Here is a 144,179-nt window from a genome sequence, read left to right on the forward strand (position 1 = left end):
ACATTCTATACCCTACACTCTATACCCTACACTCTACACTCTATACCCTACACTCTATACCCTACACTCTATACCCTACACTCTATACCCTACACTCTACACTCTATACCCTACACTCTATACCATACACTCTATACCCTACACTCTACACTCTATACCCTACACTCTATAACCTACACTCTATACCCTACACTCTATACCCTACACTCTATACCCTACACTCTATACTCTACACCCTATACCCTACACTCTATACCCTACACTCTATACCCTACACTCTACACTCTATACCCTACACTCTATACTATACACTCTATACCCTACACTCTACACTCTATACCCTACACTCTATACCCTACACTCTATACTCTACACTCTATACCTTACACTCTATACCCTACACTCTATACCCTACACTCTACACTCTAAACCGTACACTCCATACCCTCCACTCTATACCCTACACTCTACACTCTATACTCTACTCTATATACCATACACTCTATACCCTACACTCTATACCCTACACTCTACACTCTATACCCTACACTCTATACCCTACACTCTACACTCTACACTCTATACCATACACTCTATACCCTACATTCTACACTCTATACCCTACACTCTATACCCTGCACTCTATACCCTACACCCTACGCTCTATACCCTACACTCTATACCCTACACTCTATACTCTATACCCTACACTCTATTCCATGCATTCTATACCCTACACTCTATACCCTACACTGTAATCAGTACACTCTATACCCTACACTCTATTCCCTACACTCTATACCATACACTCTATACCCTACACTCTAATCCCTACACTCTACACTCTATTCCATGCACTCTATACCCTACACTCTGTACCGTACACCCTACGCTCTATACCCTACACTCTATACCCTACACTCTTTACTCTATACCCTATACTCTATTCCATACATTCTATACCCTACACTCTATACCCTACACTCTATACCATACACTTTATACCCTACACTCTACACTCTATTCCATGCACTCTATACCCTACACTCTATACCCTACACTCTACACTCTATACCCTACACTCTACACTCTATACCCTACACTCTATACCCTACACTCTATACTCTATACCCTACACTCTATACCCTACACTCTACACTCTATGCCCTACACTCTATGCCCTACACTCTAATCCCTACACTCTACACTCTATATCCTACACTCTATACTCTACACTCCATACTCTACACTCTATACCCTATAGTCTACACTCTATACCCTACACTCTATACCATACACTCTAATCCCTACACTCTACACTCCATACCCTACACTCTATACCCTACACTCTACACTCTATACCCTACACTCTATACCCTACACTCTATACCCTACATTCTATACCCTACACTCTATACCCTACACTCTACACTCTATACCCTACACTCTGTACCCTACACTCTATACCCTACACTCTATACCCTACACTCTATACCCTACACTCTACACTCTATACCCTACACTCTATACCATACACTCTATACCCTACACTCTACACTCTATACCCTACACTCTATAACCTACACTCTATACCCTACACTCTATACCCTACACTCTATACCCTACACTCTATACTCTACACCCTATACCCTACACTCTATACCCTACACTCTATACCCTACACTCTACACTCTATACCCTACACTCCATACTATACACTCTATACCCTACACTCTACACTCTATACCCTACACTCTATACCCTACACTCTATACTCTACACTCTATACCTTACACTCTATACCCTACACTCTATAGCCTACACTCTACACTCTATACCGTACACTCCATACCCTCCACTCTATACCCTACACTCTACACTCTATACTCTACTCTATCTACCATACACTCTATACCCTACACTCTATACCCTACACTCTATACCCTACACTCTATACTCTACACCCTATACCCTACACTCTATACCCTACACTCTATACCCTACACTCTACACTCTATACCCTACACTCTATACTATACACTCTATACCCTACACTCTATACCCTACACTCTATACTCTACACTCTATACCTTACACTCTATACCCTACACTCTATACCCTACACTCTACACTCTAAACCGTACACTCCATACCCTCCACTCTATACCCTACACTCTACACTCTATACTCTACTCTATATACCATACACTCTATACCCTACACTCTATACCCTACACTCTACACTCTATACCCTACACTCTATACCCTACACTCTACACTCTACACTCTATACCATACACTCTATACCCTACATTCTACACTCTATACCCTACACTCTATACCCTGCACTCTATACCCTACACCCTACGCTCTATACCCTACACTCTATACCCTACACTCTATACCCTACATTCTATACCCTACACTCTATACCCTACACTCTACACTCTATACCCTACACTCTATACCCTACACTCTATACCCTACACTCTATACCCTACACTCTACACTCTATACCCTACACTCTATACCATACACTCTATACCCTACACTCTACACTCTATACCCTACACTCTATAACCTACACTCTATACCCTACACTCTATACCCTACACTCTATACCCTACACTCTATACTCTACACCCTATACCCTACACTCTATACCCTACACTCTATACCCTACACTCTACACTCTATACCCTACACTCTATACTATACACTCTATACCCTACACTCTACACTCTATACCCTACACTCTATACCCTACACTCTATACTCTACACTCTATACCTTACACTCTATACCCTACACTCTATACCCTACACTCTACACTCTAAACCGTACACTCCATACCCTCCACTCTATACCCTACACTCTACACTCTATACTCTACTCTATATACCATACACTCTATACCCTACACTCTATACCCTACACTCTACACTCTATACCCTACACTCTATACCCTACACTCTACACTCTACACTCTATACCATACACTCTATACCCTACATTCTACACTCTATACCCTACACTCTATACCCTGCACTCTATACCCTACACCCTACGCTCTATACCCTACACTCTATACCCTACACTCTATACTCTATACCCTACACTCTATTCCATGCATTCTATACCCTACACTCTATACCCTACACTGTAATCAGTACACTCTATACCCTACACTCTATTCCCTACACTCTATACCATACACTCTATACCCTACACTCTAATCCCTACACTCTACACTCTATTCCATGCACTCTATACCCTACACTCTGTACCGTACACCCTACGCTCTATACCCTACACTCTATACCCTACACTCTTTACTCTATACCCTATACTCTATTCCATACATTCTATACCCTACACTCTATACCCTACACTCTATACCATACACTTTATACCCTACACTCTACACTCTATTCCATGCACTCTATACCCTACACTCTATACCCTACACTCTACACTCTATACCCTACACTCTACACTCTATACCCTACACTCTATACCCTACACTCTATACTCTATACCCTACACTCTCTACCCTACACTCTACAATCTATGCCCTACACTCTATGCCCTACACTCTAATCCCTACACTCTACACTCTATATCCTACACTCTATACTCTACACTCCATACTCTACACTCTATACCCTATAGTCTACACTCTATACCCTACACTCTATACCATACACTCTAATCCCTACACTCTACACTCCATACCCTACACTCTATACCCTACACTCTACACTCTATACCCTACACTCTATACCCTACACTCTATACCCTACATTCTATACCCTACACTCTATACCCTACACTCTACACTCTATACCCTACACTCTGTACCCTACACTCTATACAATACACTCTATACCCTACACTCTATACCCTACACTCTACACTCTATACCCTACACTCTATACCATACACTCTATACCCTACACTCTACACTCTATACCCTACACTCTATAACCTACACTCTATACCCTACACTCTATACCCTACACTCTATACCCTACACTCTATACTCTACACCCTATACCCTACACTCTATACCCTACACTCTATACCCTACACTCTACACTCTATACCCTACACTCCATACTATACACTCTATACCCTACACTCTACACTCTATACCCTACACTCTATACCCTACACTCTATACTCTACACTCTATACCTTACACTCTATACCCTACACTCTATAGCCTACACTCTACACTCTATACCGTACACTCCATACCCTCCACTCTATACCCTACACTCTACACTCTATACTCTACTCTATCTACCATACACTCTATACCCTACACTCTATACCCTACACTCTATACCCTACACTCTATACCCTACACTCTATACTCTACACCCTATACCCTACACTCTATACCCTACACTCTATACCCTACACTCTACACTCTATACCCTACACTCTATACTATACACTCTATACCCTACACTCTATACCCTACACTCTATACTCTACACTCTATACCTTACACTCTATACCCTACACTCTATACCCTACACTCTACACTCTAAACCGTACACTCCATACCCTCCACTCTATACCCTACACTCTACACTCTATACTCTACTCTATATACCATACACTCTATACCCTACACTCTATACCCTACACTCTACACTCTATACCCTACACTCTATACCCTACACTCTACACTCTACACTCTATACCATACACTCTATACCCTACATTCTACACTCTATACCCTACACTCTATACCCTGCACTCTATACCCTACACCCTCAGCTCTATACCCTACACTCTATACCCTACACTCTATACTCTATACCCTACACTCTATTCCATGCATTCTATACCCTACACTCTATACCCTACACTGTAATCAGTACACTCTATACCCTACACTCTATTCCCTACACTCTATACCATACACTCTATACCCTACACTCTAATCCCTACACTCTACACTCTATTCCATGCACTCTATACCCTACACTCTGTACCGTACACCCTACGCTCTATACCCTACACTCTATACCCTACACTCTTTACTCTATACCCTATACTCTATTCCATACACTCTCTACCCTACACTCTATACCCTACACTCTATACCATACACTTTATACCCTACACTCTACACTCTATTCCATGCACTCTATACCCTACACTCTTTACTCTATACCCTATACTCTATTCCATACATTCTATACCCTACACTCTATACCCTACACTCTATACCATACACTTTATACCCTACACTCTACACTCTATTCCATGCACTCTATACCCTACACTCTATACCCTACACTCTACACTCTATACCCTACACTCTACACTCTATACCCTACACTCTATACCCTACACTCTATACTCTATACCCTACACTCTATACCCTACACTCTACACTCTATGCCCTACACTCTATGCCCTACACTCTAATCCCTACACTCTACACTCTATATCCTACACTCTATACTCTACACTCCATACTCTACACTCTATACCCTATAGTCTACACTCTATACCCTACACTCTATACCATACACTCTAATCCCTACACTCTACACTCCATACCCTACACTCTATACCCTACACTCTACACTCTATACCCTACACTCTATACCCTACACTCTATACCCTACATTCTATACCCTACACTCTATACCCTACACTCTACACTCTATACCCTACACTCTATACCCTACACTCTACACTCTATACCCTACACTCTATACTATACACTCTATACCCTACACTCTACACTCTATACCCTACACTCTATACCCTACACTCTATACTCTACACTCTATACCTTACACTCTATACCCTACACTCTATACCCTACACTCTACACTCTATACCGTACACTCCATACCCTCCACTCTATACCCTACACTCTACACTCTATACTCTACTCTATATACCATACACTCTATACCCTACACTCTATACCCTACACTCTATACCCTACACTCTATACCCTACACTCTATACTCTACACCCTATACCCTACACTCTATACCCTACACTCTATACCCTACACTCTACACTCTATACCCTACACTCTATACTATACACTCTATACCCTACACTCTACACTCTATACCCTACACTCTATACCCTACACTCTATACTCTACACTCTATACCTTACACTCTATACCCTACACTCTATACCCTACACTCTACACTCTAAACCGTACACTCCATACCCTCCACTCTATACCCTACACTCTACACTCTATACTCTACTCTATATACCATACACTCTATACCCTACACTCTATACCCTACACTCTACACTCTATACCCTACACTCTATACCCTACACTCTACACTCTACACTCTATACCATACACTCTATACCCTACATTCTACACTCTATACCCTACACTCTATACCCTGCACTCTATACCCTACACCCTACGCTCTATACCCTACACTCTATAACCTACACTCTATACTCTATACCCTACACTCTATTCCATGCATTCTATACCCTACACTCTATACCCTACACTGTAATCAGTACACTCTATACCCTACACTCTATTCCCTACACTCTATACCATACACTCTATACCCTACACTCTAATCCCTACACTCTACACTCTATTCCATGCACTCTATACCCTACACTCTGTACCGTACACCCTACGCTCTATACCCTACACTCTATACCCTACACTCTTTACTCTATACCCTATACTCTATTCCATACATTCTATACCCTACACTCTATACCCTACACTCTATACCATACACTTTATACCCTACACTCTACACTCTATTCCATGCACTCTATACCCTACACTCTATACCCTACACTCTACACTCTATACCCTACACTCTACACTCTATACCCTACACTCTATACCCTACACTCTATACTCTATACCCTATAATCTATACCCTACACTCTACACTCTATGCCCTACACTCTATGCCCTACACTCTAATCCCTACACTCTACACTCTATATCCTACACTCTATACTCTACACTCCATACTCTACACTCTATACCCTATAGTCTACACTCTATACCCTACACTCTATACCATACACTCTAATCCCTACACTCTACACTCCATACCCTACACTCTATACCCTACACTCTACACTCTATACCCTACACTCTATACCCTACACTCTATACCCTACATTCTATACCCTACACTCAATACCCTACACTCTACACTCTATACCCTACACTCTGTACCCTACACTCTATACCCTACACTCTATACCCTACACTCTATACCCTACACTCTACACTCTATACCCTACACTCTATACCATACACTCTATACCCTACACTCTACACTCTATACCCTACACTCTATAACCTACACTCTATACCCTACACTCTATACCCTACACTCTATACCCTACACTCTATACTCTACACCCTATACCCTACACTCTATACCCTACACTCTATACCCTACACTCTACACTCTATACCCTACACTCTATACTATACACTCTATACCCTACACTCTACACTCTATACCCTACACTCTATACCCTACACTCTATACTCTACACTCTATACCTTACACTCTATACCCTACACTCTATACCCTACACTCTACACTCTATACCGTACACTCCATACCCTCCACTCTATACCCTACACTCTACACTCTATACTCTACTCTATATACCATACACTCTATACCCTACACTCTATACCCTACACTCTACACTCTATACCCTACACTCTATACCCTACACTCTACACTCTACACTCTATACCATACACTCTATACCCTACACTCTATACTCTATACCATACACTCTATAACCTACACTCTATACCATACACTCTACACCCTACACTCTATACCATACACTCTATACCCTACACTCTACACTCTATACCCTACACTCTATAACATACACTCTATACCCTACACTCTATACCTTACACTCTATACCCTACACTCTACACCCTACACTCTACACTCTACACTCTATACCCTGCACTCTATACCCTACACCCTACGCTCTATACCCTACACTCTATACCCTACACTCTATACTCTATACCCTACACTCTATTCCATACATTCTATACCCTACACTCTATACCCTACACTCTACACTCTATACCCTACACTCTATACCCTACACTCTACACTTTACACTCTATACCCTACACTCTATACCCTACACTCTATACTCTATACCATACACTCTATAACCTACACTCTATACCATACACTCTACACCCTACACTCTATACCATACACTCTATACCCTACACTCTACACTCTATACCCTACACTCTATAACATACACTCTATACCCTACACTCTATACCTTACACTCTATACCCTACACTCTACACCCTACACTCTACACTCTACACTCTATACCCTGCACTCTATACCCTACACCCTACGCTCTATACCCTACACTCTATACCCTACACTCTATACTCTATACCCTACACTCTTTTCCATACATTCTATACCCTACACTCTATACCCTACACTGTAATCAGTACACTCTACACTCTATACCCTACACTCTATACCCTACACTCTATACCATACAATCCATACCCTACACTCTATACCCTACACTCTACACTCTATACCCTACACTCTATACCTTACACTCTAAACCCTACATTCTATACCCTACACTCTATACCCTACACTCTACACTCTATACCCTACACTCTATACCCTACACTCTACACCCTACACTCTATACCATACACTCTATACCCTACACTCTACACTCTATACCCTACACTCTATACCCTACACTCTATACCCTACACCCTACGCTCTATACCCTATACTCTATACCCTACACTCTACACACTATACCCTACACTCTATTCCATACACTCTATACCCTACACTCTATACCCTACACTCTACACTCTATACCCTACACTCTACACTTTACACTCTATACCCTACACTCTATACCCTACACTCCATACTCTATACCCTACACTCTATACCGTACATTCTACACTCTATACCCTACACACTATACCCTACACTCTAATCCCTACACTCTACACTCTATACCCTACACTCTATACCCTACACTTTATACCCTACACTCTACACTCTATACCCTACACTCTATACCATACACTCTACACTCTATTCCGTACACTCTATACCATACACTCTAAACCCTACACTCTATACCCTACACTATACACTCTATACCCTACAATCTATACCCTACACTCTATGCCCTACACTCTATACAATACACTCTATACCCTACACTCTACACTCTATACCCTACACTCTATACCATACACTCTATACCCTACACTCTATACCATACACTCTACACCATACACTCTATACCATACACTCTATACCCTACACTCTACACTCTATACCCTACACTTCATACCCTACACTCTATACCATACACTCTATACCCTACACTCTACACTCTATACCCTACACTCTATACCCTACACTCTGTACCGTACACCCTACGCTCTATACCCTACACTCTATACCCTACACTCTATACTCTATACCCTATACTCTATTCCATACATTCTATACCCTACACTCTATACCCTACACTCTATACCATACACTTTATACCCTACACTCTACACTCTATTCCATGCACTCTATACCCTACACTCTATACCCTACACTCTACACTCTATACCCTACACTCTACACTCTATACCCTACACTCTATACCCTACACTCTATACTCTATACCCTACACTCTATACCCTACACTCTACACTCTATGCCCTACACTCTATGCCCTACACTCTAATCCCTACACTCTACACTCTATATCCTACACTCTATACTCTACACTCCATACTCTACACTCTATACCCTATAGTCTACACTCTATACCCTACACTCTATACCATACACTCTAATCCCTACACTCTACACTCCATACCCTACACTCTATACCCTACACTCTACACTCTATACCCTACACTCTATACCCTACACTCTATACCCTACATTCTATACCCTACACTCTATACCCTACACTCTACACTCTATACCCTACACTCTATACCCTACACTCTATACCCTACACTCTATACCCTACACTCTACACTCTATACCCTACACTCTATACCATACACTCTATACCCTACACTCTACACTCTATACCCTACACTCTATAACCTACACTCTATACCCTACACTCTATACCCTACACTCTATACCCTACACTCTATACTCTACACCCTATACCCTACACTCTATACCCTACACTCTATACCCTACACTCTACACTCTATACCCTACACTCTATACTATACACTCTATACCCTACACTCTACACTCTATACCCTACACTCTATACCCTACACTCTATACTCTACACTCTATACCTTACACTCTATACCCTACACTCTATACCCTACACTCTACACCGTACACTCCATACCCTCCACTCTATACCCTACACTCTACACTCTATACTCTACTCTATATACCATACACTCTATACCCTACACTCTATACCCTACACTCTACACTCTATACCCTACACTCTATACCCTACACTCTACACTCTACACTCTATACCATACACTCTATACCCTACATTCTACACTCTATACCCTACACTCTATACCCTGCACTCTATACCCTACACCCTACGCTCTATACCCTACACTCTATACCCTACACTCTATACTCTATACCCTACACTCTATTCCATGCATTCTATACCCTACACTCTATACCCTACACTGTAATCAGTACACTCTATACCCTACACTCTATTCCCTACACTCTATACCATACACTCTATACCCTACACTCTAATCCCTACACTCTACACTCTATTCCATGCACTCTATACCCTACACTCTGTACCGTACACCCTACGCTCTATACCCTACACTGTATACCCTACACTCTTTACTCTATACCCTATACTCTATTCCATACATTCTATACCCTACACTCTATACCCTACACTCTATACCATACACTTTATACCCTACACTCTACACTCTATTCCATGCACTCTATACCCTACACTCTATACCCTACACTCTACACTCTATACCCTACACTCTACACTCTATACCCTACACTCTATACCCTACACTCTATACTCTATACCCTACACTCTATACCCTACACTCTACACTCTATGCCCTACACTCTATGCCCTACACTCTAATCCCTACACTCTACACTCTATATCCTACACTCTATACTCTACACTCCATACTCTACACTCTATACCCTATAGTCTACACTCTATACCCTACACTCTATACCATACACTCTAATCCCTACACTCTACACTCCATACCCTACACTCTATACCCTACACTCTACACTCTATACCCTACACTCTATACCCTACACTCTATACCCTACATTCTATACCCTACACTCTATACCCTACACTCTACACTCTATACCCTACACTCTGAACCCTACACTCTATACCCTACACTCTATACCCTACACTCTATACCCTACACTCTACACTCTATACCCTACACTCTATACCATACACTCTATACCCTACACTCTACACTCTATACCCTACACTCTATAACCTACACTCTATACCCTACACTCTATACCCTACACTCTATACCCTACACTCTATACTCTACACCCTATACCCTACACTCTATACCCTACACTCTATACCCTACACTCTACACTCTATACCCTACACTCTATACTATACACTCTATACCCTACACTCTACACTCTATACCCTACACTCTATACCCTACACTCTATACTCTACACTCTATACCTTACACTCTATACCCTACACTCTATACCCTACACTCTACACTCTATACCGTACACTCCATACCCTCCACTCTATACCCTACACTCTACACTCTATACTCTACTCTATATACCATACACTCTATACCCTACACTCTATACCCTACACTCTATACCCTACACTCTATACCCTACACTCTATACTCTACACCCTATACCCTACACTCTATACCCTACACTCTATACCCTACACTCTACACTCTATACCCTACACTCTATACTATACACTCTATACCCTACACTCTACACTCTATACCCTACACTCTATACCCTACACTCTATACTCTACACTCTATACCTTACACTCTATACCCTACACTCTATACCCTACACTCTACACTCTAAACCGTACACTCCATACCCTCCACTCTATACCCTACACTCTACACTCTATACTCTACTCTATATACCATACACTCTATACCCTACACTCTATACCCTACACTCTACACTCTATACCCTACACTCTATACCCTACACTCTACACTCTACACTCTATACCATACACTCTATACCCTACATTCTACACTCTATACCCTACACTCTATACCCTGCACTCTATACCCTACACCCTACGCTCTATACCCTACACTCTATACCCTACACTCTATACTCTATACCCTACACTCTATTCCATGCATTCTATACCCTACACTCTATACCCTACACTGTAATCAGTACACTCTATACCCTACACTCTATTCCCTACACTCTATACCATACACTCTATACCCTACACTCTAATCCCTACACTCTACACTCTATTCCATGCACTATATACCCTACACTCTGTACCGTACACCCTACGCTCTATACCCTACACTCTATACCCTACACTCTTTACTCTATACCCTATACTCTATTCCATACATTCTATACCCTACACTCTATACCCTACACTCTATACCATACACTTTATACCCTACACTCTACACTCTATTCCATGCACTCTATACCCTACACTCTATACCCTACACTCTACACTCTATACCCTACACTCTACACTCTATACCCTACACTCTATACCCTACACTCTATACTCTATACCCTACACTCTATACCCTACACTCTACACTCTATGCCCTACACTCTATGCCCTACACTCTAATCCCTACACTCTACACTCTATATCCTACACTCTATACTCTACACTCCATACTCTACACTCTATACCCTATAGTCTACACTCTATACCCTACACTCTATACCATACACTCTAATCCCTACACTCTACACTCCATACCCTACACTCTATACCCTACACTCTACACTCTATACCCTACACTCTATACCCTACACTCTATACCCTACATTCTATACCCTACACTCTATACCCTACACTCTACACTCTATACCCTACACTCTATACCCTACACTCTATACCCTACACTCTATACTCTACACCCTATACCCTACACTCTATACCCTACACTCTATACCCTACACTCTACACTCTATACCCTACACTCTATACTATACACTCTATACCCTACACTCTACACTCTATACCCTACACTCTATACCCTACACTCTATACTCTACACTTTATACCTTACACTCTATACCCTACACTCTATACCCTACAGTCTATACTCTATACCGTACACTCCATACCCTCCACTCTATACCCTACACTCTACACTCTATACTCTACTCTATATACCATACACTCTATACCCTACACTCTATACCCTACACTCTATACCCTACACTCTATACCCTACACTCTATACTCTACACCCTATACCCTACACTCTATACCCTACACTCTATACCCTACACTCTACACTCTATACCCTACACTCTATACTATACACTCTATACCCTACACTCTACACTCTATACCCTACACTCTATACCCTACACTCTATACTCTACACTCTATACCTTACACTCTATACCCTACACTCTATACCCTACACTCTACACTCTAAACCGTACACTCCATACCCTCCACTCTATACCCTACACTCTACACTCTATACTCTACTCTATATACCATACACTCTATACCCTACACTCTATACCCTACACTCTACACTCTATACCCTACACTCTATACCCTACACTCTACACTCTACACTCTATACCATACACTCTATACCCTACATTCTACACTCTATACCCTACACTCTATACCCTGCACTCTATACCCTACACCCTACGCTCTATACCCTACACTCTATACCCTACACTCTATACTCTATACCCTACACTCTATTCCATGCATTCTATACCCTACACTCTATACCCTACACTGTAATCAGTACACTCTATACCCTACACTCTATTCCCTACACTCTATACCATACACTCTATACCCTACACTCTAATCCCTACACTCTACACTCTATTCCATGCACTCTATACCCTACACTCTGTACCGTACACCCTACGCTCTATACCCTACACTCTATACCCTACACTCTTTACTCTATACCCTATACTCTATTCCATACATTCTATACCCTACACTCTATACCCTACACTCTATACCATACACTTTATACCCTACACTCTACACTCTATTCCATGCACTCTATACCCTACACTCTATACCCTACACTCTACACTCTATACCCTACACTCTATACCCTACACTCTATACCCTACACTCTATACTCTATACCCTACACTCTATACCCTACACTCTACACTCTATGCCCTACACTCTATGCCCTACACTCTAATCCCTACACTCTACACTCTATATCCTACACTCTATACTCTACACTCCATACTCTACACTCTATACCCTATAGTCTACACTCTATACCCTACACTCTATACCATACACTCTAATCCCTACACTCTACACTCCATACCCTACACTCTATACCCTACACTCTACACTCTATACCCTACACTCTATACCCTACACTCTATACCCTACATTCTATACCCTACACTCTATACCCTACACTCTACACTCTATACCCTACACTCTGTACCCTACACTCTATACCCTACACTCTATACCCTACACTCTATACCCTACACTCTACACTCTATACCCTACACTCTATACCATACACTCTATACCCTACACTCTACACTCTATACCCTACACTCTATAACCTACACTCTATACCCTACACTCTATACCCTACACTCTATACCCTACACTCTATACTCTACACCCTATACCCTACACTCTATACCCTACACTCTATACCCTACACTCTACACTCTATACCCTACACTCTATACTATACACTCTATACCCTACACTCTACACTCTATACCCTACACTCTATACCCTACACTCTATACTCTACACTCTATACCTTACACTCTATACCCTACACTCTATACCCTACAATCTACACTCTATACCGTACACTCCATACCCTCCACTCTATACCCTACACTCTACACTCTATACTCTATATACCATACACTCTATACCCTACACTCTATACCCTACACTCTACACTCTATACCCTACACTCTATACCCTACACTCTACACTCTACACTCTATACCATACACTCTATACCCTACACTCTATACTCTACACTCTATACCTTACACTCTATACCCTACACTCTATACCCTACAATCTACACTCTATACCGTACACTCCATACCCTCCACTCTATACCCTACACTCTACACTCTATACTCTATATACCATACACTCTATACCCTACACTCTATACCCTACACTCTACACTCTATACCCTACACTCTATACCCTACACTCTACACTCTACACTCTATACCATACACTCTATACCCTACACTCTATACTCTACACTCTATACCTTACACTCTATACCCTACACTCTATACCCTACAATCTACACTCTATACCGTACACTCCATACCCTCCACTCTATACCCTACACTCTACACTCTATACTCTATATACCATACACTCTATACCCTACACTCTAATCCCTACACTCTACACTCTATACCCTACACTCTATACCCTACACTCTTTACTCTATACCCTATACTCTATTCCATACACTCTATACCCTACACTGTAATCAGTACACTCTATACCCTACACTCTATTCCCTACACTCTATACCATACACTCTATACCCTACACTCTGTACCGTACACCCTACGCTCTATACCCTACACTCTATACCCTACACTCTTTACTCTATACCCTATACTCTATTCCATACATTCTATACCCTACACTCTATACCCTACACTCTATACCATACACTTTATACCCTACACTCTACACTCTATTCCATGCACTCTATACCCTACACTCTATACCCTACACTCTACACTCTATACCCTACACTCTACACTCTATACCCTACACTCTATACCCTACACTCTATACTCTATACCCTACACTCTATACCCTACACTCTACACTCTATGCCCTACACTCTATGCCCTACACTCTAATCCCTACACTCTACACTCTATATCCTACACTCTATACTCTACACTCCATACTCTACACTCTATACCCTATAGTCTACACTCTATACCCTACACTCTATACCATACACTCTAATCCCTACACTCTACACTCCATACCCTACACTCTATACCCTACACTCTACACTCTATACCCTACACTCTATACCCTACACTCTATACCCTACATTCTATACCCTACACTCTATACCCTACACTCTACACTCTATACCCTACACTCTGTACCCTACACTCTATACCCTACACTCTATACCCTACACTCTATACCCTACACTCTATACCCTACACTCTATACCATACACTCTATACCCTACACTCTACACTCTATACCCTACACTCTATAACCTACACTCTATACCCTACACTCTATACCCTACACTCTATACCCTACACTCTACACTCTACACCCTATACCCTACACTCTATACCCTACACTCTATACCCTACACTCTACACTCTATACCCTACACTCTATACTATACACTCTATACCCTACACTCTACACTCTATACCCTACACTCTATACCCTACACTCTATACTCTACACTCTATACCTTACACTCTATACCCTACACTCTATACCCTACACTCTACACTCTATACCGTACACTCCATACCCTCCACTCTATACCCTACACTCTACACTCTATACTCTACTCTATATACCATACACTCCATACCCTCCACTCTATACCCTACACTCTACACTCTATACTCTACTCTATATACCATACACTCTATACCCTACACTCTATACCCTACACTCTACACTCTATACCCTACACTCTATACCCTACACTCTACACTCTACACTCTATACCATACACTCTATACCCTACACTCTATACTCTATACCATACACTCTATAACCTACACTCTATACCATACACTCTACACCCTACACTCTATACCATACACTCTATACCCTACACTCTACACTCTATACCCTACACTCTATAACATACACTCTATACCCTACACTCTATACCTTACACTCTATACCCTACACTCTACACCCTACACTCTACACTCTACACTCTATACCCTGCACTCTATACCCTACACCCTACGCTCTATACCCTACACTCTATACCCTACACTCTATACTCTATACCCTACACTCTATTCCATACATTTTATACCCTACACTCTATACCCTACACTCTACACTCTATACCCTACACTCTATACCCTACACTCTACACTTTACACTCTATACCCTACACTCTATACCCTACACTCTATACTCTATACCATACACTCTATAACCTACACTCTATACCATACACTCTACACCCTACACTCTATACCATACACTCTATACCCTACACTCTACACTCTATACCCTACACTCTATAACATACACTCTATACCCTACACTCTATACCTTACACTCTATACCCTACACTCTACACCCTACACTCTACACTCTACACTCTATACCCTGCACTCTATACCCTACACCCTACGCTCTATACCCTACACTCTATACCCTACACTCTATACTCTATACCCTACACTCTATTCCATACATTCTATACCCTACACTCTATACCCTACACTGTAATCAGTACACTCTACACTCTATACCCTACACTCTATACCCTACACTCTATACCATACAATCCATACCCTACACTCTATACCCTACACTCTACACTCTATACCCTACACTCTATACCTTACACTCTAAACCCTACATTCTATACCCTACACTCTATACCCTACACTCTACACTCTATACCCTACACTCTATACCCTACACTCTACACCCTACACTCTATACCATACACTCTATACCCTACACTCTACACTCTATACCCTACACTCTATACCCTACACTCTATACCCTACACCCTACGCTCTATACCCTATACTCTATACCCTACACTCTACACACTATACCCTACACTCTATTCCATACACTCTATACCCTACACTCTATACCCTACACTCTACACTCTATACCCTACACTCTACACTTTACACTCTATACCCTACACTCTATACCCTACACTCCATACTCTATACCCTACACTCTATACCGTACATTCTACACTCTATACCCTACACACTATACCCTACACTCTAATCCCTACACTCTACACTCTATACCCTACACTCTATACCCTACACTTTATACCCTACACTCTACACTCTATACCCTACACTCTATACCATACACTCTACACTCTATTCCCTACACTCTATACCATACACTCTAAACCCTACACTCTATACCCTACACTATACACTCTATACCCTACAATCTATACCCTACACTCTATGCCCTACACTCTATACAATACACTCTATACCCTACACTCTACACTCTATACCCTACACTCTATACCATACACTCTATACCCTACACTCTATACCATACACTCTACACCATACACTCTATACCATACACTCTATACCCTACACTCTACACTCTATACCCTACACTTCATACCCTACACTCTATACCATACACTCTATACCCTACACTCTACACTCTATACCCTACACTCTATACCCTACACTCTGTACCGTACACCCTACGCTCTATACCCTACACTCTATACCCTACACTCTATACTCTATACCCTATACTCTATTCCATACATTCTATACCCTACACTCTATACCCTACACTCTATACCATACACTTTATACCCTACACTCTACACTCTATTCCATGCACTCTATACCCTACACTCTATACCCTACACTCTACACTCTATACCCTACACTCTACACTCTATACCCTACACTCTATACCCTACACTCTATACTCTATACCCTACACTCTATACCCTACACTCTACACTCTATGCCCTACACTCTATGCCCTACACTCTAATCCCTACACTCTACACTCTATATCCTACACTCTATACTCTACACTCCATACTCTACACTCTATACCCTATAGTCTACACTCTATACCCTACACTCTATACCATACACTCTAATCCCTACACTCTACACTCCATACCCTACACTCTATACCCTACACTCTACACTCTATACCCTACACTCTATACCCTACACTCTATACCCTACATTCTATACCCTACACTCTATACCCTACACTCTACACTCTATACCCTACACTCTATACCCTACACTCTATACCCTACACTCTATACCCTACACTCTACACTCTATACCCTACACTCTATACCATACACTCTGTACCCTACACTCTACACTCTATACCCTACACTCTATAACCTACACTCTATACCCTACACTCTATACCCTACACTCTATACCCTACACTCTATACTCTACACCCTATACCCTACACTCTATACCCTACACTCTATACCCTACACTCTACACTCTATACCCTACACTCTATACTATACACTCTATACCCTACACTCTACACTCTATACCCTACACTCTATACCCTACACTCTATACTCTACACTCTATACCTTACACTCTATACCCTACACTCTATACCCTACACTCTACACTCTAAACCGTACACTCCATACCCTCCACTCTATACCCTACACTCTACACTCTATACCCTACACTCTATACCCTACACTCTATACTCTATACCCTACACTCTATACCCTACACTCTACACTCTATGCCCTACACTCTATGCCCTACACTCTAATCCCTACACTCTACACTCTATATCCTACACTCTATACTCTACACTCCATACTCTACACTCTATACCCTATAGTCTACACTCTATACCCTACACTCTATACCATACACTCTAATCCCTACACTCTACACTCCATACCCTACACTCTATACCCTACACTCTACACTCTATACCCTACACTCTATACCCTACACTCTATACCCTACATTCTATACCCTACACTCTATACCCTACACTCTACACTCTATACCCTACACTCTATACCCTACACTCTATACCCTACACTCTATACCCTACACTCTACACTCTATACCCTACACTCTATACCATACACTCTGTACCCTACACTCTACACTCTATACCCTACACTCTATAACCTACACTCTATACCCTACACTCTATACCCTACACTCTATACCCTACACTCTATACTCTACACCCTATACCCTACACTCTATACCCTACACTCTATACCCTACACTCTACACTCTATACCCTACACTCTATACTATACACTCTATACCCTACACTCTACACTCTATACCCTACACTCTATACCCTACACTCTATACTCTACACTCTATACCTTACACTCTATACCCTACACTCTATACCCTACACTCTACACTCTAAACCGTACACTCCATACCCTCCACTCTATACCCTACACTCTACACTCTATACTCTACTCTATATACCATACACTCTATACCCTACACTCTATACCCTACACTCTACACTCTATACCCTACACTCTATACCCTACACTCTACACTCTACACTCTATACCATACACTCTATACCCTACATTCTACACTCTATACCCTACACTCTATACCCTGCACTCTATACCCTACACCCTACGCTCTATACCCTACACTCTATACCCTACACTCTATACTCTACACTCTATTCCATGCATTCTATACCCTACACTCTATACCCTACACTGTAATCAGTACACTCTATACCCTACACTCTATTCCCTACACTCTATACCATACACTCTATACCCTACACTCTAATCCCTACACTCTACACTCTATTCCATGCACTCTATACCCTACACTCTGTACCGTACACCCTACGCTCTATACCCTACACTCTATACCCTACACTCTTTACTCTATACCCTATACTCTATTCCATACATTCTATACCCCACACTCTATACCCTACACTCTATACCATACACTTTATACCCTACACTCTACACTCTATTCCATGCACTCTATACCCTACACTCTATACCCTACACTCTACACTCTATACCCTACACTCTACACTCTATACCCTACACTCTATACCCTACACTCTATACTCTATACCCTACACTCTATACCCTACACTCTACAATCTATGCCCTACACTCTATGCCCTACACTCTAATCCCTACACTCTACATTCTATATCCTACACTCTATACTCTACACTCCATACTCTACACTCTATACCCTATAGTCTACACTCTATACCCTACACTCTATACCATACACTCTAATCCCTACACTCTACACTCCATACCCTACACTCTATACCCTACACTCTACACTCTATACCCTACACTCTATACCCTACACTCTATACCCTACATTCTATACCCTACACTCTATACCCTACACTCTACACTCTATACCCTACACTCTGTACCCTACACTCTATACCCTACACTCTATACCCTACACTCTATACCCTACACTCTACACTCTATACCCTACACTCTATACCATACACTCTATACCCTACACTCTACACTCTATACCCTACACTCTATAACCTACACTCTATACCCTACACTCTATACCCTACACTCTATACCCTACACTCTATACTCTACACCCTATACCCTACACTCTATACCCTACACTCTATACCCTACACTCTACACTCTATACCCTACACTCTATACTATACACTCTATACCCTACACTCTACACTCTATACCCTACACTCTATACCCTACACTCTATACTCTACACTCTATACCTTACACTCTATACCCTACACTCTATACCCTACACTCTACACTCTATACCGTACACTCCATACCCTCCACTCTATACCCTACACTCTACACTCTATACTCTACTCTATATACCATACACTCTATACCCTACACTCTATACCCTACACTCTATACCCTACACTCTATACCCTACACTCTATACTCTACACCCTATACCCTACACTCTATACCCTACACTCTATACCCTACACTCTACACTCTATACCCTACACTCTATACTATACACTCTATACCCTACACTCTATACCCTACACTCTATACTCTACACTCTATACCTTACACTCTATACCCTACACTCTATACCCTACACTCTACACTCTAAACCGTACACTCCATACCCTCCACTCTATACCCTACACTCTACACTCTATACTCTACTCTATATACCATACACTCTATACCCTACACTCTATACCCTACACTCTACACTCTATACCCTACACTCTATACCCTACACTCTACACTCTACACTCTATACCATACACTCTATACCCTACATTCTACACTCTATACCCTACACTCTATACCCTGCACTCTATACCCTACACCCTACGCTCTATACCCTACACTCTATACCCTACACTCTATACTCTATACCCTACACTCTATTCCATGCATTCTATACCCTACACTCTATACCCTACACTGTAATCAGTACACTCTATACCCTACACTCTATTCCCTACACTCTATACCATACACTCTATACCCTACACTCTAATCCCTACACTCTACACTCTATTCCATGCACTCTATACCCTACTCTCTGTACCGTACACCCTACGCTCTATACCCTACACTCTATACCCTACACTCTTTACTCTATACCCTATACTCTATTCCATACATTCTATACCCTACACTCTATACCCTACACTCTATACCATACACTTTATACCCTACACTCTACACTCTATTCCATGCACTCTATACCCTACACTCTTTACTCTATACCCTATACTCTATTCCATACATTCTATACCCTACACTCTATACCCTACACTCTATACCATACACTTTATACCCTACACTCTACACTCTATTCCATGCACTCTATACCCTACACTCTATACCCTACACTCTACACTCTATACCCTACACTCTACACTCTATACCCTACACTCTATACCCTACACTCTATACTCTATACCCTACACTCTATACCCTACACTCTACACTCTATGCCCTACACTCTATGCCCTACACTCTAATCCCTACACTCTACACTCTATATCCTACACTCTATACTCTACACTCCATACTCTACACTCTATACCCTATAGTCTACACTCTATACCCTACACTCTATACCATACACTCTAATCCCTACACTCTACACTCCATACCCTACACTCTATACCCTACACTCTACACTCTATACCCTACACTCTATACCCTACACTCTATACCCTACATTCTATACCCTACACTCTATACCCTACACTCTACACTCTATACCCTACACTCTATACCCTACACTCTACACTCTATACCCTACACTCTATACTATACACTCTATACCCTACACTCTACACTCTATACCCTACACTCTATACCCTACACTCTATACTCTACACTCTATACCTTACACTCTATACCCTACACTCTATACCCTACACTCTACACTCTAAACCGTACACTCCATACCCTTCACTCTATACCCTACACTCTACACTCTATACTCTACTCTATATACCATACACTCTATACCCTACACTCTATACCCTACACTCTACACTCTATACCCTACACTCTATACCCTACACTCTACACTCTACACTCTATACCATTCACTCTATACCCTACATTCTACACTCTATACCCTACACTCTATACCCTGCACTCTATACCCTACACCCTACGCTCTATACCCTACACTCTATAACCTACACTCTATACTCTATACCCTACACTCTATTCCATGCATTCTATACCCTACACTCTATACCCTACACTGTAATCAGTACACTCTATACCCTACACTCTATTCCCTACACTCTATACCATACACTCTATACCCTACACTCTAATCCCTACACTCTACACTCTATTCCATGCACTCTATACCCTACACTCTGTACCGTACACCCTACGCTCTATACCCTACACTCTATACCCTACACTCTTTACTCTATACCCTATACTTTATTCCATACATTCTATACCCTACACTCTATACCCTACACTCTATACCATACACTTTATACCCTACACTCTACACTCTATTCCATGCACTCTATACCCTACACTCTATACCCTACACTCTACACTCTATACCCTACACTCTACACTCTATACCCTACACTCTATACCCTACACTCTATACTCTATACCCTATAATCTATACCCTACACTCTACACTCTATGCCCTACACTCTATGCCCTACACTCTAATCCCTACACTCTACACTCTATATCCTACACTCTATACTCTACACTCCATACTCTACACTCTATACCCTATAGTCTACACTCTATACCCTACACTCTATACCATACACTCTAATCCCTACACTCTACACTCCATACCCTACACTCTATACCCTACACTCTACACTCTATACCCTACACTCTATACCCTACACTCTATACCCTACATTCTATACCCTACACTCTATACCCTACACTCTACACTCTATACCCTACACTCTGTACCCTACACTCTATACCCTACACTCTATACCCTACACTCTATACCCTACACTCTACACTCTATACCCTACACTCTATACCATACACTCTATACCCTACACTCTACACTCTATACCCTACACTCTATAACCTACACTCTATACCCTACACTCTATACCCTACACTCTATACCCTACACTCTATACTCTACACCCTATACCCTACACTCTATACCCTACACTCTATACCCTACACTCTACACTCTATACCCTACACTCTATACTATACACTCTATACCCTACACTCGACACTCTATACCCTACACTCTATACCCTACACTCTATACTCTACACTCTATACCTTACACTCTATACCCTACACTCTATACCCTACACTCTACACTCTATACCGTACACTCCATACCCTCCACTCTATACCCTACACTCTACACTCTATACTCTACTCTATATACCATACACTCTATACCCTACACTCTATACCCTACACTCTACACTCTATACCCTACACTCTATACCCTACACTCTACACTCTATACCATACACTCTATACCCTACACTCTATACTCTATACCATACACTCTATAACCTACACTCTATACCATACACTCTACACCCTACACTCTATACCATACACTCTATACCCTACACTCTACACTCTATACCCTACACTCTATAACATACACTCTATACCCTACACTCTATACCTTACACTCTATACCCTACACTCTACACCCTACACTCTACACTCTACACTCTATACCCTGCACTCTATACCCTACACCCTACGCTCTATACCCTACACTCTATACCCTACACTCTATACTCTATACCCTACACTCTATTCCATACATTCTATACCCTACACTCTATACCCTACACTGTAATCAGTACACTCTACACTCTATACCCTACACTCTATACCCTACACTCTATACCATACAATCCATACCCTACACTCTATACCCTACACTCTACACTCTATACCCTACACTCTATACCTTACACTCTAAACCCTACATTCTATACCCTACACTCTATACCCTACACTCTACACTCTATACCCTACACTCTATACTCTACACTCTACACCCTACACTCTATACCATACACTCTATACCCTACACTCTACACTCTATACCCTACACTCTATACCCTACACTCTATACCCTACACCCTACGCTCTATACCCTATACTCTATACCCTACACTCTACACACTATACCCTACACTCTATTCCATACACTCTATACCCTACACTCTATACCCTACACTCTACACTCTATACCCTACACTCTACACTTTACACTCTATACCCTACACTCTATACCCTACACTCCATACTCTATACCCTACACTCTATACCGTACATTCTACACTCTATACCCTACACACTATACCCTACACTCTAATCCCTACACTCTACACTCTATACCCTACACTCTATACCCTACACTTTATACCCTACACTCTACACTCTATACCCTACACTCTATACCATACACTCTACACTCTATTCCCTACACTCTATACCATACACTCTAAACCCTACACTCTATACCCTACACTATACACTCTATACCCTACAATCTATACCCTACACTCTATGCCCTACACTCTATACAATACACTCTATACCCTACACTCTACACTCTATACCCTACACTCTATACCATACACTCTATACCCTACACTCTATACCATACACTCTACACCATACACTCTATACCATACACTCTATACCCTACACTCTACACTCTATACCCTACACTTCATACCCTACACTCTATACCATACACTCTATACCCTACACTCTACACTCTATACCCTACACTCTATACCCTACACTCTGTACCGTACACCCTACGCTCTATACCCTACACTCTATACCCTACACTCTATACTCTATACCCTATACTCTATTCCATACATTCTATACCCTACACTCTATACCCTACACTCTATACCATACACTTTATACCCTACACTCTACACTCTATTCCATACACTCTATACCCTACACTCTATACCCTACACTCTACACTCTATACCCTACACTCTATACCCTACACTCTACACTCTACACTCTATACCATACACTCTATACCCTACATTCTACACTCTATACCCTACACTCTATACCCTGCACTCTATACCCTACACCCTACGCTCTATACCCTACACTCTATACCCTACACTCTATACTCTATACCCTACACTCTATTCCATGCATTCTATACCCTACACTCTATACCCTACACTGTAATCAGTACACTCTATACCCTACACTCTATTCCCTACACTCTATACCATACACTCTATACCCTACACTCTAATCCCTACACTCTACACTCTATTCCATGCACTCTATACCCTACTCTCTGTACCGTACACCCTACGCTCTATACCCTACACTCTATACCCTACACTCTTTACTCTATACCCTATACTCTATTCCATACATTCTATACCCTACACTCTATACCCTACACTCTATACCATACACTTTATACCCTACACTCTACACTCTATTCCATGCACTCTATACCCTACACTCTTTACTCTATACCCTATACTCTATTCCATACATTCTATACCCTACACTCTATACCCTACACTCTATACCATACACTTTATACCCTACACTCTACACTCTATTCCATGCACTCTATACCCTACACTCTATACCCTACACTCTACACTCTATACCCTACACTCTACACTCTATACCCTACACTCTATACCCTACACTCTATACTCTATACCCTACACTCTATACCCTACACTCTACACTCTATGCCCTACACTCTATGCCCTACACTCTAATCCCTACACTCTACACTCTATATCCTACACTCTATACTCTACACTCCATACTCTACACTCTATACCCTATAGTCTACACTCTATACCCTACACTCTATACCATACACTCTAATCCCTACACTCTACACTCCATACCCTACACTCTATACCCTACACTCTACACTCTATACCCTACACTCTATACCCTACACTCTATACCCTACATTCTATACCCTACACTCTATACCCTACACTCTACACTCTATACCCTACACTCTATACCCTACACTCTACACTCTATACCCTACACTCTATACTATACACTCTATACCCTACACTCTACACTCTATACCCTACACTCTATACCCTACACTCTATACTCTACACTCTATACCTTACACTCTATACCCTACACTCTATACCCTACACTCTACACTCTAAACCGTACACTCCATACCCTTCACTCTATACCCTACACTCTACACTCTATACTCTACTCTATATACCATACACTCTATACCCTACACTCTATACCCTACACTCTATACCCTACACTCTACACTCTACACTCTATACCATACACTCTATACCCTACATTCTACACTCTATACCCTACACTCTATACCCTGCACTCTATACCCTACACCCTACGCTCTATACCCTACACTCTATAACCTACACTCTATACTCTATACCCTACACTCTATTCCATGCATTCTATACCCTACACTCTATACCCTACACTGTAATCAGTACACTCTATACCCTACACTCTATTCCCTACACTCTATACCATACACTCTATACCCTACACTCTAATCCCTACACTCTACACTATATTCCATGCACTCTATACCCTACACTCTGTACCGTACACCCTACGCTCTATACCCTACACTCTATACCCTACACTCTTTACTCTATACCCTATACTTTATTCCATACATTCTATACCCTACACTCTATACCCTACACTCTATACCATACACTTTATACCCTACACTCTACACTCTATTCCATGCACTCTATACCCTACACTCTATACCCTACACTCTACACTCTATACCCTACACTCTACACTCTATACCCTACACTCTATACCCTACACTCTATACTCTATACCCTATAATCTATACCCTACACTCTACACTCTATGCCCTACACTCTATGCCCTACACTCTAATCCCTACACTCTACACTCTATATCCTACACTCTATACTCTACACTCCATACTCTACACTCTATACCCTATAGTCTACACTCTATACCCTACACTCTATACCATACACTCTAATCCCTACACTCTACACTCCATACCCTACACTCTATACCCTACACTCTACACTCTATACCCTACACTCTATACCCTACACTCTATACCCTACATTCTATACCCTACACTCTATACCCTACACTCTACACTCTATACCCTACACTCTGTACCCTACACTCTATACCCTACACTCTATACCCTACACTCTATACCCTACACTCTACACTCTATACCCTACACTCTATACCATACACTCTATACCCTACACTCTACACTCTATACCCTACACTCTATAACCTACACTCTATACCCTACACTCTATACCCTACACTCTATACCCTACACTCTATACTCTACACCCTATACCCTACACTCTATACCCTACACTCTATACCCTACACTCTACACTCTATACCCTACACTCTATACTATACACTCTATACCCTACACTCGACACTCTATACCCTACACTCTATACCCTACACTCTATACTCTACACTCTATACCTTACACTCTATACCCTACACTCTATACCCTACACTCTACACTCTATACCGTACACTCCATACCCTCCACTCTATACCCTACACTCTACACTCTATACTCTACTCTATATACCATACACTCTATACCCTACACTCTATACCCTACACTCTACACTCTATACCCTACACTCTATACCCTACACTCTACACTCTATACCATACACTCTATACCCTACACTCTATACTCTATACCATACACTCTATAACCTACACTCTATACCATACACTCTACACCCTACACTCTATACCATACACTCTATACCCTACACTCTACACTCTATACCCTACACTCTATAACATACACTCTATACCCTACACTCTATACCTTACACTCTATACCCTACACTCTACACCCTACACTCTACACTCTACACTCTATACCCTGCACTCTATACCCTACACCCTACGCTCTATACCCTACACTCTATACCCTACACTCTATACTCTATACCCTACACTCTATTCCATACATTCTATACCCTACACTCTATACCCTACACTGTAATCAGTACACTCTACACTCTATACCCTACACTCTATACCCTACACTCTATACCATACAATCCATACCCTACACTCTATACCCTACACTCTACACTCTATACCCTACACTCTATACCTTACACTCTAAACCCTACATTCTATACCCTACACTCTATACCCTACACTCTACACTCTATACCCTACACTCTATACTCTACACTCTACACCCTACACTCTATACCATACACTCTATACCCTACACTCTACACTCTATACCCTACACTCTATACCCTACACCCTACGCTCTATACCCTATACTCTATACCCTACACTCTACACACTATACCCTACACTCTATTCCATACACTCTATACCCTACACTCTATACCCTACACTCTACACTCTATACCCTACACTCTACACTTTACACTCTATACCCTACACTCTATACCCTACACTCCATACTCTATACCCTACACTCTATACCGTACATTCTACACTCTATACCCTACACACTATACCCTACACTCTAATCCCTACACTCTACACTCTATACCCTACACTCTATACCCTACACTTTATACCCTACACTCTACACTCTATACCCTACACTCTATACCATACACTCTACACTCTATTCCCTACACTCTATACCATACACTCTAAACCCTTCCATCTATACCCTACACTATACACTCTATACCCTACAATCTATACCCTACACTCTATGCCCTACACTCTATACAATACACTCTATACCCTACACTCTACACTCTATACCCTACACTCTATACCATACACTCTATACCCTACACTCTATACCATACACTCTACACCATACACTCTATACCATACACTCTATACCCTACACTCTACACTCTATACCCTACACTTCATACCCTACACTCTATACCATACACTCTATACCCTACACTCTACACTCTATACCCTACACTCTATACCCTACACTCTGTACCGTACACCCTACGCTCTATACCCTACACTCTATACCCTACACTCTATACTCTATACCCTATACTCTATTCCATACATTCTATACCCTACACTCTATACCCTACACTCTATACCATACACTTTATACCCTACACTCTACACTCTATTCCATGCACTCTATACCCTACACTCTATACCCTACACTCTACACTCTATACCCTACACTCTACACTCTATACCCTACACTCTATACCCTACACTCTATACTCTATACCCTACACTCTATACCCTACACTCTACACTCTATGCCCTACACTCTATGCCCTACACTCTAATCCCTACACTCTACACTCTATATCCTACACTCTATACTCTACACTCCATACTCTACACTCTATACCCTATAGTCTACACTCTATACCCTACACTCTATACCATACACTCTAATCCCTACACTCTACACTCCATACCCTACACTCTATACCCTACACTCTACACTCTATACCCTACACTCTATACCCTACACTCTATACCCTACATTCTATACCCTACACTCTATACCCTACACTCTACACTCTATACCCTACACTCTATACCCTACACTCTATACCCTACACTCTATACCCTACACTCTATACCCTACACTCTACACTCTATACCCTACACTCTATACCATACACTCTATACCCTACACTCTACACTCTATACCCTACACTCTATAACCTACACTCTATACCCTACACTCTATACCCTACACTCTATACCCTACACTCTATACTCTACACCCTATACCCTACACTCTATACCCTACACTCTATACCCTACACTCTACACTCTATACCCTACACTCTATACTATACACTCTATACCCTACACTCTACACTCTATACCCTACACTCTATACCCTACACTCTATACTCTACACTCTATACCTTACACTCTATACCCTACACTCTATACCCTACACTCTACACTCTAAACCGTACACTCCATACCCTCCACTCTATACCCTACACTCTACACTCTATACTCTACTCTATATACCATACACTCTATACCCTACACTCTATACCCTACACTCTACACTCTATACCCTACACTCTATACCCTACACTCTACACTCTACACTCTATACCATACACTCTATACCCTACATTCTACACTCTATACCCTACACTCTATACCCTGCACTCTATACCCTACACCCTACGCTCTATACCCTACACTCTATACCCTACACTCTATACTCTATACCCTACACTCTATTCCATGCATTCTATACCCTACACTCTATACCCTACACTGTAATCAGTACACTCTATACCCTACACTCTATTCCCTACACTCTATACCATACACTCTATACCCTACACTCTAATCCCTACACTCTACACTCTATTCCATGCACTCTATACCCTACACTCTGTACCGTACACCCTACGCTCTATACCCTACACTCTATACCCTACACTCTTTACTCTATACCCTATACTCTATTCCATACATTCAATACCCTACACTCTATACCCTACACTCTATACCATACACTTTATACCCTACACTCTACACTCTATTCCATGCACTCTATACCCTACACTCTATACCCTACACTCTACACTCTATACCCTACACTCTACACTCTATACCCTACACTCTATACCCTACACTCTATACTCTATACCCTACACTCTATACCCTACACTCTACACTCTATGCCCTACACTCTATGCCCTACACTCTAATCCCTACACTCTACACTCTATATCCTACACTCTATACTCTACACTCCATACTCTACACTCTATACCCTATAGTCTACACTCTATACCCTACACTCTATACCATACACTCTAATCCCTACACTCTACACTCCATACCCTACACTCTATACCCTACACTCTACACTCTATACCCTACACTCTATACCCTACACTCTATACCCTACATTCTATACCCTACACTCTATACCCTACACTCTACACTCTATACCCTACACTCTGTACCCTACACTCTATACCCTACTCTCTATACCCTACACTCTATACCCTACACTCTACACTCTATACCCTACACTCTATACCATACACTCTATACCCTACACTCTACACTCTATACCCTACACTCTATAACCTACACTCTATACCCTACACTCTATACCCTACACTCTATACCCTACACTCTATACTCTACACCCTATACCCTACACTCTATACCCTACACTCTATACCATACACTCTACACTCTATACCCTACACTCTATACTATACACTCTATACACTACACTCTACACTCTATACCCTACACTCTATACCCTACACTCTATACTCTACACTCTATACCTTACACTCTATACCCTACACTCTATACCCTACACTCTACACTCTATACCGTACACTCCATACCCTCCACTCTATACCCTACACTCTACACTCTATACTCTACTCTATATACCATACACTCTATACCCTACACTCTATACCCTACACTCTATACCCTACACTCTATACCCTACACTCTATACTCTACACCCTATACCCTACACTCTATACCCTACACTCTATACCCTACACTCTACACTCTATACCCTACACTCTATACTATACACTCTATACCCTACACTCTACACTCTATACCCTACACTCTATACCCTACACTCTATACTCTACACTCTATACCTTACACTCTATACCCTACACTCTATACCCTACACTCTACACTCTAAACCGTACACTCCATACCCTCCACTCTATACCCTACACTCTACACTCTATACTCTGCTCTATATACCATACACTCTATACCCTACACTCTATACCCTACACTCTACACTCTATACCCTACACTCTATACCCTACACTCTACACTCTACACTCTATACCATACACTCTATACCCTACATTCTACACTCTATACCCTACACTCTATACCCTGCACTCTATACCCTACACCCTACGCTCTATACCCTACACTCTATACCCTACACTCTATACTCTATACCCTACACTCTATTCCATGCATTCTATACCCTACACTCTATACCCTACACTGTAATCAGTACACTCTATACCCTACACTCTATTCCCTACACTCTATACCATACACTCTATACCCTACACTCTAATCCCTACACTCTACACTCTATTCCATGCACTCTATACCCTACACTCTGTACCGTACACCCTACGCTCTATACCCTACACTCTATACCCTACACTCTTTACTCTATACCCTATACTCTATTCCATACATTCTATACCCTACACTCTATACCCTACACTCTATACCATACACTTTATACCCTACACTCTACACTCTATTCCATGCACTCTATACCCTACACTCTATACCCTACACTCTACACTCTATACCCTACACTCTATACCCTACACTCTATACCCTACACTCTATACTCTATACCCTACACTCTATACCCTACACTCTACACTCTATACCCTACACTCTATACCCTACACTCTATACCCTACATTCTATACCCTACACTCTATACCCTACACTCTACACTCTATACCCTACACTCTAATCCCTACACTCTACACTCTATATCCTACACTCTATACTCTACACTCCATACTCTACACTCTATACCCTATAGTCTACACTCTATACCCTACACTCTATACCATACACTCTAATCCCTACACTCTACACTCCATACCCTACACTCTATACCCTACACTCTACACTCTATACCCTACACTCTATACCCTACACTCTATACCCTACATTCTATACCCTACACTCTATACCCTACACTCTACACTCTATACCCTACACTCTGTACCCTACACTCTATACCCTACACTCTATACCCTACACTCTATACCCTACACTCTACACTCTATACCCTACACTCTATACCATACACTCTATACCCTACACTCTACACTCTATACCCTACACTCTATAACCTACACTCTATACCCTACACTCTATACCCTACACTCTATACCCTACACTCTATACTCTACACCCTATACCCTACACTCTATACCCTACACTCTATACCCTACACTCTACACTCTATACCCTACACTCTATACTATACACTCTATACCCTACACTCTACACTCTATACCCTACACTCTATACCCTACACTCTATACTCTACACTCTATACCTTACACTCTATACCCTACACTCTATACCCTACACTCTACACTCTATACCGTACACTCCATACCCTCCACTCTATACCCTACACTCTACACTCTATACTCTATATACCATACACTCTATACCCTACACTCTATACCCTACACTCTACACTCTATACCCTACACTCTATACCCTACACTCTACACTCTACACTCTATACCATACACTCTATACCCTACATTCTACACTCTATACCCTACACTCTATACCCTGCACTCTATACCCTACACCCTACGCTCTATACCCTACACTCTATACCCTACACTCTATACTCTATACCCTACACTCTATTCCATGCATTCTATACCCTACACTCTATACCCTACACTGTAATCAGTACACTCTATACCCTACACTCTATTCCCTACACTCTATGCCATACACTCTATACCCTACACTCTAATCCCTACACTCTACACTCTATTCCATGCACTCTATACCCTACACTCTATACCCTACACTCTACACTCTATACCCTACACTCTACACTCTACACTCTATACCCTGCACTCTATACCCTACACCCTACGCTCTATACCCTACACTCTATACCCTACACTCTATACTCTATACCCTACACTCTATTCCATACATTCTATACCCTACACTCTATACCCTACACTGTAATCAGTACACTCTACACTCTATACCCTACACTCTATACCCTACACTCTATACCATACAATCCATACCCTACACTCTATACCCTACACTCTACACTCTATACCCTACACTCTATACCCTACACTCTAAACCCTACATTCTATACCCTACACTCTATACCCTACACTCTACACTCTATACCCTACACTCTATACCCTACAATCTATACCCTACACTCTACACTCTATACCCTACACTCTATACCCTACACTCTATACCCTACACTCTACACTCTATACCCTACACTCTACACTCTATACCCTACACTCTATACCATACACTCTATACCCTACACTCTACACTCTATACCCTACACTCTATACCCTACACTCTGTACCCTACACTCTATACCATACAATCCATACCCTACACTCTATACCCTACACTCTACACTCTATACCCTACACTCTATACCCTACACTCTAAACCCTACATTCTATACCCTACACTCTATACCCTGCACTCTACACTCTATACCCTACACTCTATACCCTACAATCTATACTCTACACTCTACACTCTATACCCTACACTCTATACCCTACACTCTATACCCTACACTCTACACTCTATACCCTACACTCTATACCCTACACTCTATACCATACACTCTATACCTTACACTCTATCCCCTACACTCTATACCATACAATCTACACTCTATACCCTACACTGTATACCCTACACTCTAAACTCTATACCCTACACTCTATACCCTACACTCTACACTCTATACCCTACACTCTACACTCTATACCCTACACTCTATACCCTACAATCTATAACATACACTCTATACCATACACTCTATACCATACACTCTACACTCTATACCCTACACTCTATACCCTACACTCTACACTCTATACCCTACACTCTATACCCTACACTCTACACTCTATACCCTACACTCTATACCCTACACTCTATGCCATACACTCTATACATAGTAACATAGTAACATAGTTAGTAAGGCCGAAAAAAGACATTTGTCCATCCAGTTCAGCCTATATTCCATCATAATAAATACCCAGATCTACGTCCTTCTACAGAACCTAATAATTGTATGATACAATATTGTTCTGCTCCAGGAAGACATCCAGGCCTCTCTTGAACCCCTTGACTGAGTTCGCCATCACCACCTCCTCAGGCAAGCAATTCCAGATTCTCACTGCCCTTACAGTAAAGAATCCTCTTCTATGTTGGTGGAAAAACCTTCTCTCCTCCAGACGCAAAGAATGCCCCCTTGTGCCCGTCACCTTCCTTGGTATAAACAGATCCTCAGCGAGATATTTGTATTGTCCCCTTATATACTTATACATGGTTATTAGATCGCCCCTCAGTCGTCTTTTTTCTAGACTAAATAATCCGAATTTCGCTAATCTATCTGGGTATTGTAGTTCTCCCATCCCCTTTATTAATTTTGTTGCCCTCCTTTGTACTCTCTCTAGTTCCATTATATACCATATACCATATACCATACACTCTATCCCCTACACTCTATCCCATACACTCTACACTCTATACCCTACACTATACACTCTATACCCTACACTCTACACTCTATACCCTACACTCTACACCCTACACTCTATACCATACACTCTATACCCTACACTCTACACTCTATACCCTACACTCTATACCCTACACTCTATACCCTACACCCTACGCTCTATACCCTACACTCTATACCCTACACTCTACACACTATACCCTACACTCTATTCCATACACACTATACCCTACACTCTATACCCTACACTCTACACTCTATACCCTACACTAGAGTGTATGGTATAGAGTGTAGGGTATAGAGTGTAGGGTATAGAGTGTAGAGTGTAGGGTATAGAGTGAAGGGTATAGAGTGTAGAATGTATGGTATAGAGTGTAGGGGATAGAGTGTAAGGTATAGAGTGTATGGTATAGAGTGTAGGGTATAGAGTGTAGGGTATAGAGTGTAGAGTGTAGGGTATAGAGTGTAGAGTATAGAGTGTAGGGTATAGAGTGTAGAGTGTAGGGTATAGATTGTAGGGTATAGAGTGTAGGGTATAGAGTGTAGAGTGTAGGGTATAGAGTGTAGGGTATAGAATGTAGGGTTTAGAGTGTAGGGTATAGAGTGTAGGGTATAGAGTGTAGAGTGTAGGGTATAGAGTGTAGGGTATGGATTGTATGGTATAGAGTGTAGGGTATAGAGTGTAGGGTATAGAGTGTAGGGTATAGAGTGTAGAGTGTAGGGTATAGAGTGTATGGTATAGAGTGTAGGGTATAGAGTGTAGAGTGTAGGGTATAGAGTGTAGGGTATAGAGTGTAAGGTATAGAGTGTAGAGTGTAGGGTATAGATTGTAGGGTATAGAGTGTAGGGTATAGAGTGTAGAGTGTAGGGTATAGAGTGTAGGGTATAGAATGTAGGGTTTAGAGTGTAGGGTATAGAGTGTAGGGTATCGAGTGTAGAGTGTAGGGTATAGAGTGTAGGGTATGGATTGTATGGTATAGAGTGTAGGGTATAGAGTGTAGGGTATAGAGTGTAGAGTGTACTGATTACAATGTAGGGTATAGAGTGTAGGGTATAGAATGTATGGAATAGAGTGTAGGGTATAGAGTATAGAGTGTAGGGTATAGAGTGTAGGGTATAGAGCGTAGGGTGTAGGGTATAGAGTGCAGGGTATAGAGTGTAGAGTGTAGAGTGTAGGGTGTAGAGTGTAGGGTATAGAGTGTAAGGTATAGAGTGTAGGGTATAGAGTGTATGTTATAGAGTGTAGGGTATAGAGTGTAGAGTGTAGGGTATAGAGTGTATGGTATAGAGTGTAGGGTGTAGAGTGTATGGTATAGAGTGTAGGGTGTAGAGTGTATGGTATAGAGTGTAGGGTATAGAGTGTAGGGTATAGAGTGTAAAGTGTAGAGTGTAGGGTATAGAGTGTAGAGTGTAGGGTATAGAGTGTAGGGTATAGTGTGTATGGAATAGAGTGTAGGGTATAGTGTGTAGAGTGTAGGGTATAGAGTGTAGGGTATAGAGCGTAGGGTGTAGGGTATAGAGTGTAGGGTATAGAGTGTAGGGTATAGAGTGTAGAGTGTAGGGTATAGAGTGTATGGTATAGAGTGTAGGGTGTAGAGTGTAGGGTATAGAGTGTAGAGTGTAGGGTATAGAGTGTATAGTGTAGGGTATAGAGTGTAGAGTGTATGGGATAGAGTGTAGGGGATAGAGTGTATGGTATATGGTATATGGTATATAATGGAACTAGAGAGAGTACAAAGGAGGGCAACAAAATTAATAAAGGGGATGGGAGAACTACAATACCCAGATAGATTAGCGAAATTAGGATTATTTAGTCTAGAAAAAAGACGACTGAGGGGCGATCTAATAACCATGTATAAGTATATAAGGGGACAATACAAATATCTCGCTGAGGATCTGTTTATACCAAGGAAGGTGACGGGCACAAGGGGGCATTCTTTGCGTCTGGAGGAGAGAAGGTTTTTCCACCAACATAGAAGAGGATTCTTTACTGTAAGGGCAGTGAGAATCTGGAATTGCTTGCCTGAGGAGGTGGTGATGGCGAACTCAGTCAAGGGGTTCAAGAGAGGCCTGGATGTCTTCCTGGAGCAGAACAATATTGTATCATACAATTATTAGGTTCTGTAGAAGGACGTAGATCTGGGTATTTATTATGATGGAATATAGGCTGAACTGGATGGACAAATGTCTTTTTTCGGCCTTACTAACTATGTTACTATGTTACTATGTATAGAGTGTATGGCATAGAGTGTAGGGTATAGAGTGTAGGGTATAGAGTGTAGAGTGTAGGGTATAGAGTGTAGGGTATAGAGTGTAGAGTGTAGGGTATAGAGTGTAGGGTATAGAGTGTAGAGTGTATGGTATAGAGTGTATGGTATAGAGTGTATGTTATAGATTGTAGGGTATAGAGTGTAGGGTATAGAGTGTAGAGTGTAGGGTATAGAGTGTAGAGTGTAGGGTATAGAGTGTAGGGTATAGAGTTTAGAGTGTAGGGTATACAGTGTAGGGTATAGAGTGTAGATTGTATGGTATAGAGTGTAGGGGATAGAGTGTAAGGTATAGAGTGTATGGTATAGAGTGTAGGGTATAGAGTGTAGGGTATAGAGTGTAGAGTGTAGGGTATAGAGTGTAGGGTATAGAGTGTAGGGTATAGAGTGTAGAGTGTAGAGTATAGATTGTAGGGTATAGAGTGTAGGGTATAGAGTGTAGAGTGCAGGGTATAGAGTGTAGGGTATAGAATGTAGGGTTTAGAGTGTAGGGTATAGAGTGTAGGGTATAGAGTGTAGAGTGTAGGGTATAGAGTGTAGGGTATGGATTGTATGGTATAGAGTGTAGGGTACAGAGTGTAGGGTATAGAGTGTAGGGTATAGAGTGTAGAGTGTAGGGTATAGAGTGTATGGTATAGAGTGTAGGGTATAGAGTGTAGAGTGTAGGGTATAGAGTGTAGAGTGTAGGGTATAGAGTGTAGGGTATAGAGTGTAGGGTATAGAGTGTAGAGTGTAGGGTATAGATTGTAGGGTATAGAGTGTAGGGTATAGAGTGTAGAGTGTAGGGTATAGAGTGTAGGGTATAGAATGTAGGGTTTAGAGTGTAGGGTATAGAGTGTAGGGTATAGAGTGTAGAGTGTAGGGTATAGAGTGTAGGGTATGGATTGTATGGTATAGAGTGTAGGGTATAGAGTGTAGGGTATAGAGTGTAGAGTGTACTGATTACAGTGTAGGGTATAGAGTGTAGGGTATAGAATGTATGGAATAGAGTGTAGGGTATAGAGTATAGAGTGTAGGGTATAGAGTGTAGGGTATAGAGCGTAGGGTGTAGGGTATAGAGTGCAGGGTATAGAGTGTAGAGTGTAGAGTGTAGGGTATAGAGTGTAGAGTGTAGGGTATAGAGTGTAGGGTATAGAGTGCATGGAATAGAGTGTAGAGTGTAGGGATTAGAGTGTAGGGTATAGAGTGTATGGCATAGAGTGTAGGGAATAGAGTGTAGGGTATAGAGTGTACTGATTACAGTGTAGGGTATAGAGTGTAGGGTATAGAATGCATGGAATAGAGTGTAGGGTATAGAGTATAGAGTGTAGGGTATAGAGTGTAGGGTATAGAGCGTAGGGTGTAGGGTATAGAGTGCAGGGTATAGAGTGTAGGGTATAGAGTGTAGAATGTAGGGTATAGAGTGTATGGTATAGAGTGTAGAGTGTAGAGTGTAGGGTATAGAGTGTAGGGTATAGAGTGTAGAGTGTAGGGTATAGAGTGTAGGGTATAGAGTGTATGGTATATAGAGTATAGAGTGTAGAGTGTAGGGTATAGAGTGGAGGGTATGGAGTGTACGGTATAGAGTGTAGAGTGTAGGGTATAGAGTGTAGGGTATAGAGTGTAAGGTATAGAGTGTAGAGTATAGAGTGTAGGGTATAGAGTGTAGGGTATAGAGTGTAGAGTGTAGGGTATAGAGTGTATAGTATAGAGTGTAGGGTATAGAGTGTAGAGTGTAGGGTATAGAGTGTAGGGTATAGAGTGTAGGGTATAGGGTGTAGAGTATAGAGTGTAGGGTATAGAGTGTAGGGTATAGAGTGTAGGGTATAGAGTGTAGGTTATAGAGTGTAGGGTATAGAGTGTAGAGTGTAGGGTATAGAGTGTATGGTATAGAGTGTAGGGTATAGAGTGTAGAGTGTAGGGTATAGAGTGTAGGGTATAGAGTGTAGGGTATAGAGTGTAGGGTACAGAGTGTAGGGTATAGAGTGTAGAGTGTAGGGTATAGAGTGTAGGGTATAGAATGTAGGGTATAGAGTGTAGGGTATAGAGTGTAGGGTATAGAGTGTAGAGTGTAGGGTATAGAGTGTAGGGTATGGAGTGTAGAGTGTAGGGATTAGAGTGTATGGTATAGAGTGTAGGGTATAGAGTGTAGACTATAGGGTATAGAGTGTAGAGTATGGAGTGTAGAGTATAGAGTGTAGGATATAGAGTGTAGAGTGTAGGGATTAGAGTGTAGGGTATAGAGTGTAGAGTGTAGGGTATAGAGTGTAGGGTATAGAATGTAGGGTATAGAGTGTAGGGTATAGAGTGTAGGGTATAGAGTGTAGAGTGTAGGGTATAGAGTGTAGGGTATAGAGTATAGAGTGTAGGGTATAGAGTGTAGGGTATAGAGTGTAGGGTATAGAGTGTAGAGTGTAGGGTATAGAGTGTAGGGTATAGAGTGCATGGAATAGAGTGTAGAGTGTAGGGTATAAAGTGTATGGTATAGAGTGTAGGGTATAGAGTGTAGGGTATAGAATGTATGGAATAGAGTATAGGGTATAGAGTAAAGAGTGTAGGGTATAGAGTGTAGGGTATAGAGCGTAGGGTGTACGGTACAGAGTGTAGGGTATAGAGTGCATGGAATAGAGTGTAGAGTGTAGGGATTAGAGTGTAGGGTATAGAGTGTATGGTATAGAGTGTAGGGAATAGAGTGTAGGGTATAGAGTGTACTGATTACAGTGTAGGGTATAGAGTGTAGGGTATAGAATGCATGGAATAGAGTGTAGGGTATAGAGTATAGAGTGTAGGGTATAGAGTGTAGGGTATAGAGCGTAGGGTGTAGGGTATAGAGTGCAGGGTATAGAGTGTAGGGTATAGAGTGTAGAATGTAGGGTATAGAGTGTATGGTATAGAGTGTAGAGTGTAGAGTGTAGGGTATAGAGTGTAGGGTATAGAGTGTAGAGTGTAGGGTATAGAGTGTAGGGTATAGAGTGTATGGTATATAGAGTAGAGTATAGAGTGTAGAATGTAGGGTATAGAGTGGAGGGTATGGAGTGTACGGTTTAGAGTGTAGAGTGTAGGGTATAGAGTGTAGGGTATAGAGTGTAAGGTATAGAGTGTAGAGTATAGAGTGTAGGGTATAGAGTGTAGGGTATAGAGTGTAGAGTGTAGGGTATAGAGTGTATAGTATAGAGTGTAGGGTATAGAGTGTAGAGTGTAGGGTATAGAGTGTAGGGTATAGAGTGTAGGGTATAGGGTGTAGAGTATAGAGTGTAGGGTATAGAGTGTAGGGTATAGAGTGTAGGGTATAGAGTGTAGGGTATAGAGTGTATGGTATATAGAGTAGAGTATAGAGTGTAGAGTGTAGGGTATAGAGTGGAGGGTATGGAGTGTACGGTATAGAGTGTAGAGTGTAGGGTATAGAGTGTAGGGTATAGAGTGTAAGGTATAGAGTGTAGAGTATAGAGTGTAGGGTATAGAGTGTAGGGTATAGAGTGTAGAGTGTAGGGTATAGAGTGTATAGTATAGAGTGTAGGGTATAGAGTGTAGAGTGTATGGTATAGAGTGTAGGGTATAGAGTGTAGGGTATAGGGTGTAGAGTATAGAGTGTAGGGTATAGAGTGTAGGGTATAGAGTGTAGGGTATAGAGTGTAGGTTATAGAGTGTAGGGTATAGAGTGTAGAGTGTAGGGTATAGAGTGTATGGTATAGAGTGTAGGGTATAGAGTGTAGAGTGTAGGGTATAGAGTGTAGGGTATAGAGTGTAGGGTATAGAGTGTAGGGTACAGAGTGTAGGGTATAGAGTGTAGAGTGTAGGGTATAGAGTGTAGGGTATAGAATGTAGGGTATAGAGTGTAGGGTATAGAGTGTAGGGTATAGAGTGTAGAGTGTAGGGTATAGAGTGTAGGGTATGGAGTGTAGAGTGTAGGGATTAGAGTGTATGGTATAGAGTGTAGGGTATAGAGTGTAGACTATAGGGTATAGAGTGTAGAGTATGGAGTGTAGAGTATAGAGTGTAGGATATAGAGTGTAGAGTGTAGGGATTAGAGTGTAGGGCATAGAGTGTAGGGCATAGAGTGTAGAGTGTAGGGTATAGAGTGTAGGGTATAGAGTATAGAGTGTAGGGTATAGAGTGTAGGGTATAGAGTGTAGAGTGTAGGGTATAGAGTGTAGAGTGTAGGGTATAGAGTGTAGGGTATAGAGTGCATGGAATAGAGTGTAGAGTGTAGGGTATAAAGTGTATGGTATAGAGTGTAGGGTATAGAGTGTAGGGTATTGAATGTATGGAATAGAGTATAGGGTATAGAGTAAAGAGTGTAGGGTATAGAGTGTAGGGTATAGAGCGTAGGGTGTACGGTACAGAGTGTAGGGTATAGAGTGCATGGAATAGAGTGTAGAGTGTAGGGATTAGAGTGTAGGGTATAGAGTGTATGGTATAGAGTGTAGGGAATAGAGTGTAGGGTATAGAGTGTACTGATTACAGTGTAGGGTATAGAGTGTAGGGTATAGAATGCATGGAATAGAGTGTAGGGTATAGAGTATAGAGTGTAGGGTATAGAGTGTAGGGTATAGAGCGTAGGGTGTAGGGTATAGAGTGCAGGGTATAGAGTGTAGGGTATAGAGTGTAGAATGTAGGGTATAGAGTGTAGGGTATAGAGTGTAAGGTATAGAGTGTAGAGTATAGAGTGTAGGGTATAGAGTGTAGGGTATAGAGTGTAGAGTGTAGGGTATAGAGTGTATAGTATAGAGTGTAGGGTATAGAGTGTAGAGTGTAGGGTATAGAGTGTAGGGTATAGAGTGTAGGGTATAGGGTGTAGAGTATAGAGTGTAGGGTATAGAGTGTAGGGTATAGAGTGTAGGGTATAGAGTGTAGGTTATAGAGTGTAGGGTATAGAGTGTAGAGTGTAGGGTATAGAGTGTATGGTATAGAGTGTAGGGTATAGAGTGTAGAGTGTAGGGTATAGAGTGTAGGGTATAGAGTGTAGGGTATAGAGTGTAGGGTACAGAGTGTAGGGTATAGAGTGTAGAGTGTAGGGTATAGAGTGTAGGGTATAGAATGTAGGGTATAGAGTGTAGGGTATAGAGTGTAGGGTATAGAGTGTAGAGTGTAGGGTATAGAGTGTAGGGTATGGAGTGTAGAGTGTAGGGATTAGAGTGTATGGTATAGAGTGTAGGGTATAGAGTGTAGACTATAGGGTATAGAGTGTAGAGTATGGAGTGTAGAGTATAGAGTGTAGGATATAGAGTGTAGAGTGTAGGGATTAGAGTGTAGGGTATAGAGTGTAGAGTGTAGGGTATAGAGTGTAGGGTATAGAATGTAGGGTATAGAGTGTAGGGTATAGAGTGTAGGGTATAGAGTGTAGAGTGTAGGGTATAGAGTGTAGGGTATAGAGTATAGAGTGTAGGGTATAGAGTGTAGGGTATAGAGTGTAGGGTATAGAGTGTAGAGTGTAGGGTATAGAGTGTAGGGTATAGAGTGCATGGAATAGAGTGTAGAGTGTAGGGTATAAAGTGTATGGTATAGAGTGTAGGGTATAGAGTGTAGGGTATAGAATGTATGGAATAGAGTATAGGGTATAGAGTAAAGAGTGTAGGGTATAGAGTGTAGGGTATAGAGCGTAGGGTGTACGGTACAGAGTGTAGGGTATAGAGTGCATGGAATAGAGTGTAGAGTGTAGGGATTAGAGTGTAGGGTATAGAGTGTATGGTATAGAGTGTAGGGAATAGAGTGTAGGGTATAGAGTGTACTGATTACAGTGTAGGGTATAGAGTGTAGGGTATAGAATGCATGGAATAGAGTGTAGGGTATAGAGTATAGAGTGTAGGGTATAGAGTGTAGGGTATAGAGCGTAGGGTGTAGGGTATAGAGTGCAGGGTATAGAGTGTAGGGTATAGAGTGTAGAATGTAGGGTATAGAGTGTATGGTATAGAGTGTAGAGTGTAGAGTGTAGGGTATAGAGTGTAGGGTATAGAGTGTAGAGTGTAGGGTATAGAGTGTAGGGTATAGAGTGTATGGTATATAGAGTAGAGTATAGAGTGTAGAATGTAGGGTATAGAGTGGAGGGTATGGAGTGTACGGTTTAGAGTGTAGAGTGTAGGGTATAGAGTGTAGGGTATAGAGTGTAAGGTATAGAGTGTAGAGTATAGAGTGTAGGGTATAGAGTGTAGGGTATAGAGTGTAGAGTGTAGGGTATAGAGTGTATAGTATAGAGTGTAGGGTATAGAGTGTAGAGTGTAGGGTATAGAGTGTAGGGTATAGAGTGTAGGGTATAGGGTGTAGAGTATAGAGTGTAGGGTATAGAGTGTAGGGTATAGAGTGTAGGGTATAGAGTGTAGGGTATAGAGTGTATGGTATATAGAGTAGAGTATAGAGTGTAGAGTGTAGGGTATAGAGTGGAGGGTATGGAGTGTACGGTATAGAGTGTAGAGTGTAGGGTATAGAGTGTAGGGTATAGAGTGTAAGGTATAGAGTGTAGAGTATAGAGTGTAGGGTATAGAGTGTAGGGTATAGAGTGTAGAGTGTAGGGTATAGAGTGTATAGTATAGAGTGTAGGGTATAGAGTGTAGAGTGTATGGTATAGAGTGTAGGGTATAGAGTGTAGGGTATAGGGTGTAGAGTATAGAGTGTAGGGTATAGAGTGTAGGGTATAGAGTGTAGGGTATAGAGTGTAGGTTATAGAGTGTAGGGTATAGAGTGTAGAGTGTAGGGTATAGAGTGTATGGTATAGAGTGTAGGGTATAGAGTGTAGAGTGTAGGGTATAGAGTGTAGGGTATAGAGTGTAGGGTATAGAGTGTAGGGTACAGAGTGTAGGGTATAGAGTGTAGAGTGTAGGTTATAGAGTGTAGGGTATAGAGTGTAGAGTGTAGGGTATAGAGTGTATGGTATAGAGTGTAGGGTATAGAGTGTAGAGTGTAGGGTATAGAGTGTAGGGTATAGAGTGTAGAGTGTAGGGTATAGAGTGTAGGGTATGGAGTGTAGAGTGTAGGGATTAGAGTGTATGGTATAGAGTGTAGGGTATAGAGTGTAGACTATAGGGTATAGAGTGTAGAGTATGGAGTGTAGAGTATAGAGTGTAGGATATAGAGTGTAGAGTGTAGGGATTAGAGTGTAGGGCATAGAGTGTAGGGCATAGAGTGTAGAGTGTAGGGTATAGAGTGTAGGGTATAGAGTATAGAGTGTAGGGTATAGAGTGTAGGGTATAGAGTGTAGAGTGTAGGGTATAGAGTGTAGAGTGTAGGGTATAGAGTGTAGGGTATAGAGTGCATGGAATAGAGTGTAGAGTGTAGGGTATAAAGTGTATGGTATAGAGTGTAGGGTATAGAGTGTAGGGTATTGAATGTATGGAATAGAGTATAGGGTATAGAGTAAAGAGTGTAGGGTATAGAGTGTAGGGTATAGAGCGTAGGGTGTACGGTACAGAGTGTAGGGTATAGAGTGCATGGAATAGAGTGTAGAGTGTAGGGATTAGAGTGTAGGGTATAGAGTGTATGGTATAGAGTGTAGGGAATAGAGTGTAGGGTATAGAGTGTACTGATTACAGTGTAGGGTATAGAGTGTAGGGTATAGAATGCATGGAATAGAGTGTAGGGTATAGAGTATAGAGTGTAGGGTATAGAGTGTAGGGTATAGAGCGTAGGGTGTAGGGTATAGAGTGCAGGGTATAGAGTGTAGGGTATAGAGTGTAGAATGTAGGGTATAGAGTGTATGGTATAGAGTGTAGAGTGTAGAGTGTAGGGTATAGAGTGTAGGGTATAGAGTGTAGAGTGTAGGGTATAGAGTGTAGGGTATAGAGTGTATGGTATATAGAGTAGAGTATAGAGTGTAGAGTGTAGGGTATAGAGTGGAGGGTATGGAGTGTACGGTTTAGAGTGTAGAGTGTAGGGTATAGAGTGTAGGGTATAGAGTGTAAGGTATAGAGTGTAGAGTATAGAGTGTAGGGTATAGAGTGTAGGGTATAGAGTGTAGAGTGTAGGGTATAGAGTGTATAGTATAGAGTGTAGGGTATAGAGTGTAGAGTGTAGGGTATAGAGTGTAGGGTATAGAGTGTAGGGTATAGGGTGTAGAGTATAGAGTGTAGGGTATAGAGTGTAGGGTATAGAGTGTAGGGTATAGAGTGTAGGTTATAGAGTGTAGGGTATAGAGTGTAGAGTGTAGGGTATAGAGTGTATGGTATAGAGTGTAGGGTATAGAGTGTAGAGTGTAAGGTATAGAGTGTAGGGTATAGAGTGTAGGGTATAGAGTGTAGGGTATAGAGTGTAGGGTATAGAGTGTAGAGTGTAGGGTATAGAGTGTAGGGTATAGAATGTAGGGTATAGAGTGTAGGGTATAGAGTGTAGGGTATAGAGTGTAGAGTGTAGGGTATAGAGTGTAGGGTATGGAGTGTAGAGTGTAGGGATTAGAGTGTATGGTATAGAGTGTAGGGTATAGAGTGTAGACTATAGGGTATAGAGTGTAGAGTATGGAGTGTAGAGTATAGAGTGTAGGATATAGAGTGTAGAGTGTAGGGATTAGAGTGTAGGGCATAGAGTGTAGGGCATAGAGTGTAGAGTGTAGGGTATAGAGTGTAGGGTATAGAGTATAGAGTGTAGGGTATAGAGTGTAGGGTATAGAGTGTAGAGTGTAGGGTATAGAGTGTAGAGTGTAGGGTATAGAGTGTAGGGTATAGAGTGCATGGAATAGAGTGTAGAGTGTAGGGTATAAAGTGTATGGTATAGAGTGTAGGGTATAGAGTGTAGGGTATAGAATGTATGGAATAGAGTATAGGGTATAGAGTATAGAGTGTAGGGTATAGAGTGTAGGGTATAGAGCGTAGGGTGTACGGTACAGAGTGTAGGGTATAGAGTGTAGGGTATAGAGTGTAGAGTGTAGGGTATAGAGTGTATGGTATAGAGTGTAGGGTATGAAGTGTAGGGTATAGAGTGTAGAGTGTAGGGTATAGAGTGTATGGTATAGAGTGTATGGTGTAGAGTGTATGGTATAGAGTGTAGGGTATAGAGTGTATGGTATAGAGTGTAGGGTATAGAGTGTAGAGTGTAGGGTATAGAGTGTATTGTATAGAGTGTAGGGCATAGAGTGTAGGGTATAGATTGTAGGGTATAGAGTGTATAGTGTAGGGTATAGAGTGTAGGGTTTAGAGTGTATGGTATAGAGTGTAGGGAATAGAGTGTAGAGTGTATGGTATAGAGTGTAGGGTATAGAGTGTAGAGTGTAGGGTATAAAGTGTAGGGTATAGAGTGTAGGGTATAGAGTGTAGAGTGTAGGGATTAGAGTGTAGGGTATAGTGTGTAGGGTATAGAGTGTAGAATGTACGGTATAGAGTGTAGGGTATAGAGTATGGAGTGTAGGGTATAGAGTGTAGGGTATAGAGTGTAAAGTGTAGAGTGTAGGGTATAGAGTGTAGAGTGTAGGGTATAGAGTGTAGGGTATAGAGTGTATGGAATAGAGTGTAGGGTATAGTGTGTAGAGTGTAGGGTATAGAGTATAGGGTATAGAGCGTAGGGTGTAGGGTATAGAGTGTAGGGTATAGAGTGTAGGGTATAGAGTGTAGAGTGTAGGGTATAGAGTGTATGGTATAGAGTGTAGGGTGTAGAGTGTAGAGTATAGAGTGTAGGGTATAGAGTGTAGAGTGTAGGGTATAGAGTGTAGGGTATAGAATGTAGGGTTTAGAGTGTAAGGTATAGAGTGTAGGGTATAGAGTGTAGAGTGTAGGGTATAGAGTGTAGGGTATGGATTGTATGGTATAGAGTGTAGGGTATAGAGTGTAGGGTATAGAGTGTAGAGTGTACTGATTACAGTGTAGGGTATAGAGTGTAGGGTATAGAATGTATGGAATAGAGTGTAGGGTATAGAGTATAGAGTGTAGGGTATAGAGTGTAGGGTATAGAGCGTAGGGTGTAGGGTATAGAGTGCAGGGTATAGAGTGTAGAGTGTAGAGTGTAGGGTGTAGAGTGTAGGGTATAGAGTGTAAGGTATAGAGTGTAGGGTATAGAGTGTATGTTATAGAGTGTAGGGTATAGAGTGTAGAGTGTAGGGTATAGAGTGTATGGTATAGAGTGTAGGGTGTAGAGTGTATGGTATAGAGTGTAGGTTATAGAGTGTATGGTATAGAGTATAGAGTGTAGGGTATAGAGTGTATGGTATAGAGTGTAGAGTGTAGAGTGTAGGGTATAGAGTGTAGGGTATAGAGTGTAGAGTGTAGGGTATAGAGTGTAGGGTATAGAGTGTATGGTATATAGAGTAGAGTATAGAGTGTAGAGTGTAGGGTATAGAGTGGAGGGTATGGAGTGTACGGTATAGAGTGTAGAGTGTAGGGTATAGAGTGTAGGGTATAGAGTGTAAGGTATAGAGTGTAGAGTATAGAGTGTAGGGTATAGAGTGTAGGGTATAGAGTGTAGAGTGTAGGGTATAGAGTGTATAGTATAGAGTGTAGGGTATAGAGTGTAGAGTGTAGGGTATAGAGTGTAGGGTATAGAGTGTAGGGTATAGGGTGTAGAGTATAGAGTGTAGGGTATAGAGTGTAGGGTATAGAGTGTAGGGTATAGAGTGTAGGTTATAGAGTGTAGGGTATAGAGTGTAGAGTGTAGGGTATAGAGTGTATGGTATAGAGTGTAGGGTATAGAGTGTAGAGTGTAGGGTATAGAGTGTAGGGTATAGAGTGTAGGGTATAGAGTGTAGGGTACAGAGTGTAGGGTATAGAGTGTAGAGTGTAGGGTATAGAGTGTAGGGTATAGAATGTAGGGTATAGAGTGTAGGGTATAGAGTGTAGGGTATAGAGTGTAGAGTGTAGGGTATAGAGTGTAGGGTATGGAGTGTAGAGTGTAGGGATTAGAGTGTATGGTATAGAGTGTAGGGTATAGAGTGTAGACTATAGGGTATAGAGTGTAGAGTATGGAGTGTAGAGTATAGAGTGTAGGATATAGAGTGTAGAGTGTAGGGATTAGAGTGTAGGGCATAGAGTGTAGGGCATAGAGTGTAGAGTGTAGGGTATAGATTATAGGGTATAGAGTATAGAGTGTAGGGTATAGAGTGTAGGGTATAGAGTGTAGAGTGTAGGGTATAGAGTGTAGAGTGTAGGGTATAGAGTGTAGGGTATAGAGTGCATGGAATAGAGTGTAGAGTGTAGGGTATAAAGTGTATGGTATAGAGTGTAGGGTATAGAGTGTAGGGTATAGAATGTATGGAATAGAGTATAGGGTATAGAGTAAAGAGTGTAGGGTATAGAGTGTAGGGTATAGAGCGTAGGGTGTACGGTACAGAGTGTAGGGTATAGAGTGCATGGAATAGAGTGTAGAGTGTAGGGATTAGAGTGTAGGGTATAGAGTGTATGGTATAGAGTGTAGGGAATAGAGTGTAGGGTATAGAGTGTACTGATTACAGTGTAGGGTATAGAGTGTATTGTATAGAATGCATGGAATAGAGTGTAGGGTATAGAGTATAGAGTGTAGGTTATAGAGTGTAGGGTATAGAGCGTAGGGTGTAGGGTATAGAGTGCAGGGTATAGAGTGTAGGGTATAGAGTGTAGAATGTAGGGTATAGAGTGTATGGTATAGAGTGTAGAGTGTAGAGTGTAGGGTATAGAGTGTAGGGTATAGAGTGTAGAGTGTAGGGTATAGAGTGTAGGGTATAGAGTGTATGGTATATAGAGTAGAGTATAGAGTGTAGAGTGTAGGGTATAGAGTGGAGGGTATGGAGTGTACGGTTTAGAGTGTAGAGTGTAGGGTATAGAGTGTAGGGTATAGAGTGTAAGGTATAGAGTGTAGAGTATAGAGTGTAGGGTATAGAGTGTAGGGTATAGAGTGTAGAGTGTAGGGTATAGAGTGTATAGTATAGAGTGTAGGGTATAGAGTGTAGAGTGTAGGGTATAGAGTGTAGGGTATAGAGTGTAGGGTATAGGGTGTAGAGTATAGAGTGTAGGGTATAGAGTGTAGGGTATAGAGTGTAGGGTATAGAGTGTAGGGTATAGAGTGTATGGTATATAGAGTAGAGTATAGAGTGTAGAGTGTAGGGTATAGAGTGGAGGGTATGGAGTGTACGGTATAGAGTGTAGAGTGTAGGGTATAGAGTGTAGGGTATAGAGTGTAAGGTATAGAGTGTAGAGTATAGAGTGTAGGGTATAGAGTGTAGGGTATAGAGTGTAGAGTGTAGGGTATAGAGTGTATAGTATAGAGTGTAGGGTATAGAGTGTAGAGTGTAGGGTATAGAGTGTAGGGTATAGAGTGTAGAGTGTAGGGTATAGAGTGTAGGGTATAGAATGTAGGGTATAGAGTGTAGGGTATAGAGTGTAGGGTATAGAGTGTAGAGTGTAGGGTATAGAGTGTAGGGTATGGAGTGTAGAGTGTAGGGATTAGAGTGTATGGTATAGAGTGTAGGGTATAGAGTGTAGACTATAGGGTATAGAGTGTAGAGTATGGAGTGTAGAGTATAGAGTGTAGGATATAGAGTGTAGAGTGTAGGGATTAGAGTGTAGGGCATAGAGTGTAGGGCATAGAGTGTAGAGTGTAGGGTATAGAGTGTAGGGTATAGAGTATAGAGTGTAGGGTATAGAGTGTAGGGTATAGAGTGTAGAGTGTAGGGTATAGAGTGTAGAGTGTAGGGTATAGAGTGTAGGGTATAGAGTGCATGGAATAGAGTGTAGAGTGTAGGGTATAAAGTGTATGGTATAGAGTGTAGGGTATAGAGTGTAGGGTATAGAATGTATGGAATAGAGTATAGGGTATAGAGTAAAGAGTGTAGGGTATAGAGTGCATGGAATAGAGTGTAGAGTGTAGGGTATAAAGTGTATGGTATAGAGTGTAGGGTATAGAGTGTAGGGTATAGAATGTATGGAATAGAGTATAGGGTATAGAGTAAAGAGTGTAGGGTATAGAGTGTAGGGTATAGAGCGTAGGGTGTACGGTACAGAGAGTAGGGTATAGAGTGCATGGAATAGAGTGTAGAGTGTAGGGATTAGAGTGTAGGGTATAGAGTGTATGGTATAGAGTGTAGGGAATAGAGTGTAGGGTATAGAGTGTACTGATTACAGTGTAGGGTATAGAGTGTAGGGTATAGAATGCATGGAATAGAGTGTAGGGTATAGAGTATAGAGTGTAGGGTATAGAGTGTAGGGTATAGAGCGTAGGGTGTAGGGTATAGAGTGCAGGGTATAGAGTGTAGGGTATAGAGTGTAGAATGTAGGGTATAGAGTGTATGGTATAGAGTGTAGAGTGTAGAGTGTAGGGTATAGAGTGTAGGGTATAGAGTGTAGAGTGTAGGGTATAGAGTGTAGGGTATAGAGTGTATGGTATATAGAGTAGAGTATAGAGTGTAGAGTGTAGGGTATAGAGTGGAGGGTATGGAGTGTACGGTTTAGAGTGTAGAGTGTAGGGTATAGAGTGTAGGGTATAGAGTGTAAGGTATAGAGTGTAGAGTATAGAGTGTAGGGTATAGAGTGTAGGGTATAGAGTGTATAGTATAGAGTGTAGGGTATAGAGTGTAGGGTATAGAGTGTAGGGTATAGGGTGTAGAGTATAGAGTGTAGGGTATAGAGTGTAGGGTATAGAGTGTAGGGTATAGAGTGTAGGGTATAGAGTGTATGGTATATAGAGTAGAGTATAGAGTGTAGAGTGTAGGGTATAGAGTGGAGGGTATGGAGTGTACGGTATAGAGTGTAGAGTGTAGGGTATAGAGTGTAGGGTATAGAGTGTAAGGTATAGAGTGTAGAGTATAGAGTGTAGGGTATAGAGTGTAGGGTATAGAGTGTAGAGTGTAGGGTATAGAGTGTATAGTATAGAGTGTAGGGTATAGAGTGTAGAGTGTAGGGTATAGAGTGTAGGGTATAGAGTGTAGGGTATAGGGTGTAGAGTATAGAGTGTAGGGTATAGAGTGTAGGGTATAGAGTGTAGGGTATAGAGTGTAGGTTATAGAGTGTAGGGTATAGAGTGTAGAGTGTAGGGTATAGAGTGTATGGTATAGAGTGTAGGGTATAGAGTGTAGAGTGTAGGGTATAGAGTGTAGGGTATAGAGTGTAGGGTATAGAGTGTAGAGTACAGAGTGTAGGGTATAGAGTGTAGAGTGTAGGGTATAGAGTGTAGGGTATAGAATGTAGGGTATAGAGTGTAGGGTATAGAGTGTAGGGTATAGAGTGTAGAGTGTAGGGTATAGAGTGTAGGGTATGGAGTGTAGAGTGTAGGGATTAGAGTGTATGGTATAGAGTGTAGGGTATAGAGTGTAGACTATAGGGTATAGAGTGTAGAGTATGGAGTGTAGAGTATAGAGTGTAGGATATAGAGTGTAGAGTGTAGGGATTAGAGTGTAGGGCATAGAGTGTAGGGCATAGATTGTAGAGTGTAGGGTATAGAGTGTAGGGTATAGAGTGTAGAGTGTAGGGTATAGAGTGTAGAGTGTAGGGTATAGAGTGTAGGGTATAGAGTGCATGGAATAGAGTGTAGAGTGTAGGGTATAAAGTGTATGGTATAGAGTGTAGGGTATAGAGTGTAGGGTATAGAATGTATGGAATAGAGTGTAGGGTATAGAGTAAAGAGTGTAGGGTATAGAGTGTAGGGTATAGAGCGTAGGGTGTACGGTACAGAGTGTAGGGTATAGAGTGCATGGAATAGAGTGTAGAGTGTAGGGATTAGAGTGTAGGGTATAGAGTGTATGGTATAGAGTGTAGGGAATAGAGTGTAGGGTATAGAGTGTACTGATTACAGTGTAGGGTATAGAGTGTAGGGTATAGAATGCATGGAATAGAGTGTAGGGTATAGAGTATAGAGTGTAGGTTATAGAGTGTAGGGTATAGAGCGTAGGGTGTAGGGTATAGAGTGCAGGGTATAGAGTGTAGGGTATAGAGTGTAGAATGTAGGGTATAGAGTGTATGGTATAGAGTGTAGAGTGTAGAGTGTAGGGTATAGAGTGTAGGGTATAGAGTGTAGAGTGTAGGGTATAGAGTGTAGGGTATAGAGTGTATGGTATATAGAGTAGAGTATAGAGTGTAGAGTGTAGGGTATAGAGTGGAGGGTATGGAGTGTACGGTTTAGAGTGTAGAGTGTAGGGTATAGAGTGTAGGGTATAGAGTGTAAGGTATAGAGTGTAGAGTATAGAGTGTAGGGTATAGAGTGTAGGGTATAGAGTGTAGAGTGTAGGGTATAGAGTGTATAGTATAGAGTGTAGGGTATAGAGTGTAGAGTGTAGGGTATAGAGTGTAGGGTATAGGGTGTAGAGTATAGAGTGTAGGGTATAGAGTGTAGGGTATAGAGTGTAGGGTATAGAGTGTAGGGTATAGAGTGTATGGTATATAGAGTAGAGTATAGAGTGTAGAGTGTAGGGTATAGAGTGGAGGGTATGGAGTGTACGGTATAGAGTGTAGAGTGTAGGGTATAGAGTGTAGGGTATAGAGTGTAAGGTATAGAGTGTAGAGTATAGAGTGTAGGGTATAGAGTGTAGGGTATAGAGTGTAGAGTGTAGGGTATAGAGTGTATAGTATAGAGTGTAGGGTATAGAGTGTAGAGTGTAGGGTATAGAGTGTAGGGTATAGAGTGTAGAGTGTAGGGTATAGAGTGTAGGGTATAGAATGTAGGGTATAGAGTGTAGGGTATAGAGTGTAGGGTATAGAGTGTAGAGTGTAGGGTATAGAGTGTAGGGTATGGAGTGTAGAGTGTAGGGATTAGAGTGTATGGTATAGAGTGTAGGGTATAGAGTGTAGACTATAGGGTATAGAGTGTAGAGTATGGAGTGTAGAGTATAGAGTGTAGGATATAGAGTGTAGAGTGTAGGGATTAGAGTGTAGGGCATAGAGTGTAGGGCATAGAGTGTAGAGTGTAGGGTATAGAGTGTAGGGTATAGAGTATAGAGTGTAGGGTATAGAGTGTAGGGTATAGAGTGTAGAGTGTAGGGTATAGAGTGTAGAGTGTAGGGTATAGAGTGTAGGGTATAGAGTGCATGGAATAGAGTGTAGAGTGTAGGGTATAAAGTGTATGGTATAGAGTGTAGGGTATAGAGTGTAGGGTATAGAATGTATGGAATAGAGTATAGGGTATAGAGTAAAGAGTGTAGGGTATAGAGTGCATGGAATAGAGTGTAGAGTGTAGGGTATAAAGTGTATGGTATAGAGTGTAGGGTATAGAGTGTAGGGTATAGAATGTATGGAATAGAGTATAGGGTATAGAGTAAAGAGTGTAGGGTATAGAGTGTAGGGTATAGAGCGTAGGGTGTACGGTACAGAGAGTAGGGTATAGAGTGCATGGAATAGAGTGTAGAGTGTAGGGATTAGAGTGTAGGGTATAGAGTGTATGGTATAGAGTGTAGGGAATAGAGTGTAGGGTATAGAGTGTACTGATTACAGTGTAGGGTATAGAGTGTAGGGTATAGAATGCATGGAATAGAGTGTAGGGTATAGAGTATAGAGTGTAGGGTATAGAGTGTAGGGTATAGAGCGTAGGGTGTAGGGTATAGAGTGCAGGGTATAGAGTGTAGGGTATAGAGTGTAGAATGTAGGGTATAGAGTGTATGGTATAGAGTGTAGAGTGTAGAGTGTAGGGTATAGAGTGTAGGGTATAGAGTGTAGAGTGTAGGGTATAGAGTGTAGGGTATAGAGTGTATGGTATATAGAGTAGAGTATAGAGTGTAGAGTGTAGGGTATAGAGTGGAGGGTATGGAGTGTACGGTTTAGAGTGTAGAGTGTAGGGTATAGAGTGTAGGGTATAGAGTGTAAGGTATAGAGTGTAGAGTATAGAGTGTAGGGTATAGAGTGTAGGGTATAGAGTGTATAGTATATAGTGTAGGGTATAGAGTGTAGAGTGTAGGGTATAGAGTGTAGGGTATAGAGTGTAGGGTATAGGGTGTAGAGTATAGAGTGTAGGGTATAGAGTGTAGGGTATAGAGTGTAGGGTATAGAGTGTAGGGTATAGAGTGTATGGTATATAGAGTAGAGTATAGAGTGTAGAGTGTAGGGTATAGAGTGGAGGGTATGGAGTGTACGGTATAGAGTGTAGAGTGTAGGGTATAGAGTGTAGGGTATAGAGTGTAAGGTATAGAGTGTAGAGTATAGAGTGTAGGGTATAGAGTGTAGGGTATAGAGTGTAGAGTGTAGGGTATAGAGTGTATAGTATAGAGTGTAGGGTATAGAGTGTAGAGTGTAGGGTATAGAGTGTAGGGTATAGAGTGTAGGGTATAGGGTGTAGAGTATAGAGTGTAGGGTATAGAGTGTAGGGTATAGAGTGTAGGGTATAGAGTGTAGGTTATAGAGTGTAGGGTATAGAGTGTAGAGTGTAGGGTATAGAGTGTATGGTATAGAGTGTAGGGTATAGAGTGTAGAGTGTAGGGTATAGAGTGTAGGGTATAGAGTGTAGGGTATAGAGTGTAGGGTACAGAGTGTAGGGTATAGAGTGTAGAGTGTAGGGTATAGAGTGTAGGGTATAGAATGTAGGGTATAGAGTGTAGGGTATAGAGTGTAGGGTATAGAGTGTAGAGTGTAGGGTATAGAGTGTAGGGTATGGAGTGTAGAGTGTAGGGATTAGAGTGTATGGTATAGAGTGTAGGGTATAGAGTGTAGACTATAGGGTATAGAGTGTAGAGTATGGAGTGTAGAGTATAGAGTGTAGGATATAGAGTGTAGAGTGTAGGGATTAGAGTGTAGGGCATAGAGTGTAGGGCATAGATTGTAGAGTGTAGGGTATAGAGTGTAGGGTATAGAGTATAGAGTGTAGGGTATAGAGTGTAGGGTATAGAGTGTAGAGTGTAGGGTATAGAGTGTAGAGTGTAGGGTATAGAGTGTAGGGTATAGAGTGCATGGAATAGAGTGTAGAGTGTAGGGTATAAAGTGTATGGTATAGAGTGTAGGGTATAGAGTGTAGGGTATAGAATGTATGGAATAGAGTATAGGGTATAGAGTAAAGAGTGTAGGGTATAGAGTGTAGGGTATAGAGCGTAGGGTGTACGGTACAGAGTGTAGGGTATAGAGTGCATGGAATAGAGTGTAGAGTGTAGGGATTAGAGTGTAGGGTATAGAGTGTATGGTATAGAGTGTAGGGAATAGAGTGTAGGGTATAGAGTGTACTGATTACAGTGTAGGGTATAGAGTGTAGGGTATAGAATGCATGGAATAGAGTGTAGAGTATAGAGTGTAGGGTATAGAGTGTAGGGTATAGAGCGTAGGGTGTAGGGTATAGAGTGCAGGGTATAGAGTGTAGGGTATAGAGTGTAGAATGTAGGGTATAGAGTGTATGGTATAGAGTGTAGAGTGTAGAGTGTAGGGTATAGAGTGTAGGGTATAGAGTGTAGAGTGTAGGGTATAGAGTGTAGGGTATAGAGTGTATGGTATATAGAGTAGAGTATAGAGTGTAGAGTGTAGGGTATAGAGTGGAGGGTATGGAGTGTACGGTTTAGAGTGTAGAGTGTAGGGTATAGAGTGTAGGGTATAGAGTGTAAGGTATAGAGTGTAGAGTATAGAGTGTAGGGTATAGAGTGTAGGGTATAGAGTGTAGAGTGTAGGGTATAGAGTGTATAGTATAGAGTGTAGGGTATAGAGTGTAGAGTGTAGGGTATAGAGTGTAGGGTATAGAGTGTAGGGTATAGGGTGTAGAGTATAGAGTGTAGGGTATAGAGTGTAGGGTATAGAGTGTAGGGTATAGAGTGTAGGTTATAGAGTGTAGGGTATAGAGTGTAGAGTGTAGGGTATAGAGTGTATGGTATAGAGTGTAGGGTATAGAGTGTAGAGTGTAGGGTATAGAGTGTAGGGTATAGAGTGTAGGGTATAGAGTGTAGGGTATAGAGTGTAGAGTGTAGGGTATAGAGTGTAGGGTATAGAATGTAGGGTATAGAGTGTAGGGTATAGAGTGTAGGGTATAGAGTGTAGGGAATAGAGTGTAGGGTATAGAGTGTACTGATTACAGTGTAGGGTATAGAGTGTAGGGTATAGAATGCATGGAATAGAGTGTAGAGTATAGAGTGTAGGGTATAGAGTGTAGGGTATAGAGCGTAGGGTGTAGGGTATAGAGTGCAGGGTATAGAGTGTAGGGTATAGAGTGTAGAATGTAGGGTATAGAGTGTATGGTATAGAGTGTAGAGTGTAGAGTGTAGGGTATAGAGTGTAGGGTATAGAGTGTAGAGTGTAGGGTATAGAGTGTAGGGTATAGAGTGTATGGTATATAGAGTAGAGTATAGAGTGTAGAGTGTAGGGTATAGAGTGGAGGGTATGGAGTGTACGGTTTAGAGTGTAGAGTGTAGGGTATAGAGTGTAGGGTATAGAGTGTAAGGTATAGAGTGTAGAGTATAGAGTGTAGGGTATAGAGTGTAGGGTATAGAGTGTAGAGTGTAGGGTATAGAGTGTATAGTATAGAGTGTAGGGTATAGAGTGTAGAGTGTAGGGTATAGAGTGTAGGGTATAGAGTGTAGGGTATAGGGTGTAGAGTATAGAGTGTAGGGTATAGAGTGTAGGGTATAGAGTGTAGGGTATAGAGTGTAGGTTATAGAGTGTAGGGTATAGAGTGTAGAGTGTAGGGTATAGAGTGTATGGTATAGAGTGTAGGGTATAGAGTGTAGAGTGTAGGGTATAGAGTGTAGGGTATAGAGTGTAGGGTATAGAGTGTAGGGTATAGAGTGTAGAGTGTAGGGTATAGAGTGTAGGGTATAGAATGTAGGGTATAGAGTGTAGGGTATAGAGTGTAGGGTATAGAGTGTAGAGTGTAGGGTATAGAGTGTAGGGTATGGAGTGTAGAGTGTAGGGATTAGAGTGTATGGTATAGAGTGTAGGGTATAGAGTGTAGACTATAGGGTATAGAGTGTAGAGTATGGAGTGTAGAGTATAGAGTGTAGGATATAGAGTGTAGAGTGTAGGGATTAGAGTGTAGGGCATAGAGTGTAGGGCATAGAGTGTAGAGTGTAGGGTATAGAGTGTAGGGTATAGAGTATAGAGTGTAGGGTATAGAGTGTAGGGTATAGAGTGTAGAGTGTAGGGTATAGAGTGTAGAGTGTAGGGTATAGAGTGTAGGGTATAGAGTGCATGGAATAGAGTGTAGAGTGTAGGGTATAAAGTGTATGGTATAGAGTGTAGGGTATAGAGTGTAGGGTATAGAATGTATGGAATAGAGTATAGGGTATAGAGTATAGAGTGTAGGGTATAGAGTGTAGGGTATAGAGCGTAGGGTGTACGGTACAGAGTGTAGGGTATAGAGTGTAGGGTATAGAGTGTAGAGTGTAGGGTATAGAGTGTATGGTATAGAGTGTAGGGTATGAAGTGTAGGGTATAGAGTGTAGAGTGTAGGGTATAGAGTGTATGGTATAGAGTGTATGGTGTAGAGTGTATGGTATAGAGTGTAGGGTATAGAGTGTATGGTATAGAGTGTAGGGTATAGAGTGTAGAGTGTAGGGTATAGAGTGTATTGTATAGAGTGTAGGGCATAGAGTGTAGGGTATAGATTGTAGGGTATAGAGTGTATAGTGTAGGGTATAGAGTGTAGGGTTTAGAGTGTATGGTATAGAGTGTAGGGAATAGAGTGTAGAGTGTATGGTATAGAGTGTAGGGTATAGAGTGTAGAGTGTAGGGTATAAAGTGTAGGGTATAGAGTGTAGGGTATAGAGTGTAGAGTGTAGGGATTAGAGTGTAGGGTATAGTGTGTAGGGTATAGAGTGTAGAATGTACGGTATAGAGTGTAGGGTATAGAGTATGGAGTGTAGGGTATAGAGTGTAGGGTATAGAGTGTAAAGTGTAGAGTGTAGGGTATAGAGTGTAGAGTGTAGGGTATAGAGTGTAGGGTATAGAGTGTATGGAATAGAGTGTAGGGTATAGTGTGTAGAGTGTAGGGTATAGAGTATAGGGTATAGAGCGTAGGGTGTAGGGTATAGAGTGTAGGGTATAGAGTGTAGGGTATAGAGTGTAGAGTGTAGGGTATAGAGTGTATGGTATAGAGTGTAGGGTGTAGAGTGTAGGGTATAGAGTGTAGGGTATAGAGTGTAGAGTGTAGGGTATAGAGTGTAGGGTATAGAATGTAGGGTTTAGAGTGTAAGGTATAGAGTGTAGGGTATAGAGTGTAGAGTGTAGGGTATAGAGTGTAGGGTATGGATTGTATGGTATAGAGTGTAGGGTATAGAGTGTAGGGTATAGAGTGTATGGAATAGAGTGTAGGGTATAGTGTGTAGAGTGTAGGGTATAGAGTATAGGGTATAGAGCGTAGGGTGTAGGGTATAGAGTGTAGGGTATAGAGTGTAGGGTATAGAGTGTAGAGTGTAGGGTATAGAGTGTATGGTATAGAGTGTAGGGTGTAGAGTGTAGGGTATAGAGTGTAGGGTATAGAGTGTAGAGTGTAGGGTATAGAGTGTAGGGTATAGAGTGTAAAGTGTAGAGTGTAGGGTATAGAGTGTAGAGTGTAGGGTATAGAGTGTAGGGTATAGAGTGTATGGAATAGAGTGTAGGGTATAGTGTGTAGAGTGTAGGGTATAGAGTATAGGGTATAGAGCGTAGGGTGTAGGGTATAGAGTGTAGGGTATAGAGTGTAGGGTATAGAGTGTAGAGTGTAGGGTATAGAGTGTATGGTATAGAGTGTAGGGTGTAGAGTGTAGGGTATAGAGTGTAGGGTATAGAGTGTAGAGTGTAGGGTATAGAGTGTAGGGTATAGAATGTAGGGTTTAGAGTGTAAGGTATAGAGTGTAGGGTATAGAGTGTAGAGTGTAGGGTATAGAGTGTAGGGTATGGATTGTATGGTATAGAGTGTAGGGTATAGAGTGTAGGGTATAGAGTGTAGAGTGTACTGATTACAGTGTAGGGTATAGAGTGTAGGGTATAGAATGTATGGAATAGAGTGTAGGGTATAGAGTATAGAGTGTAGGGTATAGAGTGTAGGGTATAGAGCGTAGGGTGTAGGGTATAGAGTGCAGGGTATAGAGTGTAGAGTGTAGAGTGTAGGGTGTAGAGTGTAGGGTATAGAGTGTAAGGTATAGAGTGTAGGGTATAGAGTGTATGTTATAGAGTGTAGGGTATAGAGTGTAGAGTGTAGGGTATAGAGTGTATGGTATAGAGTGTAGGGTGTAGAGTGTATGGTATAGAGTGTAGGTTATAGAGTGTATGGTATAGAGTATAGAGTGTAGGGTATAGAGTGTAGGGTATAGAGTGTAAAGTGTAGAGTGTAGGGTATAGAGTGTAGGGTATAGAGTGTAGAGTGTAGGGTATAGAGTGTAGGGTATAAAATGTATGGAATAGAGTGTAGGGTATAGAGTATAGAGTGTAGGGTATAGAGTGTAGGGTATAGAGCGTAGGGTGTAGGGTATAGAGTGCAGGGTATAGAGTGTAGAGTGTAGAGTGTAGGGTGTAGAGTGTAGGGTATAGAGTGTAAGGTATAGAGTGTAGGGTATAGAGTGTATGTTATAGAGTGTAGGGTATAGAGTGTAGAGTGTAGGGTATAGAGTGTATGGTATAGAGTGTAGGGTGTAGAGTGTATGGTATAGAGTGTAGGTTATAGAGTGTATGGTATAGAGTATAGAGTGTAGGGTATAGAGTGTATGGTATAGAGTGTAGAGTGTAGAGTGTAGGGTATAGAGTGTAGGGTATAGAGTGTAGAGTGTAGGGTATAGAGTGTAGGGTATAGAGTGTATGGTATATAGAGTAGAGTATAGAGTGTAGAGTGTAGGGTATAGAGTGGAGGGTATGGAGTGTACGGTATAGAGTGTAGAGTGTAGGGTATAGAGTGTAGGGTATAGAGTGTAAGGTATAGAGTGTAGAGTATAGAGTGTAGGGTATAGAGTGTAGGGTATAGAGTGTAGAGTGTAGGGTATAGAGTGTATAGTATAGAGTGTAGGGTATAGAGTGTAGAGTGTAGGGTATAGAGTGTAGGGTATAGAGTGTAGGGTATAGGGTGTAGAGTATAGAGTGTAGGGTATAGAGTGTAGGGTATAGAGTGTAGGGTATAGAGTGTAGGTTATAGAGTGTAGGGTATAGAGTGTAGAGTGTAGGGTATAGAGTGTATGGTATAGAGTGTAGGGTATAGAGTGTAGAGTGTAGGGTATAGAGTGTAGGGTATAGAGTGTAGGGTATAGAGTGTAGGGTACAGAGTGTAGGGTATAGAGTGTAGAGTGTAGGGTATAGAGTGTAGGGTATAGAATGTAGGGTATAGAGTGTAGGGTATAGAGTGTAGGGTATAGAGTGTAGAGTGTAGGGTATAGAGTGTAGGGTATGGAGTGTAGAGTGTAGGGATTAGAGTGTATGGTATAGAGTGTAGGGTATAGAGTGTAGACTATAGGGTATAGAGTGTAGAGTATGGAGTGTAGAGTATAGAGTGTAGGATATAGAGTGTAGAGTGTAGGGATTAGAGTGTAGGGCATAGAGTGTAGGGCATAGAGTGTAGAGTGTAGGGTATAGAGTGTAGGGTATAGAGTATAGAGTGTAGGGTATAGAGTGTAGGGTATAGAGTGTAGAGTGTAGGGTATAGAGTGTAGAGTGTAGGGTATAGAGTGTAGGGTATAGAGTGCATGGAATAGAGTGTAGAGTGTAGGGTATAAAGTGTATGGTATAGAGTGTAGGGTATAGAGTGTAGGGTATAGAATGTATGGAATAGAGTATAGGGTATAGAGTAAAGAGTGTAGGGTATAGAGTGTAGGGTATAGAGCGTAGGGTGTACGGTACAGAGTGTAGGGTATAGAGTGTATGGTATAGAGTGTAGGGAATAGAGTGTAGGGTATAGAGTGTACTGATTACAGTGTAGGGTATAGAGTGTATGGAATAGAGTATAGGGTATAGAGTAAAGAGTGTAGGGTATAGAGTGTAGGGTATAGAGTGTAGAGTGTAGGGATTAGAGTGTAGGGTATAGAGTGTATGGTATATAGAGTATAGAGTGTAGGGTATAGAGTGTAGGGTATAGAGTGTATGGTATATAGAGTATAGAGTGTAGAGTGTAGGGTATAGAGTGGAGGGTATGGAGTGTACGGTATAGAGTGTAGATTGTAGGGTATAGAGTGTAGGGTATAGAGTGTAAGGTATAGAGTGTAGAGTATAGAGTGTAGGGTATAGAGTGTATGGTATAGAGTGTAGAGTGTAGAGTGTAGGGTATAGAGTGTAGGGTATAGAGTGTAGAGTGTAGGGTATAGAGTGTAGGGTATAGAGTGTATGGTATATAGAGTATAGAGTGTAGAGTGTAGGGTATAGAGTGGAGGGTATGGAGTGTACGGTATAGAGTGTAGATTGTAGGGTATAGAGTGTAGGGTATAGAGTGTAAGGTATAGAGTGTAGAGTATAGAGTGTAGGGTATAGAGTGTAGGGTATAGAGTGTAGAGTGTAGGGTATAGAGTGTATAGTATAGAGTGTAGGGTATAGAGTGTAGAGTGTAGGGTATAGAGTGTAGGGTATAGAGTGTAGGGTATAGGGTGTAGAGTATAGAGTGTAGGGTATAGAGTGTAGGGTATAGAGTGTAGGGTATAGAGTGTAGGTTATAGAGTGTAGGGTATAGAGTGTAGAGTGTAGGGTATAGAGTGTATGGTATAGAGTGTAGGCTATAGAGTGTAGAGTGTAGGGTATAGAGTGTAGGGTATAGAGTGTAGGGTATAGAGTGTAGGGTACAGAGTGTAGGGTATAGAGTGTAGAGTGTAGGGTATAGAGTGTAGGGTATAGAATGTAGGGTATAGAGTGTAGGGTATAGAGTGTAGGGTATAGAGTGTAGAGTGTAGGGTATAGAGTGTAGGGTATGGAGTGTAGAGTGTAGGGATTAGAGTGTATGGTATAGAGTGTAGGGTATAGAGTGTAGACTATAGGGTATAGAGTGTAGAGTATGGAGTGTAGAGTATAGAGTGTAGGATATAGAGTGTAGAGTGTAGGGATTAGAGTGTAGGGCATAGAGTGTAGGGCATAGAGTGTAGAGTGTAGGGTATAGAGTGTAGGGTATAGAGTATAGAGTGTAGGGTATAGAGTGTAGGGTATAGAGTGTAGGGTATAGAGTGTAGAGTGTAGGGTATAGAGTGTAGGGTATAGAGTGCATGGAATAGAGTGTAGAGTGTAGGGTATAAAGTGTATGGTATAGAGTGTAGGGTATAGAGTGTAGGGTATAGAATGTATGGAATAGAGTATAGGGTATAGAGTAAAGAGTGTAGGGTATAGAGTGTAGGGTATAGAGCGTAGGGTGTACGGTACAGAGTGTAGGGTATAGAGTGCATGGAATAGAGTGTAGAGTGTAGGGATTAGAGTGTAGGGTATAGAGTGTATGGTATAGAGTGTAGGGAATAGAGTGTAGGGTATAGAGTGTACTGATTACAGTGTAGGGTATAGAGTGTAGGGTATAGAATGCATGGAATAGAGTGTAGGGTATAGAGTATAGAGTGTAGGGTATAGAGTGTAGGGTATAGAGCGTAGGGTGTAGGGTATAGAGTGCAGGGTATAGAGTGTAGGGTATAGAGTGTAGAATGTAGGGTATAGAGTGTATGGTATAGAGTGTAGAGTGTAGAGTGTAGGGTATAGAGTGTAGGGTATAGAGTGTAGAGTGTAGGGTATAGAGTGTAGGGTATAGAGTGTATGGTATATAGAGTAGAGTATAGAGTGTAGAGTGTAGGGTATAGAGTGGAGGGTATGGAGTGTACGGTTTAGAGTGTAGAGTGTAGGGTATAGAGTGTAGGGTATAGAGTGTAAGGTATAGAGTGTAGAGTATAGAGTGTAGGGTATAGAGTGTAGGGTATAGAGTGTAGAGTGTAGGGTATAGAGTGTATAGTATAGAGTGTAGGGTATAGAGTGTAGAGTGTAGGGTATAGAGTGTAGGGTATAGAGTGTAGGGTATAGGGTGTAGAGTATAGAGTGTAGGGTATAGAGTGTAGGGTATAGAGTGTAGGGTATAGAGTGTAGGGTATAGAGTGTATGGTATATAGAGTAGAGTATAGAGTGTAGAGTGTAGGGTATAGAGTGGAGGGTATGGAGTGTACGGTATAGAGTGTAGGGTATAGAGTGTAAGGTATAGAGTGTAGAGTATAGAGTGTAGGGTATAGAGTGTAGGGTATAGAGTGTAGAGTGTAGGGTATAGAGTGTATAGTATAGAGTGTAGGGTATAGAGTGTAGAGTGTAGGGTATAGAGTGTAGGGTATAGAGTGTAGGGTATAGGGTGTAGAGTATAGAGTGTAGGGTATAGAGTGTAGGGTATAGAGTGTAGGGTATAGAGTGTAGAGTGTAGGGTATAGAGTGTAGGGTATAGAATGTAGGGTATAGAGTGTAGGGTATAGAGTGTAGGGTATAGAGTGTAGAGTGTAGGGTATAGAGTGTAGGGTATGGAGTGTAGAGTGTAGGGATTAGAGTGTATGGTATAGAGTGTAGGGTATAGAGTGTAGACTATAGGGTATAGAGTGTAGAGTATGGAGTGTAGAGTATAGAGTGTAGGATATAGAGTGTAGAGTGTAGGGATTAGAGTGTAGGGCATAGAGTGTAGGGCATAGAGTGTAGAGTGTAGGGTATAGAGTGTAGGGTATAGAGTATAGAGTGTAGGGTATAGAGTGTAGGGTATAGAGTGTAGAGTGTAGGGTATAGAGTGTAGAGTGTAGGGTATAGAGTGTAGGGTATAGAGTGCATGGAATAGAGTGTAGAGTGTAGGGTATAAAGTGTATGGTATAGAGTGTAGGGTATAGAGTGTAGGGTATAGAATGTATGGAATAGAGTATAGGGTATAGAGTAAAGAGTGTAGGGTATAGAGTGTAGGGTATAGAGCGTAGGGTGTACGGTACAGAGTGTAGGGTATATAGTGCATGGAATAGAGTGTAGAGTGTAGGGATTAGAGTGTAGGGTATAGAGTGTATGGTATAGAGTGTAGGGAATAGAGTGTAGGGTATAGAGTGTACTGATTACAGTGTAGGGTATAGAGTGTAGGGTATAGAATGCATGGAATAGAGTGTAGGGTATAGAGTATAGAGTGTAGGGTATAGAGTGTAGGGTATAGAGCGTAGGGTGTAGGGTATAGAGTGCAGGGTATAGAGTGTAGGGTATAGAGTGTAGAATGTAGGGTATAGAGTGTATGGTATAGAGTGTAGAGTGTAGAGTGTAGGGTATAGAGTGTAGGGTATAGAGTGTAGAGTGTAGGGTATAGAGTGTAGGGTATAGAGTGTATGGTATATAGAGTAGAGTATAGAGTGTAGAGTGTAGGGTATAGAGTGGAGGGTATGGAGTGTACGGTTTAGAGTGTAGAGTGTAGGGTATAGAGTGTAAGGTATAGAGTGTAGAGTATAGAGTGTAGGGTATAGAGTGTAGGGTATAGAGTGTAGAGTGTAGGGTATAGAGTGTATAGTATAGAGTGTAGGGTATAGAGTGTAGAGTGTAGGGTATAGAGTGTAGGGTATAGAGTGTAGGGTATAGGGTGTAGAGTAAAGAGTGTAGGGTATAGAGTGTAGGGTATAGAGTGTAGGGTATAGAGTGTAGGGTATAGAGTGTATGGTATATAGAGTAGAGTATAGAGTGTAGAGTGTAGGGTATAGAGTGGAGGGTATGGAGTGTACGGTATAGAGTGTAGAGTGTAGGGTATAGAGTGTAGGGTATAGAGTGTAAGGTATAGAGTGTAGAGTATAGAGTGTAGGGTATAGAGTGTAGGGTATAGAGTGTAGAGTGTAGGGTATAGAGTGTATAGTATAGAGTGTAGGGTATAGAGTGTAGAGTGTAGGGTATAGAGTGTAGGGTATAGAGTGTAGGGCATAGGGTGTAGAGTATAGAGTGTAGGGTATAGAGTGTAGGGTATAGAGTGTAGGGTATAGAGTGTAGGTTATAGAGTGTAGGGTATAGAGTGTAGAGTGTAGGGTATAGAGTGTATGGTATAGAGTGTAGGGTATAGAGTGTAGAGTGTAGGGTATAGAGTGTAGGGTATAGAGTGTAGGGTATAGAGTGTAGGGTACAGAGTGTAGGGTATAGAGTGTAGAGTGTAGGGTATAGAGTGTAGGGTATAGAATGTAGGGTATAGAGTGTAGGGTATAGAGTGTAGGGTATAGAGTGTAGAGTGTAGGGTATAGAGTGTAGGGTATGGAGTGTAGAGTGTAGGGATTAGAGTGTATGGTATAGAGTGTAGGGTATAGAGTGTAGACTATAGGGTATAGAGTGTAGAGTATGGAGTGTAGAGTATAGAGTGTAGGATATAGAGTGTAGAGTGTAGGGATTAGAGTGTAGGGCATAGAGTGTAGGGCATAGAGTGTAGAGTGTAGGGTATAGAGTGTAGGGTATAGAGTATAGAGTGTAGGGTATAGAGTGTAGGGTATAGAGTGTAGAGTGTAGGGTATAGAGTGTAGAGTGTAGGGTATAGAGTGTAGGGTATAGAGTGCATGGAATAGAGTGTAGAGTGTAGGGTATAAAGTGTATGGTATAGAGTGTAGGGTATAGAGTGTAGGGTATAGAATGTATGGAATTGAGTATAGGGTATAGAGTAAAGAGTGTAGGGTATAGAGTGTAGGGTATAGAGCGTAGGGTGTACGGTACAGAGTGTAGGGTATAGAGTGCATGGAATAGAGTGTAGAGTGTAGGGATTAGAGTGTAGGGTATAGAGTGTATGGTATAGAGTGTAGGGAATAGAGTGTAGGGTATAGAGTGTACTGATTACAGTGTAGGGTATAGAGTGTAGGGTATAGAATGCATGGAATAGAGTGTAGGGTATAGAGTATAGAGTGTAGGGTATATAGTGTAGGGTATAGAGCGTAGGGTGTAGGGTATAGAGTGCAGGGTATAGAGTGTAGGGTATAGAGTGTAGAATGTAGGGTATAGAGTGTATGGTATAGAGTGTAGAGTGTAGAGTGTAGGGTATAGAGTGTAGGGTATAGAGTGTAGAGTGTAGGGTATAGAGTGTAGGGTATAGAGTGTATGGTATATAGAGTAGAGTATAGAGTGTAGAGTGTAGGGTATAGAGTGGAGGGTATGGAGTGTACGGTTTAGAGTGTAGAGTGTAGGGTATAGAGTGTAGGGTATAGAGTGTAAGGTATAGAGTGTAGAGTATAGAGTGTAGGGTATAGAGTGTAGGGTATAGAGTGTAGAGTGTAGGGTATAGAGTGTATAGTATAGAGTGTAGGGTATAGAGTGTAGAGTGTAGGGTATAGAGTGTAGGGTATAGAGTGTAGGGTATAGGGTGTAGAGTATAGAGTGTAGGGTATAGAGTGTAGGGTATAGAGTGTAGGGTATAGAGTGTAGGTTATAGAGTGTAGGGTATAGAGTGTAGAGTGTAGGGTATAGAGTGTATGGTATAGAGTGTAGGGTATAGAGTGTAGAGTGTAGGGTATAGAGTGTAGGGTATAGAGTGTAGGGTATAGAGTGTAGGGTATAGAGTGTAGGGTATAGAGTGTAGAGTGTAGGGTATAGAGTGTAGGGTATAGAATGTAGGGTATAGAGTGTAGGGTATAGAGTGTAGGGTATAGAGTGTAGAGTGTAGGGTATAGAGTGTAGGGTATGGAGTGTAGAGTGTAGGGATTAGAGTGTATGGTATAGAGTGTAGGGTATAGAGTGTAGACTATAGGGTATAGAGTGTAGAGTATGGAGTGTAGAGTATAGAGTGTAGGATATAGAGTGTAGAGTGTAGGGATTAGAGTGTAGGGCATAGAGTGTAGGGCATAGAGTGTAGAGTGTAGGGTATAGAGTGTAGGGTATAGAGTATAGAGTGTAGGGTATAGAGTGTAGGGTATAGAGTGTAGAGTGTAGGGTATAGAGTGTAGAGTGTAGGGTATAGAGTGTAGGGTATAGAGTGCATGGAATAGAGTGTAGAGTGTAGGGTATAAAGTGTATGGTATAGAGTGTAGGGTATAGAGTGTAGGGTATAGAATGTATGGAATAGAGTATAGGGTATAGAGTATAGAGTGTAGGGTATAGAGTGTAGGGTATAGAGCGTAGGGTGTACGGTACAGAGTGTAGGGTATAGAGTGTAGGGTATAGAGTGTAGAGTGTAGGGTATAGAGTGTATGGTATAGAGTGTAGGGTATGAAGTGTAGGGTATAGAGTGTAGAGTGTAGGGTATAGAGTGTATGGTATAGAGTGTATGGTGTAGAGTGTATGGTATAGAGTGTAGGGTATAGAGTGTATGGTATAGAGTGTAGGGTATAGAGTGTAGAGTGTAGGGTATAGAGTGTATTGTATAGAGTGTAGGGCATAGAGTGTAGGGTATAGATTGTAGGGTATAGAGTGTATAGTGTAGGGTATAGAGTGTAGGGTTTAGAGTGTATGGTATAGAGTGTAGGGAATAGAGTGTAGAGTGTATGGTATAGAGTGTAGGGTATAGAGTGTAGAGTGTAGGGTATAAAGTGTAGGGTATAGAGTGTAGGGTATAGAGTGTAGAGTGTAGGGATTAGAGTGTAGGGTATAGTGTGTAGGGTATAGAGTGTAGAATGTACGGTATAGAGTGTAGGGTATAGAGTATGGAGTGTAGGGTATAGAGTGTAGGGTATAGAGTGTAAAGTGTAGAGTGTAGGGTATAGAGTGTAGAGTGTAGGGTATAGAGTGTAGGGTATAGAGTGTATGGAATAGAGTGTAGGGTATAGTGTGTAGAGTGTAGGGTATAGAGTATAGGGTATAGAGCGTAGGGTGTAGGGTATAGAGTGTAGGGTATAGAGTGTAGGGTATAGAGTGTAGAGTGTAGGGTATAGAGTGTATGGTATAGAGTGTAGGGTGTAGAGTGTAGGGTATAGAGTGTAGGGTATAGAGTGTAGAGTGTAGGGTATAGAGTGTAGGGTATAGAATGTAGGGTTTAGAGTGTAAGGTATAGAGTGTAGGGTATAGAGTGTAGAGTGTAGGGTATAGAGTGTAGGGTATGGATTGTATGGTATAGAGTGTAGGGTATAGAGTGTAGGGTATAGAGTGTAGAGTGTACTGATTACAGTGTAGGGTATAGAGTGTAGGGTATAGAATGTATGGAATAGAGTGTAGGGTATAGAGTATAGAGTGTAGGGTATAGAGTGTAGGGTATAGAGCGTAGGGTGTAGGGTATAGAGTGCAGGGTATAGAGTGTAGAGTGTAGAGTGTAGGGTGTAGAGTGTAGGGTATAGAGTGTAAGGTATAGAGTGTAGGGTATAGAGTGTATGTTATAGAGTGTAGGGTATAGAGTGTAGAGTGTAGGGTATAGAGTGTATGGTATAGAGTGTAGGGTGTAGAGTGTATGGTATAGAGTGTAGGTTATAGAGTGTTTGGTATAGAGTATAGAGTGTAGGGTATAGAGTGTAGGGTATAGAGTGTAAAGTGTAGAGTGTAGGGTATAGAGTGTAGGGTATAGAGTGTAGAGTGTAGGGTATAGAGTGTAGGGTATAGAATGTATGGAATAGAGTGTAGGGTATAGAGTATAGAGTGTAGGGTATAGAGTGTAGGGTATAGAGCGTAGGGTGTAGGGTATAGAGTGCAGGGTATAGAGTGTAGAGTGTAGAGTGTAGGGTGTAGAGTGTAGGGTATAGAGTGTAAGGTATAGAGTGTAGGGTATAGAGTGTATGTTATAGAGTGTAGGGTATAGAGTGTAGAGTGTAGGGTATAGAGTGTATGGTATAGAGTGTAGGGTGTAGAGTGTATGGTATAGAGTGTAGGTTATAGAGTGTATGGTATAGAGTATAGAGTGTAGGGTATAGAGTGTATGGTATAGAGTGTAGAGTGTAGAGTGTAGGGTATAGAGTGTAGGGTATAGAGTGTAGAGTGTAGGGTATAGAGTGTAGGGTATAGAGTGTATGGTATATAGAGTAGAGTATAGAGTGTAGAGTGTAGGGTATAGAGTGGAGGGTATGGAGTGTACGGTATAGAGTGTAGAGTGTAGGGTATAGAGTGTAGGGTATAGAGTGTAAGGTATAGAGTGTAGAGTATAGAGTGTAGGGTATAGAGTGTAGGGTATAGAGTGTAGAGTGTAGGGTATAGAGTGTATAGTATAGAGTGTAGGGTATAGAGTGTAGAGTGTAGGGTATAGAGTGTAGGGTATAGAGTGTAGGGTATAGGGTGTAGAGTATAGAGTGTAGGGTATAGAGTGTAGGGTATAGAGTGTAGGGTATAGAGTGTAGGTTATAGAGTGTAGGGTATAGAGTGTAGAGTGTAGGGTATAGAGTGTATGGTATAGAGTGTAGGGTATAGAGTGTAGAGTGTAGGGTATAGAGTGTAGGGTATAGAGTGTAGGGTATAGAGTGTAGGGTACAGAGTGTAGGGTATAGAGTGTATAGTGTAGGGTATAGAGTGTAGGGTATAGAATGTAGGGTATAGAGTGTAGGGTATAGAGTGTAGGGTATAGAGTGTAGAGTGTAGGGTATAGAGTGTAGGGTATGGAGTGTAGAGTGTAGGGATTAGAGTGTATGGTATAGAGTGTAGGGTATAGAGTGTAGACTATAGGGTATAGAGTGTAGAGTATGGAGTGTAGAGTATAGAGTGTAGGATATAGAGTGTAGAGTGTAGGGATTAGAGTGTAGGGCATAGAGTGTAGGGCATAGAGTGTAGAGTGTAGGGTATAGATTATAGGGTATAGAGTATAGAGTGTAGGGTATAGAGTGTAGGGTATAGAGTGTAGAGTGTAGGGTATAGAGTGTAGAGTGTAGGGTATAGAGTGTAGGGTATAGAGTGCATGGAATAGAGTGTAGAGTGTAGGGTATAAAGTGTATGGTATAGAGTGTAGGGTATAGAGTGTAGGGTATAGAATGTATGGAATAGAGTATAGGGTATAGAGTAAAGAGTGTAGGGTATAGAGTGTAGGGTATAGAGCGTAGGGTGTACGGTACAGAGTGTAGGGTATAGAGTGCATGGAATAGAGTGTAGAGTGTAGGGATTAGAGTGTAGGGTATAGAGTGTATGGTATAGAGTGTAGGGAATAGAGTGTAGGGTATAGAGTGTACTGATTACAGTGTAGGGTATAGAGTGTAGGGTATAGAATGCATGGAATAGAGTGTAGGGTATAGAGTATAGAGTGTAGGTTATAGAGTGTAGGGTATAGAGCGTAGGGTGTAGGGTATAGAGTGCAGGGTATAGAGTGTAGGGTATAGAGTGTAGAATGTAGGGTATAGAGTGTATGGTATAGAGTGTAGAGTGTAGAGTGTAGGGTATAGAGTGTAGGGTATAGAGTGTAGAGTGTAGGGTATAGAGTGTAGGGTATAGAGTGTATGGTATATAGAGTAGAGTATAGAGTGTAGAGTGTAGGGTATAGAGTGGAGGGTATGGAGTGTACGGTTTAGAGTGTAGAGTGTAGGGTATAGAGTGTAGGGTATAGAGTGTAAGGTATAGAGTGTAGAGTATAGAGTGTAGGGTATAGAGTGTAGGGTATAGAGTGCATGGAATAGAGTGTAGAGTGTAGGGTATAAAGTGTATGGTATAGAGTGTAGGGTATAGAGTGTAGGGTATAGAATGTATGGAATAGAGTATAGGGTATAGAGTATAGAGTGTAGGGTATAGAGTGTAGGGTATAGAGCGTAGGGTGTACGGTACAGAGTGTAGGGTATAGAGTGTAGGGTATAGAGTGTAGAGTGTAGGGTATAGAGTGTATGGTATAGAGTGTAGGGTATGAAGTGTAGGGTATAGAGTGTAGAGTGTAGGGTATAGAGTGTATGGTATAGAGTGTATGGTGTAGAGTGTATGGTATAGAGTGTAGGGTATAGAGTGTATGGTATAGAGTGTAGGGTATAGAGTGTAGAGTGTAGGGTATAGAGTGTATTGTATAGAGTGTAGGGCATAGAGTGTAGGGTATAGATTGTAGGGTATAGAGTGTATAGTGTAGGGTATAGAGTGTAGGGTTTAGAGTGTATGGTATAGAGTGTAGGGAATAGAGTGTAGAGTGTATGGTATAGAGTGTAGGGTATAGAGTGTAGAGTGTAGGGTATAAAGTGTAGGGTATAGAGTGTAGGGTATAGAGTGTAGAGTGTAGGGATTAGAGTGTAGGGTATAGTGTGTAGGGTATAGAGTGTAGAATGTACGGTATAGAGTGTAGGGTATAGAGTATGGAGTGTAGGGTATAGAGTGTAGGGTATAGAGTGTAAAGTGTAGAGTGTAGGGTATAGAGTGTAGAGTGTAGGGTATAGAGTGTAGGGTATAGAGTGTATGGAATAGAGTGTAGGGTATAGTGTGTAGAGTGTAGGGTATAGAGTATAGGGTATAGAGCGTAGGGTGTAGGGTATAGAGTGTAGGGTATAGAGTGTAGGGTATAGAGTGTAGAGTGTAGGGTATAGAGTGTATGGTATAGAGTGTAGGGTGTAGAGTGTAGGGTATAGAGTGTAGGGTATAGAGTGTAGAGTGTAGGGTATAGAGTGTAGGGTATAGAATGTAGGGTTAAGAGTGTAAGGTATAGAGTGTAGGGTATAGAGTGTAGAGTGTAGGGTATAGAGTGTAGGGTATGGATTGTATGGTATAGAGTGTAGGGTATAGAGTGTAGGGTATAGAGTGTAGAGTGTACTGATTACAGTGTAGGGTATAGAGTGTAGGGTATAGAATGTATGGAATAGAGTGTAGGGTATAGAGTATAGAGTGTAGGGTATAGAGTGTAGGGTATAGAGCGTAGGGTGTAGGGTATAGAGTGCAGGGTATAGAGTGTAGAGTGTAGAGTGTAGGGTGTAGAGTGTAGGGTATAGAGTGTAAGGTATAGAGTGTAGGGTATAGAGTGTATGTTATAGAGTGTAGGGTATAGAGTGTAGAGTGTAGGGTATAGAGTGTATGGTATAGAGTGTAGGGTGTAGAGTGTATGGTATAGAGTGTAGGTTATAGAGTGTATGGTATAGAGTATAGAGTGTAGGGTATAGAGTGTAGGGTATAGAGTGTAAAGTGTAGAGTGTAGGGTATAGAGTGTAGGGTATAGAGTGTAGAGTGTAGGGTATAGAGTGTAGGGTATAGAATGTATGGAATAGAGTGTAGGGTATAGAGTATAGAGTGTAGGGTATAGAGTGTAGGGTATAGAGCGTAGGGTGTAGGGTATAGAGTGCAGGGTATAGAGTGTAGAGTGTAGAGTGTAGGGTGTAGAGTGTAGGGTATAGAGTGTAAGGTATAGAGTGTAGGGTATAGAGTGTATGTTATAGAGTGTAGGGTATAGAGTGTAGAGTGTAGGGTATAGAGTGTATGGTATAGAGTGTAGGGTGTAGAGTGTATGGTATAGAGTGTAGGTTATAGAGTGTATGGTATAGAGTATAGAGTGTAGGGTATAGAGTGTATGGTATAGAGTGTAGAGTGTAGAGTGTAGGGTATAGAGTGTAGGGTATAGAGTGTAGAGTGTAGGGTATAGAGTGTAGGGTATAGAGTGTATGGTATATAGAGTAGAGTATAGAGTGTAGAGTGTAGGGTATAGAGTGGAGGGTATGGAGTGTACGGTATAGAGTGTAGAGTGTAGGGTATAGAGTGTAGGGTATAGAGTGTAAGGTATAGAGTGTAGAGTATAGAGTGTAGGGTATAGAGTGTAGGGTATAGAGTGTAGAGTGTAGGGTATAGAGTGTATAGTATAGAGTGTAGGGTATAGAGTGTAGAGTGTAGGGTATAGAGTGTAGGGTATAGAGTGTAGGGTATAGGGTGTAGAGTATAGAGTGTAGGGTATAGAGTGTAGGGTATAGAGTGTAGGGTATAGAGTGTAGGTTATAGAGTGTAGGGTATAGAGTGTAGAGTGTAGGGTATAGAGTGTATGGTATAGAGTGTAGGGTATAGAGTGTAGAGTGTAGGGTATAGAGTGTAGGGTATAGAGTGTAGGGTATAGAGTGTAGGGTACAGAGTGTAGGGTATAGAGTGTAGAGTGTAGGGTATAGAGTGTAGGGTATAGAATGTAGGGTATAGAGTGTAGGGTATAGAGTGTAGGGTATAGAGTGTAGAGTGTAGGGTATAGAGTGTAGGGTATGGAGTGTAGAGTGTAGGGATTAGAGTGTATGGTATAGAGTGTAGGGTATAGAGTGTAGACTATAGGGTATAGAGTGTATGGTATAGAGTGTAGGGTATAGAGTGTAGAGTGTAGGGTATAGAGTGTAGGGTATAGAGTGTAGGGTATAGAGTGTAGGGTACAGAGTGTAGGGTATAGAGTGTAGAGTGTAGGGTATAGAGTGTAGGGTATAGAATGTAGGGTATAGAGTGTAGGGTATAGAGTGTAGGGTATAGAGTGTAGAGTGTAGGGTATAGAGTGTAGGGTATGGAGTGTAGAGTGTAGGGATTAGAGTGTATGGTATAGAGTGTAGGGTATAGAGTGTAGACTATAGGGTATAGAGTGTAGAGTATGGAGTGTAGAGTATAGAGTGTAGGATATAGAGTGTAGAGTGTAGGGATTAGAGTGTAGGGCATAGAGTGTAGGGCATAGAGTGTAGAGTGTAGGGTATAGATTATAGGGTATAGAGTATAGAGTGTAGGGTATAGAGTGTAGGGTATAGAGTGTAGAGTGTAGGGTATAGAGTGTAGAGTGTAGGGTATAGAGTGTAGGGTATAGAGTGCATGGAATAGAGTGTAGAGTGTAGGGTATAAAGTGTATGGTATAGAGTGTAGGGTATAGAGTGTAGGGTATAGAATGTATGGAATAGAGTATAGGGTATAGAGTAAAGAGTGTAGGGTATAGAGTGTAGGGTATAGAGCGTAGGGTGTACGGTACAGAGTGTAGGGTATAGAGTGCATGGAATAGAGTGTAGAGTGTAGGGATTAGAGTGTAGGGTATAGAGTGTATGGTATAGAGTGTAGGGAATAGAGTGTAGGGTATAGAGTGTACTGATTACAGTGTAGGGTATAGAGTGTAGGGTATAGAATGCATGGAATAGAGTGTAGGGTATAGAGTATAGAGTGTAGGTTATAGAGTGTAGGGTATAGAGCGTAGGGTGTAGGGTATAGAGTGCAGGGTATAGAGTGTAGGGTATAGAGTGTAGAATGTAGGGTATAGAGTGTATGGTATAGAGTGTAGAGTGTAGAGTGTAGGGTATAGAGTGTAGGGTATAGAGTGTAGAGTGTAGGGTATAGAGTGTAGGGTATAGAGTGTATGGTATATAGAGTAGAGTATAGAGTGTAGAGTGTAGGGTATAGAGTGGAGGGTATGGAGTGTACGGTTTAGAGTGTAGAGTGTAGGGTATAGAGTGTAGGGTATAGAGTGTAAGGTATAGAGTGTAGAGTATAGAGTGTAGGGTATAGAGTGTAGGGTATAGAGTGTAGAGTGTAGGGTATAGAGTGTATAGTATAGAGTGTAGGGTATAGAGTGTAGAGTGTAGGGTATAGAGTGTAGGGTATAGAGTGTAGGGTATAGGGTGTAGAGTATAGAGTGTAGGGTATAGAGTGTAGGGTATAGAGTGTAGGGTATAGAGTGTAGGGTATAGAGTGTATGGTATATAGAGTAGAGTATAGAGTGTAGAGTGTAGGGTATAGAGTGGAGGGTATGGAGTGTACGGTATAGAGTGTAGAGTGTAGGGTATAGAGTGTAGGGTATAGAGTGTAAGGTATAGAGTGTAGAGTATAGAGTGTAGGGTATAGAGTGTAGGGTATAGAGTGTAGAGTGTAGGGTATAGAGTGTATAGTATAGAGTGTAGGGTATAGAGTGTAGAGTGTAGGGTATAGAGTGTAGGGTATAGAGTGTAGAGTGTAGGGTATAGAGTGTAGGGTATAGAATGTAGGGTATAGAGTGTAGGGTATAGAGTGTAGGGTATAGAGTGTAGAGTGTAGGGTATAGAGTGTAGGGTATGGAGTGTAGAGTGTAGGGATTAGAGTGTATGGTATAGAGTGTAGGGTATAGAGTGTAGACTATAGGGTATAGAGTGTAGAGTATGGAGTGTAGAGTATAGAGTGTAGGATATAGAGTGTAGAGTGTAGGGATTAGAGTGTAGGGCATAGAGTGTAGGGCATAGAGTGTAGAGTGTAGGGTATAGAGTGTAGGGTATAGAGTATAGAGTGTAGGGTATAGAGTGTAGGGTATAGAGTGTAGAGTGTAGGGTATAGAGTGTAGAGTGTAGGGTATAGAGTGTAGGGTATAGAGTGCATGGAATAGAGTGTAGAGTGTAGGGTATAAAGTGTATGGTATAGAGTGTAGGGTATAGAGTGTAGGGTATAGAATGTATGGAATAGAGTATAGGGTATAGAGTAAAGAGTGTAGGGTATAGAGTGCATGGAATAGAGTGTAGAGTGTAGGGTATAAAGTGTATGGTATAGAGTGTAGGGTATAGAGTGTAGGGTAGAGAGTGTATGGAATAGAGTATAGGGTATAGAGTAAAGAGTGTAGGGTATAGAGTGTAGGGTATAGAGCGTAGGGTGTACGGTACAGAGTGTAGGGTATAGAGTGCATGGAATAGAGTGTAGAGTGTAGGGATTAGAGTGTAGGGTATAGAGTGTATGGTATAGAGTGTAGGGAATAGAGTGTAGGGTATAGAGTGTACTGATTACAGTGTAGGGTATAGAGTGTAGGGTATAGAATGCATGGAATAGAGTGTAGGGTATAGAGTATAGAGTGTAGGGTATAGAGTGTAGGGTATAGAGCGTAGGGTGTAGGGTATAGAGTGCAGGGTATAGAGTGTAGGGTATAGAGTGTAGAATGTAGGGTATAGAGTGTATGGTATAGAGTGTAGAGTGTAGAGTGTAGGGTATAGAGTGTAGGGTATAGAGTGTAGAGTGTAGGGTATAGAGTGTAGGGTATAGAGTGTATGGTATATAGAGTAGAGTATAGAGTGTAGAGTGTAGGGTATAGAGTGGAGGGTATGGAGTGTACGGTTTAGAGTGTAGAGTGTAGGGTATAGAGTGTAGGGTATAGAGTGTAAGGTATAGAGTGTAGAGTATAGAGTGTAGGGTATAGAGTGTAGGGTATAGAGTGTATAGTATAGAGTGTAGGGTATAGAGTGTAGAGTGTAGGGTATAGAGTGTAGGGTATAGAGTGTAGGGTATAGGGTGTAGAGTATAGAGTGTAGGGTATAGAGTGTAGGGTATAGAGTGTAGGGTATAGAGTGTAGGGTATAGAGTGTATGGTATATAGAGTAGAGTATAGAGTGTAGAGTGTAGGGTATAGAGTGGAGGGTATGGAGTGTACGGTATAGAGTGTAGAGTGTAGGCTATAGAGTGTAGGGTATAGAATGTAAGGTATAGAGTGTAGAGTATAGAGTGTAGGGTATAGAGTGTAGGGTATAGAGTGTAGAGTGTAGGGTATAGAGTGTATAGTATAGAGTGTAGGGTATAGAGTGTAGAGTGTAGGGTATAGAGTGTAGGGTATAGAGTGTAGGGTATAGGGTGTAGAGTATAGAGTGTAGGGTATAGAGTGTAGGGTATAGAGTGTAGGGTATAGAGTGTAGGTTATAGAGTGTAGGGTATAGAGTGTAGAGTGTAGGGTATAGAGTGTATGGTATAGAGTGTAGGGTATAGAGTGTAGAGTGTAGGGTATAGAGTGTAGGGTATAGAGTGTAGGGTATAGAGTGTAGGGTACAGAGTGTAGGGTATAGAGTGTAGAGTGTAGGGTATAGAGTGTAGGGTATAGAATGTAGGGTATAGAGTGTAGGGTATAGAGTGTAGGGTATAGAGTGTAGAGTGTAGGGTATAGAGTGTAGGGTATGGAGTGTAGAGTGTAGGGATTAGAGTGTATGGTATAGAGTGTAGGGTATAGAGTGTAGACTATAGGGTATAGAGTGTAGAGTATGGAGTGTAGAGTATAGAGTGTAGGATATAGAGTGTAGAGTGTAGGGATTAGAGTGTAGGGCATAGAGTGTAGGGCATAGATTGTAGAGTGTAGGGTAGAGAGTGTAGGGTATAGAGTATAGAGTGTAGGGTATAGAGTGTAGGGTATAGAGTGTAGAGTGTAGGGTATAGAGTGTAGAGTGTAGGGTATAGAGTGTAGGGTATAGAGTGCATGGAATAGAGTGTAGAGTGTAGGGTATAAAGTGTATGGTATAGAGTGTAGGGTATAGAGTGTAGGGTATAGAATGTATGGAATAGAGTATAGGGTATAGAGTAAAGAGTGTAGGGTATAGAGTGTAGGGTATAGAGCGTAGGGTGTACGGTACAGAGTGTAGGGTATAGAGTGCATGGAATAGAGTGTAGAGTGTAGGGATTAGAGTGTAGGGTATAGAGTGTATGGTATAGAGTGTAGGGAATAGAGTGTAGGGTATAGAGTGTACTGATTACAGTGTAGGGTATAGAGTGTAGGGTATAGAATGCATGGAATAGAGTGTAGGGTATAGAGTATAGAGTGTAGGGTATAGAGTGTAGGGTATAGAGCGTAGGGTGTAGGGTATAGAGTGCAGGGTATAGAATGTAGGGTATAGAGTGTAGAATGTAGGGTATAGAGTGTATGGTATAGAGTGTAGAGTGTAGAGTGTAGGGTATAGAGTGTAGGGTATAGAGTGTAGAGTGTAGGGTATAGAGTGTAGGGTATAGAGTGTATGGTATATAGAGTAGAGTATAGAGTGTAGAGTGTAGGGTATAGAGTGGAGGGTATGGAGTGTACGGTTTAGAGTGTAGAGTGTAGGGTATAGAGTGTAGGGTATAGAGTGTAAGGTATAGAGTGTAGAGTATAGAGTGTAGGGTATAGAGTGTAGGGTATAGAGTGTAGAGTGTAGGGTATAGAGTGTATAGTATAGAGTGTAGGGTATAGAGTGTAGGGTATAGAGTGTAGGGTATAGGGTGTAGAGTATAGAGTGTAGGGTATAGAGTGTAGGGTATAGAGTGTAGGGTATAGAGTGTAGGTTATAGAGTGTAGGGTATAGAGTGTAGAGTGTAGGGTATAGAGTGTATGGTATAGAGTGTAGGGTATAGAGTGTAGAGTGTAGGGTATAGAGTGTAGGGTATAGAGTGTAGGGTATAGAGTGTAGGGTATAGAGTGTAGAGTGTAGGGTATAGAGTGTAGGGTATAGAATGTAGGGTATAGAGTGTAGGGTATAGAGTGTAGGGTATAGAGTGTAGAGTGTAGGGTATAGAGTGTAGGGTATGGAGTGTAGAGTGTAGGGATTAGAGTGTATGGTATAGAGTGTAGGGTATAGAGTGTAGACTATAGGGTATAGAGTGTAGAGTATGGAGTGTAGAGTATAGAGTGTAGGATATAGAGTGTAGAGTGTAGGGATTAGAGTGTAGGGCATAGAGTGTAGGGCATAGAGTGTAGAGTGTAGGGTATAGAGTGTAGGGTATAGAGTATAGAGTGTAGGGTATAGAGTGTAGGGTATAGAGTGTAGAGTGTAGGGTATAGAGTGTAGAGTGTAGGGTATAGAGTGTAGGGTATAGAGTGCATGGAATAGAGTGTAGAGTGTAGGGTATAAAGTGTATGGTATAGAGTGTAGGGTATAGAATGTATGGAATAGAGTATAGGGTATAGAGTATAGAGTGTAGGGTATAGAGTGTAGGGTATAGAGCGTAGGGTGTACGGTACAGAGTGTAGGGTATAGAGTGTAGGGTATAGAGTGTAGAGTGTAGGGTATAGAGTGTATGGTATAGAGTGTAGGGTATGAAGTGTAGGGTATAGAGTGTAGAGTGTAGGGTATAGAGTGTATGGTATAGAGTGTAGGGTATAGAGTGTAGGGTATAGAATGTATGGAATAGAGTATAGGGTATAGAGTATAGAGTGTAGGGTATAGAGTGTAGGGTATAGAGCGTAGGGTGTACGGTACAGAGTGTAGGGTATAGAGTGTAGGGTATAGAGTGTAGAGTGTAGGGTATAGAGTGTATGGTATAGAGTGTAGGGTATGAAGTGTAGGGTATAGAGTGTAGAGTGTAGGGTATAGAGTGTATGGTATAGAGTGTATGGTGTAGAGTGTATGGTATAGAGTGTAGGGTATAGAGTGTATGGTATAGAGTGTAGGGTATAGAGTGTAGAGTGTAGGGTATAGAGTGTATTGTATAGAGTGTAGGGCATAGAGTGTAGGGTATAGATTGTAGGGTATAGAGTGTATAGTGTAGGGTATAGAGTGTAGGGTTTAGAGTGTATGGTATAGAGTGTAGGGAATAGAGTGTAGAGTGTATGGTATAGAGTGTAGGGTATAGAGTGTAGAGTGTAGGGTATAAAGTGTAGGGTATAGAGTGTAGGGTATAGAGTGTAGAGTGTAGGGATTAGAGTGTAGGGTATAGTGTGTAGGGTATAGAGTGTAGAATGTACGGTATAGAGTGTAGGGTATAGAGTATGGAGTGTAGGGTATAGAGTGTAGGGTATAGAGTGTAAAGTGTAGAGTGTAGGGTATAGAGTGTAGAGTGTAGGGTATAGAGTGTAGGGTATAGAGTGTATGGAATAGAGTGTAGGGTATAGTGTGTAGAGTGTAGGGTATAGAGTATAGGGTATAGAGCGTAGGGTGTAGGGTATAGAGTGTAGGGTATAGAGTGTAGGGTATAGAGTGTAGAGTGTAGGGTATAGAGTGTATGGTATAGAGTGTAGGGTGTAGAGTGTAGGGTATAGAGTGTAGGGTATAGAGTGTAGAGTGTAGGGTATAGAGTGTAGGGTATAGAATGTAGGGTTTAGAGTGTAAGGTATAGAGTGTAGGGTATAGAGTGTAGAGTGTAGGGTATAGAGTGTAGGGTATGGATTGTATGGTATAGAGTGTAGGGTATAGAGTGTAGGGTATAGAGTGTAGAGTGTACTGATTACAGTGTAGGGTATAGAGTGTAGGGTATAGAATGTATGGAATAGAGTGTAGGGTATAGAGTATAGAGTGTAGGGTATAGAGTGTAGGGTATAGAGCGTAGGGTGTAGGGTATAGAGTGCAGGGTATAGAGTGTAGAGTGTAGAGTGTAGGGTGTAGAGTGTAGGGTATAGAGTGCAAGGTATAGAGTGTAGGGTATAGAGTGTATGTTATAGAGTGTAGGGTATAGAGTGTAGAGTGTAGGGTATAGAGTGTATGGTATAGAGTGTAGGGTGTAGAGTGTATGGTATAGAGTGTAGGTTATAGAGTGTATGGTATAGAGTATAGAGTGTAGGGTATAGAGTGTAGGGTATAGAGTGTAAAGTGTAGAGTGTAGGGTATAGAGTGTAGGGTATAGAGTGTAGAGTGTAGGGTATAGAGTGTAGGGTATAAAATGTATGGAATAGAGTGTAGGGTATAGAGTATAGAGTGTAGGGTATAGAGTGTAGGATATAGAGCGTAGGGTGTAGGGTATAGAGTGCAGGGTATAGAGTGTAGAGTGTAGAGTGTAGAGTGTAGGGTGTAGAGTGTAGGGTATAGAGTGTAAGGTATAGAGTGTAGGGTATAGAGTGTATGTTATAGAGTGTAGGGTATAGAGTGTAGAGTGTAGGGTATAGAGTGTATGGTATAGAGTGTAGAGTGTAGAGTGTATGGTATAGAGTGTAGGTTATAGAGTGTATGGTATAGAGTATAGAGTGTAGGGTATAGAGTGTATGGTATAGAGTGTAGAGTGTAGAGTGTAGGGTATAGAGTGTAGGGTATAGAGTGTAGAGTGTAGGGTATAGAGTGTAGGGTATAGAGTGTATGGTATATATAGTAGAGTATAGAGTGTAGAGTGTAGGGTATAGAGTGGAGGGTATGGAGTGTACGGTATAGAGTGTAGAGTGTAGGGTATAGAGTGTAGGGTATAGAGTGTAAGGTATAGAGTGTAGAGTATAGAGTGTAGGGTATAGAGTGTAGGGTATAGAGTGTAGAGTGTAGGGTATAGAGTGTATAGTATAGAGTGTAGGGTATAGAGTGTAGAGTGTAGGGTATAGAGTGTAGGGTATAGAGTGTAGGGTATAGGGTGTAGAGTATAGAGTGTAGGGTATAGAGTGTAGGGTATAGAGTGTAGGGTATAGAGTGTAGGTTATCGAGTGTAGGGTATAGAGTGTAGAGTGTAGGGTATAGAGTGTATGGTATAGAGTGTAGGGTATAGAGTGTAGAGTGTAGGGTATAGAGTGTAGGGTATAGAGTGTAGGGTATAGAGTGTAGGGTACAGAGTGTAGGGTATAGAGTGTAGAGTGTAGGGTATAGAGTGTAGGGTATAGAATGTAGGGTATAGAGTGTAGGGTATAGAGTGTAGGGTATAGAGTGTAGAGTGTAGGGTATAGAGTGTAGGGTATGGAGTGTAGAGTGTAGGGATTAGAGTGTATGGTATAGAGTGTAGGGTATAGAGTGTAGACTATAGGGTATAGAGTGTAGAGTATGGAGTGTAGAGTATAGAGTGTAGGATATAGAGTGTAGAGTGTAGGGATTAGAGTGTAGGGCATAGAGTGTAGGGCATAGAGTGTAGAGTGTAGGGTATAGAGTGTAGGGTATAGAGTATAGAGTGTAGGGTATAGAGTGTAGGGTATAGAGTGTAGAGTGTAGGGTATAGAGTGTAGAGTGTAGGGTATAGAGTGTAGGGTATAGAGTGCATGGAATAGAGTGTAGAGTGTAGGGTATAAAGTGTATGGTATAGAGTGTAGGGTATAGAGTGTAGGGTTTAGAATGTATGGAATAGAGTATAGGGTATAGAGTAAAGAGTGTAGGGTATAGAGTGTAGGGTATAGAGCGTAGGGTGTACGGTACAGAGTGTAGGGTATAGAGTGCATGGAATAGAGTGTAGAGTGTAGGGATTAGAGTGTAGGGTATAGAGTGTATGGTATAGAGTGTAGGGAATAGAGTGTAGGGTATAGAGTGTACTGATTACAGTGTAGGGTATAGAGTGTAGGGTATAGAATGCATGGAATAGAGTGTAGGGTATAGAGTATAGAGTGTAGGTTATAGAGTGTAGGGTATAGAGCGTAGGGTGTAGGGTATAGAGTGCAGGGTATAGAGTGTAGGGTATAGAGTGTAGAATGTAGGGTATAGAGTGTATGGTATAGAGTGTAGAGTGTAGAGTGTAGGGTATAGAGTGTAGGGTATAGAGTGTAGAGTGTAGGGTATAGAGTGTAGGGTATAGAGTGTATGGTATATAGAGTAGAGTATAGAGTGTAGAGTGTAGGGTATAGAGTGGAGGGTATGGAGTGTACGGTTTAGAGTGTAGAGTGTAGGGTATAGAGTGTAGGGTATAGAGTGTAAGGTATAGAGTGTAGAGTATAGAGTGTAGGGTATAGAGTGTAGGGTATAGAGTGTAGAGTGTAGGGTATAGAGTGTATAGTATAGAGTGTAGGGTATAGAGTGTAGAGTGTAGGGTATAGAGTGTAGGGTATAGAGTGTAGGGTATAGGGTGTAGAGTATAGAGTGTAGGGTATAGAGTGTAGGGTATAGAGTGTAGGGTATAGAGTGTAGGGTATAGAGTGTATGGTATATAGAGTAGAGTATAGAGTGTAGAGTGTAGGGTATAGAGTGGAGGGTATGGAGTGTACGGTATAGAGTGTAGAGTGTAGGGTATAGAGTGTAGGGTATAGAGTGTAAGGTATAGAGTGTAGAGTATAGAGTGTAGGGTATAGAGTGTAGGGTATAGAGTGTAGAGTGTAGGGTATAGAGTGTATAGTATAGAGTGTAGGGTATAGAGTGTAGAGTGTAGGGTATAGAGTGTAGGGTATAGAGTGTAGGGTATAGGGTGTAGAGTATAGAGTGTAGGGTATAGTGTGTAGGGTATAGAGTGTAGGGTATAGAGTGTAGAGTGTAGGGTATAGAGTGTAGGGTATAGAATGTAGGGTATAGAGTGTAGGGTATAGAGTGTAGGGTATAGAGTGTAGAGTGTAGGGTATAGAGTGTAGGGTATGGAGTGTAGAGTGTAGGGATTAGAGTGTATGTTATAGAGTGTAGGGTATAGAGTGTAGACTATAGGGTATAGAGTGTAGAGTATGGAGTGTAGAGTATAGAGTGTAGGATATAGAGTGTAGAGTGTAGGGATTAGAGTGTAGGGCATAGAGTGTAGGGCATAGAGTGTAGAGTGTAGGGTATAGAGTGTAGGGTATAGAGTATAGAGTGTAGGGTATAGAGTGTAGGGTATAGAGTGTAGAGTGTAGGGTATAGAGTGTAGGGTATAGAGTGCATGGAATAGAGTGTAGAGTGTAGGGTATAAAGTGTATGGTATAGAGTGTAGGGTATAGAGTGTAGGGTATAGAATGTATGGAATAGAGTATAGGGTATAGAGTAAAGAGTGTAGGGTATAGAGTGTAGGGTATAGAGCGTAGGGTGTACGGTACAGAGTGTAGGGTATAGAGTGCATGGAATAGAGTGTAGAGTGTAGGGATTAGAGTGTAGGGTATAGAGTGTATGGTATAGAGTGTAGGGAATAGAGTGTAGGGTATAGAGTGTACTGATTACAGTGTAGGGTATAGAGTGTAGGGTATAGAATGCATGGAATAGAGTGTAGGGTATAGAGTATAGAGTGTAGGGTATAGAGTGTAGGGTATAGAGCGTAGGGTGTAGGGTATAGAGTGCAGGGTATAGAGTGTAGGGTATAGAGTGTAGAATGTAGGGTATAGAGTGTATGGTATAGAGTGTAGAGTGTAGAGTGTAGGGTATAGAGTGTAGGGTATAGAGTGTAGAGTGTAGGGTATAGAGTGTAGGGTATAGAGTGTATGGTATATAGAGTAGAGTATAGAGTGTAGAGTGTAGGGTATAGAGTGGAGGGTATGGAGTGTACGGTTTAGAGTGTAGAGTGTAGGGTATAGAGTGTAGGGTATAGAGTGTAAGGTATAGAGTGTAGAGTATAGAGTGTAGGGTATAGAGTGTAGGGTATAGAGTGTAGAGTGTAGGGTATAGAGTGTATAGTATAGAGTGTAGGGTATAGAGTGTAGAGTGTAGGGTATAGAGTGTAGGGTATAGAGTGTAGGGTATAGGGTGTAGAGTATAGAGTGTAGGGTATAGAGTGTAGGGTATAGAGTGTAGGGTATAGAGTGTAGGGTATAGAGTGTATGGTATATAGAGTAGAGTATAGAGTGTAGAGTGTAGGGTATAGAGTGGAGGGTATGGAGTGTACGGTATAGAGTGTAGAGTGTAGGGTATAGAGTGTAGGGTATAGAGTGTAAGGTATAGAGTGTAGAGTATAGAGTGTAGGGTATAGAGTGTAGGGTATAGAGTGTAGAGTGTAGGGTATAGAGTGTATAGTATAGAGTGTAGGGTATAGAGTGTAGAGTGTAGGGTATAGAGTGTAGGGTATAGAGTGTAGGGTATAGGGTGTAGAGTATAGAGTGTAGGGTATAGAGTGTAGGGTATAGAGTGTAGGGTATAGAGTGTAGGTTATAGAGTGTAGGGTATAGAGTGTAGAGTGTAGGGTATAGAGTGTATGGTATAGAGTGTAGGGTATAGAGTGTAGAGTGTAGGGTATAGAGTGTAGGGTATAGAGTGTAGGGTATAGAGTGTAGGGTACAGAGTGTAGGGTATAGAGTGTAGAGTGTAGGGTATAGAGTGTAGGGTATAGAATGTAGGGTATAGAGTGTAGGGTATAGAGTGTAGGGTATAGAGTGTAGAGTGTAGGGTATAGAGTGTAGGGTATGGAGTGTAGAGTTTAGGGATTAGAGTGTATGGTATAGAGTGTAGGGTATAGAGTGTAGACTATAGGGTATAGAGTGTAGAGTATGGAGTGTAGAGTATAGAGTGTAGGATATAGAGTGTAGAGTGTAGGGATTAGAGTGTAGGGCATAGAGTGTAGGGCATAGAGTGTAGAGTGTAGGGTATAGAGTGTAGGGTATAGAGTATAGAGTGTAGGGTATAGAGTGTAGGGTATAGAGTGTAGAGTGTAGGGTATAGAGTGTAGAGTGTAGGGTATAGAGTGTAGGGTATAGAGTGCATGGAATAGAGTGTAGAGTGTAGGGTATAAAGTGTATGGTATAGAGTGTAGGGTATAGAGTGTAGGGTATAGAATGTATGGAATAGAGTATAGGGTATAGAGTAAAAAGTGTAGGGTATAGAGTGTAGGGTATAGAGCGTAGGGTGTACGGTACAGAGTGTAGGGTATAGAGTGCATGGAATAGAGTGTAGAGTGTAGGGATTAGAGTGTAGGGTATAGAGTGTATGGTATAGAGTGTAGGGAATAGAGTGTAGGGTATAGAGTGTACTGATTACAGTGTAGGGTATAGAGTGTAGGGTATAGAATGCATGGAATAGAGTGTAGGGTATAGAGTATAGAGTGTAGGGTATAGAGTGTAGGGTATAGAGCGTAGGGTGTAGGGTATAGAGTGCAGGGTATAGAGTGTAGGGTATAGAGTGTAGAATGTAGGGTATAGAGTGTATGGTATAGAGTGTAGAGTGTAGAGTGTAGGGTATAGAGTGTAGGGTATAGAGTGTAGAGTGTAGGGTATAGAGTGTAGGGTATAGAGTGTATGGTATATAGAGTAGAGTATAGAGTGTAGAGTGTAGAGGGTATAGAGTGGAGGGTATGGAGTGTACGGTTTAGAGTGTAGAGTGTAGGGTATAGAGTGTAGGGTATAGAGTGTAAGGTATAGAGTGTAGAGTATAGAGTGTAGGGTATAGAGTGTAGGGTATAGAGTGTAGAGTGTAGGGTATAGAGTGTATAGTATAGAGTGTAGGGTATAGAGTGTAGAGTGTAGGGTATAGAGTGTAGGGTATAGAGTGTAGGGTATAGGGTGTAGAGTATAGAGTGTAGGGTATAGAGTGTAGGGTATAGAGTGTAGGGTATAGAGTGTAGGTTATAGAGTGTAGGGTATAGAGTGTAGAGTGTAGGGTATAGAGTGTATGGTATAGAGTGTAGGGTATAGAGTGTAGAGTGTAGGGTATAGAGTGTAGGGTATGGAGTGTAGAGTGTAGGGATTAGAGTGTATGGTATAGAGTGTAGGGTATAGAGTGTAGGGTATAGAGTGTAGGGTATAGAGTGTAGAGTGTAGGGTATAGAGTGAAGGGTATAGAATGTAGGGTATAGAGTGTAGGGTATAGAGTGTAGGGTATAGAGTGTAGAGTGTAGGGTATAGAGTGTAGGGTATGGAGTGTAGAGTGTAGGGATTAGAGTGTATGGTATAGAGTGTAGGGTATAGAGTGTAGACTATAGGGTATAGAGTGTAGAGTATGGAGTGTAGAGTATAGAGTGTAGGATATAGAGTGTAGAGTGTAGGGATTAGAGTGTAGGGCATAGAGTGTAGGGCATAGAGTGTAGAGTGTAGGGTATAGAGTGTAGGGTATAGAGTATAGAGTGTAGGGTATAGAGTGTAGGGTATAGAGTGTAGAGTGTAGGGTATAGAGTGTAGAGTGTAGGGTATAGAGTGTAGGGTATAGAGTGCATGGAATAGAGTGTAGAGTGTAGGGTATAAAGTGTATGGTATAGAGTGTAGGGTATAGAGTGTAGGGTATAGAGTGTAGAGTGTAGGGATTAGAGTGTAGGGTATAGAGTGTAGGGTATAGAATGTATGGAATAGAGTATAGGGTATAGAGTATAGAGTGTAGGGTATAGAGTGTAGGGTATAGAGCGTAGGGTGTACGGTATAGAGTGTAGGGTATAGAGTGTAGAGTGTAGGGTATAGAGTGTATGGTATAGAGTGTAGGGTATGAAGTGTAGGGTATAGAGTGTAGAGTGTAGGGTATAGAGTGTATGGTATAGAGTGTAGGGTATGAAGTGTAGGGTATAGAGTGTAGAGTGTAGGGTATAGTGTGTATGGTATAGAGTGTATGGTGTAGAGTGTATGGTATAGGGTGTAGGGTATAGAGTGTATGGTATAGAGTGTAGGGTATAGAGTGTAGAGTGTAGGGTATAGAGTGTATTGTATAGAGTGTAGGGCATAGGGTGTAGGGTATAGATTGTAGGGTATAGAGTGTATAGTGTAGGGTATAGAGTGTAGGGTTTAGAGTGTATGGTATAGAGTGTAGGGAATAGAGTGTAGAGTGTATGGTATAGAGTGTAGGGTATAGAGTGTAGAGTGTAGGGTATAAAGTGTAGGGTATAGAGTGTAGGGTATAGAGTGTAGAGAGTAGGGTATAGAGTGTAGGGTATAAAGTGTAGGGTATAGAGTGTAGAGTGTAGGGATTAGAGTGTAGGGTATAGAGTGTAGGGTATAGAGTGTAGAATGTACGGTATAGAGTGTAGGGTATAGAGTATAGAGTGTAGGGTATAGAGTGTAGGGTATAGAGTGTATGGAATAGAGTGTAGGGTATAGTGTGTAGAGTGTAGGGTATAGAGTATAGGGTATAGAGCGTAGGGTGTAGGGTATAGAGTGTAGGGTATAGAGTGTAGGGTATAGAGTGTAGAGTGTAGGGTATAGAGTGTATGGTATAGAGTGTAGGGTGTAGAGTGTAGGGTATAGAGTGTAGAGTGTAGGGTATAGAGTGTAGGGTATAGAATGCATGGAATAGAGTGTAGGGTATAGAGTATAGAGTGTAGGTTATAGAGTGTAGGGTATAGAGCGTAGGGTGTAGGGTATAGAGTGCAGGGTATAGAGTGTAGGGTATAGAGTGTAGAATGTAGGGTATAGAGTGTATGGTATAGAGTGTAGAGTGTAGAGTGTAGGGTATAGAGTGTAGGGTATAGAGTGTAGAGTGTAGGGTATAGAGTGTAGGGTATAGAGTGTATGGTATATAGAGTAGAGTATAGAGTGTAGAGTGTAGGGTATAGAGTGGAGGGTATGGAGTGTACGGTTTAGAGTGTAGAGTGTAGGGTATAGAGTGTAGGGTATAGAGTGTAAGGTATAGAGTGTAGAGTATAGAGTGTAGGGTATAGAGTGTAGGGTATAGAGTGTAGAGTGTAGGGTATAGAGTGTATAGTATAGAGTGTAGGGTATAGAGTGTAGAGTGTAGGGTATAGAGTGTAGGGTATAGAGTGTAGGGTATAGGGTGTAGAGTATAGAGTGTAGGGTATAGAGTGTAGGGTATAGAGTGTAGGGTATAGAGTGTAGGGTATAGAGTGTATGGTATATAGAGTAGAGTATAGAGTGTAGAGTGTAGGGTATAGAGTGGAGGGTATGGAGTGTACGGTATAGAGTGTAGAGTGTAGGGTATAGAGTGTAGGGTATAGAGTGTAAGGTATAGAGTGTAGAGTATAGAGTGTAGGGTATAGAGTGTAGGGTATAGAGTGTAGAGTGTAGGGTATAGAGTGTATAGTATAGAGTGTAGGGTATAGAGTGTAGAGTGTAGGGTATAGAGTGTAGGGTATAGAGTGTAGGGTATAGGGTGTAGAGTATAGAGTGTAGGGTATAGTGTGTAGGGTATAGAGTGTAGGGTATAGAGTGTAGAGTGTAGGGTATAGAGTGTAGGGTATAGAATGTAGGGTATAGAGTGTAGGGTATAGAGTGTAGGGTATAGAGTGTAGAGTGTAGGGTATAGAGTGTAGGGTATGGAGTGTAGAGTGTAGGGATTAGAGTGTATGTTATAGAGTGTAGGGTATAGAGTGTAGACTATAGGGTATAGAGTGTAGAGTATGGAGTGTAGAGTATAGAGTGTAGGATATAGAGTGTAGAGTGTAGGGATTAGAGTGTAGGGCATAGAGTGTAGGGCATAGAGTGTAGAGTGTAGGGTATAGAGTGTAGGGTATAGAGTATAGAGTGTAGGGTATAGAGTGTAGGGTATAGAGTGTAGAGTGTAGGGTATAGAGTGTAGGGTATAGAGTGCATGGAATAGAGTGTAGAGTGTAGGGTATAAAGTGTATGGTATAGAGTGTAGGGTATAGAGTGTAGGGTATAGAATGTATGGAATAGAGTATAGGGTATAGAGTAAAGAGTGTAGGGTATAGAGTGTAGGGTATAGAGCGTAGGGTGTACGGTACAGAGTGTAGGGTATAGAGTGCATGGAATAGAGTGTAGAGTGTAGGGATTAGAGTGTAGGGTATAGAGTGTATGGTATAGAGTGTAGGGAATAGAGTGTAGGGTATAGAGTGTACTGATTACAGTGTAGGGTATAGAGTGTAGGGTATAGAATGCATGGAATAGAGTGTAGGGTATAGAGTATAGAGTGTAGGGTATAGAGTGTAGGGTATAGAGCGTAGGGTGTAGGGTATAGAGTGCAGGGTATAGAGTGTAGGGTATAGAGTGTAGAATGTAGGGTATAGAGTGTATGGTATAGAGTGTAGAGTGTAGAGTGTAGGGTATAGAGTGTAGGGTATAGAGTGTAGAGTGTAGGGTATAGAGTGTAGGGTATAGAGTGTATGGTATATAGAGTAGAGTATAGAGTGTAGAGTGTAGGGTATAGAGTGGAGGGTATGGAGTGTACGGTTTAGAGTGTAGAGTGTAGGGTATAGAGTGTAGGGTATAGAGTGTAAGGTATAGAGTGTAGAGTATAGAGTGTAGGGTATAGAGTGTAGGGTATAGAGTGTAGAGTGTAGGGTATAGAGTGTATAGTATAGAGTGTAGGGTATAGAGTGTAGAGTGTAGGGTATAGAGTGTAGGGTATAGAGTGTAGGGTATAGGGTGTAGAGTATAGAGTGTAGGGTATAGAGTGTAGGGTATAGAGTGTAGGGTATAGAGTGTAGGGTATAGAGTGTATGGTATATAGAGTAGAGTATAGAGTGTAGAGTGTAGGGTATAGAGTGGAGGGTATGGAGTGTACGGTATAGAGTGTAGAGTGTAGGGTATAGAGTGTAGGGTATAGAGTGTAAGGTATAGAGTGTAGAGTATAGAGTGTAGGGTATAGAGTGTAGGGTATAGAGTGTAGAGTGTAGGGTATAGAGTGTATAGTATAGAGTGTAGGGTATAGAGTGTAGAGTGTAGGGTATAGAGTGTAGGGTATAGAGTGTAGGGTATAGGGTGTAGAGTATAGAGTGTAGGGTATAGAGTGTAGGGTATAGAGTGTAGGGTATAGAGTGTAGGTTATAGAGTGTAGGGTATAGAGTGTAGAGTGTAGGGTATAGAGTGTATGGTATAGAGTGTAGGGTATAGAGTGTAGAGTGTAGGGTATAGAGTGTAGGGTATAGAGTGTAGGGTATAGAGTGTAGGGTACAGAGTGTAGGGTATAGAGTGTAGAGTGTAGGGTATAGAGTGTAGGGTATAGAATGTAGGGTATAGAGTGTAGGGTATAGAGTGTAGGGTATAGAGTGTAGAGTGTAGGGTATAGAGTGTAGGGTATGGAGTGTAGAGTGTAGGGATTAGAGTGTATGGTATAGAGTGTAGGGTATAGAGTGTAGACTATAGGGTATAGAGTGTAGAGTATGGAGTGTAGAGTATAGAGTGTAGGATATAGAGTGTAGAGTGTAGGGATTAGAGTGTAGGGCATAGAGTGTAGGGCATAGAGTGTAGAGTGTAGGGTATAGAGTGTAGGGTATAGAGTATAGAGTGTAGGGTATAGAGTGTAGGGTATAGAGTGTAGAGTGTAGGGTATAGAGTGTAGAGTGTAGGGTATAGAGTGTAGGGTATAGAGTGCATGGAATAGAGTGTAGAGTGTAGGGTATAAAGTGTATGGTATAGAGTGTAGGGTATAGAGTGTAGGGTATAGAATGTATGGAATAGAGTATAGGGTATAGAGTAAAAAGTGTAGGGTATAGAGTGTAGGGTATAGAGCGTAGGGTGTACGGTACAGAGTGTAGGGTATAGAGTGCATGGAATAGAGTGTAGAGTGTAGGGATTAGAGTGTAGGGTATAGAGTGTATGGTATAGAGTGTAGGGAATAGAGTGTAGGGTATAGAGTGTACTGATTACAGTGTAGGGTATAGAGTGTAGGGTATAGAATGCATGGAATAGAGTGTAGGGTATAGAGTATAGAGTGTAGGGTATAGAGTGTAGGGTATAGAGCGTAGGGTGTAGGGTATAGAGTGCAGGGTATAGAGTGTAGGGTATAGAGTGTAGAATGTAGGGTATAGAGTGTATGGTATAGAGTGTAGAGTGTAGAGTGTAGGGTATAGAGTGTAGGGTATAGAGTGTAGAGTGTAGGGTATAGAGTGTAGGGTATAGAGTGTATGGTATATAGAGTAGAGTATAGAGTGTAGAGTGTAGAGGGTATAGAGTGGAGGGTATGGAGTGTACGGTTTAGAGTGTAGAGTGTAGGGTATAGAGTGTAGGGTATAGAGTGTAAGGTATAGAGTGTAGAGTATAGAGTGTAGGGTATAGAGTGTAGGGTATAGAGTGTAGAGTGTAGGGTATAGAGTGTATAGTATAGAGTGTAGGGTATAGAGTGTAGAGTGTAGGGTATAGAGTGTAGGGTATAGAGTGTAGGGTATAGGGTGTAGAGTATAGAGTGTAGGGTATAGAGTGTAGGGTATAGAGTGTAGGGTATAGAGTGTAGGTTATAGAGTGTAGGGTATAGAGTGTAGAGTGTAGGGTATAGAGTGTATGGTATAGAGTGTAGGGTATAGAGTGTAGAGTGTAGGGTATAGAGTGTAGGGTATGGAGTGTAGAGTGTAGGGATTAGAGTGTATGGTATAGAGTGTAGGGTATAGAGTGTAGGGTATAGAGTGTAGGGTATAGAGTGTAGAGTGTAGGGTATAGAGTGAAGGGTATAGAATGTAGGGTATAGAGTGTAGGGTATAGAGTGTAGGGTATAGAGTGTAGAGTGTAGGGTATAGAGTGTAGGGTATGGAGTGTAGAGTGTAGGGATTAGAGTGTATGGTATAGAGTGTAGGGTATAGAGTGTAGACTATAGGGTATAGAGTGTAGAGTATGGAGTGTAGAGTATAGAGTGTAGGATATAGAGTGTAGAGTGTAGGGATTAGAGTGTAGGGCATAGAGTGTAGGGCATAGAGTGTAGAGTGTAGGGTATAGAGTGTAGGGTATAGAGTATAGAGTGTAGGGTATAGAGTGTAGGGTATAGAGTGTAGAGTGTAGGGTATAGAGTGTAGAGTGTAGGGTATAGAGTGTAGGGTATAGAGTGCATGGAATAGAGTGTAGAGTGTAGGGTATAAAGTGTATGGTATAGAGTGTAGGGTATAGAGTGTAGGGTATAGAGTGTAGAGTGTAGGGATTAGAGTGTAGGGTATAGAGTGTAGGGTATAGAATGTATGGAATAGAGTATAGGGTATAGAGTATAGAGTGTAGGGTATAGAGTGTAGGGTATAGAGCGTAGGGTGTACGGTATAGAGTGTAGGGTATAGAGTGTAGAGTGTAGGGTATAGAGTGTATGGTATAGAGTGTAGGGTATGAAGTGTAGGGTATAGAGTGTAGAGTGTAGGGTATAGAGTGTATGGTATAGAGTGTAGGGTATGAAGTGTAGGGTATAGAGTGTAGAGTGTAGGGTATAGTGTGTATGGTATAGAGTGTATGGTGTAGAGTGTATGGTATAGGGTGTAGGGTATAGAGTGTATGGTATAGAGTGTAGGGTATAGAGTGTAGAGTGTAGGGTATAGAGTGTATTGTATAGAGTGTAGGGCATAGGGTGTAGGGTATAGATTGTAGGGTATAGAGTGTATAGTGTAGGGTATAGAGTGTAGGGTTTAGAGTGTATGGTATAGAGTGTAGGGAATAGAGTGTAGAGTGTATGGTATGGAGTGTAGGGTATAGAGTGTAGAGTGTAGGGTATAAAGTGTAGGGTATAGAGTGTAGGGTATAGAGTGTAGAGAGTAGGGTATAGAGTGTAGGGTATAAAGTGTAGGGTATAGAGTGTAGAGTGTAGGGATTAGAGTGTAGGGTATAGAGTGTAGGGTATAGAGTGTAGAATGTACGGTATAGAGTGTAGGGTATAGAGTATAGAGTGTAGGGTATAGAGTGTAGGGTATAGAGTGTATGGAATAGAGTGTAGGGTATAGTGTGTAGAGTGTAGGGTATAGAGTATAGGGTATAGAGCGTAGGGTGTAGGGTATAGAGTGTAGGGTATAGAGTGTAGGGTATAGAGTGTAGAGTGTAGGGTATAGAGTGTATGGTATAGAGTGTAGGGTGTAGAGTGTAGGGTATAGAGTGTAGAGTGTAGGGTATAGAGTGTAGGGTATAGAATGCATGGAATAGAGTGTAGGGTATAGAGTATAGAGTGTAGGTTATAGAGTGTAGGGTATAGAGCGTAGGGTGTAGGGTATAGAGTGCAGGGTATAGAGTGTAGGGTATAGAGTGTAGAATGTAGGGTATAGAGTGTATGGTATAGAGTGTAGAGTGTAGAGTGTAGGGTATAGAGTGTAGGGTATAGAGTGTAGAGTGTAGGGTATAGAGTGTAGGGTATAGAGTGTATGGTATATAGAGTAGAGTATAGAGTGTAGAGTGTAGGGTATAGAGTGGAGGGTATGGAGTGTACGGTTTAGAGTGTAGAGTGTAGGGTATAGAGTGTAGGGTATAGAGTGTAAGGTATAGAGTGTAGAGTATAGAGTGTAGGGTATAGAGTGTAGGGTATAGAGTGTAGAGTGTAGGGTATAGAGTGTATAGTATAGAGTGTAGGGTATAGAGTGTAGAGTGTAGGGTATAGAGTGTAGGGTATAGAGTGTAGGGTATAGGGTGTAGAGTATAGAGTGTAGGGTATAGAGTGTAGGGTATAGAGTGTAGGGTATAGAGTGTAGGGTATAGAGTGTATGGTATATAGAGTAGAGTATAGAGTGTAGAGTGTAGGGTATAGAGTGGAGGGTATGGAGTGTACGGTATAGAGTGTAGAGTGTAGGGTATAGAGTGTAGGGTATAGAGTGTAAGGTATAGAGTGTAGAGTATAGAGTGTAGGGTATAGAGTGTAGGGTATAGAGTGTAGAGTGTAGGGTATAGAGTGTATAGTATAGAGTGTAGGGTATAGAGTGTAGAGTGTAGGGTATAGAGTGTAGGGTATAGAGTGTAGGGTATAGGGTGTAGAGTATAGAGTGTAGGGTATAGTGTGTAGGGTATAGAGTGTAGGGTATAGAGTGTAGAGTGTAGGGTATAGAGTGTAGGGTATAGAATGTAGGGTATAGAGTGTAGGGTATAGAGTGTAGGGTATAGAGTGTAGAGTGTAGGGTATAGAGTGTAGGGTATGGAGTGTAGAGTGTAGGGATTAGAGTGTATGTTATAGAGTGTAGGGTATAGAGTGTAGACTATAGGGTATAGAGTGTAGAGTATGGAGTGTAGAGTATAGAGTGTAGGATATAGAGTGTAGAGTGTAGGGATTAGAGTGTAGGGCATAGAGTGTAGGGCATAGAGTGTAGAGTGTAGGGTATAGAGTGTAGGGTATAGAGTATAGAGTGTAGGGTATAGAGTGTAGGGTATAGAGTGTAGAGTGTAGGGTATAGAGTGTAGGGTATAGAGTGCATGGAATAGAGTGTAGAGTGTAGGGTATAAAGTGTATGGTATAGAGTGTAGGGTATAGAGTGTAGGGTATAGAATGTATGGAATAGAGTATAGGGTATAGAGTAAAGAGTGTAGGGTATAGAGTGTAGGGTATAGAGCGTAGGGTGTACGGTACAGAGTGTAGGGTATAGAGTGCATGGAATAGAGTGTAGAGTGTAGGGATTAGAGTGTAGGGTATAGAGTGTATGGTATAGAGTGTAGGGAATAGAGTGTAGGGTATAGAGTGTACTGATTACAGTGTAGGGTATAGAGTGTAGGGTATAGAATGCATGGAATAGAGTGTAGGGTATAGAGTATAGAGTGTAGGGTATAGAGTGTAGGGTATAGAGCGTAGGGTGTAGGGTATAGAGTGCAGGGTATAGAGTGTAGGGTATAGAGTGTAGAATGTAGGGTATAGAGTGTATGGTATAGAGTGTAGAGTGTAGAGTGTAGGGTATAGAGTGTAGGGTATAGAGTGTAGAGTGTAGGGTATAGAGTGTAGGGTATAGAGTGTATGGTATATAGAGTAGAGTATAGAGTGTAGAGTGTAGGGTATAGAGTGGAGGGTATGGAGTGTACGGTTTAGAGTGTAGAGTGTAGGGTATAGAGTGTAGGGTATAGAGTGTAAGGTATAGAGTGTAGAGTATAGAGTGTAGGGTATAGAGTGTAGGGTATAGAGTGTAGAGTGTAGGGTATAGAGTGTATAGTATAGAGTGTAGGGTATAGAGTGTAGAGAGTAGGGTATAGAGTGTAGGGTATAGAGTGTAGGGTATAGGGTGTAGAGTATAGAGTGTAGGGTATAGAGTGTAGGGTATAGAGTGTAGGGTATAGAGTGTAGGGTATAGAGTGTATGGTATATAGAGTAGAGTATAGAGTGTAGAGTGTAGGGTATAGAGTGGAGGGTATGGAGTGTACGGTATAGAGTGTAGAGTGTAGGGTATAGAGTGTAGGGTATAGAGTGTAAGGTATAGAGTGTAGAGTATAGAGTGTAGGGTATAGAGTGTAGGGTATAGAGTGTAGAGTGTAGGGTATAGAGTGTATAGTATAGAGTGTAGGGTATAGAGTGTAGAGTGTAGGGTATAGAGTGTAGGGTATAGAGTGTAGGGTATAGGGTGTAGAGTATAGAGTGTAGGGTATAGAGTGTAGGGTATAGAGTGTAGGGTATAGAGTGTAGGTTATAGAGTGTAGGGTATAGAGTGTAGAGTGTAGGGTATAGAGTGTATGGTATAGAGTGTAGGGTATAGAGTGTAGAGTGTAGGGTATAGAGTGTAGGGTATAGAGTGTAGGGTATAGAGTGTAGGGTACAGAGTGTAGGGTATAGAGTGTAGAGTGTAGGGTATAGAGTGTAGGGTATAGAATGTAGGGTATAGAGTGTAGGGTATAGAGTGTAGGGTATAGAGTGTAGAGTGTAGGGTATAGAGTGTAGGGTATGGAGTGTAGAGTGTAGGGATTAGAGTGTATGGTATAGAGTGTAGGGTATAGAGTGTAGACTATAGGGTATAGAGTGTAGAGTATGGAGTGTAGAGTATAGAGTGTAGGATATAGAGTGTAGAGTGTAGGGATTAGAGTGTAGGGCATAGAGTGTAGGGCATAGAGTGTAGAGTGTAGGGTATAGAGTGTAGGGTATAGAGTATAGAGTGTAGGGTATAGAGTGTAGGGTATAGAGTGTAGAGTGTAGGGTATAGAGTGTAGAGTGTAGGGTATAGAGTGTAGGGTATAGAGTGCATGGAATAGAGTGTAGAGTGTAGGGTATAAAGTGTATGGTATAGAGTGTAGGGTATAGAGTGTAGGGTATAGAATGTATGGAATAGAGTATAGGGTATAGAGTAAAAAGTGTAGGGTATAGAGTGTAGGGTATAGAGCGTAGGGTGTACGGTACAGAGTGTAGGGTATAGAGTGCATGGAATAGAGTGTAGAGTGTAGGGATTAGAGTGTAGGGTATAGAGTGTATGGTATAGAGTGTAGGGAATAGAGTGTAGGGTATAGAGTGTACTGATTACAGTGTAGGGTATAGAGTGTAGGGTATAGAATGCATGGAATAGAGTGTAGGGTATAGAGTATAGAGTGTAGGGTATAGAGTGTAGGGTATAGAGCGTAGGGTGTAGGGTATAGAGTGCAGGGTATAGAGTGTAGGGTATAGAGTGTAGAATGTAGGGTATAGAGTGTATGGTATAGAGTGTAGAGTGTAGAGTGTAGGGTATAGAGTGTAGGGTATAGAGTGTAGAGTGTAGGGTATAGAGTGTAGGGTATAGAGTGTATGGTATATAGAGTAGAGTATAGAGTGTAGAGTGTAGAGGGTATAGAGTGGAGGGTATGGAGTGTACGGTTTAGAGTGTAGAGTGTAGGGTATAGAGTGTAGGGTATAGAGTGTAAGGTATAGAGTGTAGAGTATAGAGTGTAGGGTATAGAGTGTAGGGTATAGAGTGTAGAGTGTAGGGTATAGAGTGTATAGTATAGAGTGTAGGGTATAGAGTGTAGAGTGTAGGGTATAGAGTGTAGGGTATAGAGTGTAGGGTATAGGGTGTAGAGTATAGAGTGTAGGGTATAGAGTGTAGGGTATAGAGTGTAGGGTATAGAGTGTAGGTTATAGAGTGTAGGGTATAGAGTGTAGAGTGTAGGGTATAGAGTGTATGGTATAGAGTGTAGGGTATAGAGTGTAGAGTGTAGGGTATAGAGTGTAGGGTATGGAGTGTAGAGTGTAGGGATTAGAGTGTATGGTATAGAGTGTAGGGTATAGAGTGTAGGGTATAGAGTGTAGGGTATAGAGTGTAGAGTGTAGGGTATAGAGTGAAGGGTATAGAATGTAGGGTATAGAGTGTAGGGTATAGAGTGTAGGGTATAGAGTGTAGAGTGTAGGGTATAGAGTGTAGGGTATGGAGTGTAGAGTGTAGGGATTAGAGTGTATGGTATAGAGTGTAGGGTATAGAGTGTAGACTATAGGGTATAGAGTGTAGAGTATGGAGTGTAGAGTATAGAGTGTAGGATATAGAGTGTAGAGTGTAGGGATTAGAGTGTAGGGCATAGAGTGTAGGGCATAGAGTGTAGAGTGTAGGGTATAGAGTGTAGGGTATAGAGTATAGAGTGTAGGGTATAGAGTGTAGGGTATAGAGTGTAGAGTGTAGGGTATAGAGTGTAGAGTGTAGGGTATAGAGTGTAGGGTATAGAGTGCATGGAATAGAGTGTAGAGTGTAGGGTATAAAGTGTATGGTATAGAGTGTAGGGTATAGAGTGTAGGGTATAGAGTGTAGAGTGTAGGGATTAGAGTGTAGGGTATAGAGTGTAGGGTATAGAATGTATGGAATAGAGTATAGGGTATAGAGTATAGAGTGTAGGGTATAGAGTGTAGGGTATAGAGCGTAGGGTGTACGGTATAGAGTGTAGGGTATAGAGTGTAGAGTGTAGGGTATAGAGTGTATGGTATAGAGTGTAGGGTATGAAGTGTAGGGTATAGAGTGTAGAGTGTAGGGTATAGAGTGTATGGTATAGAGTGTAGGGTATGAAGTGTAGGGTATAGAGTGTAGAGTGTAGGGTATAGTGTGTATGGTATAGAGTGTATGGTGTAGAGTGTATGGTATAGGGTGTAGGGTATAGAGTGTATGGTATAGAGTGTAGGGTATAGAGTGTAGAGTGTAGGGTATAGAGTGTATTGTATAGAGTGTAGGGCATAGGGTGTAGGGTATAGATTGTAGGGTATAGAGTGTATAGTGTAGGGTATAGAGTGTATGGTATAGAGTGTAGGGTATGAAGTGTAGGGTATAGAGTGTATAGTGTAGGGTATAGAGTGTATGGTATAGAGTGTAGGGTATGAAGTGTAGGGTATAGAGTGTAGAGTGTAGGGTATAGAGTGTATGGTATAGAGTGTAGGGTATGAAGTGTAGGGTATAGAGTGTAGAGTGTAGGGTATAGTGTGTATGGTATAGAGTGTATGGTGTAGAGTGTATGGTATAGGGTGTAGGGTTTAGAGTGTATGGTATAGAGTGTAGGGAATAGAGTGTAGAGTGTATGGTATAGAGTGTAGGGTATAGAGTGTAGAGTGTAGGGTATAAAGTGTAGGGTATAGAGTGTAGGGTATAGAGTGTAGAGAGTAGGGTATAGAGTGTAGGGTATAAAGTGTAGGGTATAGAGTGTAGAGTGTAGGGATTAGAGTGTAGGGTATAGAGTGTAGGGTATAGAGTGTAGAATGTACGGTATAGAGTGTAGGGTATAGAGTATAGAGTGTAGGGTATAGAGTGTAGGGTATAGAGTGTATGGAATAGAGTGTAGGGTATAGTGTGTAGAGTGTAGGGTATAGAGTATAGGGTATAGAGCGTAGGGTGTAGGGTATAGAGTGTAGGGTATAGAGTGTAGGGTATAGAGTGTAGAGTGTAGGGTATAGAGTGTATGGTATAGAGTGTAGGGTGTAGAGTGTAGGGTATAGAGTGTAGAGTGTAGGGTATAGAGTGTAGAGTGTAGGGTATAGAGTGTAGAGTGTATGGGATAGAGTGTAGGGGATAGAGTGTAGGGTATAGGGTGTAGAGTATAGAGTGTAGGGTATAGAGTGTAGGGTATAGAGTGTAGGGTATAGAGTGTAGGTTATAGAGTGTAGGGTATAGAGTGTAGAGTGTAGGGTATAGAGTGTATGGTATAGAGTGTAGGGTATAGAGTGTAGAGTGTAGGGTATAGAGTGTAGGGTATAGAGTGTAGGGTATAGAGTGTAGGGTACAGAGTGTAGGGTATAGAGTGTAGAGTGTAGGGTATAGAGTGTAGGGTATAGAATGTAGGGTATAGAGTGTAGGGTATAGAGTGTAGGGTATAGAGTGTAGAGTGTAGGGTATAGAGTGTAGGGTATGGAGTGTAGAGTGTAGGGATTAGAGTGTATGGTATAGAGTGTAGGGTATAGAGTGTAGACTATAGGGTATAGAGTGTAGAGTATGGAGTGTAGAGTATAGAGTGTAGGATATAGAGTGTAGAGTGTAGGGATTAGAGTGTAGGGCATAGAGTGTAGGGCATAGAGTGTAGAGTGTAGGGTATAGAGTGTAGGGTATAGAGTATAGAGTGTAGGGTATAGAGTGTAGGGTATAGAGTGTAGAGTGTAGGGTATAGAGTGTAGAGTGTAGGGTATAGAGTGTAGGGTATAGAGTGCATGGAATAGAGTGTAGAGTGTAGGGTATAAAGTGTATGGTATAGAGTGTAGGGTATAGAGTGTAGGGTATAGAATGTATGGAATAGAGTATAGGGTATAGAGTAAAAAGTGTAGGGTATAGAGTGTAGGGTATAGAGCGTAGGGTGTACGGTACAGAGTGTAGGGTATAGAGTGCATGGAATAGAGTGTAGAGTGTAGGGATTAGAGTGTAGGGTATAGAGTGTATGGTATAGAGTGTAGGGAATAGAGTGTAGGGTATAGAGTGTACTGATTACAGTGTAGGGTATAGAGTGTAGGGTATAGAATGCATGGAATAGAGTGTAGGGTATAGAGTATAGAGTGTAGGGTATAGAGTGTAGGGTATAGAGTGTAGAGTGTAGGGTATAGAGTGTATAGTATAGAGTGTAGGGTATAGAGTGTAGAGTGTAGGGTATAGAGTGTAGGGTATAGAGTGTAGGGTATAGGGTGTAGAGTATAGAGTGTAGGGTATAGAGTGTAGGGTATAGAGTGTAGGGTATAGAGTGTAGGGTATAGAGTGTATGGTATATAGAGTAGAGTATAGAGTGTAGAGTGTAGGGTATAGAGTGGAGGGTATGGAGTGTACGGTATAGAGTGTAGAGTGTAGGGTATAGAGTGTAGGGTATAGAGTGTAAGGTATAGAGTGTAGAGTATAGAGTGTAGGGTATAGAGTGTAGGGTATAGAGTGTAGAGTGTAGGGTATAGAGTGTATAGTATAGAGTGTAGGGTATAGAGTGTAGAGTGTAGGGTATAGAGTGTAGGGTATAGAGTGTAGGGTATAGGGTGTAGAGTATAGAGTGTAGGGTATAGAGTGTAGGGTATAGAGTGTAGGGTATAGAGTGTAGGTTATAGAGTGTAGGGTATAGAGTGTAGAGTGTAGGGTATAGAGTGTATGGTATAGAGTGTAGGGTATAGAGTGTAGAGTGTAGGGTATAGAGTGTAGGGTATAGAGTGTAGGGTATAGAGTGTAGGGTACAGAGTGTAGGGTATAGAGTGTAGAGTGTAGGGTATAGAGTGTAGGGTATAGAATGTAGGGTATAGAGTGTAGGGTATAGAGTGTAGGGTATAGAGTGTAGAGTGTAGGGTATAGAGTGTAGGGTATGGAGTGTAGAGTGTAGGGATTAGAGTGTATGGTATAGAGTGTAGGGTATAGAGTGTAGACTATAGGGTATAGAGTGTAGAGTATGGAGTGTAGAGTATAGAGTGTAGGATATAGAGTGTAGAGTGTAGGGATTAGAGTGTAGGGCATAGAGTGTAGGGCATAGAGTGTAGAGTGTAGGGTATAGAGTGTAGGGTATAGAGTATAGAGTGTAGGGTATAGAGTGTAGGGTATAGAGTGTAGAGTGTAGGGTATAGAGTGTAGAGTGTAGGGTATAGAGTGTAGGGTATAGAGTGCATGGAATAGAGTGTAGAGTGTAGGGTATAAAGTGTATGGTATAGAGTGTAGGGTATAGAGTGTAGGGTATAGAATGTATGGAATAGAGTATAGGGTATAGAGTAAAAAGTGTAGGGTATAGAGTGTAGGGTATAGAGCGTAGGGTGTACGGTACAGAGTGTAGGGTATAGAGTGCATGGAATAGAGTGTAGAGTGTAGGGATTAGAGTGTAGGGTATAGAGTGTATGGTATAGAGTGTAGGGAATAGAGTGTAGGGTATAGAGTGTACTGATTACAGTGTAGGGTATAGAGTGTAGGGTATAGAATGCATGGAATAGAGTGTAGGGTATAGAGTATAGAGTGTAGGGTATAGAGTGTAGGGTATAGAGCGTAGGGTGTAGGGTATAGAGTGCAGGGTATAGAGTGTAGGGTATAGAGTGTAGAATGTAGGGTATAGAGTGTATGGTATAGAGTGTAGAGTGTAGAGTGTAGGGTATAGAGTGTAGGGTATAGAGTGTAGAGTGTAGGGTATAGAGTGTAGGGTATAGAGTGTATGGTATATAGAGTAGAGTATAGAGTGTAGAGTGTAGAGGGTATAGAGTGGAGGGTATGGAGTGTACGGTTTAGAGTGTAGAGTGTAGGGTATAGAGTGTAGGGTATAGAGTGTAAGGTATAGAGTGTAGAGTATAGAGTGTAGGGTATAGAGTGTAGGGTATAGAGTGTAGAGTGTAGGGTATAGAGTGTATAGTATAGAGTGTAGGGTATAGAGTGTAGAGTGTAGGGTATAGAGTGTAGGGTATAGAGTGTAGGGTATAGGGTGTAGAGTATAGAGTGTAGGGTATAGAGTGTAGGGTATAGAGTGTAGGGTATAGAGTGTAGGTTATAGAGTGTAGGGTATAGAGTGTAGAGTGTAGGGTATAGAGTGTATGGTATAGAGTGTAGGGTATAGAGTGTAGAGTGTAGGGTATAGAGTGTAGGGTATGGAGTGTAGAGTGTAGGGATTAGAGTGTATGGTATAGAGTGTAGGGTATAGAGTGTAGGGTATAGAGTGTAGGGTATAGAGTGTAGAGTGTAGGGTATAGAGTGAAGGGTATAGAATGTAGGGTATAGAGTGTAGGGTATAGAGTGTAGGGTATAGAGTGTAGAGTGTAGGGTATAGAGTGTAGGGTATGGAGTGTAGAGTGTAGGGATTAGAGTGTATGGTATAGAGTGTAGGGTATAGAGTGTAGACTATAGGGTATAGAGTGTAGAGTATGGAGTGTAGAGTATAGAGTGTAGGATATAGAGTGTAGAGTGTAGGGATTAGAGTGTAGGGCATAGAGTGTAGGGCATAGAGTGTAGAGTGTAGGGTATAGAGTGTAGGGTATAGAGTATAGAGTGTAGGGTATAGAGTGTAGGGTATAGAGTGTAGAGTGTAGGGTATAGAGTGTAGAGTGTAGGGTATAGAGTGTAGGGTATAGAGTGCATGGAATAGAGTGTAGAGTGTAGGGTATAAAGTGTATGGTATAGAGTGTAGGGTATAGAGTGTAGGGTATAGAGTGTAGAGTGTAGGGATTAGAGTGTAGGGTATAGAGTGTAGGGTATAGAATGTATGGAATAGAGTATAGGGTATAGAGTATAGAGTGTAGGGTATAGAGTGTAGGGTATAGAGCGTAGGGTGTACGGTATAGAGTGTAGGGTATAGAGTGTAGAGTGTAGGGTATAGAGTGTATGGTATAGAGTGTAGGGTATGAAGTGTAGGGTATAGAGTGTAGAGTGTAGGGTATAGAGTGTATGGTATAGAGTGTAGGGTATGAAGTGTAGGGTATAGAGTGTAGAGTGTAGGGTATAGTGTGTATGGTATAGAGTGTATGGTGTAGAGTGTATGGTATAGGGTGTAGGGTATAGAGTGTATGGTATAGAGTGTAGGGTATAGAGTGTAGAGTGTAGGGTATAGAGTGTATTGTATAGAGTGTAGGGCATAGGGTGTAGGGTATAGATTGTAGGGTATAGAGTGTATAGTGTAGGGTATAGAGTGTAGGGTTTAGAGTGTATGGTATAGAGTGTAGGGAATAGAGTGTAGAGTGTATGGTATAGAGTGTAGGGTATAGAGTGTAGAGTGTAGGGTATAAAGTGTAGGGTATAGAGTGTAGGGTATAGAGTGTAGAGAGTAGGGTATAGAGTGTAGGGTATAAAGTGTAGGGTATAGAGTGTAGAGTGTAGGGATTAGAGTGTAGGGTATAGAGTGTAGGGTATAGAGTGTAGAATGTACGGTATAGAGTGTAGGGTATAGAGTATAGAGTGTAGGGTATAGAGTGTAGGGTATAGAGTGTATGGAATAGAGTGTAGGGTATAGTGTGTAGAGTGTAGGGTATAGAGTATAGGGTATAGAGCGTAGGGTGTAGGGTATAGAGTGTAGGGTATAGAGTGTAGGGTATAGAGTGTAGAGTGTAGGGTATAGAGTGTATGGTATAGAGTGTAGGGTGTAGAGTGTAGGGTATAGAGTGTAGAGTGTAGGGTATAGAGTGTAGAGTGTAGGGTATAGAGTGTAGAGTGTATGGGATAGAGTGTAGGGGATAGAGTGTAGGGTATAGGGTGTAGAGTATAGAGTGTAGGGTATAGAGTGTAGGGTATAGAGTGTAGGGTATAGAGTGTAGGTTATAGAGTGTAGGGTATAGAGTGTAGAGTGTAGGGTATAGAGTGTATGGTATAGAGTGTAGGGTATAGAGTGTAGAGTGTAGGGTATAGAGTGTAGGGTATAGAGTGTAGGGTATAGAGTGTAGGGTACAGAGTGTAGGGTATAGAGTGTAGAGTGTAGGGTATAGAGTGTAGGGTATAGAATGTAGGGTATAGAGTGTAGGGTATAGAGTGTAGGGTATAGAGTGTAGAGTGTAGGGTATAGAGTGTAGGGTATGGAGTGTAGAGTGTAGGGATTAGAGTGTATGGTATAGAGTGTAGGGTATAGAGTGTAGACTATAGGGTATAGAGTGTAGAGTATGGAGTGTAGAGTATAGAGTGTAGGATATAGAGTGTAGAGTGTAGGGATTAGAGTGTAGGGCATAGAGTGTAGGGCATAGAGTGTAGAGTGTAGGGTATAGAGTGTAGGGTATAGAGTATAGAGTGTAGGGTATAGAGTGTAGGGTATAGAGTGTAGAGTGTAGGGTATAGAGTGTAGAGTGTAGGGTATAGAGTGTAGGGTATAGAGTGCATGGAATAGAGTGTAGAGTGTAGGGTATAAAGTGTATGGTATAGAGTGTAGGGTATAGAGTGTAGGGTATAGAATGTATGGAATAGAGTATAGGGTATAGAGTAAAAAGTGTAGGGTATAGAGTGTAGGGTATAGAGCGTAGGGTGTACGGTACAGAGTGTAGGGTATAGAGTGCATGGAATAGAGTGTAGAGTGTAGGGATTAGAGTGTAGGGTATAGAGTGTATGGTATAGAGTGTAGGGAATAGAGTGTAGGGTATAGAGTGTACTGATTACAGTGTAGGGTATAGAGTGTAGGGTATAGAATGCATGGAATAGAGTGTAGGGTATAGAGTATAGAGTGTAGGGTATAGAGTGTAGGGTATAGAGCGTAGGGTGTAGGGTATAGAGTGCAGGGTATAGAGTGTAGGGTATAGAGTGTAGAATGTAGGGTATAGAGTGTATGGTATAGAGTGTAGAGTGTAGAGTGTAGGGTATAGAGTGTAGGGTATAGAGTGTAGAGTGTAGGGTATAGAGTGTAGGGTATAGAGTGTATGGTATATAGAGTAGAGTATAGAGTGTAGAGTGTAGAGGGTATAGAGTGGAGGGTATGGAGTGTACGGTTTAGAGTGTAGAGTGTAGGGTATAGAGTGTAGGGTATAGAGTGTAAGGTATAGAGTGTAGAGTATAGAGTGTAGGGTATAGAGTGTAGGGTATAGAGTGTAGAGTGTAGGGTATAGAGTGTATAGTATAGAGTGTAGGGTATAGAGTGTAGAGTGTAGGGTATAGAGTGTAGGGTATAGAGTGTAGGGTATAGGGTGTAGAGTATAGAGTGTAGGGTATAGAGTGTAGGGTATAGAGTGTAGGGTATAGAGTGTAGGTTATAGAGTGTAGGGTATAGAGTGTAGAGTGTAGGGTATAGAGTGTATGGTATAGAGTGTAGGGTATAGAGTGTAGAGTGTAGGGTATAGAGTGTAGGGTATAGAGTGTAGGGTATAGAGTGTAGGGTATAGAGTGTAGGGTATAGAGTGTAGAGTGTAGGGTATAGAGTGTAGGGTATAGAATGTAGGGTATAGAGTGTAGGGTATAGAGTGTAGGGTATAGAGTGTAGAGTGTAGGGTATAGAGTGTAGGGTATGGAGTGTAGAGTGTAGGGATTAGAGTGTATGGTATAGAGTGTAGGGTATAGAGTGTAGACTATAGGGTATAGAGTGTAGAGTATGGAGTGTAGAGTATAGAGTGTAGGATATAGAGTGTAGAGTGTAGGGATTAGAGTGTAGGGCATAGAGTGTAGGGCATAGAGTGTAGAGTGTAGGGTATAGAGTGTAGGGTATAGAGTATAGAGTGTAGGGTATAGAGTGTAGGGTATAGAGTGTAGAGTGTAGGGTATAGAGTGTAGAGTGTAGGGTATAGAGTGTAGGGTATAGAGTGCATGGAATAGAGTGTAGAGTGTAGGGTATAAAGTGTATGGTATAGAGTGTAGGGTATAGAGTGTAGGGTATAGAGTGTAGAGTGTAGGGATTAGAGTGTAGGGTATAGAGTGTAGGGTATAGAATGTATGGAATAGAGTATAGGGTATAGAGTATAGAGTGTAGGGTATAGAGTGTAGGGTATAGAGCGTAGGGTGTACGGTATAGAGTGTAGGGTATAGAGTGTAGAGTGTAGGGTATAGAGTGTATGGTATAGAGTGTAGGGTATGAAGTGTAGGGTATAGAGTGTAGAGTGTAGGGTATAGAGTGTATGGTATAGAGTGTAGGGTATGAAGTGTAGGGTATAGAGTGTAGAGTGTAGGGTATAGTGTGTATGGTATAGAGTGTATGGTGTAGAGTGTATGGTATAGGGTGTAGGGTATAGAGTGTATGGTATAGAGTGTAGGGTATAGAGTGTAGAGTGTAGGGTATAGAGTGTATTGTATAGAGTGTAGGGCATAGGGTGTAGGGTATAGATTGTAGGGTATAGAGTGTATAGTGTAGGGTATAGAGTGTAGGGTTTAGAGTGTATGGTATAGAGTGTAGGGAATAGAGTGTAGAGTGTATGGTATAGAGTGTAGGGTATAGAGTGTAGAGTGTAGGGTATAAAGTGTAGGGTATAGAGTGTAGGGTATAGAGTGTAGAGAGTAGGGTATAGAGTGTAGGGTATAAAGTGTAGGGTATAGAGTGTAGAGTGTAGGGATTAGAGTGTAGGGTATAGAGTGTAGGGTATAGAGTGTAGAATGTACGGTATAGAGTGTAGGGTATAGAGTATAGAGTGTAGGGTATAGAGTGTAGGGTATAGAGTGTATGGAATAGAGTGTAGGGTATAGTGTGTAGAGTGTAGGGTATAGAGTATAGGGTATAGAGCGTAGGGTGTAGGGTATAGAGTGTAGGGTATAGAGTGTAGGGTATAGAGTGTAGAGTGTAGGGTATAGAGTGTATGGTATAGAGTGTAGGGTGTAGAGTGTAGGGTATAGAGTGTAGAGTGTAGGGTATAGAGTGTAGAGTGTAGGGTATAGAGTGTAGAGTGTATGGGATAGAGTGTAGGGGATAGAGTGTAGGGTATAGGGTGTAGAGTATAGAGTGTAGGGTATAGAGTGTAGGGTATAGAGTGTAGGGTATAGAGTGTAGGTTATAGAGTGTAGGGTATAGAGTGTAGAGTGTAGGGTATAGAGTGTATGGTATAGAGTGTAGGGTATAGAGTGTAGAGTGTAGGGTATAGAGTGTAGGGTATAGAGTGTAGGGTATAGAGTGTAGGGTACAGAGTGTAGGGTATAGAGTGTAGAGTGTAGGGTATAGAGTGTAGGGTATAGAATGTAGGGTATAGAGTGTAGGGTATAGAGTGTAGGGTATAGAGTGTAGAGTGTAGGGTATAGAGTGTAGGGTATGGAGTGTAGAGTGTAGGGATTAGAGTGTATGGTATAGAGTGTAGGGTATAGAGTGTAGACTATAGGGTATAGAGTGTAGAGTATGGAGTGTAGAGTATAGAGTGTAGGATATAGAGTGTAGAGTGTAGGGATTAGAGTGTAGGGCATAGAGTGTAGGGCATAGAGTGTAGAGTGTAGGGTATAGAGTGTAGGGTATAGAGTATAGAGTGTAGGGTATAGAGTGTAGGGTATAGAGTGTAGAGTGTAGGGTATAGAGTGTAGAGTGTAGGGTATAGAGTGTAGGGTATAGAGTGCATGGAATAGAGTGTAGAGTGTAGGGTATAAAGTGTATGGTATAGAGTGTAGGGTATAGAGTGTAGGGTATAGAATGTATGGAATAGAGTATAGGGTATAGAGTAAAAAGTGTAGGGTATAGAGTGTAGGGTATAGAGCGTAGGGTGTACGGTACAGAGTGTAGGGTATAGAGTGCATGGAATAGAGTGTAGAGTGTAGGGATTAGAGTGTAGGGTATAGAGTGTATGGTATAGAGTGTAGGGAATAGAGTGTAGGGTATAGAGTGTACTGATTACAGTGTAGGGTATAGAGTGTAGGGTATAGAATGCATGGAATAGAGTGTAGGGTATAGAGTATAGAGTGTAGGGTATAGAGTGTAGGGTATAGAGCGTAGGGTGTAGGGTATAGAGTGCAGGGTATAGAGTGTAGGGTATAGAGTGTAGAATGTAGGGTATAGAGTGTATGGTATAGAGTGTAGAGTGTAGAGTGTAGGGTATAGAGTGTAGGGTATAGAGTGTAGAGTGTAGGGTATAGAGTGTAGGGTATAGAGTGTATGGTATATAGAGTAGAGTATAGAGTGTAGAGTGTAGAGGGTATAGAGTGGAGGGTATGGAGTGTACGGTTTAGAGTGTAGAGTGTAGGGTATAGAGTGTAGGGTATAGAGTGTAAGGTATAGAGTGTAGAGTATAGAGTGTAGGGTATAGAGTGTAGGGTATAGAGTGTAGAGTGTAGGGTATAGAGTGTATAGTATAGAGTGTAGGGTATAGAGTGTAGAGTGTAGGGTATAGAGTGTAGGGTATAGAGTGTAGGGTATAGGGTGTAGAGTATAGAGTGTAGGGTATAGAGTGTAGGGTATAGAGTGTAGGGTATAGAGTGTAGGTTATAGAGTGTAGGGTATAGAGTGTAGAGTGTAGGGTATAGAGTGTATGGTATAGAGTGTAGGGTATAGAGTGTAGAGTGTAGGGTATAGAGTGTAGGGTATAGAGTGTAGGGTATAGAGTGTAGGGTATAGAGTGTAGGGTATAGAGTGTAGAGTGTAGGGTATAGAGTGTAGGGTATAGAATGTAGGGTATAGAGTGTAGGGTATAGAGTGTAGGGTATAGAGTGTAGAGTGTAGGGTATAGAGTGTAGGGTATGGAGTGTAGAGTGTAGGGATTAGAGTGTATGGTATAGAGTGTAGGGTATAGAGTGTAGACTATAGGGTATAGAGTGTAGAGTATGGAGTGTAGAGTATAGAGTGTAGGATATAGAGTGTAGAGTGTAGGGATTAGAGTGTAGGGCATAGAGTGTAGGGCATAGAGTGTAGAGTGTAGGGTATAGAGTGTAGGGTATAGAGTATAGAGTGTAGGGTATAGAGTGTAGGGTATAGAGTGTAGAGTGTAGGGTATAGAGTGTAGAGTGTAGGGTATAGAGTGTAGGGTATAGAGTGCATGGAATAGAGTGTAGAGTGTAGGGTATAAAGTGTATGGTATAGAGTGTAGGGTATAGAGTGTAGGGTATAGAGTGTAGAGTGTAGGGATTAGAGTGTAGGGTATAGAGTGTAGGGTATAGAATGTATGGAATAGAGTATAGGGTATAGAGTATAGAGTGTAGGGTATAGAGTGTAGGGTATAGAGCGTAGGGTGTACGGTATAGAGTGTAGGGTATAGAGTGTAGAGTGTAGGGTATAGAGTGTATGGTATAGAGTGTAGGGTATGAAGTGTAGGGTATAGAGTGTAGAGTGTAGGGTATAGAGTGTATGGTATAGAGTGTAGGGTATGAAGTGTAGGGTATAGAGTGTAGAGTGTAGGGTATAGTGTGTATGGTATAGAGTGTATGGTGTAGAGTGTATGGTATAGGGTGTAGGGTATAGAGTGTATGGTATAGAGTGTAGGGTATAGAGTGTAGAGTGTAGGGTATAGAGTGTATTGTATAGAGTGTAGGGCATAGGGTGTAGGGTATAGATTGTAGGGTATAGAGTGTATAGTGTAGGGTATAGAGTGTAGGGTTTAGAGTGTATGGTATAGAGTGTAGGGAATAGAGTGTAGAGTGTATGGTATAGAGTGTAGGGTATAGAGTGTAGAGTGTAGGGTATAAAGTGTAGGGTATAGAGTGTAGGGTATAGAGTGTAGAGAGTAGGGTATAGAGTGTAGGGTATAAAGTGTAGGGTATAGAGTGTAGAGTGTAGGGATTAGAGTGTAGGGTATAGAGTGTAGGGTATAGAGTGTAGAATGTACGGTATAGAGTGTAGGGTATAGAGTATAGAGTGTAGGGTATAGAGTGTAGGGTATAGAGTGTAAAGTGTAGAGTGTAGGGTATAGAGTGTAGAGTGTAGGGTATAGAGTGTAGGGTATAGAGTGTATGGAATAGAGTGTAGGGTATAGTGTGTAGAGTGTAGGGTATAGAGTATAGGGTATAGAGCGTAGGGTGTAGGGTATAGAGTGTAGGGTATAGAGTGTAGGGTATAGAGTGTAGAGTGTAGGGTATAGAGTGTATGGTATAGAGTGTAGGGTGTAGAGTGTAGGGTATAGAGTGTAGAGTGTAGGGTATAGAGTGTAGAGTGTAGGGTATAGAGTGTAGAGTGTATGGGATAGAGTGTAGGGGATAGAGTGTATGGTATAGAGTGTATGGTAAAGAGTGTAGGGTATAGAGTGTAGGGTGTAGAGTGTAGGGTATAGAGTGTAGGGTATAGAGTGTAGAGTGTAGGGTATAGAGTGTAGGGTATAGAGTGTAGAGTGTATGGTATAGAGTGTATGGTATAGAGTGTATGTTATAGATTGTAGGGTATAGAGTGTAGGGGATATAGTGTAGAGTGTAGGGTATAGAGTGTAGAGTGTAGGGTATAGAGTGTAGGGTATAGAGTTTAGAGTGTAGGGTATACAGTGTAGGGTATAGAGTATAGAGTGTATGGTATAGAGTGTAGGGGATAGAGTGTATGGTATAGAGTGTAGGGTATAGAGTGTAGGGTATAGAGTGTAGGGTATAGAGTGTAGGGTATAGAGTGTAGGGTATAGAGTGTAGGGTATAGGGTGTAGAGTATAGAGTGTAGGGTATAGGGTGTAGGGTATGGAGTGTAGGGTGTAGAATGTAGGGTATAGAGTGTAGGGTATAGAGTGTAGGGTATAGAGTGTAGGGTATAGCGTGTCGGGTATAGAGTGTAGGGTATAGAGTGTAGGGTATAGAGTGTAGAGTATAGAGTGTAAAGTGTAGAGTGTAGGGTGTAGAGTGTAGAGTGTAGGGTATAGAGTGTAAAGTGTAGGGTATAAAGTGTAGGGTATAGAGTGTTTGGTATATAGTGTAGGGTATAATGTGTAGAGTGTAGGGTATAGAGTGTAAGGTATAGAGGGTAGGGTATAGAGTGTATGGTGTAGAGTGTAGAGTGTAGGGTATAGAGTGTAGGGTATAGATTGAATGGTATAGAGTGTAGGGTATAGAGTGTAAGCTATAAAGTGTAGGGTGAAGAGTGTAGGGTATAGAGTGTAGGGTATAGAGTGTAGGGTATAGAGTGTAGGGTATAGAGTGTAGGGTATAGAGTGTAGAGTGTAGGGTATAGAGTGTAGGGTATAGAGTGTAGAGTGTAGGGTATAGAGTGTAGGGTTTAGAGAGTAGGTTATAGAGTGTAGAGTGTAGGGTATAGAGTGTAGAGTGTAGGGTATAGAGTGTAGAGTGTAGGGTATAGAGTGTAGGGTATAGAGTGTAGAGTGTAGGGTATAAAGTGTAGAGAGTAGGGTATAGAGTGTAGGGTATAGAGTGTAGGTTATAGAGTGTAGGGTATAGAGTGTAGAGTGTAGGGTGCAGAGTGTAGGGTATAGAGTGTAGGGTATAGAGTGTAGAGTGTAGGGTATAAAGTGTAGAGAGTAGGGTATAGAGTGTAGGGTATAGAGTGTAGGTTATAAAGTGTAGGGGATAGAGTGTAGAGTGTAGGGTGTAGATTGTAGGTTATAGAGTGTAGAGTGGAGGGTATAAAGTGTAGAGAGTAGGGTATAGAGTGTAGGGTATAGAGTGTAGGTTATAGAGTGTAGGGTATAGAGTGTAGAGTGTAGGGTGTAGAGTGTAGGGTATAGAGTGTAGGGTTTAGAGTGTATGGTATAGAGTGTAGGGTATAGATTGTAGGGTATAGAGTGTAGAGAGTAGGGTATAGAGTGTATGGTATAGAGTGTAGAGTGTAGGGTATAGAGTGTATATTGTAGGGTAAAGAGTGTAGGGTATAGAGAGTATGGTATAGAGAGTAGGGAATAGAGTGTAGAGTGTAGGGTATAGAGTGTAGGGTATAGAGTGTAGAGTGTAGGGTATAGAGTGTAGGGTATGGATTGCATGGTATAGAGTGTAGGGTATAGAGTGTAGGGTATAGAGTGTAGGGTATAGAGTATAGAGTGTAGGGTATAGAGTGAATGGTATAGAGTGTAGGGTATAGAGTGTAGAGTGTAGGGTATAGAGTGTAGGGTATAGAGTGTAGAGTGTAGGGTATAGATTGTAGGGTATAGAGTGTAGGGTATAGAGTGTAGAGTGTAGGGTATAGAGTGTAGGGTATAGAATGTAGGGTATAGAGTGTAGGGTATAGAGTGTAGGGTATAGAGTGTAGAGTGTAGGGTATAGATTGTAGGGTATAGAGTGTAGGGTATAGAGTGTAGAGTGCAGGGTATAGAGTGTAGGGTATAGAATGTAGGGTTTAGAGTGTAGGGTATAGAGTGTAGGGTATAGAGTGTAGAGTGTAGGGTATAGAGTGTAGGGTATGGATTGTATGGTATAGAGTGTAGGGTATAGAGTGTAGGGTATAGAGTGTAGAGTGTACTGATTACAGTGTAGGGTATAGAGTGTAGGGTATAGAATGTATGGAATAGAGTGTAGCGTATAGAGTATAGAGTGTAGGGTATAGAGTGTAGAGTGTATAGGATAGAGTGTAGGGGATAGAGTGTATGGTATAGAGTGTATGGCATAGAGTGTAGGGTATAGAGTGTAGGGTGTAGAGTGTAGGGTATAGAGTGTAGAGTGTAGGGTATAGAGTGTAGAGTGTAGGGTATAGAGTGTAGAGTGTATAGGATAGAGTGTAGGGGATAGAGTGTATGGTATAGAGTGTATGGCATAGAGTGTAGGATATAGAGTGTAGGGTATAGAGTGTAGAGTGTAGGGTATTGAGTGTAGGGTATAGAGTGTAGAGTGTAGGGTATAGAGTGTAGGGTATAGAGTGTAGAGTGTATGGTATAGAGTGTATGGTATAGAGTGTATGTTATAGATTGTAGGGTATAGAGTGTAGGGTATAGAGTGTAGAGTGTAGGGTATAGAGTGTAGAGTGTAGGGTATAGAGTGTAGGGTATAGAGTTTAGAGTGTAGGGTATACAGTGTAGGGTATAGAGTGTAGATTGTATGGTATAGAGTGTAGGGGATAGAGTGTAAGGTATAGAGTGTATGGTATAGAGTGTAGGGTATAGAGTGTAGGGTATAGAGTGTAGAGTGTAGGGTATAGAGTGTAGGGTATAGAGTGTAGGGTATAGAGTGTAGAGTGTAGGGTATAGATTGTAGGGTATAGAGTGTAGGGTATAGAGTGTAGAGTGCAGGGTATAGAGTGTAGGGTATAGAATGTAGGGTTTAGAGTGTAGGGTATAGAGTGTAGGGTATAGAGTGTAGAGTGTAGGGTATAGAGTGTAGGGTATGGATTGTATGGTATAGAGTGTAGGGTATAGAGTGTAGGGTATAGAGTGTAGGGTATAGAGTGTATGGTATAGAGTGTAGGGTATAGAGTGTAGGGTATAGAGTGTAGGGTATAGAGTGTAGGGTATAGAGTGTAGAGTGTAGGGTATAGATTGTAGGGTATAGTGTGTAGGGTATAGAGTGTAGAGTGTAGGGTATAGAGTGTAGGGTATAGAATGTAGGGTTTAGAGTGTAGGGTATAGAGTGTAGGGTATAGAGTGTAGAGTGTAGGGTATAGAGTGTAGGGTATGGATTGTATGGTATAGAGTGTAGGGTATAGAGTGTAGGGTATAGAGTGTAGAGTGTACTGATTAAAGTGTAGGGTATAGAGTGTCGGGTATAGAATGTATGGAATAGAGTGTAGGGTATAGAGTACAGAGTGTAGGGTATAGAGTGTAGGGTATAGAGCGTAGGGTGTAGGGTATAGAGTGCAGGGTATAGAGTGTAGAGTGTAGAGTGTAGGGTATAGAGTGTAGAGTGTAGGGTATAGAGTGTAGGGTATAGAGTGTATGGTATAGAGTGTAGGGAATAGAGTGTAGGGTATAGAGTGTACTGATTACAGTGTAGGGTATAGAGTGTAGGGTATAGAATGTATGGAATAGAGTGTAGGGTATAGAGTATAGAGTGTAGGGTATAGAGTGTAGGGTATAGAGCGTAGGGTGTAGGGTATAGAGTGCAGGGTATAGAGTGTAGGGTATAGAGTGTAGAGTGTAGGGTATAGAGTGTATGGTATAGAGTGTAGAGTGTAGAGTGTAGGGTATAGAGTGTAGGGTATAGAGTGTAGAGTGTAGGGTATAGAGTGTAGGGTATAGAGTGTATGGTATATAGAGTAGAGTATAGAGTGTAGAGTGTAGGGTATAGAGTGGAGGGTATGGAGTGTACGGTATAGAGTGTAGAGTGTAGGGTATAGAGTGTAGGGTATAGAGTGTAAGGTATAGAGTGTAGAGTATAGAGTGTAGGATATAGAGTGTAGGGTATAGAGTGTAGAGTGTAGGGTATAGAGTGTATAGTATAGAGTGTAGGGTATAGAGTGTAGGGTATAGAGTGTAGAGTGTAGGGTATAGAGTGTAGGGTATAGAGTGTAGGGTATAGGGTGTAGAGTATAGAGTGTAGGGTATAGAGTGTAGGGTATAGAGTGTAGGGTATAGAGTGTAGGGTATAGAGTGTAGAGTGTAGGGTATAGAGTGTATGGTATAGAGTGTAGGGTATAGAGTGTAGAGTGTAGGGTATAGAGTGTAGGGTATAGAGTGTAGGGTATAGAGTGTAGGGTATAGAGTGTAGGGTATAGAGTGTAGAGTGTAGGGTATAGAGTGTAGGGTATAGAATGTAGGGTATAGAGTGTAGGGTATAGAGTGTAGGGTATAGAGTGTAGAGTGTAGGGTATAGAGTGTAGGGTATGGAGTGTAGAGTGTAGGGATTAGAGTGTATGGTATAGAGTGTAGGGTATAGAGTGTAGACTATAGGGTATAGAGTGTAGAGTATGGAGTGTAGAGTATAGAGTGTAGGATATAGAGTGTAGAGTGTAGGGATTAGAGTGTAGGGCATAGAGTGTAGGGCATAGAGTGTAGAGTGTAGGGTATAGAGTGTAGGGTATAGAGTATAGAGTGTAGGGTATAGAGTGTAGGGTATAGAGTGTAGAGTGTAGGGTATAGAGTGTAGAGTGTAGGGTATAGAGTGTAGGGTATAGAGTGCATGGAATAGAGTGTAGAGTGTAGGGTATAAAGTGTATGGTATAGAGTGTAGGGTATAGAGTGTAGGGTATAGAGTGTAGAGTGTAGGGATTAGAGTGTAGGGTATAGAGTGTAGGGTATAGAATGTATGGAATAGAGTATAGGGTATAGAGTATAGAGTGTAGGGTATAGAGTGTAGGGTATAGAGCGTAGGGTGTACGGTATAGAGTGTAGGGTATAGAGTGTAGAGTGTAGGGTATAGAGTGTATGGTATAGAGTGTAGGGTATGAAGTGTAGGGTATAGAGTGTAGAGTGTAGGGTATAGAGTGTATGGTATAGAGTGTAGGGTATGAAGTGTAGGGTATAGAGTGTAGAGTGTAGGGTATAGTGTGTATGGTATAGAGTGTATGGTGTAGAGTGTATGGTATAGGGTGTAGGGTATAGAGTGTATGGTATAGAGTGTAGGGTATAGAGTGTAGAGTGTAGGGTATAGAGTGTATTGTATAGAGTGTAGGGCATAGAGTGTAGGGTATAGATTGTAGGGTATAGAGTGTATAGTGTAGGGTATAGAGTGTAGGGTTTAGAGTGTATGGTATAGAGTGTAGGGAATAGAGTGTAGAGTGTATGGTATAGAGTGTAGGGTATAGAGTGTAGAGTGTAGGGTATAAAGTGTAGGGTATAGAGTGTAGGGTATAGAGTGTAGAGAGTAGGGTATAGAGTGTAGGGTATAAAGTGTAGGGTATAGAGTGTAGAGTGTAGGGATTAGAGTGTAGGGTATAGAGTGTAGGGTATAGAGTGTAGAATGTACGGTATAGAGTGTAGGGTATAGAGTATAGAGTGTAGGGTATAGAGTGTAGGGTATAGAGTGTAAAGTGTAGAGTGTAGGGTATAGAGTGTAGAGTGTAGGGTATAGAGTGTAGGGTATAGAGTGTATGGAATAGAGTGTAGGGTATAGTGTGTAGAGTGTAGGGTATAGAGTATAGGGTATAGAGCGTAGGGTGTAGGGTATAGAGTGTAGGGTATAGAGTGTAGGGTATAGAGTGTAGAGTGTAGGGTATAGAGTGTATGGTATAGAGTGTAGGGTGTAGAGTGTAGGGTATAGAGTGTAGAGTGTAGGGTATAGAGTGTAGAGTGTAGGGTATAGAGTGTAGAGTGTATGGGATAGAGTGTAGGGGATAGAGTGTATGGTATAGAGTGTATGGTAAAGAGTGTAGGGTATAGAGTGTAGGGTGTAGAGTGTAGGGTATAGAGTGTAGGGTATAGAGTGTAGAGTGTAGGGTATAGAGTGTAGGGTATAGAGTGTAGAGTGTATGGTATAGAGTGTATGGTATAGAGTGTATGTTATAGATTGTAGGGTATAGAGTGTAGGGTATATAGTGTAGAGTGTAGGGTATAGAGTGTAGAGTGTAGGGTATAGAGTGTAGGGTATAGAGTTTAGAGTGTAGGGTATACAGTGTAGGGTATAGAGTATAGAGTGTATGGTATAGAGTGTAGGGGATAGAGTGTATGGTATAGAGTGTAGGGTATAGAGTGTAGGGTATAGAGTGTAGGGTATAGAGTGTAGGGTATAGAGTGTAGGGTATAGAGTGTAGGGTATAGAGTGTAGGGTGTAGAGTGTAGGGTATAGAGTGTAGGGTATAGGGTGTAGGGTATGGAGTGTAGGTTGTAGAATGTAGGGTATAGAGTGTAGGGTATAGAGTGTAGGGTATAGAGTGTAGGGTATAGCGTGTCGGGTATAGAGTGTAGGGTATAGAGTGTAGGGTATAGAGTGTAGAGTGTAAAGTGTAGAGTGTAGGGTGTAGAGTGTAGAGTGTAGGGTATAGAGTGTAAAGTGTAGGGTATAAAGTGTAGGGTATAGAGTGTATGGTATAGAGTGTAGGGTATAGAGTGTAGAGTGTATGGTATATAGTGTAGGGTATAATGTGTAGAGTGTAGGGTATAGAGTGTAAGGTATAGAGGGTAGGGTATAGAGTGTATGGTGTAGAGTGTAGAGTGTAGGGTATAGAGTGTAGGGTATAGATTGAATGGTATAGAGTGTAGGGTATAGAGTGTAAGCTATAAAGTGTAGGGTGAAGAGTGTAGGGTATAGAGTGTAGGGTATAGAGTGTAGGGTATAGAGTGTAGGGTATAGAGTGTAGGGTATAGAGTGTAGAGTGTAGGGTATAGAGTGTAGGGTATAGAGTGTAGAGTGTAGGGTATAGAGTGTAGGGTTTAGAGAGTAGGTTATAGAGTGTAGAGTGTAGGGTATAGAGTGTAGAGTGTAGGGTATAGAGTGTAGGGTATAGAGTGTAGAGTGTAGGGTATAGAGTGTAGGGTATAGAGTGTAGAGTGTAGGGTATAAAGTGTAGAGAGTAGGGTATAGAGTGTAGGGTATAGAGTGTAGGTTATAGAGTGTAGGGTATAGAGTGTAGAGTGTAGGGTGTAGAGTGTAGGGTATAGAGTGTAGGGTATAGAGTGTAGAGTGTAGGGTATAAAGTGTAGAGAGTAGGGTATAGAGTGTAGGGTATAGAGTGTAGGTTATAAAGTGTAGGGGATAGAGTGTAGAGTGTAGGGTGTAGATTGTAGGTTATAGAGTGTAGAGTGGAGGGTATAAAGTGTAGAGAGTAGGGTATAGAGTGTAGGGTATAGATTGTAGGGTATAGAGTGTATAGTGTAGGGTATAGAGTGTAGGGTTTAGAGTGTATGGTATAGAGTGTAGGGAATAGAGTGTAGAGTGTATGGTATAGAGTGTAGGGCATAGAGTGTAGGGTATAGATTGTAGGGTATAGAGTGTATAGTGTAGGGTATAGAGTGTAGGGTTTAGAGTGTATGGTATAGAGTGTAGGGAATAGAGTGTAGAGTGTATGGTATAGAGTGTAGGGTATAGAGTGTAGAGTGTAGGGTATAAAGTGTAGGGTATAGAGTGTAGGGTATAGAGTGTAGAGAGTAGGGTATAGAGTGTAGGGTATAAAGTGTAGGGTATAGAGTGTAGAGTGTAGGGATTAGAGTGTAGGGTATAGAGTGTAGGGTATAGAGTGTAGAATGTACGGTATAGAGTGTAGGGTATAGAGTATAGAGTGTAGGGTATAGAGTGTAGGGTATAGAGTGTAAAGTGTAGAGTGTAGGGTATAGAGTGTAGAGTGTAGGGTATAGAGTGTAGGGTATAGAGTGTATGGAATAGAGTGTAGGGTATAGTGTGTAGAGTGTAGGGTATAGAGTATAGGGTATAGAGCGTAGGGTGTAGGGTATAGAGTGTAGGGTATAGAGTGTAGGGTATAGAGTGTAGAGTGTAGGGTATAGAGTGTATGGTATAGAGTGTAGGGTGTAGAGTGTAGGGTATAGAGTGTAGAGTGTAGGGTATAGAGTGTAGAGTGTAGGGTATAGAGTGTAGAGTGTATGGGATAGAGTGTAGGGGATAGAGTGTATGGTATAGAGTGTATGGTAAAGAGTGTAGGGTATAGAGTGTAGGGTGTAGAGTGTAGGGTATAGAGTGTAGGGTATAGAGTGTAGAGTGTAGGGTATAGAGTGTAGGGTATAGAGTGTAGAGTGTATGGTATAGAGTGTATGGTATAGAGTGTATGTTATAGATTGTAGGGTATAGAGTGTAGGGTATATAGTGTAGAGTGTAGGGTATAGAGTGTAGAGTGTAGGGTATAGAGTGTAGGGTATAGAGTTTAGAGTGTAGGGTATACAGTGTAGGGTATAGAGTATAGAGTGTATGGTATAGAGTGTAGGGGATAGAGTGTATGGTATAGAGTGTAGGGTATAGAGTGTAGGGTATAGAGTGTAGGGTATAGAGTGTAGGGTATAGAGTGTAGGGTATAGAGTGTAGGGTATAGAGTGTAGGGTGTAGAGTGTAGGGTATAGAGTGTAGGGTATAGGGTGTAGGGTATGGAGTGTAGGGTGTAGAATGTAGGGTATAGAGTGTAGGGTATAGAGTGTAGGATATAGAGTGTAGGGTATAGCGTGTCGGGTATAGAGTGTAGGGTATAGAGTGTAAGGTATAGAGTGTAGAGTATAGAGTGTAAAGTGTAGAGTGTAGGGTGTAGAGTGTAGAGTGTAGGGTATAGAGTGTAAAGTGTAGGGTATAAAGTGTAGGGTATAGAGTGTATGGTATAGAGTGTAGGGTATAGAGTGTAGAGTGTATGGTATATAGTGTAGGGTATAATGTGTAGAGTGTAGGGTATAGAGTGTAAGGTATAGAGGGTAGGGTATAGAGTGTATGGTGTAGAGTGTAGAGTGTAGGGTATAGAGTGTAGGGTATAGATTGAATGGTATAGAGTGTAGGGTATAGAGTGTAAGCTATAAAGTGTAGGGTGAAGAGTGTAGGGTATAGAGTGTAGGGTATAGAGAGTAGGGTATAGAGTGTAGGGTATAGAGTGTAGGGTATAGAGTGTAGAGTGTAGGGTATAGAGTGTAGGGTATAGAGTGTAGCGTGTAGGGTATAGAGTGTAGGGTATAGAGTGTATGGAATAGAGTGTAGGGTATAGTGTGTAGAGTGTAGGGTATAGAGTATAGGGTATAGAGCGTAGGGTGTAGGGTATAGAGTGTAGGGTATAGAGTGTAGGGTATAGAGTGTAGAGTGTAGGGTATAGAGTGTATGGTATAGAGTGTAGGGTGTAGAGTGTAGGGTATAGAGTGTAGAGTGTAGGGTATAGAGTGTAGAGTGTAGGGTATAGAGTGTAGAGTGTATGGGATAGAGTGTAGGGGATAGAGTGTATGGTATAGAGTGTATGGTAAAGAGTGTAGGGTATAGAGTGTAGGGTGTAGAGTGTAGGGTATAGAGTGTAGGGTATAGAGTGTAGAGTGTAGGGTATAGAGTGTAGGGTATAGAGTGTAGAGTGTATGGTATAGAGTGTATGGTATAGAGTGTATGTTATAGATTGTAGGGTATAGAGTGTAGGGTATATAGTGTAGAGTGTAGGGTATAGAGTGTAGAGTGTAGGGTATAGAGTGTAGGGTATAGAGTTTAGAGTGTAGGGTATACAGTGTAGGGTATAGAGTATAGAGTGTATGGTATAGAGTGTAGGGGATAGAGTGTATGGTATAGAGTGTAGGGTATAGAGTGTAGGGTATAGAGTGTAGGGTATAGAGTGTAGGGTATAGAGTGTAGGGTATAGAGTGTAGGGTATAGAGTGTAGGGTGTAGAGTGTAGGGTATAGAGTGTAGGGTATAGGGTGTAGGGTATGGAGTGTAGGGTGTAGAATGTAGGGTATAGAGTGTAGGGTATAGAGTGTAGGATATAGAGTGTAGGGTATAGCGTGTCGGGTATAGAGTGTAGGGTATAGAGAGTAGGGTATAGAGTGTAGGGTATAGAGTGTATGGAATAGAGTGTAGGGTATAGTGTGTAGAGTGTAGGGTATAGAGTATAGGGTATAGAGCGTAGGGTGTAGGGTATAGAGTGTAGGGTATAGAGTGTAGGGTATAGAGTGTAGAGTGTAGGGTATAGAGTGTATGGTATAGAGTGTAGGGTGTAGAGTGTAGGGTATAGAGTGTAGAGTGTAGGGTATAGAGTGTAGAGTGTAGGGTATAGAGTGTAGAGTGTATGGGATAGAGTGTAGGGGATAGAGTGTATGGTATAGAGTGTATGGTAAAGAGTGTAGGGTATAGAGTGTAGGGTGTAGAGTGTAGGGTATAGAGTGTAGGGTATAGAGTGTAGAGTGTAGGGTATAGAGTGTAGGGTATAGAGTGTAGAGTGTATGGTATAGAGTGTATGGTATAGAGTGTATGTTATAGATTGTAGGGTATAGAGTGTAGGGTATATAGTGTAGAGTGTAGGGTATAGAGTGTAGAGTGTAGGGTATAGAGTGTAGGGTATAGAGTTTAGAGTGTAGGGTATACAGTGTAGGGTATAGAGTATAGAGTGTATGGTATAGAGTGTAGGGGATAGAGTGTATGGTATAGAGTGTAGGGTATAGAGTGTAGGGTATAGAGTGTAGGGTATAGAGTGTAGGGTATAGAGTGTAGGGTATAGAGTGTAGGGTATAGAGTGTAGGGTGTAGAGTGTAGGGTATAGAGTGTAGGGTATAGGGTGTAGGGTATGGAGTGTAGGGTGTAGAATGTAGGGTATAGAGTGTAGGGTATAGAGTGTAGGATATAGAGTGTAGGGTATAGCGTGTCGGGTATAGAGTGTAGGGTATAGAGTGTAAGGTATAGAGTGTAGAGTATAGAGTGTAAAGTGTAGAGTGTAGGGTGTAGAGTGTAGAGTGTAGGGTATAGAGTGTAAAGTGTAGGGTATAAAGTGTAGGGTATAGAGTGTATGGTATAGAGTGTAGGGTATAGAGTGTAGAGTGTATGGTATATAGTGTAGGGTATAATGTGTAGAGTGTAGGGTATAGAGTGTAAGGTATAGAGGGTAGGGTATAGAGTGTATGGTGTAGAGTGTAGAGTGTAGGGTATAGAGTGTAGGGTATAGATTGAATGGTATAGAGTGTAGGGTATAGAGTGTAAGCTATAAAGTGTAGGGTGTAGAGTGTAGGGTATAGAGTGTAGGGTATAGAGAGTAGGGTATAGAGTGTAGGGTATAGAGTGTAGGGTATAGAGTGTAGAGTGTAGGGTATAGAGTGTAGGGTATAGAGTGTAGAGTGTAGGGTATAGAGTGTAGGGTTTAGAGAGTAGGTTATAGAGTGTAGAGTGTATGGTATAGAGTGTAGAGTGTAGGGTATAGAGTGTAGGGTATAGAGTGTAGAGTGTAGGGTATAGAGTGTAGGGTATAGAGTGTAGAGTGTAGGGTATAAAGTGTAGAGAGTAGGGTATAGAGTGTAGGGTATAGAGTGTAGGTTATAGAGTGTAGGGTATAGAGTGTAGAGTGTAGGGTGTAGAGTGTAGGGTATAGAGTGTAGGGTATAGAGTGTAGAGTGTTGGGTATAAAGTGTAGAGAGTAGGGTATAGATTGTAGGGTATAGAGTGTAGGTTATAAAGTGTAGGGGATAGAGTGTAGAGTGTAGGGTGTAGATTGTAGGTTATAGAGTGTAGAGTGGAGGGTATAAAGTGTAGAGAGTAGGGTATAGAGTGTAGGGTATAGAGTGTAGGTTATAGAGTGTAGGGTATAGAGTGTAGAGTGTAGGGTGTAGAGTGTAGGGTATAGAGTGTAGGGTTTAGAGTGTATGGTATAGAGTGTAGGGTATAGATTGTAGGGTATAGAGTGTAGAGAGTAGGGTATAGAGTGTATGGTATAGAGTGTAGAGTGTAGGGTATAGAGTGTATATTGTAGGGTAAAGAGTGTAGGGTATAGAGAGTATGGTATAGAGAGTAGGGAATAGAGTGTAGAGTGTAGGGTATAGAGTGTAGGGTATAGAGTGTAGAGTGTAGGGTATAGAGTGTAGGGTATGGATTGCATGGTATAGAGTGTAGGGTATAGAGTGTAGGGTATAGAGTGTAGGGTATAGAGTGTAGAGTGTAGGGTATAGAGTGTATGGTATAGAGTGTAGGGTATAGAGTGTAGAGTGTAGGGTATAGAGTGTAGGGTATAGAGTGTAGAGTGTAGGGTATAGATTGTAGGGTATAGAGTGTAGGGTATAGGGTGTAGAGTGTAGGGTATAGAGTGTAGGGTATAGAATGTAGGGTATAGAGTGTAGGGTATAGAGTGTAGGGTATAGAGTGTAGAGTGTAGGGTATAGATTGTAGGGTATAGAGTGTAGGGTATAGAGTGTAGAGTGCAGGGTATAGAGTGTAGGGTATAGAATGTAGGGTTTAGAGTGTAGGGTATAGAGTGTAGGGTATAGAGTGTAGAGTGTAGGGTATAGAGTGTAGGGTATGGATTGTATGGTATAGAGTGTAGGGTATAGAGTGTAGGGTATAGAGTGTAGAGTGTACTGATTACAGTGTAGGGTATAGAGTGTAGGGTATAGAATGTATGGAATAGAGTGTAGGGTATAGAGTATAGAGTGTAGGGTATAGAGTGTAGGTTATAGAGCGTAGGGTGTAGGGTATAGAGTGCAGGGTATAGAGTGTAGAGTGTAGAGTGTAGGGTGTACAGTGTAGGGTATAGAGTGTAAGGTATAGAGAGTAGGGTATAGAGTGTATGTTATAGAGTGTAGGTTATAGAGTGTAGAGTGTAGGGTATAGAGTGTATGGTATAGAGTGTAGGGTGTAGAGTGTATGGTATAGAGTGTAGGTTATAGAGTGTATGGTATAGAGTATAGAGTGTAGGGTATAGAGTGTAGGGTATAGAGTGTAAAGTGTAGAGTGTAGGGTATAGAGTGTAGAGTGTAGGGTATAGAGTGTAGGGTATAGAGTGTATGGAATAGAGTGTAGGGTATAGTGTGTAGAGTGTAGGGTATAGAGTGTAGGGTATAGAGCGTAGGGTGTAGGGTATAGAGTGTAGGGTATAGAGTGTAGGGTATAGAGTGTATGGTATAGAGTGTAGGGTGTAGAGTGTAGGGTATAGAGTGTAGAGTGTAGGGTATAGAGTGTAGAGTGTAGGGTATAGAGTGTAGAGTGTATGGGATAGAGTGTAGGGGATAGAGTGTATGGTATAGAGTGTATGGTATAGAGTGTAGGGTATAGAGTGTAGGGTATAGAGTGTAGAGTGTAGGGTATAGAGTGTAGGGTATAGAGTGTAGAGTGTAGGGTATAGAGTGTAGGGTATAGAGTGTAGAGTGTATGGTATAGAGTGTATGGTATAGAGTGTATGTTATAGATTGTAGGTTATAGAGTGTAGGGTATAGAGTGTAGAGTGTAGGGTATAGAGTGTAGAGTGTAGGGTATAGAGTGTAGGGTATAGAGTTTAGAGTGTAGGGTATACAGTGTAGGGTATAGAGTGTAGATTGTATGGTATAGAGTGTAGGGGATAGAGTGTAAGGTATAGAGTGTATGGTATAGAGTGTAGGGTATAGAGTGTAGGGTATAGAGTGTAGAGTGTAGGGTATAGAGTGTAGGGTATAGAGTGTAGGGTGTAGAGTGTAGGGTATAGATTGTAGGGTATAGAGTGTAGGGTATAGAGTGTAGAGTGCAGGGTATAGAGTGTAGGGTATAGAATGTAGGGTTTAGAGTGTAGGGTATAGAGTGTAGGGTATAGAGTGTAGAGTGTAGGGTATAGAGTGTAGGGTATGGATTGTATGGTATAGAGTGTAGGGTATAGAGTGTAGGGTATAGAGTGTAGGGTATAGAGTGTAGAGTGTAGGGTATAGAGTGTATGGTATAGAGTGTAGGGTATAGAGTGTAGAGTGTAGGGTATAGAGTGTAGGGTATAGAGTGTAGGGTATAGAGTGTAGAGTGTAGGGTATAGATTGTAGGGTATAGAGTGTAGGGTATAGAGTGTAGAGTGTAGGGTATAGAGTGTAGGGTATATAATGTAGGGTTTAGAGTGTAGGGTATAGAGTGTAGGGTATAGAGTGTAGAGTGTAGGGTATAGAGTGTAGGGTATGGATTGTATGGTATAGAGTGTAGGGTATAGAGTGTAGGGTATAGAGTGTAGAGTGTACTGATTACAGTGTAGGGTATAGAGTGTAGGGTATAGAATGTATGGAATAGAGTGTACGGTATAGAGTATAGAGTGTAGGGTATAGAGTGTAGGGTATAGAGCGTAGGGTGTAGGGTATAGAGTGCAGGGTATAGAGTGTAGAGTGTAGGGTATAGAGTGTAGAGTGTAGGGTATAGAGTGTAGGGTATAGAGTGCATGGAATAGAGTGTAGAGTGTAGGGATTAGAGTGTAGGGTATAGAGTGTATGGTATAGAGTGTAGGGAATAGAGTGTAGGGTATAGAGTGTACTGATTACAGTGTAGGGTATAGAGTGTAGGGTATAGAATGTATGGAATAGAGTGTAGGGTATAGAGTATAGAGTGTAGGGTATAGAGTGTAGGGTATAGAGCGTAGGGTGTAGGGTATAGAGTGCAGGGTATAGAGTGTAGGATATAGAGTGTAGAGTGTAGGGTATAGAGTGTATGGTATAGAGTGTAGAGTGTAGAGTGTAGGGTATAGAGTGTAGGGTATAGAGTGTAGAGTGTAGGGTATAGAGTGAAGGGTATAGAGTGTATGGTATATAGAGTAGAGTATAGAGTGTAGAGTGTAGGGTATAGAGTGGAGGGTATGGAGTGTACGGTATAGAGTGTAGAGTGTAGGGTATAGAGTGTAGGGTATAGAGTGTAAGGTATAGAGTGTAGAGTATAGAGTGTAGGATATAGAGTGTAGGGTATAGAGTGTAGAGTGTAGGGTATAGAGTGTATAGTATAGAGTGTAGGGTATAGAGTGTAGGGTATAGAGTGTAGAGTGTAGGGTATAGAGTGTAGGGTATAGAGTGTAGGGTATAGGGTGTAGAGTATAGAGTGTAGGGTATAGAGTGTAGGGTATAGAGTGTAGGGTATAGAGTGTAGGTTATAGAGTGTAGGGTATAGAGTGTAGAGTGTAGGGTATAGAGTGTATGGTATAGAGTGTAGGGTATAGAGTGTAGAGTGTAGGGTATAGAGTGTAGGGTATAGAGTGTAGGGTATAGAGTGTAGGGTATAGAGTGTAGGGTATAGAGTGTAGAGTGTAGGGTATAGAGTGTAGGGTATAGAATGTAGGGTATAGAGTGTAGGGTATAGAGTGTAGGGTATAGAGTGTAGGGTATAGAGTGTAGAGTGTAGGGTATAGAGTGTAGGGTATAGAATGTAGGGTATAGAGTGTAGGGTATAGAGTGTAGGGTATAGAGTGTAGAGTGTAGGGTATAGAGTGTAGGGTATGGAGTGTAGAGTGTAGGGATTAGAGTGTATGGTATAGAGTGTAGGGTATAGAGTGTAGACTATAGGGTATAGAGTGTAGAGTATGGAGTGTAGAGTATAGAGTGTAGGATATAGAGTGTAGAGTGTAGGGATTAGAGTGTAGGGCATAGAGTGTAGGGCATAGAGTGTAGAGTGTAGGGTATAGAGTGTAGGGTATAGAGTATAGAGTGTAGGGTATAGAGTGTAGGGTATAGAGTGTAGAGTGTAGGGTATAGAGTGTAGAATGTAGGGTATAGAGTGTAGGGTATAGAGTGCATGGAATAGAGTGTAGAGTGTAGGGTATAAAGTGTATGGTATAGAGTGTAGGGTATAGAGTGTAGGGTATAGAGTGTAGAGTGTAGGGATTAGAGTGTAGGGTATAGAGTGTAGGGTATAGAATGTATGGAATAGAGTATAGGGTATAGAGTATAGAGTGTAGGGTATAGAGTGTAGGGTATAGAGCGTAGGGTGTACGGTATAGAGTGTAGGGTATAGAGTGTAGAGTGTAGGGTATAGAGTGTATGGTATAGAGTGTAGGGTATGAAGTGTAGGGTATAGAGTGTAGAGTGTAGGGTATAGAGTGTATGGTATAGAGTGTAGGGTATGAAGTGTAGGGTATAGAGTGTAGAGTGTAGGGTATAGTGTGTATGGTATAGAGTGTATGGTGTAGAGTGTATGGTATAGGGTGTAGGGTATAGAGTGTATGGTATAGAGTGTAGGGTATAGAGTGTAGAGTGTAGGGTATAGAGTGTATTGTATAGAGTGTAGGGCATAGAGTGTAGGGTATAGATTGTAGGGTATAGAGTGTATAGTGTAGGGTATAGAGTGTAGGGTTTAGAGTGTATGGTATAGAGTGTAGGGAATAGAGTGTAGAGTGTATGGTATAGAGTGTAGGGTATAGAGTGTAGAGTGTAGGGTATAAAGTGTAGGGTATAGAGTGTAGGGTATAGAGTGTAGAGAGTAGGGTATAGAGTGTAGGGTATAAAGTGTAGGGTATAGAGTGTAGAGTGTAGGGATTAGAGTGTAGGGTATAGAGTGTAGGGTATAGAGTGTAGAATGTACGGTATAGAGTGTAGGGTATAGAGTATAGAGTGTAGGGTATAGAGTGTAGGGTATAGAGTGTAAAGTGTAGAGTGTAGGGTATAGAGTGTAGAGTGTAGGGTATAGAGTGTAGGGTATAGAGTGTATGGAATAGAGTGTAGGGTATAGTGTGTAGAGTGTAGGGTATAGAGTATAGGGTATAGAGCGTAGGGTGTAGGGTATAGAGTGTAGGGTATAGAGTGTAGGGTATAGAGTGTAGAGTGTAGGGTATAGAGTGTATGGTATAGAGTGTAGGGTGTAGAGTGTAGGGTATAGAGTGTAGAGTGTAGGGTATAGAGTGTAGAGTGTAGGGTATAGAGTGTAGAGTGTATGGGATAGAGTGTAGGGGATAGAGTGTATGGTATAGAGTGTATGGTATAGAGTGTAGGGTATAGAGTGTAGGGTGTAGAGTGTAGGGTATAGAGTATAGGGTATAGAGTGTAGAGTGTAGGGTATAGAGTGTAGGGTATAGAGTGTAGAGTGTATGGTATAGAGTGTATGGTATAGAGTGTATGTTATAGATTGTAGGGTATAGAGTGTAGGGTATATAGTGTAGAGTGTAGGGTATAGAGTTTAGAGTGTAGGGTATACAGTGTAGGGTATAGAGTATAGAGTGTATGGTATAGAGTGTAGGGGATAGAGTGTATGGTATAGAGTGTATGGTATAGAGTGTAGGGTATAGAGTGTAGGGTATAGAGTGTAGGGTATAGAGTGTAGGGTATAGAGTGTAGGGTATAGAGTGTAGGGTGTAGAGTGTAGGGTATAGAGTGTAGGGTATAGGGTGTAGGGTATGGAGTGTAGGGTGTAGAATGTAGGGTATAGAGTGTAGGGTATAGAGTGTAGGGTATAGAGTGTATGGTATAGCGTGTCGGGTATAGAGTGTAGGGTATAGAGTGTAGGGTATAGAGTGTAGAGTATAGAGTGTAAAGTGTAGAGTGTAGGGTGTAGAGTGTAGAGTGTAGGGTATAGTGTGTAGAGTGTAGGGTATAAAGTGTAGGGTATAGAGTGTATGGTATAGAGTGTAGGGTATAGAGTGTAGAGTGTATGGTATATAGTGTAGGGTATAATGTGTAGAGTGTAGGGTATAGAGTGTAAGGTATAGAGGGTAGGGTATAGAGTGTATGGTGTAGAGTGTAGAGTGTAGGGTATAGAGTGTAGGGTATAGATTGAATGGTACAGAGTGTAGGGTATAGAGTGTAAGCTATAAAGTGTAGGGTGAAGAGTGTAGGGTATAGAGTGTAGGGTATAGAGTGTAGGGTATAGAGTGTAGGGTATAGAGTGTAGGGTATAGAGTGTAGAGTGTAGGGTATAGAGTGTAGGGTATAGAGTGTAGAGTGTAGGGTATAGAGTGTAGGGTTTAGAGAGTAGGTTATAGAGTGTAGAGTGTAGGGTATAGAGTGTAGAGTGTAGGGTATAGAGTGTAGGGTATAGAGTGTAGAGTGTAGGGTATAGAGTGTAGGGTATAGAGTGTAGAGTGTAGGGTATAAAGTGTAGAGAGTAGGGTATAGAGTGTAGGGTATAGAGTGTAGGTTATAGAGTGTAGGGTATAGAGTGTAGAGTGTAGGGTGTAGAGTGTAGGGTATAGAGTGTAGGGTATAGAGTGTAGAGTGTAGGGTATAAAGTGTAGAGAGTAGGGTATAGAGTGTAGGGTATAGAGTGTAGGTTATAGAGTGTAGGGGATAGAGTGTAGAGTGTAGGGTGTAGATTGTAGGTTATAGAGTGTAGAGTGGAGGGTATAAAGTGTAGAGAGTAGGGTATAGAGTGTAGGGTATAGAGTGTAGGTTATAGAGTGTAGGGTATAGAGTGTAGAGTGTATGGTGTAGAGTGTAGGGTATAGAGTGTAGGGTTTAGAGTGTATGGTATAGAGTGTAGGGTATAGATTGTAGGGTATAGAGTGTAGAGAGTAGGGTATAGAGTGTATGGTATAGAGTGTAGAGTGTAGGGTATAGAGTGTATATTGTAGGGTAAAGAGTGTAGGGTATAGAGAGTATGGTATAGAGAGTAGGGAATAGAGTGTAGAGTGTAGGGTATAGAGTGTAGAGTGTAGGGTATAGAGTGTAGGGTATAGAGTGTAGAGTGTAGGGTATAGAGTGTAGGGTATGGATTGCATGGTATAGAGTGTAGGGTATAGAGTGTAGGGTATAGAGTGTAGGGTATAGAGTGTAGAGTGTAGGGTATAGAGTGTATGGTATAGAGTGTAGGGTATAGAGTGTAGAGTGTAGGGTATAGAGTGTAGGGTATAGAGTGTAGAGTGTAGGGTATAGATTGTAGGGTATAGAGTGTAGGGTATAGAGTGTAGAGTGTAGGGTATAGAGTGTAGGGTATAGAATGTAGGGTATAGAGTGTAGGGTATAGAGTGTAGGGTATAGAGTGTAGAGTGTAGGGTATAGATTGTAGGGTATAGAGTGTAGGGTATAGAGTGTAGAGTGCAGGGTATAGAGTGTAGGGTATAGAATGTAGGGTTTAGAGTGTAGGGTATAGAGTGTAGGGTATGGATTGTATGGTATAGAGTGTAGGGTATAGAGTGTAGGGTATAGAGTGTAGAGTGTACTGATTACAGTGTAGGGTATAGAGTGTAGGGTATAGAATGTATGGAATAGAGTGTAGGGTATAGAGTATAGAGTGTAGGGTATAGAGTGTAGGGTATAGAGCGTAGGGTGTAGGGTATAGAGTGCAGGGTATAGAGTGTAGAGTGTAGAGTGTAGGGTGTACAGTGTAGGGTATAGAGTGTAAGGTATAGAGAGTAGGGTATAGAGTGTATGTTATAGAGTGTAGGTTATAGAGTGTAGAGTGTAGGGTATAGAGTGTATGGTATAGAGTGTAGGGTGTAGAGTGTATGGTATAGAGTGTAGGTTATAGAGTGCATGGTATAGAGTATAGAGTGTAGGGTATAGAGTGTAGGGTATAGAGTGTAAAGTGTAGAGTGTAGGGTATAGAGTGTAGAGTGTAGGGTATAGAGTGTAGGGTATAGAGTGTATGGAATAGAGTGTAGGGTATAGTGTGTAGAGTGTAGGGTATAGAGTGTAGGGTATAGAGCGTAGGGTGTAGGGTATAGAGTGTAGGGTATAGAGTGTAGGGTATAGAGTGTATGGTATAGAGTGTAGGGTGTAGAGTGTAGGGTATAGAGTGTAGAGTGTAGGGTATAGAGTGTAGAGTGTAGGGTATAGAGTGTAGAGTGTATGGGATAGAGTGTAGGGGATAGAGTGTATGGTATAGAGTGTATGGTATAGAGTGTAGGGTATAGAGTGTAGGGTATAGAGTGTAGAGTGTAGGGTATAGAGTGTAGGGTATAGAGTGTAGAGTGTAGGGTATAGAGTGTAGGGTATAGAGTGTAGAGTGTATGGTATAGAGTGTATGGTATAGAGTGTATGTTATAGATTGTAGGGTATAGAGTGTAGAGTGTAGAGTGTAGGGTGTACAGTGTAGGGTATAGAGTGTAAGGTATAGAGAGTAGGGTATAGAGTGTATGTTATAGAGTGTAGGTTATAGAGTGTAGAGTGTAGGGTATAGAGTGTATGGTATAGAGTGTAGGGTGTAGAGTGTATGGTATAGAGTGTAGGTTATAGAGTGTATGGTATAGAGTATAGAGTGTAGGGTATAGAGTGTAGGGTATAGAGTGTAAAGTGTAGAGTGTAGGGTATAGAGTGTAGAGTGTAGGGTATAGAGTGTAGGGTATAGAGTGTATGGAATAGAGTGTAGGGTATAGTGTGTAGAGTGTAGGGTATAGAGTGTAGGGTATAGAGCGTAGGGTGTAGGGTATAGAGTGTAGGGTATAGAGTGTAGGGTATAGAGTGTATGGTATAGAGTGTAGGGTGTAGAGTGTAGGGTATAGAGTGTAGAGTGTAGGGTATAGAGTGTAGAGTGTAGGGTATAGAGTGTAGAGTGTATGGGATAGAGTGTAGGGGATAGAGTGTATGGTATAGAGTGTATGGTATAGAGTGTAGGGTATAGAGTGTAGGGTATAGAGTGTAGAGTGTAGGGTATAGAGTGTAGGGTATAGAGTGTAGAGTGTAGGGTATAGAGTGTAGGGTATAGAGTGTAGAGTGTATGGTATAGAGTGTATGGTATAGAGTGTATGTTATAGATTGTAGGGTATAGAGTGTAGGGTATAGAGTGTAGAGTGTAGGGTATAGAGTGTAGAGTGTAGGGTATAGAGTGTAGGGTATAGAGTTTAGAGTGTAGGGTATACAGTGTAGGGTATAGAGTGTAGATTGTATGGTATAGAGTGTAGGGGATAGAGTGTAAGGTATAGAGTGTATGGTATAGAGTGTAGGGTATAGAGTGTAGGGTATAGAGTGTAGAGTGTAGGGTATAGAGTGTAGGGTATAGAGTGTAGGGTGTAGAGTGTAGGGTATAGATTGTAGGGTATAGAGTGTAGGGTATAGAGTGTAGAGTGCAGGGTATAGAGTGTAGGGTATAGAATGTAGGGTTTAGAGTGTAGGGTATAGAGTGTAGGGTATAGAGTGTAGAGTGTAGGGTATAGAGTGTAGGGTATGGATTGTATGGTATAGAGTGTAGGGTATAGAGTGTAGGGTATAGAGTGTAGGGTATAGAGTGTAGAGTGTAGGGTATAGAGTGTATGGTATAGAGTGTAGGGTATAGAGTGTAGAGTGTAGGGTATAGAGTGTAGGGTATAGAGTGTAGAGTGTAGGGTATAGATTGTAGGGTATAGAGTGTAGGGTATAGAGTGTAGAGTGTAGGGTATAGAGTGTAGGGTATATAATGTAGGGTTTAGAGTGTAGGGTATAGAGTGTAGGGTATAGAGTGTAGAGTGTAGGGTATAGAGTGTAGGGTATGGATTGTATGGTATAGAGTGTAGGGTATAGAGTGTATGGTATAGAGTGTAGGGTGTAGAGTGTAGGGTATAGAGTGTAGAGTGTAGGGTATAGAGTGTAGAGTGTAGGGTATAGAGTGTAGAGTGTATGGGATAGAGTGTAGGGGATAGAGTGTATGGTATAGAGTGTATGGTAAAGAGTGTAGGGTATAGAGTGTAGGGTATAGAGTGTAGAGTGTAGGGATTAGAGTGTAGGGTATAGAGTGTAGGGTATAGAGTGTAGAATGTACGGTATAGAGTGTAGGGTATAGAGTATAGAGTGTAGGGTATAGAGTGTAGGGTATAGATTGTAGGGTATAGAGTGTAGGGTATAGAGTGTAGAGTGTAGGGTATAGAGTGTAGGGTATATAATGTAGGGTTTAGAGTGTAGGGTATAGAGTGTAGGGTATAGAGTGTAGAGTGTAGGGTATAGAGTGTAGGGTATGGATTGTATGGTATAGAGTGTAGGGTATAGAGTGTAGGGTATAGAGAGTAGAGTGTACTGATTACAGTGTAGGGTATAGAGTGTAGGGTATAGAATGTATGGAATAGAGTGTAGGGTATAGAGTATAGAGTGTAGGGTATAGAGTGTAGGGTATAGAGCGTAGGGTGTAGGGTTTAGAGTGCAGGGTATAGAGTGTAGAGTGTAGAGTGTAGGGTATAGAGTGTAGAGTGTAGGGTATAGAGTGTAGGGTATAGAGTGCATGGAATAGAGTTTAGAGTGTAGGGATTAGAGTGTAGGGTATAGAGTGTATGGTATAGAGTGTAGGGAATAGAGTGTAGGGTATAGAGTGTACTGATTACAGTGTAGGGTATAGAGTGTAGGGTATAGAATGTATGGAATAGAGTGTAGGGTATAGAGTGTAGGGTATAGAGCGTAGGGTGTAGGGTATAGAGTGCAGGGTATAGAGTGTAGGGTATAGAGTGTAGAGTGTAGGGTATAGAGTGTATGGTATAGAGTGTAGAGTGTAGAGTGTAGGGTATAGAGTGTAGGGTATAGAGTGTAGAGTGTAGGGTATAGAGTGTAGGGTATAGAGTGTATGGTATATAGAGTAGAGTATAGAGTGTAGAGTGTAGGGTATAGACTGGAGGGTATGGAGTGTACGGTATAGAGTGTAGAGTGTAGGGTATAGAGTGTAGGGTATAGAGTGTAAGGTATAGAGTGTAGAGTATAGAGTGTAGGGTATAGAGTGTAGGGTATAGAGTGTAGAGTGTAGGGTATAGAGTGTATAGTATAGAGTGTAGGGTATAGAGTGTAGGGTATAGAGTGTAGAGTGTAGGGTATAGAGTGTAGGGTATAGAGTGTAGGGTATAGGGTGTAGAGTATAGAGTGTAGGGTATAGCGTGTAGGGTATAGAGTGTAGGGTATAGAGTGTAGGTTATAGAGTGTAGGGTATAGAGTGTAGAGTGTAGGGTATAGAGTGTATGGTATAGAGTGTAGGGTATAGAGTGTAGAGTGTAGGGTATAGAGTGTAGGGTATAGAGTGTAGGGTATAGAGTGTAGGGTATAGAGTGTAGAGTGTAGGGTATAGAGTGTAGGGTATAGAATGTAGGGTATAGAGTGTAGGGTATAGAGTGTAGGGTATAGAGTGTAGAGTGTAGGGGATAGAGTGAAGGGTATGGAGTGTAGAGTGTAGGGATTAGAGTGTATGGTATAGAGTGTAGGGTATAGAGTGTAGACTATAGGGTATAGAGTGTAGAGTATGGAGTGTAGAGTATAGAGTGTAGGATATAGAGTGTAGAGTGTAGGGATTAGAGTGTAGGGCATAGAGTGTAGGGCATAGAGTGTAGAGTATAGGGTATAGAGTGTAGGGTATAGGGTATAGAGTGTAGGGTATAGAGTGTAGGGTATAGAGTGTAGAGTGTAGGGTATAGAGTGTAGGGTATAGAGTGCATGGAATAGAGTGTAGAGTGTAGGGTATAAAGTGTATGGTATAGAGTGTAGGGTATAGAGTGTAGGGTATAGAGTGTAGAGTGTAGGGATTAGAGTGTAGGGTATAGAGTGTAGGGTATAGAATGTATGGAATAGAGTATAGGGTATAGAGTATAGAGTGTAGGGTATAGAGTGTAGGGTATAGAGCGTAGGGTGTACGGTATAGAGTGTAGGGTATAGAGTGTAGGGTATAGAGTGTAGAGTGTAGGGTATAGAGTGTATGGTATAGAGTGTAGGGTATGAAGTGTAGGGTATAGAGTGTAGAGTGTAGGGTATAGAGTGTATGGTATAGAGTGTATGGTGTAGAGTGTATGGTATAGAGTGTAGGGTATAGAGTGTAGGGTATAGAGTGTAGAGTGTAGGGTATAGAGTGTATTGTATAGAGTGTAGGGCATAGAGTGTAGGGTATAGATTGTAGGGTATAGAGTGTATAGTGTAGGGTATAGAGTGTAGGGTTTAGAGTGTATGGTATAGAGTGTAGGGAATAGAGTGTAGAGTGTATGGTATAGAGTGTAGGGTATAGAGTGTAGAGTGTAGGGTATAAAGTGTAGGGTATAGAGTGTAGGGTATAGATTGTAGAGAGTAGGGTATAGAGTGTAGGGTATAAAGTGTAGGGTATAGAGTGTAGAGTGTAGGGATTAGAGTGTAGGGTATAGAGTGTAGGGTATAGAGTGTAGAATGTACGGTATAGAGTGTAGGGTATAGAGTATAGAGTGTAGGGTATAGAGTGTAGGGTATAGAGTGTAAAGTGTAGAGTGTAGGGTATAGAGTGTAGAGTGTAGGGTATAGAGTGTAGGGTATAGAGTGTATGGAATAGAGTGTAGGGTATAGTGTGTAGAGTGTAGGGTATAGAGTATAGGGTATAGAGCGTAGGGTGTAGGGTATAGAGTGTAGGGTATAGAGTGTAGAGTGTAGGGTATAGAGTGTATGGTATAGAGTGTAGGGTGTAGAGTGTAGGGTATAGAGTGTAGAGTGTAGGGTATAGAGTGTAGAGTGTAGGGTATAGAGTGTAGAGTGTATGGGATAGAGTGTAGGGGATAGAGTGTATGGTATAGAGTGTATGGTAAAGAGTGTAGGGTATAGAGTGTAGGGTATAGAGTGTAGAGTGTAGGGTATAGAGTGTAGGGTATAGAGTGTAGAGTGTAGGGTATAGAGTGTAGGGTATAGAGTGTAGAGTGTATGGTATAGAGTGTATGGTAAAGAGTGTATGTTATAGATTGTAGGGTATAGAGTGTAGGGTATATAGTGTAGAGTGTAGGGTATAGAGTGTAGAGTGTAGGGTATAGAGTGTAGGGTATAGAGTTTAGAGTGTAGGGTATATAGTGTAGGGTATAGAGTATAGAGTGTATGGTATAGAGTGTAGGGGATAGAGTATATGGTATAGAGTGTATGGTATAGAGTGTAGGATATAGAGTGTAGGGTATAGAGTGTAGGGTATAGAGTGTAGGTTATAGAGTGTAGGGTGTAGAGTGTAGGGTGTAGAGTGTAGGGTATAGAGTGTAGGGTATAGGGTGTAGGGTATGGAGTGTAGGGTGTAGAATGTAGGGTATAGAGTGTAGGGTATAGAGTGTAGGGTATAGAGTGTAGGGTATAGCGTGTCGGGTATAGAGTGTAGGGTGTAGAGTGTAGGGTATAGAGTGTAGGGGTTAAAGTGTAGAGTGTAGGGTATAGAGTGTAGGGTATAGAGTGTAGAGTATAGAGTGTAAAGTGTAGAGTGTAGGGTGTAGAGTGTAGAGTGTAGGGTATAGAGTGTAGAGTGTAGGGTATAAAGTGTAGGGTATAGAGTGTATGGTATAGAGTGTAGGGTATAGAGTGTAGAGTGTATGGTATATAGTGTAGGGTATAATGTGTAGAGTGTAGGGTATAGAGTGTAAGGTATAGAGGGTAGGGTATAGAGTGTATGGTGTAGAGTGTAGAGTGTAGGGTATAGAGTGTAGGGTATAGAGTGAATGGTATAGAGTGTAGGGTTTAGAGTGTAAGCTATAAAGTGTAGGGTGAAGAGTGTAGGGTATAGAGTGTAGGGTATAGAGTGTAGGGTATAGAGTGTAGGGTATAGAGTGTAGAGTGTAGGGTATAGAGTGTAGGGTATAGAGTGTAGAGTGTAGGGTATAGAGTGTAGGGTTTAGAGAGTAGGGTATAGAGTGTAGAGTGTAGGGTATAGAGTGTAGAGTGTAGGGTATAGAGTGTAGGGTATAGAGTGTAGAGTGTAGGGTATAGAGTGTAGGGTATAGAGTGTAGAGTGTAGGGTATAGAGTGTAGAGTGTAGGGTATAGAGTGTAGGGTATAGAGTGTAGAGTGTAGGGTATAGAGTGTAGGGTATAGAGTGTAGAGTGTAGGGTATAAAGTGTAGAGAGTAGGGTATAGAGTGTAGGGTATAGAGTGTAGGTTATAGAGTGTAGGGTATAGAGTGTAGAGTGTAGGGTGTAGAGTGTAGGGTATAGAGTGTAGGGTATAGAGTGTAGAGTGTAGGGTATAAAGTGTAGAGAGTAGGGTATAGAGTGTAGGGTATAGAGTGTAGGTTATAGAGTGTAGGGTATTGAGTGTAGAGTGTAGGGTGTAGATTGTAGGTTATAGAGTGTAGAGTGGAGGGTATAAAGTGTAGAGAGTAGGGTATAGAGTGTAGGGTATAGAGTGTAGGTTATAGAGTGTAGGGTATAGAGTGTAGAGTGTAGGGTGTAGAGTGTAGGGTATAAAGTGTAGGGTTTAGAGTGTATGGTATAGAGTGTAGGGTATAGATTGTAGGGTATAGAGTGTAGAGAGTAGGGTATAGAGTGTATGGTATAGAGTGTAGAGTGTAGGGTATAGAGTGTATATTGTAGGGTAAAGAGTGTAGGGTATAGAGAGTATGGTATAGAGAATAGGGAATAGAGTGTAGAGTGTAGGGTATAGAGTGTAGAGTGTAGGGTATAGAGTGTAGGGTATAGAGTGTAGAGTGTAGGGTATAGAGTGTAGGGTATATATTGTATGGTATAGAGTGTAGGGTATAGAGTGTAGGGTATAGAGTGTAGGGTATAGAGTGTAGAGTGTAGGGTATAGAGTGTACGGTATAGAGTGTAGGGTATAGAGTGTAGAGTGTAGGGTATAGAGTGTAGGGTATAGAGTGTAGGGTATAGAGTGTAGAGTGTAGGGTATAGATTGTAGGGTATAGAGTGTAGGGTATAGAGTGTAGAGTGTAGGGTATAGAGTGTAGGGTATAGAATGTAGGGTTTAGAGTGTAGGGTATAGAGTGTAGGGTATAGAGTGTAGAGTGTAGGGTATAGAGTGTAGGGTATGGATTGTATGTTATAGAGTGTAGGGTATAGAGTGTAGGGTATAGAGTGTAGAGTGTACTGATTACAGTGTAGGGTATAGAGTGTAGGGTATAGAATGTATGGAATAGAGTGTAGGGTATAGAGTATAGAGTGTAGGGTATAGAGTGTAGGGTATAGAGCGTAGAGTGTAGGGTATAGAGTGCAGGGTATAGAGTGTAGAGTGTAGAGTGTAGGGTATAGAGTGTAGAGTGTAGGGTATAGAGTGTAGGGTATAGAGTGCATGGAATAGAGTGTAGAGTGTAGGGATTAGAGTGTAGGGTATAGAGTGTATGGTATAGAGTGTAGGGAATAGAGTGTAGGGTATAGAGTGTACTGATTACAGTGTAGGGTATAGAGTGTAGGGTATAGAATGTATGGAATAGAGTGTAGGGTATAGAGTATAGAGTGTAGGGTATAGAGTGTAGGGTATAGAGCGTAGGGTGTAGGGTATAGAGTGCAGGGTATAGAGTGTAGGGTATAGAGTGTAGAGTGTAGGGTATAGAGTGTATGGTATAGAGTGTAGAGTGTAGAGTGTAGGGTATAGAGTGTAGGGTATAGAGTGTAGAGTGTAGGGTATAGAGTGTAGGGTATAGAGTGTATGGTATATAGAGTAGAGTATAGAGTGTAGAGTGTAGGGTATAGAGTGGAGGGTATGGAGTGTACGGTATAGAGTGTAGAGTGTAGGGTATAGAGTGTAGGGTATAGAGTGTAAGGTATAGAGTGTAGAGTATAGAGTGTAGGGTATAGAGTGTAGGGTATAGAGTGTAGAGTGTAGGGTATAGAGTGTATAGTATAGAGTGTAGGGTATAGAGTGTAGGGTATAGAGTGTAGAGTGTAGGGTATAGAGTGTAGGGTATAGAGTGTAGGGTATAGGGTGTAGAGTATAGAGTGTAGGGTATAGAGTGTAGGGTATAGAGTGTAGGGTATAGAGTGTAGGTTATAGAGTGTAGGGTATAGAGTGTAGAGTGTAGGGTATAGAGTGTATGGTATAGAGTGTAGGGTATAGAGTGTAGAGTGTAGGGTATAGAGTGTAGGGTATAGAGTGTAGGGTATAGAGTGTAGGGTATAGAGTGTAGGGTATAGAGTGTAGAGTGTAGGGTATAGAGTGTAGGGTATAGAATGTAGGGTATAGAGTGTAGGGTATAGAGTGTAGGGTATAGAGTGTAGAGTGTAGGGTATAGAGTGTAGGGTATGGAGTGTAGAGTGTAGGGATTAGAGTGTATGGTATAGAGTGTAGGGTATAGAGTGTAGACTATAGGGTATAGAGTGTAGAGTATGGAGTGTAGAGTATAGAGTGTAGGATATAGAGTGTAGAGTGTAGGGATTAGAGTGTAGGGCATAGAGTGTAGGGCATAGAGTGTAGAGTGTAGGGTATAGAGTGTAGGGTATAGAGTATAGAGTGTAGGGTATAGAGTGTAGGGTATAGAGTGTAGAGTGTAGGGTATAGAGTGTAGAGTGTAGGGTATAGAGTGTAGGGAATAGAGTGCATGGAATAGAGTGTAGAGTGTAGGGTATAAAGTGTAGGGTATAGAGTGTAGGGTATAGAGTGTAGAGTGTAGGGATTAGAGTGTAGGGTATAGAGTGTAGGGTATAGAATGTATGGAATAGAGTATAGGGTATAGAGTATAGAGTGTAGGGTATAGAGTGTAGGGTATAGAGCGTAGGGTGTACGGTATAGAGTGTAGGGTATAGAGTGTAGGGTATAGAGTGTAGAGTGTAGGGTATAGAGTGTATGGTATAGAGTGTAGGGTATGAAGTGTAGGGTATAGAGTGTAGAGTGTAGGGTATAGGGTGTATGGTATAGAGTGTATGGTGTAGAGTGTATGGTATAGAGTGTAGGGTATAGAGTGTATGGTATAGAGTGTAGGGTATAGAGTGTAGAGTGTAGGGTATAGAGTGTATTGTATAGAGTGTAGGGCATAGAGTGTAGGGTATAGATTGTAGGGTATAGAGTGTATAGTGTAGGGTATAGAGTGTAGGGTTTAGAGTGTATGGTATAGAGTGTAGGGAATAGAGTGTAGAGTGTATGGTATAGAGTGTAGGGTATAGAGTGTAGAGTGTAGGGTATAAAGTGTTGGGTATAGAGTGTAGGGTATAGAGTGTAGAGAGTAGGGTATAGAGTGTAGGGTATAAAGTGTAGGGTATAGAGTGTAGAGTGTAGGGATTAGAGTGTAGGGTATAGAGTGTAGGGTATAGAGTGTAGAATGTACGGTATAGAGTGTAGGTTATAGAGTATAGAGTGTAGGGTATAGAGTGTAGGGTATAGAGTGTAAAGTGTAGAGTGTAGGGTATAGAGTGTAGAGTGTAGGGTATAGAGTGTAGGGTATAGAGTGTATGGAATAGAGTGTAGGGTATAGTGTGTAGAGTGTAGGGTACAGAGTATAGGGTATAGAGCGTAGGGTGTAGGGTATAGAGTGTAGGGTATAGAGTGTAGGGTATAGAGTGTAGAGTGTACGGTATAGAGTGTATGGTATAGAGTGTAGGGTGTAGAGTGTAGGGTATAGAGTGTAGAGTGTAGGGTATAGAGTGTAGAGTGTAGGGTATAGAGTGTAGGGTATAGAGTGTAGAGTGTAGGGTATAGAGTGTATGGTATAGAGTGTATGGTATAGAGTGTAGGGTGTAGGGTATAGAGTGTAGGGTATAGAGTGTAGGGTATAGAGTGTAGAGTGTAGGGTATAGAGTGTATGGTATAGAGTGTATGGTATAGAGTGTAGGGTATAGAGTGTAGAGTGTAGGGTATAGAGTGTACGGTATAGAGTGTAGGGTATAGAGTGTAGAGTGTAGGGTATAGAGTGTAGGGTATAGAGTGTAGGGTATAGAGTGTAGAGTGTAGGGTATAGATTGTAGGGTATAGAGTCTAGGGTATAGAGTGTAGAGTGTAGGGTATAGAGTGTAGGGTATAGAATGTAGGGTTTAGAGTGTAGGGTATAGAGTGTAGGGTATAGAGTGTAGAGTGTAGGGTATAGAGTGTAGGGTATGGATTGTATGGTATAGAGTGTAGGGTATAGAGTGTAGGGTATAGAGTGTAGAGTGTACTGATTACAGTGTAGGGTATAGAGTGTAGGGTATAGAATGTATGGAATAGAGTGTAGGGCATAGAGTATAGAGTGTAGGGTATAGAGTGTAGGGTATAGAGCGTAGGGTGTAGGGTATAGAGTGTAGAGTGTAGGGTATAGAGTGTACAGTGTAGGGTATAGAGTGTAGGGTATAGAGTGTAGAGTGTAGGGTATAGAGTGTAGAGTATAGAGTGTAGAGTGTAGGGTATAGAGTGGAGGGTATGGAGTGTACGGTATAGAGTGTAGAGTGTAGGGTATAGAGTGTAGGGTATAGAGTGTAGAGTGTAGGGTATAGAGTGTATAGTATAGAGTGTAGGGTATAGAGTGTAGGGTATAGAGTGTAGAGTGTAGGGTATAGAGTGAAGGGTATAGAGTGTAGGGTATAGGGTGTAGAGTATAGAGTGTAGGGTATAGAGTGTAGGGTACAGAGTGTAGGGTATAGAGTGTAGGTCATAGAGTGTAGGGTATAGAGTGTAGAGTGTAGGGTATAGAGTGTATGGTATAGAGTGTAGGGTATAGAGTGTAGAGTGTAGGGTATAGAGTGTAGGGTATAGAGTGTAGGGTATAGAGTGTAGGGTATAGAGTGTAGGGTATAGAGTGTAGAGTGTAGGGTATAGAGTGTAGGGTATAGAATGTAGGGTATAGAGTGTAGGGTATAGAGTGTAGGGTATAGAGTGTAGAGTGTAGGGTATAGAGTGTAGGGTATGGAGTGTAGAGTGTAGGGATTAGAGTGTATGGTATAGAGTGTAGGGTATAGAGTGTAGACTATAGGGTATAGAGTGTAGAGTATGGAGTGTAGAGTATAGAGTGTAGGATATAGAGTGTAGAGTGTAGGGATTAGAGTGTAGGGCATAGAGTGTAGGGCATAGAGTGTAGAGTGTAGGGTATAGAGTGTAAAGTGTAGAGTGTAGGGTATAGAGTGTAGAGTGTAGGGTATAGAGTGTAGGGTATAGAGTGTATGGAATAGAGTGTAGGGTATAGTGTGTAGAGTGTAGGGTATAGAGTATAGGGTATAGAGCGTAGGGTGTAGGGTATAGAGTGTAGGGTATAGAGTGTAGGGTATAGAGTGTAGAGTGAGGGTATAGAGTGTATGGTATAGAGTGTAGGGTGTAGAGTGTAGGGTATAGAGTGTAGAGTGTAGGGTATAGAGTGTAGAGTGTAGGGTATAGAGTGTAGAGTGTATGGGATAGAGTGTAGAAGATAGAGTGTATGGTATAGAGTGTATGGTAAAGAGTGTAGGGTATAGAGTGTAGGGTATAGAGTGTAGAGTGTAGGGTATAGAGTGTAGGGTATAGAGTGTAGAGTGTAGGGTATAGAGTGTAGGGTATAGAGTGTAGAGTGTATGGTATAGAGTGTATGGTATAGAGTGTATGTTATAGATTGTAGGGTATAGAGTGTAGGGTATATAGTGTAGAGTGTAGGGTATAGAGTGTAGAGTGTAGGGTATAGAGTGTAGGGTATAGAGTTTAGAGTGTAGGGTATACAGTGTAGGGTATAGAGTATAGAGTGTATGGTATAGAGTGTAGGGGATAGAGTATATGGTATAGAGTGTATGGTATAGAGTGTAGGGTATAGAGTGTAGGGTGTAGAGTGTAGGGTATAGAGTGTAGGGTATAGAGTGTAGGGTGTAGAGTGTAGGGTATAGAGTGTAGGGTATAGGGTGTAGGGTATGGAGTGTAGGGTGTAGAATGTAGGGTATAGAGTGTAGGGTATAGAGTGTAGGGTATAGAGTGTAGGGTATAGCGTGTCGGGTATAGAGTGTAGGGTGTAGAGTGTAGGGTATAGAGTGTAGGGGTTAAAGTGTAGAGTGTAGGGTATAGAGTGTAGGGTATAGAGTGTAGAGTATAGAGTGTAAAGTGTAGAGTGTAGGGTGTAGAGTGTAGGGTATAGAGTGTAGAGTGTAGGGTATAAAGTGTAGGGTATAGAGTGTATGGTATAGAGTGTAGGGTATAGAGTGTAGAGTGTATGGTATATAGTGTAGGGTATAATGTGTAGAGTGTAGGGTATAGAGTGTAAGGTATAGAGGGTAGGGTATAGAGTGTATGGTGTAGAGTGTAGAGTGTAGGGTATAGAGTGTAGGGTATAGAGTGAATGGTATAGAGTGTAGGGTTTAGAGTGTAAGCTATAAAGTGTAGGGTGAAGAGTGTAGGGTATAGAGTGTAGGGTATAGAGTGTAGGGTATAGAGTGTAGGGTAAAGAGTGTAGAGTGTAGGGTATAGAGTGTAGGGTATAGAGTGTAGAGTGTAGGGTATAGAGTGTAGGGTTTAGAGAGTAGGGTATAGAGTGTAGAGTGTAGGGTATAGAGTGTAGAGTGTAGGGTATAGAGTGTAGGGTATAGAGTGTAGAGTATAGAGTGTAGGGTATAGAGTGTAGAGTGTAGGGTATAAAGTGTAGAGAGTAGGGTATAGAGTGTAGGGTATAGAGTGTAGGTTATAGAGTGTAGGGTATAGAGTGTAGAGTGTAGGGTGTAGAGTGTAGGGTATAGAGTGTAGGGTATAGAGTGTAGAGTGTAGGGTATAAAGTGTAGAGAGTAGGGTATAGAGTGTAGGGTATAGAGTGTAGGTTATAGAGTGTAGGGTATTGAGTGTAGAGTGTAGGGTGTAGATTGTAGGTTATAGAGTGTAGAGTGGAGGGTATAAAGTGTAGAGAGTGGGGTATAGAGTGTAGGGTATAGAGTGTAGGTTATAGAGTGTAGGGTATAGAGTGTAGAGTGTACGGTGTAGAGTGTAGGGTATAGAGTGTAGGGTATAGATTGTAGGGTATAGAGTGTAGAGAGTAGGGTATAGAGTGTATGTTATAGAGTGTAGAGTGTAGGGTATAGAGTGTATATTGTAGGGTAAAGAGTGTAGGGTATAGAGAGTATGGTATAGAGAGTAGGGAATAGAGTGTAGAGTGTAGGGTATAGAGTGTAGAGTGTAGGGTATAGAGTGTAGGGTATAGAGTGTAGAGTGTAGGGTATAGAGTGTAGGGTATGGATTGTATGGTATAGAGTGTAGGGTATAGAGTGTAGGGTATAGAGTGTAGGGTATAGAGTGTAGAGTGTAGGGTATAGAGTGTACGGTATAGAGTGTAGGGTATAGAGTGTAGAGTGTAGGGTATAGAGTGTAGGGTATAGAGTGTAGGGTATAGAGTGTAGAGTGTAGGGTATAGATTGTAGGGTATAGAGTGTAGGGTATAGAGTGTAGAGTGTAGGGTATAGAGTGTAGGGTATAGAATGTCGGGTTTAGAGTGTAGGGTATAGAGTGTAGGGTATAGAGTGTAGAGTGTAGGGTATAGAGTGTAGGGTATGGATTGTATGGTATAGAGTGTAGGGTATAGAGTGTAGGGTATAGAGTGTAGAGTGTACTGATTACA

This window comes from Ranitomeya imitator, unplaced genomic scaffold (genome assembly GCF_032444005.1).
Source record: "Ranitomeya imitator isolate aRanImi1 unplaced genomic scaffold, aRanImi1.pri SCAFFOLD_34, whole genome shotgun sequence".
In the NCBI taxonomy this organism is placed as follows: domain Eukaryota; kingdom Metazoa; phylum Chordata; class Amphibia; order Anura; family Dendrobatidae; genus Ranitomeya; species Ranitomeya imitator.